We start from the raw sequence: 144,179 nt of genomic DNA, 5'->3' as shown, positions 1-144,179 counted from the left end.
TTATCACCCGTATATATCCCCCCTCACCACTGTGATCACTGTAGGCATGGCATTATTTATCAACCCAATGACCCCCTCACCACTGTGATCTCTGTAGGCACGGTATGATTTATCACCCCCATGTCCACCTCACCACTGTGATCTCTGTAGGCACGGCATGAATTATCACCCCAATAATCCCCTCACCACTGTGATCTCTGTAGGCACGGCATGATTTATCACCCCAAACCCCCCTCACCACTGTGATCTCTGTAGGCACGGCATTATTTATCACCCCAATAACTCCCTCACCACTGTGATCTCTGTAGGCACGGCATGATTTATCACCCCAAATCCCCCTCACCACTGTTTTCTCTGTAAGCACGGCATGATTTTTCACCCCCATGTCCCCCTCACCACTGTGATCTCTGTATGCACGTCATGATTTATCACCCCAATTACCCCCTCACCACTGTGATCTTTGTAGGCACGGCATGATTTATCACCCCCATGTCACCCTCACCACTGTGATCTCTGTAGGGACTGCATTATTTATCACCCCAATGTACCCCTCACCACTGTGATCTCTGTAGGCACGGCATGATTTATCACCCCAATATTACCCCCTCACCACTGGGATCTCTGTAGGCACGGCATGATTTATCACCCCCATGCCCCCCTCACCACTGTGATCTCTGTAGGCACGGCATGAATTATCATCCCAATAACCCCCTCACCACTGTGATCTCTGTAGGCACGGCATGATTTATCACCCCAATGACCCCCTCAACACTGTGATCTCTGTGGGCACGGCATGATTTATCACCCCAATATCCCCCTCAGCACTGTGATATCTGTAGGCACGGCATAATTTATCACCCCAATGCCCCCTCACCACTGTGATCTCTGTAGGCACGGTATGATTTATCACCCAAATGCCCCTTCACCACTGTGATCTCTGTAGGCACGGCATGATTTATCACCACAATGCCCCCTCACCACTGTGATCTCTGTAGGCACGGTATGATTTATCACCCAAATTCCCCCTCACCACTGTGATCTCTGTAGGCACGTTATGAATTATCACTCCAATTTCCACCTCACCACTGTTATCTCTGTCGGCACAGCATGATTTATCACCCCAATTCCCCGATCACCACTGTGATCTCTGTAGGCACGGCATGATTTATCACCACAATGCCCCCTCACCACTGTGATCTCTGTAGGCACGGTATGATTTATCACCCATATGCCCCCTCACCACTGTGATCTCTGTAGGCACGTTATGATTTATCACCCCAAAACCCCCTCACCACTGTGATCTTTGTAGGCACGGCATGATTTATCACCCCAATACCCCCGTCACCACTGTGATCTCTGTAGGCACGGCATGAGATATCACCCCAATTCCCCCTCACCACTGTTTTCTCTGTAGGCACGGCATGATTTATCACCCCCATGTCACCCTCACCGCTGTGATCTCTGTAGGCACTGCATTATTTATCACCCCAATGTACCCCTCACCAATGTGATATCTGTAGGCACGCATGATTTATCACCCCAATATTACCCCCTCACCACTGTGATCTCTGTAGGCACGGTATGATTTATCACCACCATGTCCCACTCACCACTGTGATCTCTGTAGGCACGGTATGATTTATCACCCCAATTCCCCCTCACCACTGTGATCTCTGTAGGCACGGTATGATTTATCACCCCAATGCCCCCTCACCACTGTGATCTCTGTAGGCACGGCATTATTTATCACCCCATGTCCCCCTCACCACTGTGATCTCTGTAGGCACTGCATGATTTATCACCCCAAAATTCCCCTCACCACTGTGATCTCTGTAGGCACGGCATGATTTATCACCACAATGCCCCCTCACCACTGTGATCTCTGTAGGCACGGTATGATTTATCACCCAAATGCCCCTTCACCACTGTGATCTCTGTAGGCATGGCATGATTTATCACCACAATGCCCCCTCACCACTGTGATCTCTGTAGGCACGGTATGATTTATCACCCAAATGCCCCCTCACCACTGTGATCTCTTTAGGCACGGTATTAATTATCACCACAATTTTCCCCTCACCACTGTGATCTCTGTAGGCACGGCTTGATTTATCACCCCAATGTACACCTCACCACTGTTATCTCTGTAGGCACGGCATGATTTATCACCCCAACGTCCCCCTCACCACTGTGATCTCTGTAGGCACGGTATGATTTATCACCCCAATATCCCCCTAAGCACTGTTATATCTGTAGGCACGGCATGATTTATCACCCCAATTACCCCCTCACCACTTTGATCTCTGTAGGCACGGCATGATTTATCACCCCAATGACCCCCTCACCACTGTGATCTCTGTAGGCACGGCATGATTTATCACTCCAACGTCCCCTCTCACCACTGTGATCTCTGTAGGCACGGCATGATTTATCACCCCAATATCCCCCTCAGCACTGTGATATCTGTTGTCACGGCATAATTTATCACCCCAATGCCCCCTCACCACTGTGATCTCTGTAGGCACGGTATGATTTATCACCCAAATGCCCCTTCACCACTGTGATCTCTGTAGGCACGGCATGATTTATCACCACAATGCCCCCTCACCACTGTGATCTCTGTAGGCACGGTATGATTTATCACCCAAATGCCCTCTCACCACTGTGATCTCTGTAGGCACGTTATGAATTATCACTCCAATATCCACCTCACCACTGTTATCTCTGTCGGCACAGCATGATTTATCACCCCAATTCCCCGATCACCACTGTGATCTCTGTAGGCACGTTATGAATTATCACTCCAATTTCCACCTCACCCCTGTTATCTCTGTCGGCACAGCATGATTTATCACCCCAATTCCCCGATCACCACTGTGATCTCTGTAGGCACGGCATGTTTTATCACCACAATTTTCCCCTCACCACTGTGATCTCTGTAGGCACGGCATGATTTATCACCCCAATGTACCCCTCACCACTGTTATCTCTGTAGGCACGGCATGAATTATCACCCCAACGTCCCCCTCACCACTGGGATCTCTGTAGGCACGGCATGATTTATCACCCCAATATCCCCCTCAGCACTGTGATATCTGTAGGCACGGCATGATTTATCACCCCAATGACCCCTGCACCACTGTGATCTCTGTAGGCACGGCATGATTTATCACCCCAATGTTCCCCTCACCACTGTGATCTCTGTAGGCACGGCATGATTTATCACCCCAATGTTCCCCTCACCACTGTGATCTCTGTAGGCACGGCATGATTTATCACCCCATACCCCCCTCACCGCTTTGATCTCTGTAGGCACGGCATGATTTATCACCCCAATGCCCCCTCATCACTGTGATCTCTGTAGGCACGGCATGATTTATCACCCCCATCTACCCCTCACCACTGTGATCTCTGTATGCACGGCATGATTTATCACCCCAAAAATCCCCCTCACCACTGTGATCTCTGTAGGCACGGAATGATTTATCACACCAATGTCCCCCCTACCACTGTGATCTCTGTAGGCACGGCATGATTTATCACCCCAATGACCCCCTCACCACTGTGATCTCTGTAGGCACGGCATGATTTATCACCCCAATGACCCCTGCACCACTGTGATCTCTGTAGGCACGGCATGATTTATCACCCCAATTACCCCCTCACCACTGTGATCTCTGTAGGCACGGCATGATTTATCACCCCAATGTTCCCCTCACCACTGTGATCTCTGTAGGCACGGCATGATTTATCACCCCATACCCCCCTCACCGCTTTGATCTCTGTAGGCACGGCATGATTTATCACCCCAATGCCCCCTCATCACTGTGATCTCTGTAGGCACGGCATGATTTATCACCCCCATCTCCCCCTCACCACTGTGATCTCTGTATGCACGGCATGATTTATCACCCCAAAAATCCCCCTCACCACTGTGATCTCTGTAGGCACGGTATGATTTATCACACCAATGTCCCCCCTACCACTGTGATCTCTGTAGGCACGGCATGATTTATCACCCCCATGTCCCCCTCACCACTGTGATCTCTGTATGTATGGCATGATTTATCACCCCAGTGTTCCCCTCACCACTGTGATCTCTGTAGGCACGGCATGATTTATCACCCCAATGCACCCTCACCATTGTGATCTCTGTAGGCACGGTATGATTTATCACCCCCATGGCCCCCTCACCACTGTGATCGGTATGATTTATCACCCCCATAAGCCCCTCACCACTTTGATCTCTGTAGGCACGGTATGATTTATCACCCCCATAACCCCCTCCGTACTGGTATCTCTGTAGGCCCGGTATGATTTATCACCCCAATAGCCCCCTCACCACTGTGATCTCTGTAGGCACGGTATGATTTATCACCCCCATAACACCCTCACCACTGCACTGATTGCTTTGATAACGTTATTGACATTTCTTCAGATCCCACGGAACACACATGTCCCATTCCCGTGACTACATGGACTTAAATGATAATGAACCCCAAGCATGTGCCTGGAGTTTTATGTGCCTCTATCATGTTGACTATTTATATATTCAGCACAGTGGCCCACCTCCAGTATCTCTCTCTTCTCTCCTCCCTCCCAGCTCCTCATCCTTGGTGCTATTCCCCCAGAGAGAGTGGGATAAGAGAAATCCAGCTGCTTCTCTGAGGTCACAGGCAGAACTGAAGCTGATGTGGCAGAGGTTTGTAAGGGAATGAAAAGGAGAAGAGGAGCAGCTAAGAGTTTTAAGTATGACCCAGTCCTCCTTTGGAGATGAAGGTGGCACAGCGTGCAGCGAGGAGCTTGAGAAGAATTTGGCTTTCTGACACTCTCATGTGCACATCTAAGCCCTTTCCAGTCTCTGCTGGCCTGGCCTGGCAGTCAGTGCATGCAGCAGGTGCTGTGTTTGGTATTGGATATGAGATTCCAGCTCCCGAGACAGTGCGGTGAGGCATGCAGTGTTTGATATTCAAGACTGAAATAAAACAGGGACCGTTTTTGAAGCAGAATGTCAGATGTCAACTTTTTATTGTAAGGTTTTTTTGTAAGGTTTGTTTATGTGTTTGTTTGTGTGAATAAAGCAAGCCACATTAACAGATTGAACACTCCTACATGTTAGATACCTCTATTTCAACAACATGTTGTCAGCCTAAGGCTTGTGAAATGTTGCAGATTACGTAGATTCTTAAAATACCTACAGCTGTTTTTAAACACATTCTCTCACCGGCAAACTTTAAATGTTTTACATTTTAGCCGTGATAATTATTTAAGATAAATCTCCAACAATTCCCCATACAGACCCTTCATGTTATTCCTATAATAAAATGAATGCCTCCAGCTGAGTGGATAGTTATCTCTGCTTTGAGGCCCTGGGAAGGATGTGCAGGTTGTGTAGGGTATTTGTATTGTTTCAATCCTCTGTAGCGCAGTTGATACAGCATAGCTCTTGCAACGCCAGGATGGTGGGTTCAATTTCCGTGGCGTAAGGTTCTGTATTTGTTTTCATAGTTCACCTTTTGTTCTTGTACGTAGCCCTGTTTCTTTGTGTTCTTGAACGTAGCCCTGTTTCTTTGTGTTCTTGAACGTAGCCCTGTCTTTCATTTTTGTTCATTGATTTCACCTGTGTTAGTTACTCACCTGGTCTCATCAGCTCCTTATTTAATTCAGTTCTTTCTGTTTATGCCTTGTGAGGAATTGTTTGTTTTGACTCTACTAAGCCTTTTTATAGCTAGTTTGTGAGAACCAGTTATAGTTTTTGATTCTCCTGCCTGTTTGCCTACCTGTGTATGACCATTGCCTGCCTGTGACCACGATTCTTGCCTTTTGCGAACACCTACCGCGCTCTGCGTGTGAATCTACACCTTTTTCTCCCTGAGTATTAATTACGCTATACATAAAAGATGTATGCAGACATGACTGTAGGTCGCTGTGGATAAAAGTATCTGCTAAATGTTATATTTTGTATAAGTTAACTCCAAATACAACTTGTAGGCACCTCATTGCTGTTTACATCACATATAGGTATAGGTCCAAAGCAAACAAACAAAGTAATTTGTACACTCCGGAAAAGAAAATGGTAAAAATTTTCAATATGACTGCAGCCATATTATTGGCGTTACAGAGATAATAGTGTGGAGAGCTGGGGAGGAGGACTTAGAGTCATACATAAACATTGATGTGACACTGGGGGCACTACAGTGGGTCAAAAAAGATGACTAATTATGTTTGCATTCTTTCATATGAAAAGGTGTGCTGAGCACAGAATGACCATGCATTCTGATCTCCATCATGGGTCATAATGGTATCTCTCTCCCATTTTAATTTCCCCTTCAGGCAGCAGGTTTACGTTCTCTGTGACTAAGCTCCTAGATTCCCTGCCTGTTGACTCAGCAGTTAAGTGCATTAATTCCCCATCTCTCTGACTCATTTGTTATTCTGGTGGATAGAAAACAAGGCCTTCCTGTGGCTGCCTAATGCCACATAAAGCTCTGAGCAAATATACGATAAAACTGAGTGAGAAAGCGGGGCTTTGACGGGGATAACAGCACAGTAACAAGACTGGCAGCCATTTTGAAACTCTTATGCAGTATGTTGTCCCTGAGTGTATCATATACAGCATTCAAAGAGGCACCATTTCACATCCAAATCACTGAGAGTGTGCCTCACAATGTCTTTCTTTTTCAGACAGGGAGACAGACAGCAGGCATAGGAGTGGGGAGTGAATAAACTGAAATGAGCCTATTTGCATTGAGCCAGAGTAGAGTGGCTGGGGCCTTTAATGTGGGCAGGGTGAATCTAAAAAGAAGAAGCAAAGACTTAAGGTCCTCTCTCTCAGGATGGAGAAGCTTTGTCAGGGATGCCTATAGGGCCCAGGGCTGTTCAGGCTGAGACTCAGCCTGTGATGAGATGGATGGAAGGAGGATTATTCAGTAGGCCCTCTCTCTTTTCTAGTCGGTGCTACGCCACACCAAGCAGCCCATTTAATGAGACGGGCACCGCCTAGCTGTCAATGTCTCATTGACTTCTGAAGAGGGCCCCGGGACGGGCATCGATAGCACCGTGCAGAACTCAGCGTTCAAACTCGCTTGCGCAAAATGGGGTTAACAGACTGATGAGAGAGAGAGAGAGAGAGAGAGAGAGAGAGAGAGAGAGAGAGAGAGAGAGCGAGAGAGAGCGAGAGAGAGAGAGAGAGAGAGAGAGAGAGAGAGAGAGAGAGAGAGAGAGACAGACAGAGAGAGAGAGACAGAGAGAGGCAATGGAGATCAGACTCCACTGGGCAGGCCCTGAGATCTCAGCCCCATGCAGTGAGCCCTGTGGGTTGTTAGTGAAGCCCTGCTGTTACATAAGTGTGAGGGAGGGGTGAGCAGATCTGTGGCTCTCCTCTCCGTGCCTCCGGCCTGCTGAGTGGAAATTGGCTTTGTATTATGGAGGTAAACCACAAAACACTTGCGGTGCCTCCCTGAACTCTCTTATGGGAATAGTGGTGGGGAGCGAGGGAGATCAGATGTGCGACATCATTATCTCCCTCTTAGAGTAACGCTGAACATGGTTGTAGAAGAGACCAGAGGTGTTAATGGGGTTGGACATAAACAGGAGCTGCATAGAAGTTTCTGTGCCATTTCTAATGACTATAAAGCTAGAGGAAATTCATACTTAGCAGACTAATCATTATCTACATTGTAGGAACTAATCACTTTTGGAGCCCAACTCAAAGTGTTCATATTAATGATGAAAATGGCCAATTCACGGCTCAAAACACATTAAATATGTTTTTCCACTAAAATTGTGAATTCAAGGGCTAGTGGATGAAATCACTGCATTTGATTTGAGAGATTGAGTCCTATTGTTCTAAACCCACAAGTTCCTTTACTTCCCCTGTCCATCTATCCTTCTTTCCTTTCCTCCTCCCTTCATCCATTCTTCCTTTGATGTCAAGTACAATGTTCTGTACATCATCTCAATGCAAATATCACACCATACCTGTACGATCTCATCTTTCAAAGGTAAGTATACATTTCATAACCATCCAACAGTGTATAATGTAGTTTATGTTGGAATAAAAACACAATGGGATGACATTGAGGAAGGTATCACATTGATAATGTTCTATCACATTTTTACACCCCAGGAACAATGAGGGAACTGCAACGGGGTGTTGAGATGAAGGCAGGAAGCCTGTGTGGCATTCAGCCACAAATGGGAATGTGTGTTATGGAAAGAGTAGCTCTCTGCTACGAATGATGATAACCGTAAACAGTTTTGGCACCCATACTAATTCCAAAGTATCTGCTAAAGTATAAACGGATTGTAAATCAGGAATACAGCAAGCCACGTTTCTTTCCCGCCAGGGACAAAATACACATTTGCTTGTTCTGTGAGCGAGAACAACATCTTAAATGAGAAAAGTTGAATTGCATGAGTCAGATACGTTGATATTCTGAAAGGCATGTCGAACAGGGTGAAAAGGAAAACCTAAAGCCTGTCAATCACTTTGATTGATTTAGTCTGTTATTTAAATGTTATGGCCTACTTAGTTGAGGATTCCAATTTCACGACAACAATGCATTGATACTATGGCACAGGGATTTTCATACATTAGGAACGATTTGTTGACAGAATCATATATTGTGCAGAGCCAGCATCTTTACTTCATTTTTGCTCTTGCCCTGGTTATAAATTAGATAAAGGCCAGAACACCCAGATAATGTTTTACTTTATGGAATATGGATCACTGACTATCAAAAGCTCTCCCCAAAATGAGAGAGGTTGGTTGAATTAACAGGAAGCAAATTCACCTCATTTGCCATTATAACATTTCCCACATTTGTACATGTCAAAAGTGGAATTCATTTTCACAGCTGAACAGATTTGTTTATTTGACCGAAACGGGGCCTGAGAAAACACACTCATCTTTTTTTCGAGAGGTGCTTCATCACCTTCTCCTCCCCTCTGTCTCGCCGTCCCTCGTCTGTTGCTGACACTGATCATTTCTAAGCGTGTGTCTCTCTCACTCTCTGTCATAATCACTGCTCTTTATGATCACTTTGCCCTCTCTGCCCTTTAAAGATGTCAGGGTAATGAGTGCTCTGGAGGACTGGGTGAGTGGGTTATTTAGCTATTCAGTCGAGCTCACACAATCCCTGTCTACTGAGGAGAGTGGCAGCCTGGTGCAGGACTGAATACACAAGGTCATTAAAGAGAATTGAGCTGGAGGCTCAGAGCAGATGAGATACCAATCTAGGCACAGGGGTAGAAGTAACATAGTAAACATAAATCTGTCTCCCTCCATTTAGCATGGTATGTTACGTTTAGTATGGTATGTTACGTTTAGTATGGTATGTTACGTTTAGTATGGTATGTTACGTTTAGCATGGTATGTTACGTTTAGTATGGTATGTTACGTTTAGCATGGTATGTTACGTTTAGCATGGTATGTATTCATTTGTGGATGTCCTTCATCCATTTAATCTGATATGTTCTAAATTACAATTCGTATGATATGTTACGAATTCCAATTTGTTGTGGCTAATGTTAGCTAGGTGGCTAATGTTAGCTAGGCTAGGATTGGGGTTAAGGGTTGGGGTTAGGGTTAAGGTTAGGGTTAGAGTTAGGGGTTAAGGTTATGGTTAAGGTTAGGGGAAGAGTTAGCGAACATGCTAAGTAGTTGCAAAGTAGGTAAAAAGTAGTAAGTGGTTGCAATGTTGCTAAAATGCTCAAGTTGTCCGTGATGTGATTCGAACACGCAACCTTTGGGTTGTTAGACATTTGCATTATACACCTGACCAACCTCCTTCCTTTCATTATTGCTTCAGTAATCTTCTGTCTTGTTTAACCATACCAAACATAACATATCATACTCATTTGAGTGTGACAGATTTAAATTTACAATGTTACCTCTAGTCTATGAGACCAGGCTGCAGATACACCTTTGACAATGTGCATGTTCTCTATTAACTTCAGTCGTCTTTCTGCATCTGTAATTTACTGTCCAGTAATATGTGTAAATACAGGTTTCAAATGAATAACCTCAGCGAGGGAGGACTGTTTTGCACTTAAATTATTTGACTGATATGGCATGGCATATAACCTGCAGATGATAGATCATTCCCTTCTCTTTTAACAAATTAAAAGTTCTGTCTGGATTGTACTCTGAAGGTAGAGCATATTTTAACAGTAGCTTCTTTTCAGGAAGTTGATGTCATTGTAACCTATGAACTGAATCAGGAGTCACAGTTAAATGAATCAGGGTTATCTTTTAACAAAAAAACATAATCAAAAGAATTGTTCTCCAATCAAGGAAAGATGAATCTTTATTTATGATACAGGGGTAGGCTCTCTCTCCTATCTATGAGGAATGTTTGATAGGTCCAGTAGGCAATATTTAGGCCTATTACATTTACATTTACATTTTAGTCATTTAGCAGACGCTCTTATCCAGAGCGACTTACAGGAGCAATTAGGGTTAAGTGCCTTGCTCAAGGGCACATTTACGTCATTTAGCAGACGCTCTTATCCAGAGCGACTACAAATTGGTGCATTCACCCTATAGCCAGTGGGATAACCACTTTACAATTATACTATTTTTATTTTTTTTGGGGGGTAGAAGGATTACTTTATCCTATCCCAGGTGTTCCTTAAAGAGGTGGGGTTTCAAATGTCTCCGGAAGGTGGTGAGTGACTCCGCTGTCCTGGCGTCGTGAGGGAGCTTGTTCCACCATTGGGGTGCCAGAGCAGCGAACAGCTTTGACTGGGCTGAGCGGGAACTATGCTTCCGCAGAGGAAGGGGAGCCAGCAGGCCAGAGGTGGATGAACGCAATGCCCTCGCCTGGGTGTAGGGACTGATCAGAGCCTGAAGGTACGGAGGTGCCGTTCCCCTCACTGCTCCATAGGCAAGCACCATGGTCTTGTAACGGATGCGAGCTTCAACTGGAAGCCAGTGGAGTGTGCGGAGGAGGGGGTGACGTGAGAGAACTTGGGAAGGTTGAACACCAGACGGGCTGCGGCATTCTGGATGAGTTGTAGGGGTTTAATGGCACAGGCAGGGAGCCCAGCCAACAGCGAGTTGCAGTAATCCAGACGGGAGATGACAAGTGCCTGGATTAGGACCTGTGCCGCTTCCTGTGTAAGGCAGGGTCGTACTCTCCGAATGTTGTAGAGCATGAACCTGCAGGATCGGGTCACCGCCTTGATGTTAGCGGAGAACGACAGGGTGTTGTCCAGGGTCACGCCAAGGCTCTTCGCACTCTGGGAGGAGGACACAACGGAGTTGTCAACCGTGATGGCGAGATCATGGAACGGGCAGTCCTTCCCCGGGAGGAAGAGCAGCTCCGTCTTGCCAGGGTTCAGCTTGAGGTGGTGATCCGTCATCCATACTGATATGTCGGCCAGACATGCAGAGATGCGATTCGCCACCTGGTTATCAGAAGGGGGAAAGGAGAAGATTAGTTGTGTATCGTCAGCGTAGCAATGATAGGAGAGGCCATGTGAGGATATGACAGAGCCAAGTGACTTGGTATATAGGGGAGAAAAAGAGAGGGCCTAGAACTGAGCCCTGGGGGACACCAGTGGTGAGAGCACGTGGTGCGGAGACAGCTTCTCGCCACGCCACTTGGTAGGAGCGACCGGTCAGGTAGGACGCAATCCAGGAGTGAGCCGCGCCGGAGATGCCCAGCTCGGAGAGGGTGGAGAGGAGGATCTGATGGTTCACTGTATCAAAGGCAGCAGACAGGTCTAGAAGGACAAGAGCAGAGGAGAGAGAGTTAGCTTTAGCAGTGCGGAGAGCCTCCGTGACACAGAGAAGAGCAGTCTCAGTTGAATGACCAGTCCTGAAACCTGACTGGTTTGGATCAAGAAGGTCATTCTGAGAGAGATAGCAAGAGAGTTGGCTAAAGACGGCACGCTCAATAGTTTTGGAAAGAAAAGAAAGAAGGGATACTGGTCTGTAGTTGTTGACATCAGTGGGATCGAGTGTTGGTTTTTTTGAGAAGGGGTGCAACTCTCGCTCTCTTGAAGACGGAAGGGACATGGCCAGCGGTCAAGGATGAGTTGATCAGCGAGGTGAGGTAGGGGAGAAGGTCACCGGAGATGGTCTGGAGAAGAGAGGAGGGGATGGGGTCAAGCGGGCAGGTTGTTGGGCGGCCTGCAGTCACTAGTCGCAAGATTTTATCTGGAGAGAGAGGGGAGAAAGAAGTCAAAGCATAGGGTAGGGCAGTGTGAGCAGGACCAGCAGTGTCATTAGACTTAACAAACGAGGATCGGATGTCGTCAACCTTCTTTTCAAAGTGGTTGACAAAGTCATCCACAGAGAGGGAGGAGGGGGGGGGGGGGGATTCAGCAGTGAGGAGAATGTGGCAAAGAGCTTCCTAGGGTTAGAGGCAGATGCTTGGAATTTAGAGTGGTAGAAAGTGGCCTTAGCAGCAGAAACAGATGAAGAAAATGTAGAGAGGAGGGAGTGAAAAGATGCCAGGTCGGCAGGGAGTTTAGTTTTCTTCCATTTCCGCTCAGCTGCCCGGAGCTCTGTTCTGTGAGCTCGCAATGAGTCATCAAGCCACAGAGCTGGAGGGGAGGACCGAGCCGGCCGGGAGGATAGGGGACACAGGGAGTCAAAGGATGCAGAAAGGGAGGAGAGGAGGGTTGAGGAGGCAGAATCAGGAGATTGGAGGGAGAAGGATTGAGCAGAGGGAAGAGATGATAGGATGGAAGAGGAGAGAGTAGTGGGAGAGAGAGAGCGAAGGTTGCGGCGGCGTCTACCATCTGTGTAGGGGCAGAGTGAGTAGTGTTGGAGGAGAGCGAGAGAGAAAAGGATACAAAGTAGTGGTCGGAGACATGGAGGGGAGTTGCAGTGAGATTAGTAGAAGAGCAACATCTAGTAAAGATGAAGTCAAGCGTATTGCCTGCCTTGTGAGTGGGGGGGTGAGAGGGTGAGGTCAAAAGAGGAGAGGAGTGGAAAGAAGGAGGCAGAGAGAAATGAGTCAAATGTAGACGTGGGGAGGTTGAAATCCCCCAAAACTGTGAAGGGTGAGCCATCCTCAGGAAAGGAACTTATCAAGGCGTCAAGCTCATTGATGAACTCTCCAAGGGAACCTGGAGGGCGATAGATGACAAGGATATTAAGCTTAAATGGGCTAGTGACTGTGACAGCGTGGAATTCAAATGAGGAGATAGACAGATGGGTTAGGGGAAAAATTGAGAATGACCACTTGGGAGGGATGAGGATTCCTGTGCCACCACCCCTCTGACCAGATGCTCTCGGGGTATGCGAGAACACATGGTCAGACGAGGAGAGAGCAGTAGGAGTAGCAGTGTTTTCAGTGGTAATCCATGTTTCCGTCAGCGCCAGGAAGTCGAGGGACTGGAGGGCAGCATAGGCTGGGATGAAGTCAGCCTTGTTGGCGGCAGAACGGCAGTTCCAGAGGCTGCCTGAGACCTGGAACTCCAGGTGTGTGGTGCGTGCAGGGACCACCAGGTTAGAGAGGCAGCAGCCACGCGGTGTGAGGCGTTTGTGTAGCCTGTGCGGAGAGGAGAGAACAGGGATAGGCAGAGGCATAGTTGACAGGCTGCAGCAGATGGCTACAATAATGCAGAGGAGATCGGAATGAAATGAACTAAACATCAGGGAAAGGAGAGAGCAGGCCTCCCTCACCAAAAAAAAATATATATATAACTCTCCCAACTTCCACCTCAGAAACTATAATTGTTTCACTGAACCACCCGAGTAAAACTCTCCCAACTTCCACTTTAGAAATTAGAATTGTTGTAAACTACAGCAGACTGTTATCAGTAGCTGTAATTAAGTACAGCAGCTACCAACCACCTAACGTTAATGCCTCGGATGAGGTTAGAAAAACAGCTGAATGGTAGCAGCTAGCTGGCTCAATCACAGGTACTCTTAAGCATGAAATAACATTGGAAACAATTAACCACAGTTGCAAAAAGTTACCAGTAGCTACCCGCTAGCTAGCTAGCTTTGTTGGTCCAAGTAGTGGGTAAGCTAGCCTCGTGCTTCGCCGGGGTCCACCGAATACAGTCCTTACCTACAATAATTACCTACAATAACCTTCAATAACTACCTGAGTAAGCTACCTATAATACCAAACTACAATACCTACCTACAATCTAAATACATGGTTTAAGCTTAACTCAACACCATATAAGAAGCCAAGCTTACCTTTCATAACGCAGCAATGATTAAACGTTGGGTAGCTAGCACAAAGATATTGTATTTAGCTACCACAGTACAGCCAGCTGGTAGTGTTGGCTGGCTAGCAATGGCTACTGTGTTGACTTTGTTTGAAAAACGGCGTCGCTGCGAACGAATGTAGCTGTTTAAAAGGATATTGTTTTTAGTTGCAACCGTTGCTAATAGCAACTCGCCAGCTAATCCAGGAGGTGAGTTAGCTAGCTAGCTTCGTGCTACACCCGGCACCGCCGAATACAAAAGTAACCTACAATAACTACACAACAGCTATCCACAACAGCCCACGATGCCTACCTATACTACTTAATAATATACAGCCCACGATGCCTACCTATAGTACCTAACTACAATCTAAATACATAGTTTAAGCCTTACTCGACAAAGCCCAAGCTATGTATAAAGCCAAACTGGCAGACTGCAATCAGTAGCCGAAATTAAGTACAGCAGCTACCAACCACCTAACGTTAATGATAATGAGGTTAGAAAAACAGCTGAAGGTGGCAGCTAGCTGGCTCAATTACAGGCACTCTTAAGCGTGAAATAACATTGGAAACAGCTAACCACAGTTGCTAAAAGTTGCTAAAAGTTACCGGTAGCTACCCGCTAGCTAGCTAGCTTTGTTGGTCCAAGTAGTGGGTAAGCTAGCCTCGTGCTTCGCCAGGGTCCGCCGAATACAGTCCTTACCTACAATAATTACCTACAATAACTACCTGAGTAAACTACCTATAATACCTAACTACAATACCTACCTACAATCTAAATACATGGTTTAAGCTTTACTCAACACCATATAAGAAGCCAAGCTTACCTCCTGCTAGAGAAAACACAACCTCTCCCGTCAGTGGGTCATCGGAAAGTGCATAGGCCTATGTCACACATGTGGTCTTGCTATCTGCAGCTAATTTCCCTTCTAACTGTTAATTTGCTTAAATGTAAGTTTGCATTTGCGAAAATTGTTAATTTGTGTCGCCTTTTGTCAGACTATTTTTATCCCACTACATTGAACAGCAAAAAGTATGACAACACCACCGTCCGCACCAGAGGCTTTTATTCCAAAACCTTTGCTCTCACAATGTGAACATTTAATTTAATTCATGTTGACCTGTAGTTAGCGTACATGTCCGCTAATCATTATGCATTTTGCAGTCATTAAAAGTAATGTATCACTCACTTTACAAATGCTTGTTGTTTCCCACATGTCTGACATGCACTTTCTGGTCCTGCGGAGGCGATGCAAGAGATTGGGTGCCCACTCATATACACAGTTCTCTCTGTTTGGTATTTCAACAAAATGTATGCAAGAGAAGAGAGAGAGAGAGAGAGAGAGAGAGAGAGAGAGAGTATGTCCGAGATAAGGTAGCAGGTTCGGTGAACCATAGCCGCAGGCAGAACAGCAGAAACTGGATCAGCAGGACAACCAGGTGGACTAGGGATGGGGACAGCCAGGAGTCGTCAGGCCAGGTAGTCCTGAGGCATGGTCCTAGGGCTCAGGCTTTCCGGGAGGGGAGAGAGAGACGGGATAATTAGAGGGAGCATACTTAAGATCACACAGGACACCAGATAAGACAGAAGAAATACACCAGATAGGACAGACTGACCCTAGCCCCCCGGCACAGACTATTGCAGCATAGATACTGGGGACTGAGACCGGGGGGGTCAGGGGACACTGTAGCCCCGTCCAACTATACCCCCAGACAGGGGCAACCAGGCAGGATATGACCCCACTCACTTTGCCAAAGCACAGCCCCCACACCACCAGAGGGATATCAACAGACCACCCACTTACTACCCGGAGACAAGGCGGAGTATACCCCGCGAAGATCTCCCTCACCACACAAACGCGAGGGGGCACAAGACTGGACAGGAAGATAACGTCAGTGACTCAACCCACTCAAGTCAAGTATAGCGAAAAAAGCCTGGCAAGACATGACGCACCCCTCCTAGGGGCGGCATGGGAGAGCACTAGCAAGCCAGTGGCTCAGCCCCCGTAATAGGGTCAGAGGCAGAGAATCCCAGTGGAGAGAGGAGAGCTGGCCAGGCAAAGACAGCAAGGGTGGTTTGTCACTCCAGTGCTTTGCCGTTCACCCTGGGCCAGACTACACGCAATCATAGGACCAACTGAAGAGATGAGTCTCCATTAAAGACTTAAAGATTGAGACCGAGTCTGCGTCTCTCACATGGATCGGATGACCATTCCAAAAAAATTGAACTCTGTAGGAGAAAGCCCTGCCTCCAGCTGTTTGCTTAGAAATTCTAAGGACAATAAGGAGGCCTGCGTCTTATGACCATAGCATACGTGTACAGTAGGTATGTACGGCAGGACCAAATCCGAGAGATAGGAAGGAGCAAATCCATGTAATGCTTTGTAGGTTAGCAGTAAAACCTTGAAATCAACTCTAGCCTTAACAGGAAGGCAGTTAGGCTAGCACTGGAGTAATATGATCAAATTTGTTGGTTCTAGTCAAGATTCTAGCAGACGTATTTAGCACTAGTGTCACGGATCCAGCCACCTACATCACAGCACCCGGAGGGATCCAGATATCTCGACCACGGGCGTTCGATGGGACGCCGGCTCTATGTCAGGGATTGATCTCCAACTTGAGCTGTACTGCTCCAGTGTCAGGCCGGCGCCATCAGATCGAGAGCAGGTGTCCGTACTCATTTCCTGCCTCTCGGGGAAAGCCCTGGAGTGGGCCAACGCGGTTTGGAGAGAAGGAGGAGCCGCGTTGGAGGACTACAGGGAGTTCGCCCGCCTATTTCAGGCGGTTTTCGATCACCCGGGTCGAGAGGTGGGTGAGCAGCTGGTCCACTTGAGGCAGGTGACGAGGACAGTACAGGAGTTCGCGCTGGAGTTCCGGATTCTGGCAGCAGGATCCGGGTGGAACGAGCGGGCCCTGATCAACCAGTTCCGGTGCCATCTACGGGAGGATGTCCAACGGGAGCTAGCATGCTGTGACACCAGTTTGTCTTTTACCGAACTGGTGGACATGGCCATTCGTCTGGATAACCTGCTGGCAACCAGAGGACGTCCTGGAGGGTGGTACCGTGCACCGAGAGAGCAGAAGATGACAGCGCCAGTGCCAATCGGATGTCACGAAGGGACATTCTACCACACGTTGTCGTCAGCGCTCTTTTGGGTTAGGAGGCGGCCGGCAGGGCACTCTCGCATCACCCCAGGTATTGAGCACCCACACTTGTTCAGAGCCCTCTGCTGTGCACTGTACCATACCCATATACTTCACTGATTACATGAGAGTTCCCAAGTGTAAGGCGCTAGTAGATTCAGGCGCAGCTGGAAACTTTATGGATAAAATGCCGCCAGGGCATTTCATTAGTTCCCCTATCCATTCCATGCCCCATCAGAGCACTTGATAGTCGACCATTAGGGTCCGGGTTGATAAAGGATGTCACGGTACCAGTCACCATGATCACACAGGAGACGCATTGTGAGCAGGTCACTTTTTCCATCATTGAGTCTCCTGCTTTCCATGTGGTGTTAGGTATTCCGTGGCTAGCACTCCACAACCCCACTTTCTCATGGCCGCAGAGGGTTCTCACGGGGTGGTCACGAGAGAGTCAGGGTAGGTGTCTGGGTGTTTCCGTTGGTGCAACGACAGTGGAAAGTCCAGACGGTGCCTCCACCGTGCGCATTCCCCCTGAATACCATGATCTGGCACAAGTTTTCTCCAAGAATAAAGCAACTAAATTGCCACCTCATCGGGCGGGGGATTGCGCAATAAACCTTTGGGTAGACGCTGTACCTCCCAGGAGTCATGTGTATCTCCTGTCACAGGTGGAGACGGAGGCTATGGAGACATACATCACCGAGTCCCTGCGCCAGGGGTACATACGTCCCTCCACTTCACCCGCCTCCTCGAGTTTCTTTTTTGTGAAGAAGAAAGACGGCGGTCTGCACCCATGCATTGACTATCGACCACTGAGCAAGGAGACGATTAGATTTAGTTATCCTCTCCCCCTCATTCCGTCAGTGGTTGAGTCATTGCATGGAGCGCGCTTCTTCACTAAATTAGATCTCAGGAGTGCGTACAACCTGGTGTGTATCCGAGAGGGAGATGAGTGGAAGACAGCATTCAGCACAACCACGGGGCATTATGAATACCTGGTGATGCCCTATGGTTTGGTGAATGCTCCCTGAAGGCAGACGCACTGTCCCGGCTGTATGATACAGAGGAGAGGCCCAGAGACAATATCCCCATACTGCCAGACTCATGCATTGTGGCGCCGGTTGTATGGGCGATGGACGCGGATATAGCGCAGGCATTGCGCACAGATCCATCTCCACAGCAGTGTCCAGCTGGGCTGCAGTACATGTCTGCGCTTATCCGTGATCGTCTACTGGGCACACACGTCACCCTCCTCTGGTCACCCAGGTATCGGTCGTACAGTGCGCTGCCTGACTGAGAAGTACTGGTGGCCTACCTTGGACGTGAAGGTGTATGTTTCCTCCTGCTCAGTGTGCGCCCAGAGTAAAGCACCTAGGCACCTCCCAGCGGGTAAGTTAAAACCTTTACCAGTTCCACAACGACCATGGTCTCATTTGAGTGTTGATTTTTTAACTGATCTGCCTCTCTCTCAAGGGAACACCAACATCCTGGTCGTTGTGGACCGCTTTTCGAAGGCCTGCCGCCTCCTTCCTCTGCCCTGTCTCCCCACGGCTCTGCAAACTGTGGAGGCCCTGTTTACACACGTCTTCCGGCACTACGGGGTACCAGAGGATATAGTTTCTGACCGAGGTCCCCAGTTCACGTCAAACGTCTGGAAGGCGTTCATGGAACGTCTGGGAGTCTCAGTCAGCCTGACCTCTGGGTTCCACCCTGAGAGTAATGAGCAGGTGGAACGGGTAAATCAGGATGTGGGTAGGTTCCTGAGGTCCTATTGCCAGGACCGGCCGGGGGAGTGGACGGTGTTCCTGCAATGGGCAGAATATGCCCAGAACTCTTTCCGCCACTCCTCAACGAACATAATGCCATTTCAGTGTGTTTTAGGTTATCAACCGCTTCTGGCACCAGAGCCAGACCGAAGCTCATGCGGTGGATGACTGGTTTCGGCGCGCGGAGGAGACGTGGAACGCTGCCCATGTTCACCTCCAACGTGCCGTGCGTCGTCAGAAGGCCAACGCTGAGCGTCACCGCAGTGAGGCCCCCGTCTTCCGCTCTCGACCCGGAATCTCCCCCTCCGCCTGCCCTGCCGGAAGCTGAGCCCATGGTTTGTAGGGCCGTTCAAAGACCTGAGGAGAATCAACGAAGTCACATATAGGTTATTACTCCCCCCTGATTACCGTATTAACCCCTCGTTTCATGTGTCTCTCCTCAGGCCGGTGGTGGCTGGTCCGCTCCAGGAGTCTGAGGTGCGGGAGGTCCCTCCACCTCCTTTGGACATCGAGGGGGCGCCGGCGTACTCTGTCCGTTCCATACTGGATTCGAGGCGCCGGGTGGGGGGCCTTCAGTACCTCGTGGAGAGGGAAGGGTACGATCCGGAGGAACGGTGCTGGGTCCCGGTGAGGGATATCCTCGATTCCTCTCTGTTGAGGGGCTTCCATCGTCGCCATCCGACTCACCCTGCTCCGCGTCCTCCTGGCCGCCCCCGAGGCCAGTGTCAGCGCGTTGCTGGAGCTGCGCATAAAGGGGGGGTACTGTCACGAATTCAGCTGAGGCTGCCCCTCCTCCTTGCTCGGGCAGGTTTCGGCGTTCGTCGTAACCGGCTTACTAGCCACTACCGCTCCATTTATCATCACTCCATTTGTCTTGTCTTGTCAATCATACACACCTGGTACTCATTCCCTCATTAGGTATCAACACATCACACACACCTGGTACTCATTCCCTCATTAGTCTGTGTTTAAGTGTTCCCTCTGCCCCCTTGTCCTTTGTGAGTGATTGTTCATTGTGAGAGTGAGTAGCTCGGTTGAGCTACTCTTTCCTTGTACAGTGGGGAAAAAAAGTATTTAGTCAGCCACCAATTGTGCAAGTTCTCCCACTTAAAAAGATGAGAGAGGCCTGTAATTTTCATCATAGGTACACGTCAACTATGACAGACAAATTGAGAAAAGGAAATCCAGAAAATCACATTGTAGGATTTTTAATGAATTTATTTGCAAATATGGTGGAAAATAAGTATTTGGTCACCTACAAACAAGCAATATTTCTGGCTCTCACAGACCTGTAACTTCTTCTTTAAGAGGCTCCTCTGTCCTCCACTCGTTACCTGTATTAATGGCACCTGTTTGAACTTGTTATCAGTATAAAAGACACCTGTCCACAACCTCAAACAGTCACACTCCAAACTCCACTATGGCCAAGACCAAAGAGCTGTCAAAGGACACCAGAAACAAAATTGTAGACCTGCACCAGGCTGGGAAGACTGAATCCGCAATAGGTAAGCAGCTTGGTTTGAAGAAATCAACTGTGGGAGCAATTATTAGGAAATGGAAGACATACAAGACCACTGATAATCTCCCTCGATAAGTGGGCTCCACGCAAGATCTCACCCCGTGGGGTCAAAATGATCACAAGAACGGTGAGCAAAAATCCCAGAACCACACGGGGGGACCTAGTGAATGACCTGCAGAGAGCTGGGACCAAAGTAACAAAGCCTACCATCAGTAACACACTACGCCGCCAGGGACTCATCCTGCAGTGCCAGACGTGTCCCCCTGCTTAAGCCAGTACATGTCCAAGCCCGTCTGAAGTTTGCTAGAGTGCATTTGGATGATCCAGAAGAGGATTGGGAGAATGTCATATGGTCAGATGAAACCAAAATAGATATTTTTGGTAAAAACTCAACTCGTCATGTTTGGAGGACAAAGAATGCTGAGTTGCATCCAAAGAACACCATACCTACTGTGAAGCATGGGGGGTGGAAACATCATGCTTTGGGGCTGTTTTTTCTGCAAAGGGACCAGGACGACTGATCCATGTAAAGGAAAGAATGAATGGGGCCATGTATCGTGAGATTTTGAGTGAAAACCTCCTTCCATCAGCAAGGGCATTGAAGATGAAACGTGGCTGGGTCTTTCAGCATGACAATGATCCCAAACACACCGCCCGGGCAACGAAGGAGTGGCTTCGTAAGAAGCATTTCAAGGTCCTGGAGTGGCCTAGCCAGTCTCCAGATCTCAACCCCATAGAAAATCTTTGGAGGGAGTTGAAAGTCTGTGTTGCCCAGCGACAGCCCCAAAACATCACTGCTCTAGAGGAGATCTGCATGGAGGAATGGGCCAAAATACCAGCAACAGTGTGTGAAAACCTTGTGAAGACTTACAGAAAACGTTTGACCTGTGTCATTGCCAACAAAGGGTATATAATAAAGTATTGAGAAACTTTTGTTATTGACCAAATACTTATTTTCCACCATAATTTGCTAATAAATTCATTAAAAATCCTACAATGTGATTTTCTGGATTTTTTTTCCTCATTTTGTCTGTCATAATTGACGTGTACCTATGATGAAAATTACAGGCCTCTCTCATCTTTTTAAGTGGGAGAACTTGCACAATTGGTGGCTGACTAAATACTTTTTTTCCCCACTGTATGTAGCCAAGGTGGATTTTTCTCTTGTGCTAGTTTCGTTTTGATGCCTGTTGCGCTTTATTAATGTACACTGAATAAACTCTGGATTTCGGTGTTTTACCTCCTGCGCCTGACTCCGTCATTCACACCTCATCACAACTAGCTGAAGTTTATTTAGTGCTTTATCCTGGTAGCCGGAGAGTAGAGCATTGCAGTAGTCTACTCTTGAAGTGACAAAAGCATTGATTAGCTTTTCTGCACCATTTTTAGACAAAAAGTTTTGGATTTTGCATTGTTATGAAGATGGAAATAACTTGCTCCTGAAATATTTGTTATATGTTCGTCAAAAGAGAGCTAAGTGTCCAGGGTATTGTGTGGGCTATTTTAGAAAGTATGTTACCTCTCTGTAGAAGTGATTGATATGACCCAATCCAGGTCGGTAGGGTTCATAGATTATAGACGTGTTGATAGTCAGCTTCAACCAATGCTTATAATAGACCTAAGTGTTAAACTCAAATCTCCCCACCATCATATCTACAGTCGTGGTCAAAAGTTTTGAGAATGACACAAATATTAATTTTCACAAAGTCTGCTGCTTCAGTTTTTATGATGGCAATTTGCATATACTCCAGAATGTTATGAAGAATGATCAGATGAATTGCAATTAATTGCAAAGTCCCTCTTTGCCATGAAAATGAACTGAATCCCCAAAAAACATTTCCACTGCATTTCAGCCCTGCCACAAAAGGACCAGCTGACATCATGTCAGTGATTCTCTCGTTAACACAGGTGAGAGTGTTGACGAGGACAAGACTGGAGATCACTCTGTCATACTGATTGAGTTAGAATATCAGATTGGAAGCTTTAAAACGAGGGTGGTGCTTGAAATCATTGTTCTTCCTTTGTTAACCATGGTTACCTGCAAGGAAACATGTGCCGTCATCATTGCTTTGCACAAAAAGGGCTTCACAGGCAAGGATATTGCTGCTAGTAAGATTGCACCTAAATCAACCATTTATCGGATCATCAAGAACTTAAAGGAGAGAGGTTCAATTGTTGTGAAGAAGGCTTCAGGGTGCCCAAGAAAGTCCAGCAAGCGCCAGGACCATCTCCTAAAGTTGATTCAGCTGCGGGATTGGGGCACCACCAATGCAGAGCTTGCTCAGGAATGATAGCAGGCAGGTGTGAGTGCATCTGCACGCACAGTGAGGGGAAGACTTTTGGAGGATGGTCTGGTGTCAATAATGGCAGTGAGGAAGCCACTTCTCTCCAGGAAAAACATCAGGGACAGACTGATATTCTGCAAAAGGTACAGGGATTGGACTGCTGAGGATTGGTGTAAAGTCATTTTCTCTGATGAATCCCCTTTCCGAATGTTAGGGGCATCCGGAAAAAAGCTTGTCCGGAGAAGACAAGGTGAGCGCTACCATCAGTCCTGTGTCATGCCAACAGTAAAGCATCCTGAGACGATTCATGTGTGGGGTTGCTTCTCAGCCAAGGGAGTGGGCTCACTCACAATTTTGCCTAAGAACACAGCCATGAATAAAGAATGGTACCAACACATCCTCCGAGAGCAACTTCTCCCAACCATCCAAGAACAGTTTGGTGACGAACAATGCCTTTTCCAGCATGATGGAGCACCTTGCCATAAGGCAAAAGTGATAACTAAGTGGCTCGAGGAACAAAACATTGACATTTTGGGTCCATGGCCAGGAAACTTCCCAGACCTTAATCCCATTGAGAACTTGTGGTCAATCCTCAAGAGGCGGGTGGACAAACAAAAACCCACAAATTCTGACAAACTCCAAGCATTGATTATGCAAGAATGGGCTGCCATCAGTCAGGATGTGGCCCAGAAGTTAATTGACAGCATGCCAGGGCGGATTGCAGAGGTCTTGAAAAAGAAGGGTCAACACTGCAAATATTGACTCTTTAAAAAACGTAATGTAATTGTCAATAAAAACCTTTGACACTTATCGAATGCTTGTAATTACACTTCAGTATACCACAGTAACATCTGACAAAAATATCTAAAAACACTGAAGCAGCAAACTTTGTGAACTTTTGACAACGACTGTACAGTGCGTTCGGAAGGTATTCAGACCCCTTTACTTTTTCCACATTTTGTTACTTTACAGCCTTATTCTAAAATGTATTAATTGTTTTATCCCCCTCATCAATCTACACACAACACCCCATAATGAGAGACCAAAAACAATTTTTTTGACATTTTAGCAAATTTATAAAAAATAAAAAACAGAAATATCACATTTACTTTGTTGAAGCACCTTTGGCAGCTATTACAGCCTCAAGCCTTCTTGGGTATGACGCTACAAGCTTGGCACACCTGTATTTGGGGAGTTTCTCCCATTCTTCTCTGCAGATCCAATCAAGCTCTGTCAAGTTGGATGGGGAGCGTCGCTGCACAGCTATTTTCAGGTCTCTCCAGAGATGTTCAATCAGGTTCAAGTCCTGGCTCTGGCTGGGCCACTCAAGGACATTCAGAGACTTGTTCAGAAGCCACTCCTGCGTTGTCTTGGCTGTGTGCTTAGGGTCGTTGTCCTGTTGGAAGGTGAATCTTCGCCCCAATCTGAGGTCCTGAGCAGGTTTTCATCAAGGATCTCTCTGTACCTTGCTCTGTTCATCTTAGCCTCAAACCTGACTAGTCTCCCAGTCCCTGCCGCTGAAAAACATCCCCACAGCATGATGCTTCCACCACCATGCTTCACCGTAGGGATGGTGCCAGATTTCCTCCAGACGTGACGCTTGGCATTCAGGCCAAATAGTTCAATCTTGGTTTCATCAGACCAGAGAATCTTGTTTCTCACGGTCTGAGAGTCTTTAGGTGCCTTTTGGCAAACTCCAAGCGGGCTGTCATGTGCCTTTTACTGAGGAGTGGCTTCCGTCTGGCCACTCTACCATAAAGGCCTGATTGTTGGAGTGCTGCAGAGATGGTTGTCCTTCTGGAAGGTTCTCCCATCTCCACAGATGAACTCTGGAGCTCTGTCAGAGTGACCATCGGGTTGTTGGTCACTTCCCTAACCAAGGCCCTTCTTCCCCATTTGCTCAGTTTGGCCGGGCGGCCAGCTCTAGGAAGAGTCTTGGTGATTCCAAACTTCTTCCGTTTAAGAATGATGGAGGCCACTGTGTTCTTGGGGACCTTGAATGCGGCAGAAATGTTTTGGTACACTTCCCCAGATCTATGCCTCGACACAATTCTGTCTCAGAGCTCCTTCGACCTCATGGCTTGGGTTTTTTCTCTGACATGAACTGTCAACTGTGGGACCTTATATAGACAGGTGTGTGCCTTTCCAAATCATGTTCAATCAATTGAATTTACCACAGGTGGACTCCAATCCAAAGTTGTAGAAACATCTCAAGGATGATTAATGGAAACAGGATGCACCTGAGCTCAATTTCGAGTCTCATAGCAAAGGGTCTGAATACTCATGTAAATATTATTTTTTTAGGTTAATGCTGTAATGTAACAAAATGTGGAAAAAGTTAAGGGGTCTGAATACTTTCCGAATGCACTGTAAGCCAATATGACACCAATCTCGCTGAAAATTCGCAAATCAACTTGATTGGCGGTACAAAACACACTCCCCGCCTCTCACCATGAGTTGTCCGGCCGGTACCAATTGATTTTTAAGAGTATTTATTGTGCCTACCTAGCTCAAATTATAGAAGTCAGATTAAAACAAGACTATAGCGTCCATAAAATTCCGGATTTACTAAATTTGTAGTTTCAACTGTTTTTTATTGAATTTAGAATGTATTGCTCTCAGGTGCTCATTTCTGTCCGTTAAGAATCAACGATGTGCTACCTTTTTGTAGCATTTATGACAATGCTAACATTTTTTTTCAGCAGAATCTCAGAATTTTAACACCAGGTCGGTTGCTCGGCAACAACACAGCGGCTTGCGCCATTCCCGTCAAAGGATGTTTATGCAAACAAACCTAGGGTACTACTGTAGATAGCTAGCTATATGGTGGTATTCAAGCTGAGGTTAATCAATAAATGCAAACAGATATTTTTATTAGCTAGGTAGCTAGCTAGCTAACGTTATCTAGATAAGGTTAGCTTGATTGTTCTTTGTCTGTTCGTTAGCTAGCTAGCTACCTAGCTTTCAGCTGACTGGTGTTAGCTAGCTAGCTAATGAACAGACAAGAAAGGTAACTAGCTATATTTGTTTATGGAAGGTTTTCTACACAAATAACTTCAGCCATTAAATAGCTAGCTAGAACAACAACAGCTGAAGCTAGCTAACAATAGCTAGTTCACGTCCAAATGCCAGTCCTAAATCACAGGAAGTTGGTGGCACCATAATTGGGGAGAACAGGCTCGTGGTAATGACTGGAGTGGAATCAGTGGAATGGTATCAAATACATCAGATGCATGCACATGTGACTATTAAACAATCTGAATCTGAATCTGAAAAATAAAACCCCCCATTGAAAGTGATTAAAACTGATACAAATAGTGGAATCATGCTATATTTGGACTAGATAATGCAAAAAAAGGTTGGGATGTTGAACAGCCCTTAACTGTGGTATATTACCACACACCCTCGGGCCTGCTGGTGTAAAAACCATGGAAATTTAAAACAAAAAACTATATTTTAAATGAGAATAGGCATTGTTCTGAAGCCGTAAAAGAAAGAAATTCACATGAACGCCACAATGCATATTCCAACCATGCTCTACCAAGGTTTTCCAGAACACAGCTTTGACCTATTACACTAGCTATGTTGGTATTGTACTTCAAACTATGTGTAGGCAGGTTGCTTAGGATTCAAACCTTCTCAAACAGCCAAATTCATATTCTTCAGAGGGATAATGAACTTTACAGTGTCCTGCTATAAAAATTCAGTATACCGGTATATATAATTTTGCTGTATGTATTTTTAGATATAGGCCTATTGTAAATGTGTATTATTGTTGCATCTCCATCTTTATTGCAAAAATAATACAAGTACAAACATAACTTTAAGCTACATATTGACAGAGATAATGAACTGTCAACTGATCAGCAGAGCAATTGATAAAACAGATTAATGTTTGAAACACAAGTGGTTCTGAGCTTAATTCAATATTACACAGGTAAGCTAACAATTACAGAAATCAGGAATGCAGACAGGCTCTATCTATCTGAGCTACTGTGTCCAACACACCACCACATGTTGTTATGTTGGGCAAAGAAGGATGTTATTCTAATGTATTATTTTCAATGACATGTTTTGCTAAAATAAAGGTTTAAGGAAATACAGGCATGCACCATATTACTACAAGACAAAACAGCTCAATCAAGCCTGATGGTCTTGTAAGTATAAAAGCAAAGTGTGCATTCATTTAATTAAACAAAGCATGAAAAGGTAGCGTAATGGGATAATGTCTTACTGTGGTGTGTGAAGAATCCAATACTTTACCTTGTATGCGGTACAAATCACATGATTGTGGAAGCAGCTCCTCTAAGAGTATAAATTAGGCTATTTGAGAAGGTTTGAATCCTAAGCCACCTGCCTACACATAGTTTGAAGTACAATACTAACATAGCTACTGCAGTAGGTCAAAGCTGTGTGCTGGAAAACCTTGGTAGAGCATGGGTGGAATAGGCATTTTGGTGCTCATGTGAATTTCCTTTCTCTTTTGGCTTCAGACCAATGCCTATTCTCACTTAAAACATATATTTTTTTGTTTTTAATAGATGATAGACTCTAGTGCCCAAAAGCCTGTGTTAGCATGGGCAGCGCCAGAGAGGAAGAGGCAAAGCGAGAGGGTCAACTCCCGTCAAAATCTGTCCATGCGGGAATACAGAGATAAACAGAACAATAAGCAGACCGATAAGCAGACCGTCTGCCTTGCTGCCTTTGGGACAATGACTCCCACTGTTGGGGCGGAGACGCGACCATCTTGTCATTATATACAGTATCTCTAGCAGCGCCATTGAGGACTTTCATCATTTTTAAGTAGTCAACTGCAGTGTTGTAGTACTCAAGCCCAGGACTCGGACTTGACTTGGACTCAAGTCACGATTATCATGACTCATGACTTGACTCAGACTCGACCAGTGGTGACTCAGACTTGGACTCGATCTGTTGTGGCTTTGTCAGAAAATCTATATTTTACATAATTCAACATACTAGCTACAACAGCAAATGTTAGATAGCTTTAATATCTATTTAGGAATACAAATGTGCAAAAGTGTAATGAAACTTTGCTTAAAAAATGGGTGGACAGCTACTGAGCACTACCAAGGGACTCGTGAGTCGACTCATGACTCGAGTATAAAGGACTCGGACATGGATTCAAACACTAGGCACTTGGGACTCGACTCGGACTAAAGGTTTAGTGACTTGACTACATCACTGGTCAACTGGGTGGGACTTCTTATGGGTTAAGGAAGGATCACAATTCCATCCAGGCCATCAGGAGGGATGAGCCAATGAATTATGCTTGTGACTATCCCTTTAAGTTCCCTTTAAGCTCCTGCCATATCCCTTGGCCATGAGACACATTACTTTATCACATAAATATCTAAATATTAATATTGTCAATTGCCTAATATTCTATTTTTGCATATTTTATATTGTTTAAATGTTACGTTTCTGTTTAACGACTGGTACAGTTGCATAATACATTGGCAAATCAGGCGGATACTAGTTGAGGAATCGCCCACTTCCGCCAGCCTACCTATCAGCGGTCAAATTGCGCGCACATGGTCCTTCTCTTCCGCTTCAACATGGCGGCATCCATGGCATCCCAGGCTGTAACAAGAGGACTACGTGGAGCAAGTGCTAAGTACTTATTTCTTGACAAATTAAAGGTACTGACATAATTTTAAATGTTGACAATATGCTTTTCATGACGATTTTACTGTCACTGAGAGCTCGCCAGACTGGCTGCTGTAGCCAGAACAAAATTGAGAAACAGCTCGCTGATGTAACAGTCCATTATTACCTAACCAGCGGTGCAATTGAAATGAAATATCTTAAAACGAAACATATTTCCACGGAAGACAACTATTTTTAGAACACTAGAGCACTGTCATTAGACTTTAATCACGAGCATTCTGCATGCATACTTGCCATTGTACTGCACATAGTGATTTGAGTGTCAAGTGTAATTGACAGTAGCATAGAACAGATGAATAATTAGGTTATTTGTGTGGCAGGCAGGATTTTATTTGGAAGGTTGATCATCTAAAAATAATTAAATGGAGGTGCCTCAAATGTATTAAACGGTAATGTGATATTGATTGACCTCTGTTTTTCCCTGGGTAACTCAGTATTCAACCTTTGACCCCAATTGACTGAAGTGCTTCAATAGCTGGTTGATAGTAATGTCAGCTTTCAAGATGGGGTAATGGTGCAAAGGTTGTTTCCTATTTGTACTTTAAACATTATAATTTATGTAGATAAAGTATCCCTGTTTGACTGATTGTTGTGAAATAGATTATTTTCTGTGCCTACTTCAGTCAGGTCACTAGTCTATAATACACTTTGCTACATATTACATGCATCAGAATAGTTTTACATTTGGTGGATACGTTTTCTAAGAATACAAAATAGTAACGTGTTAGGCCATGAGATTGCAGAGCGGTATGTCAAACATCAAAACGTTCAGCAATATCTGAACACACTAAGGGCAACCAGATTGAAACGAGTTGCATCATATGTACTCAAACTAGCATGTTGTACTTCGACTCTGAATAGACTTAGGCACACTTGTCTTATGGTGCTCTGTAATCGAAAGGGGGAGTTTTACTGTTGATGGGTTCGATCCCCGGGACCACCCATACACAAAAATGTATGCACGCATGACTGTAAGTCGCTTTTGATAAAAGCGTCTGCTAAATGGCTTATTATTATTATTATTATTATTATTATTATTATAGTCTAAACAGTGGCCCAGTCAAGCAGGGACCTAGACAGATTGTAGTCGCCTCTTTTAGCTTAGGCTAGTTGGACTTTTGGAGTCTCCTATGTTGACTTTTTCTTTTGTGCTTTTGCACTTTGTGCATCATGACAGATGTTTGCAGAGTTATAGCAGTTTGTCAGTGACACTTGCGGATAGAGAATAACTTGGGAGTGGATGAGGCTTGATGTCTTTGTTTACTGTATCCAGACCTCACTGATATAGAGTGAAACAATTAGAGCAGCTAATGTCGCCCCTACTCCAGCAGTGTTATGTAGTTGTGAGGAACATGTTTTTGAAAGGACTATGGGCTATTTGGGGCCACAGTTTGAAGGTCGCTGAGTGCATCGTAGGACTATTCCTCTGGGCCTCTGCTATTGATAGATACAGAAGGCTATATTGATGTAGTTAAATGTAGGCCTAGTACTGCAGTCTAATTCTTCTCTCTTCTAATATGAAATGACCTGAAATAGTTGCATATGTGTTTTTCAAGTACCCCAGCCTAATTAACCTTACTAAATAATGGAGTCAATTAGCTGTCGTCAGAGTTTATTGCTAAAGCATCATTGCTGTTATGATCATTGTCATTAGTGTTATTTCCCTTTATCTACAGGTGCGATACACGGAGGGCACAGTTGACCTAGTATCTACTTTTACCCACAGTATAGGCTAGTATCTGTCTGAAGCCCCGAACACAGTTACTGACTAACTCACCCTCCCACGACTAGGCTAACACTAACACTAACAGCACTCTCCTAGCATGCGCAGTAGACAGACCACCACCATGGGTACTTGCTGCTTGAAAATCTAGTTTGGTATTCTGTGTATAGTGCTAAGTAAGCATATATTTTCATCTCGTTGGTACTGTATTATGAGACATAGCCTAGCTTTAGTATCTAGGGACTAGCCTCATCTATCAGGAAGAAGGCTGGGATAATGAGAAGGCACACACTGCCAAGTCGTATTACATTGCACATCTTTATATTTTCTTAAAAATCATACATTTTGAAGATGATGCAAGCAACCCTAGTTTCCATTGTGTGTGTGTGATAAATGAGGGATTGGAGAAGGGCAATTCTACAGTAACAGAGTGATGCTGAGACACTTTAAAATGTATGTCAAACTAAAAACAATGATTGCAAAGTTAAACAAACCATACAACTCTATGCACAAGGACTACTTTTAACAATTTCCACACAACATTTTTCAAAAATGCATTTAGGTGTACTTGAAGAACGGTGCAGATGCAAAGTTTATAACAGAATGACGGTTGGCGCTGTCACTCCGTTACCAAACTTTGCATCTGCAATGTAAAGTAAATGTGTTTTTGTACAATTTCCTGTGGAAATTGTTAAAAGGCGTCCTTGTGCATAGAGTTGTATTTTTTGTTTAAATTTTTCGATTGGATATCATTAATACAGTGAGGGAAAAATGTATTTGATCCCCTGCTGATTTTGAACGTTTGCCCACTGACAAAGAAATGATCAGTCTATAATTTTAATGGTAGGTTTATTTGAACAGTGAGAGACAGAATAACAACAAATAAATCTAGAAAAAACGCATGTCAAAAATGTTATTAATTGATTTGCATTTTAATGAGGGAAATAAGTATTTGACCCCTCTGCAAAACATGACTTAGTACTTGGTGGCAAAACCCTTGTTTGCAATCACAGAGGTCAGACGTTTCTTGTAGTTGGCCACCAGGTTTGCATACATCTCAGGAGGGATTTTGTCCCACTCTTCTTTGAAGATCTTCTCCAAGTCATTAAGGTTTCGAGGCTGACGTTTGGCAACACGAACCTTCAGCTCCCTCCACATATTTTCTATGGGATTAAGGTCTGGAGACTGGCTAGGCCACTCCAGGACCTTAATGTGCTTCTTCTTGAGCCACTCCTTTGTTGCCTTGGCCGTGTGTTTTGGGTCATTGTCATGCTGGAATACCCATCCACGACCCATTTTCAATGCCCTGGCTGAGGGAAGGAGGTTCTCACCCAAGATTTGATGGTACATGGCCCCGTCCATTGTGCCTTTGATGCGGTGAAGTTGTCCTGTCCCCTTAGCAGAAAAACACCCCCAAAGCATAATGTTTCCACCTCCATGTTTGACGGTGGGGATGGTGTTCTTGGGGTCATAGGCAGCATTCCTCCTCCTCCAAACACGGCGAGTTGAGTTGATGCCAAAGAGCTCCATTTTGGTCTCATCTGTCCACAACACTTTCACCCAGTTCTCCTCTGAATCATTCAGATGTTCATTGGCAAACTTCAGACGGGCATGTATATGTGCTTTCTTGAGCAGGGGGACCTTGCGGGCACTGCAGGATTTCAGTCCTTCACGGTGTAGTGTTTTACCAATTGTTTTCTTGGTGACTATGGTCCCAGCTGCCTTGAGATCATTGACAATATCCTCCTGTGTAGTTCTGGGCTGATTCCTCACCGTTCTCATGATCATTGCAACTCCACGAGTTGAGATCTTGCATGGAGCCCCAGGCCGAGGGAGATTGACAGGTCTTTTGTGTTTCTTCCATTTGCGAATAATCGCACCAACTATTGTCACCTTCTCACCAAGCTGCTTGGCGATGGTCTTGTAGCCCATTCCAGCCTTGTGTAGGTCTACAATCTTGTCCCTGACATCCTTGGAGAGCTCTTTGGTCTTGGCCATGGTGGAGAGTTTGGATTCTGATTGATTGCTTCTGTGGACAGGTGTCTTTTATGCAGGTAACACGCTGAGTTTAGGAGCACTCCCTTTAAGAGTGTGCTCCTAATCTCAGCTCGTTACCTGTATAAAAGACACCTGGGAGCCAGAAATCTTTCGGATTGAGAGGGGGTCAAATACTTATTTCCCACATTAAAATGCAAAATCAATTTATAACATTTATGACATGCGTTTTTCTGGATTTTTTTGTTGTTATTCTGTCTCACTGTTCAAATAAACCTACCATTAAAATTATAGACTGATCATTTCTTTGTCAGTGGGCAAACGTACAAAATCAGCAGGGGATCAAATACTTTTTCCCCTCACTGTAGATGATCTCTTCAAATAAAATAAAATGTTATTGGTCACATGCGCCGAATACAACAGGTGCAGACATTACAGTGAAATGCTTACTTACAGCCCTTAACCAACAGTGCATTTATTTTTAACAAAAAAAGTAAAAATAAAACAACAACAAAAAAAGTGTTGAAAAAAAAGAAGAGCAGAAGTAAAATAAAATAACAGTAGGGAGGCTATATATACAGGGGGGTACCGTTGCAGAGTCAATGTGCGGGGGCACCGGCTAGTTGAGGTAATATGTACATGTGGGTAGAGTTAAAGTGACTATGCATAAATAATTAACAGAGTAGCAGCAGCGTAAAAAGGATGGGGTGGGGGGGCAGTGCAAATAGTCCAGGTAGCCATGATTAGCTGTTCAGGAGTCTTATGGCTTGGGGGTAGAAGCTGTTGAGAAGTCTTTTGGACCTAGACTTGGCACTCCGGTACCGCTTGCCGTGCGGTAGCAGAGAGAACAGTCTATGACTAGGGTGGCTGGAGTCTTTGACAATTTTGAGGGCCTTCCTCTGACACCGCCTGGTATAGAGGTCCTGGATGGCAGGAAGCTTGGCCCCAGTGATGTACTGGGCCGTACGCACTACCCTCTGTAGTGCCTTGCGGTCGGAGGCCAAGCAGTTGCCATACCAGGCGGTGATGCAACCAGTCAGGATGCTCTCGATGGTGCAGCTGTAGAATTTTTTGAGGATCTGAGGACCCATGCCAAATCTTTTCAGTGTCCTGAGGGGGAATAGGCTTTGTCGTGCCCTCTTCACGACTGTCTTGGTGTGTTTGGACCATGATAGTTCGTTGGTGATGTGGACACCAAGGAACTTGAAGCTTTCAACCTGTTCCACTACAGCCCCGTCGATGAGAATGGGGGCGTGCTCAGTCCTCTTTTTTTTCCTGTAGTCCACAATCATCTCCTTTGTCTTGGTCACGTTGAGGGAGAGATCTTGACAGATCTATTGTGGTATTTTCTGTTACCCTAGTGTTATTGAGAACACCACTAAGCCTAACTCTTAATGAATCAGAGCTCAGCAGTTTTTTCTCCAGATTGTATTCTAGCCAAGGGTGTGTTAATAATTTCCCTCTGCTTCAGGGGTTAAAGCGCCCCTAGCCTCTCTCCTTGTGTTCACACTTCATCTACATGCAAGCCTCTCTGCAATCTTCAGGAGCCTGGACGTCTGCCAGCGTTCCAAACAATTGATCGCTTTAGTCTGTGACAGCACACATTAACTTTAGCACCACTACTCTCCCCCAGTGGTAAACTTGTGCAGAACTTCTAATCTACGTTTTCTGGCTGCAGCACCTGGTTTTGATACCCTCTCTCGCTTTCTTTTATGGGCCCACTGCCGAAGGGTGGCACAGTATTGGAGCCCGTGCAGGATGACTGACTGGCAGGTAGTGTCACAATGGAGTCTCATCGGCTATGACAGTCGTCCGCTCCACAGGGATCTACATTTAAGATGATTTGTCAATAACAATGCGCAGGAAATCGCAATATTTCAGATGGATGGTGTATGGGGGAGATAGAGGGATAGGGGTGTTTTCTTCTCATAAATCAAATCTCCTGAATTCTTGTCTGCACAGTGAGATAATCCTCCAGCTGTTTTTCACTGTCGCTGAACCGTGCTTAATTTGTAAACGTTTGCCACGTTCTTTAAGGTGTCACAGTTCTCTGGCCCCGTAGTGCTGCAGCCCAGCATCAGTTTGAGTGGGAAACGGCAGGGAGAGAGGAGCTCAATGAGAGACCGTCCTGAATATTTTAGCATGTGGGTGGGGGCTGCGACGACTCTGGTTGCTGGAACTTCAAACGACAGGCGGCTTCCCCATCTGTCTACAGCAAGAACACATTTACATTTCCTCCCTGCGAGGGATACAGTACACCAAGTTAGCTATAACTGGATTTAAATATCATTTCGCCAAGGTTAATAGCCATTTCTGTAGCTCATAAGAGGTGTTTAGGCTTTTTCAATAATTTAGAAGGGCTGCGATCATTCTGAATTTGGCAGCCTCCAAAGCAAGAATGTAATGAATGAATGCACACATCAACCCAGTCAATTCAGTTATTTTCTACTGATGATAATTTGGTTGGGAGATGCTGGGAAACGGCAGCAGTTGAAATGGAAGGATGAAGAGCATTATTGTAAGCACCTTTTTTAAGGATATAGGCTACTCTAGGGCATTGACCTTCACTAGGCCTAGCCTATGTAGCCTTTTCCTCTTGTAACAGGAGTCAAATGTTCACACTTCCGTAGCGCCCAGGTCCTGCACAAGTCATTCCAGTATGATAGGAGTTCACTTTGACAGATGGAGCATCCACACCTCCCTCCTCAGTCTTATCTTCCCTCTAGACCTGACACCTGCAATTACGTCACCCTATGACGTCTCTTATTAGCTGTGATAATTGCTAACTGTCCTATCTGTGGAGACCCAGAGACTTGGGTTTGTTCTCCAGCTAAGCCTGTCTGCAGCAGATTAGGCCCTCCCGTCCCTCATATTGCAGATGAAGCAAATCTGTGATCTAAATCCTGTAGCCATGCTCCACTGCTCCTGCCTCCTCATTCTTCCCCTCTCTACCACAGCACTGCTCCCATCCCAAACAGGCAGACGTTATGGTTCGCGCCCTCCACCACGGCCTAATGGAGCCTACTCCAGATCTGCTCTAACTCCCCTCATGGCCGGGGCATGACCTTGGCTTACACAGGCCAAGGACTTCCACTACAGCTCTCTAGAAGAGGGTAGGAGGCAAAGATGAGAGAAAGTGAGATAGGACAGTGGTGATTCTATCAGTTTTGGCTTAAAGCATGAACACTTCCCTGAAAATTGAAATGGAATCCATTATCACCCTATTGAAAGGGGAGTGTCTGTCATCAACATTTAATTAGTCCATTAATCTGTTTTTTCAGAATAAATACTGATCTGAATTAGGCTCCTAATGCTTCATCGTGCGTGATTTTACTACATGGTTGGTTTTTTGTGGGGAGTTACAGATGATTCACATTGGCCTGTTGATGCTGGAAATTCAAATCATTCTGCCTTTCTGCCCCCATTTCCTTAAGTGTAGGGTATGTGTCGCCACCATCATTGCTAACTAGCATGCAGTGGCTGTCTAATTACAATACAGCTCATCTTTATGAGTCATAACTAATAGCAAACTGCCTCCTCATTAGCTGGAAAACATTTAACTGCAATCAGGACATACAATGGTTTTTATAACAAGTCAGTGTTTACCCACATTTTGGGCTCTGCTCTTGTAAATGGATCAGGATTCCAATCCTCTTTAAACTCTACCCGGATGGTTAGCTAAATGGAGGCAAAGGGCCCGTGTTCAAAACCTGAATAGGAACCAATCAATTAGGTACAATTGGCAAACTGGCAATGTGTTAATTTCTTAAACATTTTGATAATGCCCCTTAGGAGAATTCCAGTTAATTAACTGGGAGACCATCCATTGGCGCTAATTAGCCAGAGTCATTTCAAAGGGTTAGGGTCTGGCCATGACTAGTAATGAGGATTTTAACCCTGGGAGACGTCTGGGGACACCACTGTATTAGAAGAGATTCAGAGCTGTAGACACATCCTCTGTAAGCTATCTGGCTGGCTCTAAATCCATTTCAGAAGAGGAGAGAGAGACTAGCCGAAACATGATATAGTACAACCTTTTTAGGGGTTTTTGTTTAACTAAGATATAAAAACATGAATGAGTATGCACTTTTTTTGTGTAGCATGTAGACCCGGTGTTGAACAAAGTAGTGTGGCTGAAGGCAGAGTCTTACATTTTGGTGAGACCTCCTTTAGTGGACATGAATGGAAACATTAAATCAAAATCCTATTGTTTTAAAGACCATTTAGTTGCAAGATGTCCTCATTCCTCTCATTAGGTGTTGTGTTTTGGCTATAGCCTGCTGTACTGTACAACTAGGCCATCTCTTCCCTTCACCCCAAAAAATAGTCATTTAGGAGACCTTGAAAGTGTTTATCATTTCAAATAGTTTTTTGGAGAAAAGAGACGCCTTGACTAGACTCCCATAAGCTCCTCTTCCTATTCCCAAAGCTATGTCGGGTCCATGCAGATTTGCTCATGAATATGCTTGTTAAAAAATGTGTATTCCCTTGTGGTGGAAAGCAGCTGCGGTTTTTGTTTTCTGCAAGGACTCTTATAGGAATCAATCCCCTATCGACTTATTGAGTTTCTCTCTCTGTGCTCCTAATGGAGGGGCACTATGTCCAGCCTCTGAGACATGCTAATGATGATAGCCTTCCCTGAGAGGTTCAGAGCACAGGGACATTGAAGGGCCATATTCATTCTTTACTGCTTTAATGCAGCCGTTGTCCCTTAATGGAGCATGCCAGAGGCTTGTTTTTTTATTCATACATCGAAAAAGTTCAACATAAGCACTCCATGAAATAATACCTCTAGATTTTGCGTCTGAAGAGTGAATGAGTGATGATGTTGGCCTCTGTCCAGGTGTCCTAATAAAGTATTGGTTTTCCTCCCTGCCGTTTGCATGGGCTCTTCACCCCATCCATCACCAGAGTTCTGTTCTAGAAATGTCGTGCTGTGTTGTGTGTCTGGTAACGTTCCTTCGTTTCTGTGTGCTATTGCTACATGCAGGATTTCCCTCCCCTCAATCAAAGCATGGCCTAAACTAGGGAAATAGCTCAGGCCTAGCCTACTTCATGAGACGTAGCCTACTTGACGAGGCCTTAAGGCCATTTTGTGGATTAGAAAGTGATGTGAGCTATCAGTGGAGTGCTCCTGTTCTATATAGTAGGCCTAGAATATACACTGAGTATACCAAACATTAGGAACGCCTTCCTCATATTGAATTGCACTCGGGGCATGGACTCTACAAGGTGTCAAGTGTTTCACAGGGATGCTGGCCCATGTTGACCCCAATGCTTCCCACAGTTGTGTCAAGTTGGCTGGATGTCCTTTGGGTGGTGGACCATTCTTGATACACACGGGAAACTGTGGAGGGTGAAAAACCCAGCAGCGTTGCAGTTCTTGACACAAACCGGTGCCCCTGGCACTTACTACCATACTCCGTTTAAAGTTTGCTGAACCACTGCCATTTTGTGCCACTTGAAAGTAAGAGCTGAGGGTGCTTCTGAGTCTGCTTAAAGCCATATGCCAGTTCTGAGGTAGGAGTAGTGTGCTTGCTGCCCTGACTCTGTCCTTTCACGCCACTCCTTGGTGGTGCATCTATGACACTGCCCAATTTAATGCAGCTGCTGCCACAGCACTGTCCTCTGCTCTCTGCCTTTGTATGGGGACAGACAGACCGACAGACTAACTCTGGGTGCGTTACAGAGAGGAGCCGTATGGACCGCTGCAACACATGCTTCACTCAGCACATTTGGGTGCTTTAGGCATTTTGTTGGTTAATTATATTCATTTTTGAATGTCAGTTTCTTTTAATGACTTTGGTAACTTACAGTATGCGTTGTTGCATTTTTCCCCCGGTAGTGGCACAACTTAGAGCATAGGGCCGAGGCCCATATCATATTCATTCACTTTTAGGCTTTATATTCAGGTTGTTTGATTGGCTGTTTGATGATCGAGGATAAAATGTTGATATTCTAGTAGTCAAAAGATTGTCAAAAAACAGTCTGAAAGAAGAAGTTATAGCCTATATATTGGGGTCGGCTATGAGCTTAAAGTAAAAAAGGGTAATCTTTGTATCTTGAAGTGCTTTGCTCTGACATTTTGTGATCACTGGCTGAATGTCAATATTTTAGCTGTAAGCCTGCTGAAAGCAAAAATCTCCCTCACAGAATATCGTGGTGCTTCAGTAGTCTTTACTTTTATTGGTACTTTTTTCTCTCGCTTGAACTTGGTGGCGAGATCTTTTGCTGTACAATTTCTGCTCATACTTTGGTGTGAAGACCAATGTTGATGGTCAGACAGGGACAGTGTTTGATAAAGGAATTATTTTGTTACGGTATTTGTCCACAAGAGATTAGCCTAAACCTAATTGATCCAAAACCTCCAGCATAAAAAAAAAAAACTAGAAACCCTATTGGCTATGTTAATGGAGACCTGTGAAGTGTCTAGTCACTGCCTGGCTATAGCCTATTGAGTAAAAGACTGAGGAGAGAGCACTAAATGTGTTCACTGATGCATATCCTCTGAGGTTAAGTTTCTCCCGCTCTAATTTCCAGTGACAGAGTTATGGCCTTTCATGTTTTATGGCTCCACCGCTCAGGAACATTGTCTTTTTTTCATTTTCACAATGAATGAGACCTTGGTCGTGTCCGAATACCCATACTAGAGTACTACATACAGTGCATTTGGAAAGTATTCAGACCCCTTACCTTTTTCCACATTTTGTTGTGTTACAGCCTTATTCTAAAATTGATTAAATTAATTTTTTTACTCATCAATCTACACACAATACCCCATAATGACAAAGTGAAAACAGGTTTTTAGAAATCTCAGCCAATGTATTAAAAATAAAAAACAGAAAAACATTATTTACATAAGTATTCAGACCCTTTGCTATGAGACTCGAAATTGAGCTGCGGTGCATCCTGTTTCCATTGATCATCCTTGAGATGATTCTACAACTTGATTGGAGTCCACTCGTGGTAAATTCAATTGATTGAACATGATTTGGAAAAGGCACACATCTGTTTAAGGTCCCACAGTTAACAGTGCATATCAGAGCAAAAACCAAGCCATAAGGTCGAAGGAATTGTCCGTAGAGCTCCGAGACAGGATTGTGTCGAGGCACAGATCTGGGGAAGGGTACCCAAAAATATCTGCAGCATTGAAGGTCCTGAAGAACACAGTGGCCTCCATCATTCTTAAATGGAAGAAGTTTGGAACCACCAAGAGTCTTTCTAGAGCTGGCCGCCCGGCCAAACTGCGCAATCGGGGGAGAAGGGCCTTGGTCAGGGAGGTGACCGAGAACCCGATGATCACTCTGACAGAGGTCTAGAGTTCCTCTGTGGAGATGGGAGAACCTTCCAGAAGGACAACCATCTCTGCAGCACTCCAACAATCAGGCCTTTATGGTAGAGTGGCCAGACGGAAGCCACTCCTCAGTAAAAGGCACATGACAGCCCGCTTGGAGTTTGCCAAAAGGCACCTAAAGGACTCTGACCATGAGAAACAAGATTCTCTGGTCTGATGAAACCAAGATTGAACTCTTTGGCCTGAATGCCAAGCGTCACGCCTGGAGGAAACCTGGCACCATCCCTATGGTGAAGCATGGTGGTGGCAGCATCATGCTGTGGGGATGTTTTTTCAGAGGCATGGACTGGGAGACTAGTCAGGATCGAGGGAAAGATGAACGGAGCAAAGTACAGAGATCCTTGATGAAAACCTGCTCCAGAGGGACAACTACCCTAAGCACACAGCCAAGACAACACTGGAGTGGCTTCGGGACAAGTCTCTGAATGTCCTTGAGTGGCTCGGCCAGAGCCTGGACTTGATACTGATTTGAACATCTCTGGAGAGACCTGAAAATAGCTGTGCAGCGATGCTCCCCATCCAATCTGACAGAGCTTGAGAGGCTCTGCAGAGAAGAATGGGAGAAACTCCCCAAATACAGGCGTGCCATGCTTGTAGCGTCATACCCAAGAAGGCTCAAGTCTGTAATCACTGCCAAAGGTGCTTCAACAAAGTACTGAGTAAAGGGTCTGAATACTTATGTAAATGAGTTATTTCTGTTTTTTATACATTTGCAAAAATATAATAATCTGTTTTTGCTTCGTCATTATGGGGTATTGTGTGTAGATTGAGGAGGAAAAACTATTTAATCCATTTTAGAATAAGGCTTGTAACATAACGTGGAAAAATTCAAGGGGTCTGAATACTTTCCGAATGCACTGTACTTAAACTGCATACTATTTACTCATCTTACGTACCATTTAGTAAAAAGTATGCCACGGCCGCAACGCAGTAGTGGCTCCTGATTGGCTGAATAGGTTTGGCGGGGCCGAGTGCGGGTGGGTTTTTCCAAAATCAAGAAATGCATTGCATTAACCTGCTTGATAATAGCTAATTTCAAATTTGATTAATTTGTCTTAACTCTGAATAGAATAGGAATGGAGTTATAGGCCTACTCAGGCTGGTTATAGGCAGCCTATCACATTCCACCTATACCGTAGCCCATCTATCCTATTTAAAAAAGGACTGAAGACAAACAGATAATTTGGTTCCATTAAAACATATTTATTAGTGAAACCAAAATGCTGTTATATATGAAATCAAATAGCCTATTACACACAACAAAACTTTTCAAATATTCAAATCAAAAGGCTATTACACAGAAAACCATAAAAAGAACTCGGGCCTATCACTCTCAGCCCACCTCTTCCAATGCATTGTGGAAAAGTATGCCTTGAATTCTACTAGATGAAGAGCCGAAATTAGTATACTATTAAACATGACATTTTTGCATACTGAGAATGCGTCATGCGTGATTGCGTTGTTTCCCCCCTATTCGTTGATTTCGGGTGCGCATCCCCCATATCTAATTGATCAGCTGTTGTCAAAGCCTAAATGAGTATGACATCCGGGCATTTAAAGTATACTCAATTTTCTAAATGTCGCATATTATTAAACTTAAAAAAAAAATATGTATTAAACTTTCTCAAACCATCTCTCTCTCCACTCTCTCCTGTTTCTCTTTTCTCTCATCTGCCTCTCTCTCTCTCTCTCTCTATCCAACTATCTCTCTCTCTCTCCCATTTTCTCCCACTCTCTGCCTCAGTGGGTAGAGGCTAGATGTGAGTAGTGTGTGGATGTGTGCGTTCCATCTCTGTGAGTAGTGTGTGGATGTGTGCGTTCCTTCTCTGTGAGTAGTGTGTGGATGTGTGCGTTCCATCTCTGTGAGTAGTGTGTGGATGTGTGCGTTCCATCTCTGTGAGTAGTGTGTGGATGTGTGCGTTCCATCTCTGTGAGTAGTGTGTGGATGTGTGCGTTCCTTCTCTGTGAGTAGTGTGTGGATGTGTGCGTTCCTTCTCTGTGAGTAGTGTGTGGATGTGTGCGTTCCATCTCTGTGAGTAGTGTGTGTGTGTGTTTGGGCCCTAACTATGACCTTCCTTTGCCTGATAAGTAGGAGTATATAGGACTGTGTGTCAGTTTGTGTACATGTGTGCGCAGGCTGCTGGTATTTAATAGCGCCTGGTAGGTTGTCTCTAGAGCACTGATGAAGATAATTACTGTAGAGCGAGTGTCTCTGGGGAGGGCAGCCTCCTGCATGCAAATCCTCCACTTACTTCTCTCTCTCCCGGGGCAGGCCTGCAACACACTCACAACTCACTCCCCTACTACCACCACCCTACATGATTTAGCCTACACATAACTTAGCGCTGACTTAACAACTTTGACTTAGCAGTGACTTGACAATGACTTAGCTGTGACTTACAGCACTTTACTGCCAAAGTCAAACAGGAAATTAAATAGAATTAAAGAAAGGGAATCCTGCAAAAGCTCAAACACATGTGCCAGAGAATAGGAATGGCAAACATATAAATGCTCTCACGCTGTGTTGTCACCATACCAGTATTGCGATACTAGGACGTAAGGAAACAACATTTCTTGAGAAAAACAGTTCTAATGTTGGAAAAAACAGCCTTATGTTTTCACGCTGAGTCACTGTTATGATGAGTTCTCTGGTATCAAGGAATTCAGGATGCAAGAATATAATTAAACACTTTGATGGAGAGTTGATACAATGTATTTAATATACGGTACCGGATTCAACATAACAAGTTGCACGTGAATTGCCCCTTGCTATTTGAATGATAGACACAGAAAATCTCTCTAAAGGAATCTCTGCTTGCTTTGCAAGCTAATTCTATCCAACAGTTGCCAAACATTATTGGGTGTCAATCCCAGCTACAATAGTATCATCTTGCCCCCAGTCAGGATATTCCATCACGTACCCATTCTAAGATTAACACCAGTGTGGCTGGGTAAAGTGTGGCTTTAGTCCTTCCTTGGTATTACAGTGGTACAGTGGGGAAAAAAAGTATTTAGTCAGCCACCAATTGTGCAAGTTCTCCCACTTAAAAAGATGAGAGAGGCCTGTAATTTTCATCATAGGTACACGTCAACTATGACAGACAAAATGAGAAAAAAAAATCCAGAAAATCACATTGTAGGATTTTTAATGAATTTATTGGCATATGATGGTGGAAAATAAGTATTTGGTCAATAACAAAAGTTTCTCAATACTTTGTTATATACCCTTTGTTGGCAATGACACAGGTCAAACGTTTTCTGTAAGTCTTCACAAGGTTTTCACACACTGTTGCTGGTATTTTGGCCCATTCCTCCATGCAGATCTCCTCTAGAGCAGTGATGTTTTGGGGCTGTCGCTGGGCAACAGACTTTCAACTCCCCTCCAAAGATTTTCTATGGGGTTGAGATCTGGAGACTGGCTAGGCCACTCCAGGACCTTGAAATGCTTCTTACGAAGCCACTCCTTCGTTGCCCGGGCGGTGTGTTTGGGATCATTGTCATGCTGAAAGACCCAGCCACGTTTCATCTTCAATGCCCTTGCTGATGGAAGGAGGGTTTCACTCAAAATCTCACGATACATGGCCCCATTCATTCTTTCCTTTACACGGATCAGTTGTCCTGGTCCCTTTGCAGAAAAACAGCCCCAAAGCATGTTGTTTCCAACCCCATGCTTCACAGTAGGTATGGTGTTCTTTGGATGCACTCAGCATTCTTTGTCCTCCAAACATGATGAGTTGAGTTTTTACCAAAAAGTTATATTTTGGTGTCATCTGACCATATGACATTCTCCCAATCCTCTTCTGGATCATCCAAATGCACTTCAGACGGGCCTGGACATGTACTGGCTTAAGCAGGGGGACACGTCTCGCACTGCAGGATTTGAGTCCCTGGCGGCGTAGTGTGTTACTGATGGTTGGCTTTGTTACTTTGGTCCCAGCTCTCTGCAGGTCATTCACTAGGTCCCCCCGTGTGGTTCTGGGATTTTTGCTCACCGTTCTTGTGATCATTTTGACCTCACGGGGTGAGATCTTGCGTGGAGCCCCAGATCGAGGGAGATTATCAGTGGTCTTGTATGTCTTCCATTTCCTAATAATTGCTCCCACAGTTGATTTCTTCAAACCAAGCTGCTTACCTATTGCAGATTCAGTCTTCCCAGCCTGGTGCAGGTCTACAATTTTGTTTTTGGTGTCCTTTGACAGCTCTTTGGTCTTGGCCATTGTGAAGTTTGGAGTGTGACTGTTTGAGGTTGTGGACAGGTGTCTTTTATACTGATAACAAGTTCAAACAGGTGCCATTAATACAGGTAACGAGTGGAGGACAGAGGAGCCTCTTAAAGAAGAAGTTACAGGTCTGTGAGAGCCAGAAATCTTGCTTGTTTGTAGGTGACCAAATACTTATTTTCCACCATAATTTGCAAATAAATTCATTAAAAATCCTACAATGGGATTTTCTGGATTTTTTTTTCTCAATTTGTCTGTCATAGTTGACGTGTACCTATGATGAAAATTACAGGCCTCTCTCATCTTTTTAAGTGGGAGAACTTGCACAATTGGTGCTGACTAAATACTTTTTTTCCCCACTGTATGTTGGTCTCTCAGTCAGTGTACTGGGGATAAAGTGCTGTTGGTGTCCCACTCCTCTATTGTTTGTCACAAGGTAACTGTGAGTGCCTGGAGGGACACCGCCAGCCCCACTTTGCGTTCAGCAGCTGTTATTTTAGGATATTTTCTCCTTTTCTCCTCCCTTTTCTCCCTGTTTGGTGACAGAGAGGAGTCTGAAGTGTTTTCTGCTACCCCCTCCAACTGTTCACTAGGTACACTACATCTGCTTTATTTAAGGTGGTGTTTTTCAAGTTAGAAAATAACTTTTTTTCTCCTCAGCAGACTTTGTCAGAACTTGTCAGGTCAGATTAATATTGAGCTCCACTGGTTTTATTGTGCCATCCCATGCTAGCCTGTTAAAGATCTACTCAATGTGTGAAGAACTCTCAAGGCGATGTTAGCTCTGAAAAGCAGCCCATTCCATCCTAAAGAAGTCTCCTTTCTGTTGAGTCCTCAGAGACCCAACACCACTTCTCCTTTTACAATGTTATTATTTTTAAGAGGCAGGTATTATTAGGCCTCAACACAGTAGGCTCTTTCTGCTGACTTCATAACACTCAGCGTGTGCACTTGCTATAATATAACACACACACACACAGGGCTCTACAGTACGACCATTTTACTCACATATGCGCAACCTGGAATTTTCATGTGCTCCTACATTTCTTTGTGTGCACATTTTTTGTGTGCTCCGTGTAGCAAAGGTCAGCGCAGAGCCCTGACACACACACACACACACACACACACACACACACACACACACACACACACACACACACACACCAGGGTTTCCGTTATCCTGTGTTTTTTGTTTTTATAGAAAAATACGATAAATAAAATGGGCACCGGCCAAGAAGAAGAAAAATCCCATAGCGAAATAATGCTTTTTAGCCTATTCATTGATGTAAATACATTTGACCGGTCATGCTTATCGGTCTATAGGTTAATTTGCATCATTTTGTGGAATTAAATTGGCCCGTGTGTATATTGGTTATGTATCTTATTTATCACACACATACAGCATACAGATACATAGCCATTGAGCGGTAAATCTGTCAGACAGCGTGAGAGCTGCTGCTACAGCATCTCAAACAGCAGATGCATACAGTACATAGGCAATGGAAGGCAGGCTTCATCAGCGCACCACACACCACTTTGCAATGAGCTGGAGGCAGTATGCATTTTGAAAACAGACTTAACTGTTGGAAACCTGAATGTTTTACTACATATTATGAGGCATGTCTTACCTTGCTTCAAAGTAGCCTAGCCAAAATCAGACCTTATCCGTGGAAGCAGTTATTTTGTTTAAATTTGCTTTCATTGTCCAGTAGCCAAAGCCACAATCCTAGTCATATTAACAACCCATGCTAGTTGTTGCATATTAGATCTCCCCTCTTTCTACGTTTCTAACGGATATTTTCATCTCCGTCACATAAAACCACTGGCTTTTGACAAGTGTTTTCACGCTAATTGCGTTATGGAACGAACATTCGCTCGTAGCTTACTGCCTTGTGCGCATTGCTGCGCTAATAATGTGAATAAATACGTTTATCAACATTTTGAGCTAAATGTTCTGATCTGTTGTATGAGCCTCGTTGCTTTTTAACGTTTTGGGATGTAGCCTAGGCCTACTGGTTGGATGAATTTGGGATCTATCGTCCCATAACTGTCCCAGAGTCAGTTTGGAATAGGCTATTTCTTTCTCGACAAGCTGACCAATAGAATAGGTAAACTTTTCTACTATGGGCGATAGTAGATTGACATAGGCTAGTGATTTTGCTGTTCGTTATTTGTCTTGTTGGCTGTGGAAAACTAAATGTGGGCATTGGAATTCGGTAGGAAGGACCACACATTGTTGCATCCTCGACTTGCATGTTCTGTTAAAATGAATTACCATAATCTAAATGTGATTTTTGCCATTCTTAGCACTATGGGTGGACGCCCTAATAAGGTTACGCACCCAATGCATATGGGTTCGGTACATTTCTCAAATGTCCAGTAAATTAAAATGGTGCCGGTCAACACTTTCCTAATGTAAACCCTGACGTGCGCGCACACACACACTCTCACACACACACACTCACACACACACACACAGCTAGTGTTCAGACTACAAGGTGACTGTTAGAGGAGGGAAGTGTAGGGAGTCCCAGAGATAACCTCACACTAGTCCAATAAGGAAAGGACAGGAAACTTGTTTCTGCTTGCCTCGTGGAGCTTTGGGACATGTTCCGCTAAAGTGAACTGGACATGAGAGAGAGAGAAGGCACGTGGCACCTTTAAACAAGAACATGGGCCAGACATTCACAACACACAACTCACCCACTCACTCTAACACACAACACTGTGCCCCCACTCACTTTATAACATGCAACATCTAGCACTACTAGATGAGGAATCATCCATCAGACTGAATACTGGTTGTTGCTGTGTTTCTAAAAATACCCCAGAGAAGACTCATGAGAGGGTCTGCTCTGCTCTGTCTGTGGCTTTCAATAACTTAAGTGTGGGTGAATGCACTGCCCAAATTAGGGCAACAGAAGGGTTTTGAATGGAGGCCGTGTAAGCGAAAATAAATTCATATTAAATGCTTTTGTGAGGCTGTATAAAAATCTGATGCCCTGCCATTGATCTGTTATACTCCAGTGAGACAGACTGTCTGGCCGTCATGATTGTAGGATGGGGCATAGTGCCACTGCCATGGGAACTGATGTGTGGTCTTGTTTCACACTAGAACGTCTGACACCCCCTTCAAAGAAATAAAACATAGGCATACATGTGAAACTTCCAGGCAGAGCCACAGGAAATGACCCACATATGCCCCTCATTATTCAGTGATGTGAGGGAGACCAATCAGCATAATGCTGTACCTTCTATGGAAGCTTGGCTTTTCTGCCCTAATGAAGTCTCCAGTGCTCCTTACCTGGAAGGTGGTAGCAGTGAACAATGCATGCTAATACTATACTACGCCGTCGCAGAAAGGTAAGGTTACTCTTAACATGATTCATGCTTTAGCCATGAATCATGCCGTTGACCAGAGAGGGCTACGGATGATGTACCTTCTATGAATGCACCTATATGCTACCCTTTTCTTCATAAACGACTTTGAAATCAAAACTAATTGAATGGATAACTAGAAAGGTAGATTTTAACATATTGATTTCAATAAGCCTTACTGTAGGCTAAGTTATTGATGTTCCCTCTACCATGTAGACTATAGCCTACTCTAGATGAGTATAGACAGAGTGGGTTTGGGCTTGTTTCCTTGCTCACTTTTTGGAGGTTAAGCAGGGTCAGAGTTCCTCCCCTCAGCGACGTGGCCTAGTGCTCTCAGCCCGTATCCCCATTTTCTCTTTTCTCATGAATGATGGAGAGCTCCCAGGCAGCTCTGTTTTGAGAGCTTGGCATTGTCAGACCACTTTCACCACTAAGTCAGATGGCAGAAGCCCCTCCCCTCCCACCCCTCATCTGCATCAGCCTTCAGCCAACCCTTCCTTGTCAGGATACCTTTTTTAATGGCTGTCTGAAATATGGCTTGTTTGATCAGCCCCCCAGACTTTGTTGCACTTGAGTAGGCCTTCATTATTCATCATCAGGTCTTGTAGTGGATCAGGACAGGATTACACCTTCTGGTCCACACACAAGCGCTTAAGCAGGGACAGAATAAGTTATTAATAAATTATTTATAATTTGCACAAATAACCTTGAGTCTTGGAGATGATGCACAGTATGGTTTGCTGTTTTTCCAGAGGCAGAATATCTGTCATGTAACTCCTGCAATGCAGAAGTTGCCTATAGGCTAGGCTATGCTTGAGTCCTCCTATCAGCAGAGGAATGTAACCACAATTACCCGCTCCATGACCAAGATACTTGACTCTACACAGTCGTGTCTTTTAATGTCACAATTAAGAATTGCAGCAGCCTATAACATTGTTAAGGAAAACAGACTGACTGCACTGTGAATGCACACACTCAGGGTAATGGGCCGACCTGACAACACTAAGGGAGTCTAACCTTAACACAAGTGTCTCACATTAAAACCCAATGTCTTTTTAATAGTGCCAACAGCTGGAGCTGACAGCCTTGCTGCATTTGCTGACTGAGAAAACAGTTTTAATACAGCCTAGGCATGTCTGCCTGTCTCATTATGGGGGAAAGAGAGGGGGATGGAGAGGGGGAAAGGAAAAAGGGAGGTGGAGAGGGGGCAAGACTGAGAGATGGAAAGGGAATGAGTGCACTCTGGAGAACTGAATGTGAGTAAGACTTAATCAGAAACACCTGCACTTCAGGTATGGCTATTCCTCTAACCGAGAGTCAGTCAAACCTTGATAAACATCTGGGCTGTATTGATCATTCCTGAACATAACTAGATGGTCAAACAGCGGCTTGTGCAGTGTAAAGCCATCTTTGCGCATGTAGGCTTAATTTAAAACTTGTCGTAGAGGAATGACATTTTCAGGCTGGCACCAAGGATACCAACATGCCTGTCAATCTCACCTGGCTCAAAGTTGAGGAGAGGTTGACTGCATCACTATTGGTCTTTGTGCAAGGTGTTGATGTGTTGAAGGTACCGAACTGTCTGTTCAAGCAGTTGGCACACAGTTCGGACGGCCACTCATCGGTACAAGACATGCACAGTCCCGAGGTCCAGAACAGAGGCTGGGAAACGCACAGTATTAAGTAGAGCCATGACTACATGGAACTCTCTGCCACCCCAGGTAAGCTAGTAATAAAACTAGATAAAAAAAGAGAACTACACCATACGTCACAACGGGGACTGTGAAGAAACACAAAGACATTTGTATGTTTTTTTGTATTGTATTATGTAGTGATATGTGATACGTGGTTGTCTCGCCTGGCTGTCTTGAGATGGATTCACTGGCTGTGGGTTGCTCTGGATGCTAAATGACTAGATTTGTAATGTAAATGTAGTGCTATGCACAATATGATGTATTTTATTTGTTGTGTTTTGATTCCTGTTTGGACCGCAGGAAGAGAAGCAACTGCCTCAGCGGCAGCTAATTGGGGATCCTAATAAATACTACTACGAATCACAGAAAACCTGTTTAGTGTTTGTCCCTAGTAGTACTCCCTTTCAGGGGCATAGAAAACCAAGTTGTATTGTCATTATATTCAAGTCGTCATCAACAGCTGCGTTACCTGATTTTGGATTCCTAGTGTTTAGCTAGTTACTTCTTCAGTGAAATACTTGGTTACTTTATTAGAAAATGTCAACCATTCTCTCTCTGTCTCTCTCGCTCTGTCTGCAGTGTGCACGGCTGAGTTCCAGGCGATGGCTGAACCTGCAGGAGTACCAGAGCAAGAAGCTGATGCAGGAGAGCGGGGTGACAGTCCAGCGCTTCTACGTGGCTGACAATGCCCCCGACGCCCTGCAGGCCGCCAAGAGACTCAGTGAGTGGCCATCACACTAACACTGCAGAGTACTGACACTGCCATTCACACTAGAACTATATGTACAATATACTCTTGGCCTGCATAAGGCCAAGGTTAAAGGAGTGGCATTTATTTTGTATATCAAACAAAACCTGTGTAGATTGTGGTGTTTCTGTACTGCAGTTTGTTTGAGAAGTGTCCTGACACTGTGACTCTGTTACAGCTCTCTTTACATAGCAATCCCCCGCCAGCCCTCTTCCAGACGTGCAAATTGCTGTGGTTCAACCTATCTGAAGTGTTATCGAGTTTAATTGTGTTTGTGTGAGGTGTGTTTGGGAGCGGGGCCCACGGTGATCATGCAGGCTTGATTCTCATCACCCCACTCAACCATGTTAAATTTTTTCCCCCACTTTCTCTTTTCAGTTTCTCTTTCACTCTATCTCTCGGTCTGTTTTTTATCTCTCTCTCTCTCTCTCTCACACACACACACACACACACACACACACACACACACGATTTATAATTCATTGTCCTTGACAGCCCATCTCTAGCACATTGTTGTTGCCTAGTGAGATGTTGGGCGCAAAGGGCCTGCCTGGGGTGTTCTCAGTGGCTTGGCGTTGATGCAGGCCAAGATAAACGGAGGAGGAGGTGTTATATCTCTCAGTGACAGCCCCAGTCATGCTCTCGCAGCGCTGAGAGAGGGGGCCAGCCGGTTGGACAGGGCCCAGATACTGAGCCCTCGGCAGACCTCCTACTCTAGCCAGACCCTTTGGCTGCTGTAATCTCTGGTTATCTCTACCAACACAATGGGCTGTCCTGCTGTCTTATAGTGGCTCTATAGCTCTCTCTCTCTCTCTGTGTGGGCCTGTGAGGCCTCAGTGGATTTGTGTCCAACTGCTCTTGGCTCAGTTTAAAAGTGAGTGAGTGGCTACTGATGCCTCATTAGTGCATATACACAGTTTGTGCACTATGTTGTGTGTGTTACACTCCCTGGCCAACTCGGGTCATGTGAGTGGACGTGTGTAAGAGAGAAGCTTTCTCTTTAATGTGCTTATTTTAGTTGGAATATGTACTGAGCTGCCCTGCTCCCTGTAGACAGAGAGCAAGTCTGTGTGAGTCTCTAGCCCCAGACTCAGAGCCCAGTATCAGGGTCCCTCTGGAGAGGACCAGGGGTTCAGCAGCACCATGGGGAGTGGAGGTGACCAAGCACTGTGAGCCCTGACGCACACGCATACTCTCACTCCCCAACACCCTCCCCTCTGTCGGGCTTACTTACCCATGAAGCAGTGGACCTGACGGCTCATTTGGAGCTGGGCTATCTGGAGGTCCACTCATGTACAACCGAGTAGAGAGACTCTCTTTAAAGTGGATGATGATTGATTGTGGCATTTACCATTTAGGATAAATAACTTAGGTGGTTTTCATCTTGGATCTGAATCAGCAACTGCTTTTAAAAGATTAAAGCAGCGGTTATGGATTTCTGATGTGTCATAACGATTGCCATATCCATGTTTTGGAGCGAGGGGACTGAACAGGGAGTAACACAGATGGGCAAACCATAACTAGCCTATTGCTCACGTAAAGTAGACACATTTATTGGCCCCCTCACTGGGACTGCTGAGTACTGGATGACTAAAGCACCTCTGTGTTCCAGAGGGTCACTGTGTGACTGACTGACACAATGACTCCTGCCCGCTCAGAGCAAATGACCCAGCAGCACCTGTCCCAAACACAGCCCTGGGGGGCTGTAGATTTTAAAAGCCCTCTGCACTGGTCAGTAATCTAACTGTCACAGAAAGGCAGCTCTAACGTGGCCCTCATCAGTCACATTGTGCATGCGCGCCAGGGTTTCTGTTAGCTGGTAATAGCTGGCTTTTGCCCCCAAAAAATAAATGAAAAGATGATAAATAAAATTGGTGCCGGCCAATTGTCCCCCCCAAAAATAATAATAATCCCATTGCGAAATAATGCATTTTAGCCTATTAATTGATTTGAAATACCAGTCGATGTAGCGTGAGAACTGCTGATACAGCTCAAACCGCTGTTTGTTGCTGCTGAAGTGTTTTAATAAGCCCAATCATTGCGCAATAATTCTAAAGGCAATCTCGTGAAGAAAAAAAACAATGGCCACGATTAAAAAGATACAATTTTATGAACATTTTTCTACGTACTATGAGGCATGTCTAACCTTGCTTGAAAGTATCCTAGCCAAAATCCAATCAAACGTGCAGGCAATTATTTTATAAAGACTTCAATATGGCATTGAAACCAGTAGGCTTTTTCTCTCGTTCTATTGGTTTTCAAATCAGCTTGCTTTCATTGTCCAGTAGCCAAAGGCACAATCCTAGTCATATTAGCATCCCATGCTAGTTGTTGCATATTTAGACCTCCCCTCTTTCTAAACCGCTCACAATAGTGTTTTCCCGCTAATTGCATTATGGAAGTTACATTCACACACAGCCTACTGCCTTGTGTGCATTGCTGTGCTTATAATGTGAAGAAATAATAGTTTATCAACATTTTATGCTAAACGTTCTGATCTGTTGCATTGCTTTTGAACGTTTTTGGGATGTAGCCTAGGCATACTGGTTGTATGAATTTGGGATCTGTCAATTTGGGATCTGGGGGGCTGTCATCCCATAACTGTCCCAGAGTCTGTTTGGAATAGGCTATTTCTTTCTCTCACAGAACGACAAGCTGACCAATAGAATAGGTAAACTTTTCTACTATGGGGGATAGTAGATTGACATAGGCTAGTGATTTTGCTGGTCGTTACTCGTCTTGTTGGCTGAGGAAAAATACATGTGGACAGTTATTCTAACATAGGCGGCGCGTGGGTTTCAAGTTTGGGGAAGCTAATTTTCACCATAAAAATGCACCTTTTGTAATAAAGCATAGTCTGCTATTCCTAATGTGATGATTTAGATTGGATAGTCATTTAGGCTAATAATATAACTCGATCAGTGTTCGCAAAAAAGACTTGGGCTATATCAGAGCCTACTTTTCTTCTCTTTCTTTGCACAGGAAAATGTTGGATTGCATGAAATGCCTTTTTATAAACACATTTCATGCAATTCTACTACACTTTATATGACTAGAGACGTTAGCAGACAATTTTTTTTTTATACGACATGGTAGCCTAATGTACTGACAAACAGATTCATACAAATTACATTGTCTAATCCATATATTAAGCCTATGAAAAGTGGAGACACAAATACAAAATGAATGTCCAAAAACAAACAAAAGTGCCACTAACCTAATGATAAAGACAGTGAATATACACACTCAACGGGGATATGGCCAATGTTCTCCGCTGGTGCCAATAAGATACTTTTTGTTAAGTTGAGAATTTTGATAACTAGAAGACAGGTTGGTTTCTTTTAATTTTCTTCTCATTACAGCAATAGCCATTTGTTTTCCAGGTTTTCCACGATTGTACTTTTTGATATTGCGATATGCCTGGCTGGGTCGCTCTGCTTTTCACTGACAGTTGCAACTCAACAATCATCTTTTTTTTAAAAGAAGCTAATGATCCTCTGTGGCCAAATCATTCTTTCTGCTGTAGTAGCCTATTTTGAATGATTTTATTTATTTATGTATAGGAAGGAGTAAGCTAATTAGGCTATATAATTTTGGCAATTTTAATTCAATTTACTTTAGGGAAAGCTTTCCTAATGGAAACCCTGGTGTGTGTGTGGGTGGGTGTGTGCGTCACTGTGATTACACTGCCTAGGCCTTGCCACCATGCCTATCAACCACATCCCAACAATAAAACGTTAGCATTAGAGTATGCAGCAGTCATGCGCTGATTGGGAAATGGAGTGAACTTTGCTAGCTTACGCTGCGTGTCTCAATAAAAATGAAAAATGTATGCACTCACGAACTGTAAGTCGCTCTGGATAAGAGCATCTGCTAAATGACTAAAATGTAAATCAACCCAGAGGGGGTTTTGACACATCTAGCAATGCAGTGCCCCACAGTGTGCTGATGAAATGTCTCTCCTTTGAAAACCTATAAGATGTTTGTGAATTTGAGAAGGGGCTGTCTTATTTTTGGGCATTTCTCCTCTGCAGAGAAGAATAGTCTGAACACCTTATCAACAATCATATTCAGTGTCAGTCAATGGAAGGCAGAGCTGCTTTCCCCTCAACAGGGATGTTATCAAACACATTAGATATGGATTCAGCTTTTGAATATAGCCAGTCTGGCATTTAACCATTTTGAGATATGATAGCAGCTCATGTAATGAATAAAGATTATTTTTATTTTGATCGTTGCCCAAGCCCCTCCAGCCATCTAAACACAAAGACAGACAAAAGCACCCCCTGCACACACACACACACTCACACACACCTGTCCCAAGCAGCCAATGAGCGTGTGATTATTTGAGCCACTTTGTATATCACAACCCTGTTGACGGATGCATCTGCTGAGTAAATCTTGATGGATTTTCACTCCTAAATTCACTATTATACTTTTTTTTTTTTTTTCTCCTGCTTCTCCGGGAGCCTTCACACCTGCCAGGCTTTCTGTCTGAGCAGTGATCGACAGACCAGAGATTGAAAAACATTTGCTCTGATTCTGTCTTCTCCACATGTTGAGCTTGTTTGATGAATGAAAGCAACATGCATTTTTTTACATGCACGCACACACAGATGGTCACATTCTTTCTCTCACCACAAATCACATGTTTTGCTCCAGTTTCCATTCCATTCAATGTGCAGTATAAGGTTTATTTTCACATTTAAAAGGGTACCTCCATACATACAGTATATTGGCCCACACAACATACTGTGTCTTGAATCCAAAATGATTTAACCCAATTCCTTAATAGGTGTATGATTAATGTGACATACAGGAATATTTACCGGTATACACTACATTAGGAACGTCTATTATGCTAGAGCTCTTATAATGCTGTCTCCATAGGCCCAGGTTAAAGACGGCTTGTGGGATCCTATAGGCTTTGTGTGTTTCCTTACTAATGGCTGTATGTTAGCTCAGCAACATACAGCCATCTGTCATATCAGCACTGTTGTCATATTCAACACTTTCAGTACATCCTGCCAAATAAAGTCGAGCACTCCAGGTGTTCTGTCTCTCTTTCTCTCCTGTTCCCTTTTCTCCCCCTCTCTCATTCGGTTTCTGTCACTTTTCCTCATTGGTTTCAGCTGTCTTCTCACTCTTTTTTTTTCTCTCTCTTTCTCCACTTCTACTATTTTCTCCTTGCTTCTTGGGTCATGTTTAAAGTTATTCAGAATAGACAGACCGGTAGAATAACAATTAGCAGAGGCAGGAATGATTTAATTCATTTCTCACAGATATGAATATTCAGTGTAAACAGTGCAGCTTTATTCATGAGTCAAATCTCATGTGCTTATTAGAGGGATTGTTGGTTTGACATGTCAGCGCACAGCATAATATTGAGATGGCCTGACATTAGGCTAACCCTTTGATGCAGGTATGAGTGTAGACTTCAACACTCATTCCTGCTTTGCTCCTCGCAATGGCCGCCACTGCCCACCAGTCCACCCATTATCAAGTATGAGTAACTGCATACGTGGAGTGTGTCTGAAAGTGGGTGTTGCGAAATAAGTGGGAGGATCAACATAAGTGGGTGTATGGAAACATAAGTGAATTGGGCAGATTGGTTGCCACTCAAGACTGTTTTGCGTGGCTGCTTGCCACTTCCTTGTAGCATTTTAGCTAAGCTGGTTAGGCAGGTTAGGATAATTAATGTGGGAAGTTAGGAGAATTAACGTGGCAGGTTAGGAGAATTAACGTGATGGGTAAGGATAATGAGGTTGAGGTTAGGGAAACGGTTAGGCTTAGCTAAAATGTAACATGCATCCATGCTAAACGGTCGAATGGCAAACAATCTGCCCAATTTAACTGTTAGGTTTCCATACACCCACTTATGTTGATCCTCCCACTTATTTCGTAATGCCCACTTTCAGACACACTCCATACATGCAGTTATCCATGACTCCCCACTATGCCTTCATTGGCTTGAATGGGGACGCCTGTTTTATTCATTCTACTTCTATGGCAGCACATGCAAGGTTTCTTTCACAATTCTATATATTTTTTTATGGGGATGCTTTTCAGCGGCAGGGACTGGGAGACTGGTAAGGATAGAGGGAACAATGAAAAGAGCAAAATACAGGCAAATCCTTGATGAGAACCTGCTTCAGAGTGCAAACGACCTTAGACTGGGGCGAAGATTTACATTCCAAAAGGACAATGACCCCAAGCATACAGCCAAAGCAACGCTGGAATGGCTTCAGAACAAGAATGTGAAAGTCCTTGAGTGGCCCAGCCAAAGCCCACACTTGAATCCCAAAGAAAATCTATGGAAAGACTTAAAGATTGCTGTTCACCACCACTCCCCATCTAACTTAACAGAGCTTGAGAAAATCTGCAAGGAAGAATGGGAGAAAATCCCCAAATCCAGATGTGCAAAGCTGATACAGACATACGCAAGACGACTCAAAGCTGTATATTCGCCGCCAAAGGTGCTTTTACAATGTGAATACTTATGTAAATGAGATATTTATTTATTTCATTTTCAATACATTTCTAAAAACATGTTTTCACTTTGTCATTATGGGTTATTGTGTGTAGATGGGTGAGTGAAAAAATAAATGTAATCCACATTGAATTCTGTAACACAACACAATGTGGAATAAGTCAATTAGAATGAATACTTTCTGAAGGCACTTTCTTTTTGTTGCGGTTATTAAGGTGACCGCGGTCATTTGGCTGGCCAAATGCCATCATCCAAACTTCCATGACCATCACAACCCTAGTCAGAGCCTAACCTAACATAGCAGGCGGAGTTCCCACTTCCGTTTTTCAGGGGAAATAGAAGTTAGGTTGAAGATACTGTATCCCTGAAAACCAGTTAGTGTTTTCTGGCAACTCCCCCATCAATCTACACACAATACCCCAAAATGACAAAGAAACAACAGGTTTTTAGAAATGTTTGCTAAAAATGTAAAATAAAACAAATATTTCACCTTTACATAAGTATTCAGACCCTTTACTCAGTACTTTGTTGAAGCACCTTTGGCAGCGATTACAGCCTCAAGTATTCTTCGGTATGACGCTACAAGCTTGGCACACCTGTATTTGGGGAGTTTCTCCCATTTTTCTCTGCAGATCCTCTCAAGCTCTGTCAGGTTGGATGGGGAGTGTCGCTGCACAGCTATTTTCAGGTCTCTCCAGAGATGTTAGATCGGGTTCAAGTCCGGGCTCTGGCTGGGCCACTCAAGGACATTCAGAGACTTGTTTCGAAGCCACTACTGCGTTGTCTTGGCTGTGTGCTTAGGGTCGTTGTCCTGTTGGAAGGTGAACCTTCGCCCCAGTCTGAGGTCCTGAGCACTCTGGAGCTTGTTTTCATCAAGGATCTCTGTACTTTGCTCTGCTCACCTTTCCCTCGATCCTGGCTAGTCTCCCAGTCCCTGCCGCTGAAAAACATCCCCACAGCATGATGCTGCCAACGTAGGGATGGTGCCAGGTTTCCTCCAGACATGACGCTTGGCATTTAGGACAAAGAATTCAATCTTGGTTTTATCAGACCAGAGAATCTTGTTTCTCATGATCTGAGAGTCCTTTAGGTGCCTTTTGGCAAACTCCAAGTGAGCTGTCATGTGCATTTACTGAGGAGTGGCTTCCGTCTGGCCACTCTACCATAAAGGCCTGATTGTTGGAGTGCTGCAGAGATGGTTGTCCTTCTGGAAGGTTCTCCCATCTCCACAGAGGAACTCTGGAGCTCTGTCAGTGACCATCAGGTTCTTGGTCAGCTCCCTGACCAAGGCCCTTCTCCCCCGATTGCTAGCAAAGGGTCTGAATACTTATGTAAATAAGGTATTTATATTTTTTATTAATGCAAAATAAAAAAAATAAAGGTTTTTGCTTTGTCATTATGTGTAGATTAAGGCTTTTTTAAATTTAATCAATTTAAGAATAAGGCTCCACAAAATGTGGAGAAGGGGTCTGAATACTTTCCGAATGCACTGTATGTCTTTTAAAGGAGTAGAATGCATACTTTTTTGACCGCCTGCTATTACACCACTCTGTGTAAAACTTAGTGGCATAAAATACAAAGCCCCCCACTGAGTAGTTTTACTGTAACCAGTGCATTCCATGATGTAAGTGGTCCAAGACTAATGGACCACTGTGATAAAGAGGTGGTCTGTCTGATACTGTGTTTGACCACGACAGCCTTGCTGAATCCAGTGCTGATGGTCCAGTACTATAAAAGAGGCTCCTGGTGTCCTCCTGGGCCTCCCATGTCTCTTGCTGGTTGGCTGGCAGCAGGGCAGCGTTTACACCTCTGAATGGCGCTGGCGTCTGAGATCATCTGGAGCGTAGCATATGCTTCTCTCCTGAGCCACCATTCCGCCGAGCTTGTACCATATGTCAACCCCTCCTTCCTCAGCCATGCGTGACGTGTACTCACGTTCTTTCCTGTCTCTACCTCCCCGTTATTCAGTGTTAAACATAACTGTGCAAACAACTGCTGTGTTTTTTTCGCTTCTATTTATTTCCACAAGGGCCTTTGTTTGATATCATATCTCCCTGGTGGGAATGGAGGAGTGTCTTTTTGAAAGTGTGTCGCTGGCATGTAGGCCTAGATGTTGTATGTCAGCTGGTCTCACTTGTTCTGTCTGTGGAGAGATGAAAGACCTGAGGACAGGATGAGGGTTTGTTTTCTTCTCGTGTTTCCAACTTCATTTTGTACTCAACATAGCATTAACATGGCCACCAAACTGTTTTGTGTTGAGTTGTGCAAATGCGCGCCGTGAGAATATATCGGTATGTTGTTTATACCAAGCGTGTGTGCAATGTTCCTGTGTTTGTATAGCACCCACTGTCTTTCATTAAAGTGCAACTGCAGCCAGCTACAATAAGCAAACCTGCTCAGGCCTCTGAATCACTAATAGAATGTGTGAGTGAGCACTGTGAGGGAAGGCCAAACAAAAAGCTATCGCTGTTGGTACGGAAATCTGTGAGTTTATGGATCATAAAGGGTTGTAATCGTATCTCTGATTTGTGTTTCTGCGGTAAAACAATCAGAATGCCTCTCAAATAATTTTGTAAATACATTCTGAGGAATATGAGCTGTGTTTCAGGGACCTCACAAATCAAAATGTAATTTTGGACTCGGGACAGCTGGGCTGTATTGATATTGCGGGAGGCACATTACCGTTACTCACGCTTTAGGCCCTGCTGCGTCGCCTCGCCAACGCGCCCAAAACTTGTTCAGGCTGAAGGTATGGCGCCATTATTTTGGTAATGTTGCCTCTAAATTGCATGTTTTATTAGGGCTATTCCATGCTCCATTCAGCAGTAAATTTGTTAGAAGAAATACAATGTTTTTTTTTTCTTCTGTCTCAGTTGTGCATTCGTTCCAGTTTTCAAAATTCCTGTGTCTGGATTGCTTCATACTGTGGGGCCCATTCTCATTCCATTCTATTACACCACACTCCATTTGATAATGATGCTTTTTCCACCAATGAATGGAAATGACTTGGGACAAGGCCTGCATTCTAGCCATGCTAAAACAAACAGGAGTAGGACTAGATGTAGGACTACCTCAGCATACGTAGTTAAATAAATCCCATCAAGTTTAGAAGTAGCCTCGTTAATTGATTAACGTCATACAGTATGATGTCTTGAGCATCTAGTGAGCCGTCAGATTCAGTGCAACCCTCGTCTCGACTGAGTGAGGGACTTGGAGAAGACTGGAATCTGAGCACTTGGTGTGATAGAACTGTTTGATAAGGTGTAGCTTTTCTGACTCTTCTCTGAGGTAAATGGAATCACAGCCATGCTCAATACTGAAAAACCTCAGATATTGTGCTGTTCTGAGAGGCTTGGGGAGAGCTGGGGAGAGATGGAGAGAGATGGGGAGAAAAAGGGCGGGCAGGCAGCATTGAGGAGGATTTTGATTGACATGGACATGAATGTTGGCAGCTAGAAGACTACTCTTGAGGGCAGATAAAGACTGCGGCAGTGGTTTTGGGTCACAGGCAGCCAGCAAGCATCTAATACTCTGGCTGGCATAGACTCAATCAGGGTTTCCCTGCCCTAAGACGAGTGTGTATGTGGTGGTGGACACACACTGTTTCTGTAAATGAGAAAATAGAGTCAGCAAGTGGATTGCATGAGGAATTGTACTGCTATTATGTGCAATATGGATAACACTTTACTGTAGGTGTCCTTATGCATGCATTCATAACGTCTTTATAACAGCTATATAAAACATTACATTTGTCTTAAGCTGTCAAATTGTCATAACAGTTATGATATTATAAAACGAGTTATGTTATAGATGTGTTGTCATATGCTCTAATATCAACTGTTAATAAGGACTGCTATTACATAGTCTGCATGACAACTTATGTGATGTTAGTACATTCTACATAAGAGTCTACATACAAGATGTTATAACAGGGTATTATTTCATTTACCAACCACTGTCACATTATTACATTGAATGGAATGACACTTGAAACCCTACCTCTTTAAGGAATACCTGGAATAGTATAACAGTAATCCTTCTACCCCCCCCACCCCCCCTAAGTTGAATGCACCAATTTGTAAGTCGCTCTGGATAAGAGCGTCTGCTAAATTACTTAAATGTAAATATGTCCTTATAGTGTGCACATACACCTTCAGTAAAGTTACATTAATTTGAGGTGTTATAAAATAGTTATGAATGTGTTTATACCACAGAATGAGTTGAAAGTACTACAAAACTAAACCATTCATAAAATCTCCAGGAAACATGGGAAAAGGGGAGGACAGATGTATTTGATTATTTATTTAGGTGCCATGTGTCAAACTGCAAGCAGGCTGTCATGTGCCTTTTACTGAGGAGTGGCTTCCATCTGGCGTCTCTTCCATAAATACCTGATTGGTGGAGTGCTGCAGTGATGGTTGTCCTTCTGGAAGGTTCTCCCATCTCCACAGAGGAACTCTGGAGCTCTGTCAGAGTGACCATCGGGTTGTTGGTCACCTCCCTGACAAAGGCCCTTCTCTAGGAAGAGTCTTGGTGGTTCCAAACTTCTTCCGTTTAAGAATGATGGAGGCCACTGTGTTCTTGGGGACCTTCAATGCTGCAGAAATGTTTTGGTACCCTTCCCCAGATCTGTGACTTGACACAATCCTGTCTCTGAGCTCTACGGACAATTCCTTCGACCTCATGGCTTGGTTTTTGCTCTGACATGCACTGTCAACTGTGGGACCTTTATATAGACAGGAGTGTGCCTTTCCAAATCATGTCCAATCAATTGAATTTACCACAGGTGGACTCCAATCAAGTTGTAGAAACATCTCAAGGAAGATCAATGGAAACAGGATGCACCTGAGCTCAATTACGAGTCTCATAGCAAAGGGTCTGAGGTATTTCAGTTTTTTGCCAAAATGTCTAAAAACCTGCTTTCGCGTTGTCATTAAGGGTATTGTGTGTAGATTGATGAGGAACTCAATTAATTTAATCCATTTTAGAATAATGCTGTAACGTAACAATGTGGAAAAAGTGAAGTGGTCTGAATTTTTTCAGAATGCACTATATATCTCATTTAGCAGACACTTTTATCCAAAGCGACTTAGTCATGCGTGCATCTCTCTCTCTCTCTCTCTCCCACACACACACACACACACACACACACACACACACACACACACACACACACACACACACACACACTACACTTATTAATTGTGTCGGTCTGTGTAATGTGATGTTCTCTCAGAGAAACGACGTGGTCTAAGGCGATAGCCACAGATAATGATGATCCTCTGTCCGTCCTACAATGTAGCTCCTCTTCTCTGTGGAATCAAAGATGGGTATACTTTTATCCAAAGCGACTTAGTCATGCGTGCATCTCTCTCTCCGGCGCACACACACTAATGTCAATGTGCTGTGTTATTGCATCAAGTACACAAAGTTATCTGGGAGATTTTTGTTCACTAATGCAGTGATCGGAGACATTCACTTAATTTCAATAGGATAAGAATGGTGCCGGAGGGGATGGCTGCCGTTTTACGGGCTCCTGACCAATTGTGCTATGTTGTTATTTTTTGCACAGTTTTGTAACTTTTTTTGTTCATAATGTTTGCCATCATTTCCAATGACTGAAAAGAGCTTCTGGACATCAGAAAACCGATCACTCACCTCAATCTGGACGTGTCTTTAACAACAGCTGGTGCGCAATCTTTAATATTAATGAAGTCTCTAGGTATTGCTCGCCTGAGTTAGAGTACCTCATGATAAGCTGTAGACCACACTATCTACGAAGCAAGTTTTCATCTATACTCTTCGTAGCTGACTATTTACCACCACAAACCGATGCTGGCACTAAGACCGCACTCAACGATCTGTATACGGCCTTAAGCAAACAAGAAAATACTCATCCAGAGGCAGCGCTCCTACTGGCCGGGGATTTAATGGAGGAAAACTGAAATCCGTTTGCCCTAATATCTACCAGCATGTCACGTGCAACTAGGGGGGAAACAACTCTAGATCACCTTCATTCTATCCTCTTGATTCCTGCTTAAAAGCAAAAACTCATACAGGAAGTACCAGTGACTCGCTCAATACGGAAGTGGTCAGATGACGCGGATGCTACGCTACAGGACTGTTTTGCTAGCACAGACTGGAATATGTTCCGGGATTCATCCATTGGCATTGAGGAGTATACCACCTCAGTCACCGGCTCTCCGTAGCCGACGTGAGCAAGACCTTTAAACAGGTCAACATTCACAAGGCCGCGGGGCCAGACGCATTACCAGGGCGTATACTCAGAGCATGCGCGGACCAACTGGCAAGTGTCTTCACTGACATTTTCAACCTCTCCCTGACCGAGTCTGTAATACCCACATGTTTCAAGCAGACCACCATAGTCCCTGTTCCCAAGAATGCGAAGGTAACCTGCCTAAATGACTACCGCCCCGTAGCACTCACGTCGGTAGCCATGAAGTGCTTTGAAAGGCTGGTCATGGCTCACACCATCATCCCGGAAACCCTAGACCAACTTCAATTCGCATACCGCCCCAACAGATCCACAGATGACGTAATCTCAATCGCACTCCATACTGCCCTTTCCCACCTGAACAAAAGGAACACCAATGTGAGAATGCTGTTCATTGACTACAGCTCAGCGTTCAACACTATAGTGCCCACAAAGCTCATCACTAAGCTAAGGACCCTGGGACTAAACACCTCCCTTTGCAACTGGATCCTGGACTTCCTGACGGGCCGCCCCCAGGTGGTAAGGGTAGGCAACAACACATCTGCCACACTGATCCTCAACACCGGGGCCCCTCAGGGGTGCGTGCTTAGTCCCCTCCTGTACTCCTTGTTCACCCACGACTGCATGGCCAAGCACGACTCCAACACCATTAAGTTTGCTGACGACAACACAGTGGTAGGCCTGATCACCGACAACGATGAGACAGCCTATAGGGAGGAGGTCAGAGACCTGGCAGTGTGGTGCCAGGACAACTAGTGTGAGCAAGGCCCCCATTAACATCGATGGGGCTGTAGTGGAGCGTGTCGAGAGTTTAAAGTTCTGTGGTGTCCACATAACCAACAAAGTATCATGGTCCAAACACACCAAGACAGTCGTGAAGATGGCATAACAACACCTTTTCCTCCTCAGGACATTGAAAAGATTTGGCATGGGTCCCCAGATCCTCAAAGTTATACAGCTGCACCATCGAGAGCATCCTGACCGGTTGCTTCACCGCCTGGTATGGCAACTGCTCGGCATCCGACCACAAGGCGCTACAGAGGGTAGTGCGTACGGCCCAATACATCACTGGGGCCAAGCTTCCTGCCATCCAGGACCTATATTCTAGGTGGTGTCAGAGGAAGGCCCAAAACATTTTCAAAGAATCCAGTCACCCAAGTCATAGACTGTTCTCTCTGCTACTGCACGGCAAGCTGTACCGGAGCGCCAAGTCTAAGTCCAAAAGGTTCCTTAACAGCCTCTACCCCCAAGCCATAAGACTGCTGAACAATTTATCAAATGGCCACCCGGAGTATTTACATTAACCCCCCCGCTGGTGCTCGCTGTTTATTATCTATGCATGTACAAACTACCTCGACTAACCTGTACCCCCGCAAATTGACTCGGTACTGGTACCCCCTGTATATAGCCTTGTTATTGTTATGTAACTTTATTGTGTTACTTTTTATTTTTAACTTTAGTTTATTTAGTAAATATTTTCTTAACTCTATTTCTGGAACTGCATTGTTGGTTAAGGGCTTGTAAGTAATCATTTCACGGTAAGATTGTGACAAATAACATTTAATTTGATTTGAAGTTCATCTCCTCAGTCGTGTTTGTGTCAGCAGGCTTGAGTATGCTCATCGTAATGACCTTAGCCCGTTCCCTTATTGCTATTCCTGTAGAATGCCATTGTTCATTAAAATGACTATATGCCATTAATGAGACATTGGCTCATAACTTTAGATGACCATACCCCTGGGCCGTTGTCTGTAAAGTCTTCCTCCAGAGTGACTAACAGTCTCCACACTGGTCCAGGGGTTTGAACTCTGCGCCTCTGCCCTAGAGTGCCACTTAGTCCAGCTCTGGAAATCTTTAGTACGGACAGTGTGTGGAGCCTAACGAGGAGTCGGCTGTCATGTGGGTAGTGACAGGAGGATATGATACTACAGCAGGCAGCAGAGGTCTAGGTTGATGATGAAACCCTGTAGAGCTCCACAGACATCATTAGATACAGCCACATCCTCTGAGTGGCCGTTACCTGGCTCGGAGAGCAGAGACGCAGTAGGAATGGGTAATGCAACAGCATTGCACAGCTCCGAGGTCACATACTCTGTTTTTGGTGGCTTACCATTAGCCTCATACTAGTCATAAGGAAATAAAGGCTTACCAGTTTGTAAACTGCATTTACTAAGCTTCATTACTGCAGCAGTGCAGAATGATAGGCCTAGGTGTGTTCTCGATACAAGTCATTATCTAGATTCTAAATGTTCAGAGTTTTAATAGTCACCTGTGTAGGGTTGCAGGTGTGATTGCAGGGTACAATGAAAATCTTAGGCTTGGAGCTCCAACATGCAGGACTAAGTGAAATAAAATAATGAAAATGGTAATAAAAACAATAGAAATAGAAATAGTACTATATACATAATAACAACTGTAGCAGTGATGAATAAATACATGTCCATTTGGGTGGAGGTAGGGTAAAGACTGTTGAGGGGGTGGGGTGGAATGACCATAGGGGGAGCAGCATGACCATTGAGGGGTGTGGGGATGAAGTGAAATTAAAACTATTAAAAAAGTAATAATATTCATATTAACAACTGCAACAGTGATGAATGTCGTTGGGGTGGGGGCAGAGTAAAAGTGCGTTGGGGGGTGGCATGTCCACAGGGGGAGTAGCAGTGATTGTCCATAGGGGGAGAAGCAGGGGGGAGGTTCATAATACTCAAATGATGTACCTTCATCAACAAATACACATACCTCCCAGACAGCCTTCCTAAACCAGGTTAATTCCCAAATCCATGCATACAACACAATACACTACGATAACGTTCACCCTCCCCACTGCCTCTTCTTCACATAGTAAATTCCCTAGCAGATACAGCGGTTCCATACTCTGGAATTCCTATCTTCACATTGGCAAAATATCATCATCCCTCAATATCTTAAAGTGTACAGTCATGGTCAAAAGTTTTGAGAATGACACAAGTATTGGTCTTCACAAAGTTTGCTGCTTCAGTGTTATGAGATTTTTGTCAGATGTTACTATGGTATACTGAAGTATAATTACAACATTTTTTATTATTATTTATTATTATTAATTACAAGCATTCTGTAAGTGTCAAAGGCTTTTATTGACAATTACATTAAGTTTATGCAAAGAGTCAATATTTGCAGTGTTGACCCTTCTTTTTCAAGACCTCTGCAATCCGCCCTGGCATGCTGTCAATTAACTTATGGGCCACATCCTGACTGATGGCAGCCCATTCTTGCATAATCAATGTTTGGAGTTTGTCAGAATTTGTGGGGTTTTGTTTGTCCACCCGCCTCTTGAGGATCGACCACAAGTTCTCAATGGGATTAAGGTCTGGGGAGTTTCCTGGCCATGGACTCAATGTTGATGTTTTGTTCCCCGAGCCACTTAGTTATCACTTTTGCCTTATGGCAAGGTGCTCCATCATGCTGGAAAAGGCATTGGTCGTCACCAAACTGTTCTTGGATGGTTGGGATAAGTTGCTCTCGGAGGATGTGTTGGTACCATTCTTTATTCATGGCTGTGTTCTTAGGAAACATTGTGAGTGAGCCCACTCCCTTGGCTGAGAAGCAACCCCACACATGAATGGTCTCAGGATTCTTTACTGTTGGCATGACACAGGACTGATGGTAGCGCTCACCTTGTCTTCTCCGGACAAGGTGTTTTCCGGATGCCCCAAACAATCGGAAAGGGGATTCATCAGAGAAAATGACTTTACCCCAGTCCTCAGCAGTCCAATCCCTGTACATGTTGAAGAATATCAGTCTGTCCCTGATGTTTTTCCTGGAGAGAAGTGGCTTCTTTGCTGCCCTTCTTGACACCAGGCCATCCCCCAAAAGTCTTCCCCTCACTGTGCGTGCAGATGCACTCGCACCTGCCTGCTGCCATTCCTGAGCAAGCTCTGCACTGGTGGTGCCTCGATCCCGCAGCTGAATCAACTTTGGGAGACGGCCCTGGCACTTGCTGGACTTTCTTGGGCGCCCTGACGCCGCCTTCACCACAATTGAAGTTCTTGATGATCCGATAAATGGTTGATTTTAGGTGCAATCTTACTAGTAGCAATATCCTTGCCTGTGAAGCCCTTTTTGTGCAAAGCAATGATGACGGCACGTGTTTCCTTGCAGGTAACCATGGTTAACAGAGGAACAACAATGATTTCAAGCACCACCCTCCTTTTAAAGCTTCCAGTGTATTATTCTAACTCAATCAGCATGACAGAGTGATCTCCAGCCTTGTCCTCGTCAACACTCTCACCTGTGTTAACGAGAGAATCACTGACATGATGGCAGCTGGTCCTTTTGTGGCAGGACTGAAATGCAGTGGAAATGTTTTTTGGGGATTAAGTTCATTTTCATGGCAAAGAGGGACTTTGCAATTAATTGCAATTCATCTGATCACTCTTCATGACATTCTGGAGTATATGCAAATTGCCATCATCAAAACTGAGGCAGCAGACTTTGTGAAAATTAATATTTGTGTCGTTCTCAAAACTTTTGACCACGACTGTAGACTAGGGGTCAGCCTGATTAACCAAACTAGACAGTAGTCTCCATGTAGCCAAGCTCTTTCTCTCTCACGCGCGCACACACACACCATTTACATTTTTTCATTTTTAGTCATTTAGCAGACGCTCTTATCCAGAGTGCATACTTTTTTTTCATACTGGCCCCCCGTGGGAATCGAACCCACAACCCTGCCGTTGCAAGCGCCATGCTCTACCAACTGAGCTACACGATTTATCAGGTATACTGAGTTATCATGTACATTTTATAATTAGAATGCTCTGTTTCTACTTTCTACTTATAGCGTTTGAAGCACCTATCTGTAGTAGACACTGAATCGATTCACTTTGATTGTTCCTGTGTGTGTTGATTCAAATCAAAATGTATTTGTCACATGCGCCGAATACAACAGGTGTAGACCTTACCTTGAAACGCTTACTTACAAGCCCTTAACCAACAATGCAGTTTTACAGTGAGGGGAAAAAAGTATTTGATCCCCTGCTGATTTTGTACGTTTGCCCACTGACAAAGAAATGATCAGTCTATAATTTTAATGGTAGGTTTATTTGAACAGTGAGAGACAGAATAACAACAAAAAAATCCAGAAAAACGCATGTAAAAATTTTGATAAATTGATTTGCATTTTAATGAGGGAAATAAGTATTTGACACCCTCTCAAGCAGAAAGATTTCTGGCTCCCAGGTGTCTTTTATACAGGTAACGAGCTGAGATTAGGAGCACACTCTTAAAGGGAGTGCTCCTAATCTCAGTTTGTTACCTGTATAAAAGACACCTGTCCACAGAAGCAATCAATCAATCAGATTCCAAACTCTCCACCATGGCCAAGACCAAAGAGCTCTCCAAGGATTTCAGGGACAAGATTGTAGACCTACACAACGCTGGAATGGGCTACAAGACCATCGCCAAGCAGCTTGGTGAGAAGGTGACAACAGTTGGTGCGATTATTTGCAAATGGAAGAAACACAAAATAACTGTCAATCTCCCTCGGCCTGGGGCTCCATGCAAGATCTCACCTCGTGGAGTTGCAATGATCATGAGAACGGTGAGGAATCAGCCCAGAACTACACGGGAGGATCTTGTCAATGATCTCAAGGCAGCTGGGACCATAGTCACCAAGAAAACAATTGGTAACACACTACGCCGTGAAGGACTGAAATCCTGCAGCACCCGCAAGGACCCCCTGCTCAAGAAAGCACATATACAGGGCCGTCTGAAGTTTGCCAATGAACATCTGAATGATTCAGAGGAGAACTGGGTGAAAGTGTTGTGGTCAGATGAGACCAAAATCAAGCTCTTTGGCAGCAACTCAACTCGCCGTGTTTGGAGGAGGAGGAATGCTGCCTATGATTAAAATGCAAATCAATTTATAACATTTTTGACATGCGTTTTTCTGGATGTTGTTGTTGTTATTCTGTCTCTCACTGTTCAAATAAACCTACCATTAAAATTATAGACTGATCATGTCTTTGTCAGTGGGCAAATGTACAAAATCAGCAGGGGATCAAATACTTTCTTCCCTCACTGTAAGTGTTAAAGTATTTACTAAAATAAACTGAAGTAAAAAATAAAAATGCAGAAAAATAACAAATAACATAGAGCTGGAAGATGTGGACAAAAATCCATATCGCAATCCATTTTAAATTGATGTGATAATGATATAGAATAATACGTTTAACAATGTGAACCACTGTTTTTGTTATTGTCCTTTTAAGCAACTACTAGTAGTTTGGTGGTTGTAGCCATCAATTGTCCCATTAACAATCCCCCATATTATTTCATTTCAAACTTCACATTTCTTTGGTATAGGCTACTAATCGTAATGAATGCTACCAGCAAAATAGCTACATTCCCCTATCCTCTCCCTGGCGTGGCCTGCAGACAGACACTATCCTCTCCCTGGCGTGGCCTGCAGACAGACACTATCCTCTCCCTGGCGTGGCCTGCAGACAGACACTATCTAATTCTCTCCAGATTGGCCCTTTATCCAGTCCCCCAGTGCACAGCCTTTTATGGCTTAATTAAATATCAGACATCGCTAACTCTGCTGTCCCTAACCCCTGGGCTACATCCTTCCGGACCGCCGAGAGAGGAGGAGGACAGAACGTTTGAAATACAATGAGAGGGGAGATGTTGTTGAGGCAGAAGGAACAGCCTCGATGCCGACTGCTGTCATCAGTAAATAGGTTGGGAGTTCATTTGCGTTCATTACTGGGAAATGAGTTAGCCCGGGGATGGCCGTGTAACTCAGATTACAGCTGATGCGATTGAAGATGTAGTTACATGTTAATCTCATCTTCTGTGTCTGTCCCTAAAAAAAACTACATGGAGAAGAAAATATCACTTCAGATTTGCCATGCCTTTATATGGTTCCACTGGAAATAGATGGCTGGTTATGCAATACTGCCTGCCTGTCCCTTCCACTTACATTTACATTTATGTCATTTAGCAGACGCTCTTATCCAGAGCGACTTACAAATAGGTGCATTCACCTTATAGCCAGTGGGATGATTACTTTATCCTATCCCAGGTATTCCTTAAAGAGGTGGGGTTTCAAATGTCTCCGGAAGGTGGTGAGTGACTCCGCTGTCCTGGCGTCGTGAGGGAGGGAGCTTGTTCCACCATTGGGGTGCCAGAGCAGCGAACAGTTTTGACTGGGCTGAGCGGGAACTATGCTTCCGCAGAGGTAGGGGAGCCAGCAGGCCAGAGGTGGATGAACGCAGTGCCCTCGTTTGGGTGTAGGGACTGATCAGAGCCTGAAGGTACGGAGGTGCCGTTCCCCTCACAGCTCCGTAGGTAAGCACCATGGTCTTGTAGCAGATGCGAGCTTCAACTGGAAGCCAGTGGAGTGTGCGGAGGAGCGGGGTGACGTGAGAGAACTTGGGAAGGTTGAACACCAGACGGGCTGCAGCATTCTGGATGAGTTGTAGGGGTTTAATGGCACAGGCAGGGAGCCCAGCCAACAGCGAGTTGCAGTAATCCAGACGGGAGATGACAAGTGCAGGGAGGAGAATGTGGCAAAGAGCTTCCTAGGGTTAGAGGCGGATGCTTGGAATTTAGAGTGGTAGAAAGTGGCCTTAGCAGCAGAAACTGATGAAGAGAATGTAGAGAGGAGGGAGTGAAAAGATGCCAGGTCCGCAGGGAGTCTAGTTTTCTTCCATTTCCGCTCGGCTGCCCGGAGCCCTGTTCTGTGAGCTCGCAATGAGTCATCAAGCCACGGAGCTGGAGGGGAGGACCGAGCCGGCCGGGAGGATAGGGGACATAGAGAGTCAAAGGATGCAGAAAGGGAGGAGAGGAGGGTTGAGGAGGCAGAATCAGGAGATTGGAGGGAGAAGGATTGAGCAGAGGGAAGAGATGATAGGATGGAAGAGGAGAGAGTAGCGGGAGAGAGAGAGCGAAGGTTGCGACGGCGCATTACCATCTGTGTAGGGGCAGAGTGAGTAGTGTTGGAGGAGAGGGAGAGAGAAAAGGATACAAAGTAGTGGTCGGAGACTTGGAGGGGAGTTGCAGTGAGATTAGTAGAAGAACAGCATCTAGTGAAGATGAGGTCAAGCGTATTGCCTGCCTTGTGAGTAGGGGGGGACGGTGAGAGGGTGAGGTCAAAAGAGGAGAGGAGTGGAAAGAAGGAGGCAGAGAGAAATGAGTCAAATGTAGACGTAGGGAGGTTGAAATCCCCCAGAACTGTGAGGGGTGAGCCATCCTCAGGAAAGGAACTTATCAAGGCGTCAAGCTCATTGATGAACTCTCCAAGGGAACCTGGAGGGCGATAGATGACAAGGATATTAAGCTTAAATGGGCTAGTGACTGTGACAGCATGGAAGTCAAATGAGGAGATAGACAGATGGGTCAGGGGAAAAATTGAGAATGTCCACTTGGGAGAGATGAGGATTCCTGTGCCACCACCCCGCTGACCAGATGCTCTCGGGGTATGCGAGAACACATGGTCAGACGAGGAGAGAGCAGCAGGGGTAGCAGTGTTTTCAGTGGTAATCCATGTTTCCGTCAGCGCCAAGAAGTCGAGGGACTGGAGGGTAGCATAGGCTGAGATGAACTCTGCCTTGTTGGCAGCAGAACGGCAGTTCCAGAGGCTGCCTGGAACTCCACGTGGGTCGTACGTGCAGGGACCACCCGGTTAGAGAGGCAGCAAACACGCGGTGTGAGGCGTTTGTGTAGCCTGTGCGGAGAGGGGATTTTCTATTCACCTTAACTTTTACTGCTAATATGCATAACTTCTGAGAATTCATTATTATATTAATAATAGTTTCACAGGTAAAATAAACTCTAAAAGAATAACTGTTGTAATCATCTCCTGCATGTTTTTGCATATTGAATGTTAGTGTTGTGTGGTGTCATGGTCAAACTGCTCTCGCAGTGTATCTGATTTCATCAATCCTCTGCATTCAATCAACAAAGTTCTACCTCTTGCTCCCGGAGTCCTTTAGTTGTTTTTGTGCTATCATCAATGGGCGAGGAGGCACAGTTTCGTTGTTTTGTATTTGGACCTCCGATAACTGTCCGTAACAGAATAAATAGCTGTTTCCTTCAATGGCTGCCATTGATATAGAAATACCCTAAATATCCCTAAAGATTTACCTTTAAAAAGCAGTTTACCTGACACATTGAATAAATGTCATCTATATGAGTGAGTGAGTTATTGAGAGACTCACACAAATCCATCAATGCTCTTCAGTGGCGTCATCTTCACACAAGTGTAACACTGCCTGTGTTCGGTGCTGTTTCATGTCTGGAGCATTAATGGGTATACGTCCAATGACGTATATAAACTCTGGATTGCTGACGCTATGTATTGGCCATTGAGAGGCTTTGAAGCCACCTGTCGGCCATATTGGCACTCCCTAGTAGGAGCAGTCCTCCATAGGAATGAATGGAATTCAACAGTATTTTAATTTAATGTTTCAAGGACAAAAATACATGTATTTTGTTGTTGTAGTGGGGACAGTAATATTAGTACTCTCTAAAAATATATACTTTAAGGAATTGTTTTTATTTTTATGTTTAACTCACATACAATTTAAAAGTATGCATTAAAGTGTCTAATAATATAATAAACATGTCAAAAACGAATGTAGACATTAATAAATGCATTTCTATAGTTTCCTAAGTCTTTTTTTTTACAATTGAGGAGGAGTACCAAGATGGCTGCGCAGTGGCTTCAATACAGCACACCCTGTCAGTCATCCAGGGTTTATACACATTGGTAATGTCTGCTCTGCGCTCACACAGTGCCATGTTCACTGTGATCTTTGAGGGCATCATTACTTCACGATGCATTTTGACAGAGGGTTTTTTATCCTTGGTGGTGGCAGCTTCAGAAAATCTACAATGATGACACAGTCGGGAAAAACTGGAAATAAAAGAACAGGCTGAGAGAGGTGTTTTGCAGTCTTAACAAGCCACTGTAAAGGTCGGGTGTGTTTTGTATGTGTAATCAAGGCCACTTTTCCAAGCGAGTGATTTGATGAGGAAACGGTCCATTCGTTAAGAGGCTTATCGCTCCTTCCTCTTCTGATAAGTAGGCTTCATATGCTCCACTAAAGATGTCTTAAGTATATCCAGATACTCTTTTCCTGTGTGATAAATTGTATATGAGTAATTATTTGGGCTTTGGTATGTTATCAGGGCACCTTTTATATGTTCTGCTCACTGTGTGAAACAGCTTACTGTCCATAGCCATGCTCTGCAGTGTAAGGAGCACCACCTCTCAATAACAAATCATGTCTGGCTATTTTTTGGGGACATTTTAGTCATTTAGCAGACACTCTTATCCAGAGCAACTTACAATTAGTGAGTGCATACATTTTTCATACTATAGGCTACACATTTCCCTTCACACTATTCCCTCATTCTTTTCTCCTGTTTCTGTCCATTTCCTGTCTAGCCAGTGCTTCCCATACTGCACCTTAATCATCCTCATCCCTCACTCCTCTCCTCCTTCCAGAGACGACCCTGTCTCGGTCCTTTCTACACCTTGCAGCACGCCTCTTGTCAGTGCTAAGAAATAACACCTTCCTCATTGGCTCCCACTGCCCCCCCACCCCCTTTTTCTTTTAACAAAAGTAATTTCCTAATTTCCTCTGTTCCGTCCCTCTCTGCTGCACATGCCCGTAGGACACTCCATTTCATCTTGCTTTGAACTCAATTTTAATTTTGCGCGGTAGCAGTTTTTTTATTGACATATTTATTAATTTATGACTACTCACAGCCCCTGCGTGTGCTCACCTTTTCTCTCTGTCTTTCTCTCTCCTCCTCATCCCAGGGGAGAACAGAGCTCATTAATTCAGTGTTGGTTTAATCCCTGCCATCTTGTCAGAGCCTACTTTGTCTGGGGCTTGTTCCTACTGTAGCAGCCTGAGCCACTCCGCTTGAGGAGCCACTCAGCTTGAGGAGCCTCACTGAGAGTAAGAGAGCTATGTTCCTGGCCCAAGGTCGACGTGCCTTTCTTTACATGTTCTGGTGGCCAATGGTGGAACTCCCCGCCAGGATAGTGATAGCTCAAGACCATATCCCATCAAGTGCACTTGTTGCACCATTTGAATAAAGGGAGACTGTTCAGGGGGCAGCTGAATAGGCAGCTGAGTGCTCTACCAGAAGTGCTCTCTCGTGGTGTAGAAAAGAGGACTTGGAGGTGACAGAGTGGGTAAGTAGAGTAGGCCTATATGGTGTTAGCATCGTTAAAATGCCATAAAATTGCAATGGTTAGTCAGAACTCTAAAGAGACAGTCAAATGACACAAATTAACACATTGGCCAAAGAAAATGTTTAGATTAGGTTGATACATGTTTGTATGTCTAGCCTATGTCTTTGGAATCATGACTGTTTGTATGCATGTGCCTAGTATGGGAGTGTTTACCTGTCTATATGGGCATGTTCTTTCAACTGTTGTCTACAGGGTACCCTCTCTACTCTGTATTTGAGAAGTTTGCTTTAGTCTGTAATTAGCATGGCTAGAGGAGAATGTCATACGTGAGCTGGAGTACCCTTCCCCTCATGCCATCACGTACCTCTCCTCCTAGCCCCCTCTTCCTCCCCCTCCTCTCCTCTAGATAGGACAGGAGCTAATGGAGACCCAGGGTGATTGGTGAGATGACATTTTACTCAGACAGGGGAAAGTGTAATGGGCTCTGTGATGTACTATTGAAGAGGTCTCATGCTCTTCTCCTCTTTCACAACCTGGCTGTCTATCTCTCTCCTGCTGACGGAGCCCTTCTCTCCTCTTTTTCTCTCCTCCCTCTCTCTTTCAGACGCCAAGGAGATAGTCCTGAAGGCCCAGATTCTGGCTGGGGGACGAGGGAAGGGTGTGTTCAACAGTGGCCTTAAAGGTGGAGTGCACTTAACTAAAGAGTGAGTACCCCCGCCAGCCGCACTCACTGAGGTGTGGTTTGAGTAATGGACCCTTCAGAGAATGGTTCTGTTCTTTTTCTCTAACTACTGCTTCAGTTATCCCTCCTAGACACAGTGTTGCTTTCCCTCTGCTGCAGCTACTTAAACAGACCCTGCAATAAAAAGCTAAGTTTGCTACTTTAGGGACAACTGCCCCCAATTAAACTTTGAAATAGTGAATTTATCATTGGGAAATGTCACTGTGCACACCTCACTGAATGTTACTGTATCAGGTTATTGGAGCTCTGATACAGTGGAGCTCAACCGTATTGTGTTCTTCTAGCACATTGTTATAGGCCTATATTGGCCAGATTTCCCTAACAATCTACTGTTTGTCCATCTTATATCACATCAACCCACATCTTCATTGGCCAGCTACTAGATTGTTTCCTCTGCAGAAAATGTTATGTAACCAAGGTAGCAGCGTGACGATAAGGCCTGAACTGTGATTTACGACAAATGGCTACAACATATGTATCATTGTCACACCCTATTTCAGTATTTGGGATAACCAGAAACTTTTCTAAGTGAACCATCTGAAGTTAAGCATCCCCAGACAGTGACCTGTGTGTGTGCACACAGTTCACTCTCCTACCATCTATCAAAGCAAAGCACAAACTCAGGCTTCATTTGTATGTTATAAAAACCAGAGCAAGGCGAGTAACAGGAATGAGACTCACACTTTCTTTAAAGAGCAGCCGAAACCAGGAGAGCCTTACAATCACACTGCAAATGTGCTGAACCATGTCTTTGTTGAAAAGAAAACGTTACTCAGGAGCTGAAAATAATTACTCTGTTATCTGCTATGGTTGATAGTCCTCTATTTATGAAAGATGTTTGTCCTCTAGGTTTTTGTCTGTAATCAAAGATCTATTAATTAAGTAGTTGTAATTGAGACAATCCTGTCTCTTCTTTAGCCCCTCTGTGGTGGGTGAGCTGGCCAATAAGATGCTAGGCTATAGCCTGACCACCAAACAGACGCCAAAGGAGGGAGTGAAAGTAAAAACGGTAAGTCATAGCTGGAGGTAAAAGAACATTCTGTTTTTCTCATTTCAGGGTAATTTCAATTCAGTAATGCAGTTCCATGAAATGAATGACTGTACAAGCATCGGGGCGATAATACATTAGTCTATATTGTTTTCTGTTCCTCTAGTTCTGGGGATAGGTCCCTGGTGGAGACATGCCATTTGAAGCCAGTGTCGTTTGTTGTGTTTGTGCTATTTGGTGTCATGGTTCACTGCGATAAATAATAAATGCGAGTCAGGGCCTCTCTGAGACCAAAGTGTTAGTCACGTAAACAACCATTTCCAAGTGTCACTAACAAGCAGGAATATTATTTTCCTCACTCACACACTGCAGCCCACCCAAAAACACACATTTCCAGGTAATAAACCCTTCTCCACCTGTAGCTTGTGTTTCTCTCCCTTTGCTGCTTTAGTGAAATGTGGCCTGGAGCTCACCATTAACGCTTGTTTTCATTCCTGCCAGCCAGGCACACACCTTGCTCTGCTCCTGCTGCAAAGTTTAGGAGAAGTATCAAATTACTGTCACATTTGCCATTTTTAGAGAAAGCGCTGGCGGGGAAAGAAGTTCACTACCAGGGCTTAGGGGAAAGAGAAAAATATAAACACAAAAACTGTGAAAGCATTGTTGTGAGATGTCATTTCATATTGTAACATTAGCTGCATTATCTATCCATAGCACATGTAATCTGTTAGATGACTGACATAATAACACCATTTCTGATATTGTTTTATTTTGTAAACTAAGCATATAGGAATAGAAAATATATTTCTTGCAGAAATGTATCATGATAAATCATCCCAGAGGGACCTATGATATGATATGCAGGCATGTATCACACAAACCGGTACACACTAGATTAATTTCCCAAATGTGCAGACATTCACAGACAAGGGAGATATAATGCTACCTGCTGTTAGTGGATGTAGTCGCAGGCCCCTCTCAAAGCCCGTCTCAGATTAGATTAGGCCTGGGATCAAAGTAATAAAGTAGCCAGAGAGCTGCAGTGATTGAACAGGACCCAGGCCTCTTAACATGGGCCCTCTTTAACAGGCTGTAATTATATTGTCAAGCTCTGTTTCGCTGAATGAGAACCAGGGGTGAGCTGTCAGCCTGCCATTGTAACACGTCCCCTTCACTTCATTATACTGCAGCCATCCTCTCCAGACATGACACAGAGCATTATCTCTACTGGCAGGACAGACCAGGGCTGGGGAGAGGGGGAGGAAATTGCCAGGACAGACCAGACCAGGGCTGGGGAGAGGGGGAGGAAGTTGCCAGGACAGACCAGACCAGGTCTGGGGAGAGGGGGAGGAAGTTGCCAGGACAGACCAGACCAGGGCTGGGGAGAGGGGGAGGAAGTTGCCAGTACAGACCAGACCAGTGCTGGGGAGAGGGGGAGGAAGTTGCCAGGACAGACAAGGGCTGGGGAGAGGGGGAGGAAGTTGCCAGGACAGACCAGGGCTGGGGAGAGTGGGAGGAAGTTGCCAGGACAGACCAGGGCTGGGGAGAGGGGGAGGAAGTGATAGAAGAAAGAGGAGAAGAGCGTAATGGAGGGTGAGAGGGGCACAGAGAGCCAGTTAGATTGAGAGAAAGACCAGGAGAGGGTGGTAGTAGTGTGGAAAATAGATCAAGACTTTAAGCAGAGAGAGAAAGAAGGCTGCACTGTTGCTTGTTTGCATGGGACATGGAGTCCAAATTAACTCTGTCCAGTTAGGCCCAGGGAACTGATAACAAACAACCAACTCATCTCTATCCCTCTGTCTTTCCATCAATCTCTCTGTCTCTCTCTCCCTTGCCATCTCCCAGCAGGTTGCTTCATTCCCAGTACAGCCTAGATTTAGAACCCATAGGTTCTCTGGGTTGTAATAATACTATCTCCTGTGTCTGTATCTGAGGCCAGTCTGTGATGTGAAGGCAGTAGGCTGACTCTCTCCCTACTGACCAGGTGATGGTGGCTGAAGCCCTGGACATCACCAGAGAGACCTACTTTGCCATCCTGATGGACCGGGCCTGCAACGGCCCCGTCATGGTGGGCAGTCCTCAGGGTGGGATGGACATAGAGGAGGTGGCCGACAAAACCCCAGAACTCATCTTTAAGGTACAGTACTGTGAGCTCTGCAACAGCATATGTTACAAATGACTATAGATGTTAACATGGAACCTCTCACCATTCACTGTACTTGTGATCCAATAGCTTAATATCTCTTACCATTAACTACAGTACAGACATCCCTGGTATCCCTGTACTTCCGTCTGACCGTGTGCGCAGGCGCGCTCTGGCTCTCTCTCTCTCTCTCTCTCTCTCTCTCTCTCTCTCTCTCTCTCTCTCTCTCTCTCTCTCTCTCTCTGGCTTTCGCTCTCTGATTGGCACAATGCATCCCTTGATGGAGAGATCCCTTCTCCATGTTAGAATCTTATCTCTACAAGTGCCTGATAATTATAAAGCCATAATTTCAGGCCCGGTTCTCCTTTCCTCACGACTGGCAGGTTGCCACCACTTAATTGCATATCGTGATTTAATATGAACATCCACTGTGTGTCAAATTACCATCCAGTGTTTGAGTCACCATTCTCTCCGCTTTCTCTCTCTCTCTGCTCTCTCGTACCACAGGAAGTTATAGATATTTTCGAGGGTGTGCGAGATGACCAGGCGCTCCGCATGGCAGCTAATTTGGGTTTCAAAGGACCTCTGGAAAGACAGGTAATAGGCCCGACAAAGCTCTCTGAGCCGCAGAGTCGCGTACACACACCAAAGACCCACAGTACTGAACTCAGAGCTGATGAAACCAGATAGGATACTGCCTGTCTACTGGGCTCTTTATGCTGAATTACAAGGTTTATAGAACTCCATAATGTCCTTGTACAACAGACAAAGCTTTATACATTTGAATCTAATCAAATTGTATTCGTCACGTACACAGTTAACAGCAGGTATAAAAGGTGCAGCGAAATGCTTGCTTGTTTACCGTTATAGTACATACATTTTTTTTTTCTTTTTTTGAGGGGGGGGAGTCCTCTCAAAATCATTGCTGATGAAGCCAATTCTGGCCAGTGTAAACTGGGTCAGAGACGCACACAAAAAGACAAACCCCAAAATTCAAATTTGATATTAAGTTGTTCTCCAGTTCCTTTTAGAGCCATTTTTCTTGTAGCATCATAATGCTAATTTGTATTCCTATCCATGAGCACAGCAGCTTAAAGAATCGGATTCGTTCAGAATGTTAAAATGCAGAAAAAGTATAACTCAACTTAATGAATTGTCTTTTGAAAAATGAAATGAACATACACAATTGTCTGAGAGGTACACCCTGTGTATTACGAGCCTGTCTTGATATTGAATGGACATTGATTTTAACAGCCTTGAGGAAATTAAAACAATTCACTAAGTTCTTCCAACTCTTTCTTTTAAAGCACATCAGTTGCCACAGTCTGTTCGATTCACTGCTAATTACAGCGGTTGTGGGTGTGGAATTGAATGTTAGGGTAAATATATTGGCTGCTTTGAAGAGTCTTGGTGACAAAGTGTGTGATTGTGTGTGTCTGTCTGTGAGTGTGTGGCAGAGAGCAGTGCTAACAATGTTTTCTGTCAGGCTGTTTTCATAATCAAAAGAGCAGCTCGGTTGCAGGGACAGACAGAGACATCAGTTCAACCCCTGATTCTTTGAAAAGAGGATTCATTCCAATGACAGCCACTTCAATAGTAATACTGCGCCTGTTAGGATAATGTGGCACAATAGACACATTATAACTCTTACTCAGTGCTAATGCATTAATATACCACACAAAGGCTGTATTATAGTAGTTTAATTACTGTTTTCATTAGGCTATGTAGGCTTAGTCATGCATGCAATGCATTCAATTATATAGCATTTATAAGTACTATTATTTATATATATATATCTATATAGCCTATATTTTGTACAGTATGTGAGAAAGGCGTATTGAGTTGTGTTATATAAAGAATTCAACACCTGCACGCACATGAGCGAACACACTCGGCTGAGAAGCAGGCCCGCCAAGGCCATTCAGCAGCACGCACACACTAAATAAAACATGACAAAATCACCTTTTACATGTGCTGAGTGGCCTTGGCGGGCCTGCTGCTCAGAGGCGTATTGTTGGGTAATTACTGTCCTTTGTGGAACTCACAGGCTGCAGATCAGATTAAGAGGCTCTATGATCTGTTCCTGAAAGTCGACGCCACTCAAGTTGAAGTCAATCCTCTCGGAGAGACTCCCGAAGGACAAGGTACGACTCTCTTTTTTCTTTCTCTTTTTGGTGTCTACATATCAGAAGTTCTGTTTATCTGGATCTGTCTTTGTTTGTTCTAGCTCTCTCTTTTTCTCTCTCATTTGCTCTCTCACCATGGGAGTGTATTATGAGATTTTAGGTATACTGTATATTGTAGCATATCACTATCCTGAATTAAATCTCAAACTAATTGCCTCTTGAGTAACACTCAGTCAGATAAACTGATAGATGACACAACTCTGCTTCTCCACAGCTTTTGATGCATTGTTATGAAACAAGTTCTCGTTGTAGGTCTGGTTCATCAGAGTGACAAGAAAATAACATATTGTAGCCTAGTATAATAATTGCTTATGAATATTGATGAGAGGTCTATTTTGTTGTACTAGCAAGGCAGAAGCAGTGTTTCTGTAGACTTACATTGAAAGTAGCTCAACTTGTTCTTCATTTTGTACATATTCAACGAGGGAATGGAATGAAGTACCATGGATGTCTGTTATTCAGTCAAATTTAAACAGCACACCACAGTACCGAAGAACATCACTGTAGGCAGAAAAGTTACTGCATTTATTTTCGGTGTAACTGAACCCTCATCACCAGAGGGACGATAAGACCAAATTACTGTTTATCTCTGAATTCTTTTAAATTTCGTGAACAACAATAGTGACTAAAATATTCGGCAAAAACCTATTTTTCAGGGGCAGTTGATGAGGCTATAACTTACTAAATAGACACTGAAAAAACAAACTAAACTACAATTATTTTTCATTTCAGTTGACTAAAACTAGACAAAATTATCTCTGTGACAAACATTTGACTACTAAGTGGACTGAACAAGAGTTTGTGGAGAGATTGAGAGCTTTTCAGTGATAGGCACAATTAATATTAGCAGCACAGATGCGCAGCGCTGTTTTGTTCAGTGGGAAGGACGAGTCACACCCGGCAAACACAGCCTACATCAGGTGGTGAGCTGTGAGGGAGCAAGCGATGAGTGTGGGCAGACAGGTTCCGCCCCGGCTCCGCCTCTGATTATACACATCGCGCAGTGACTCTCTTGCTTCACCTTAGCTAACCAGTCACCACCAGCCATCTAGTTAGCTACCCTTTGTCTGGTTAAGAAACACAAGCTACTTTACGAAATTAAAAACTATAGCAGAATTGAGTTTAAAAACTATAGCAGCATTAAGTAGGCTGTCTTTGAATTTGTAGTCTCGCTCAACCCTCCCACCTTTCCCACTGCATTTCATATACAGGTTCTATATTCAAGACTTCCTCTTTTCCTCAGAGAAAACTATTTGATTCTAGCCCTTAGACTACCGTTCAAAAGACATGACTCATAATACCGCCGCTAATTTTTTTTATTTCTATCGTGCATTGGCGGGCCACATTTTACATTCAGAAATCATATCGTGGGCCATTCTAAAACTAGGTTACTTGTGGACCGGCTCGTTAACCATTTGTTAAGGCTACACCAAATATTTTTATAACTAACCCAAGATAGACCACAGCCTGTCATTTCCAATGGGAGCAAATTAATCATAGTGGGCAAAACCAAGCACGAGCTAGCGAGAGACTGTTGGCGCGTTCTAGCATGTATTTTCATATTTCCGTTAGGGAACGCCTAATCTCGGCTACCCAGAAGTAATATTATCTTGTGAAAATGTGTCATTTCCTGTTTTACTTCTGGGGGGAATTACATTAACAATTGTGATTACCTTTGTGCAAAGGAAGGAAGAGAAATCACCTTCCTGGCAAATGGGAACTCTTGGCCAAACCCCTCCCTTCTGCTAATTTCACCCGTGTTTGTCATCGCCAAAAAGCACATTTTTGTTTTTATGAAACAGACCATTTTGTCTTTGTGGCTGTGGAATCTAGTGGAAACCGTTTATCATCCGCACGCGGCTTGAAAATCACCTCACTGATTCATCCAAATAATCAAAGACGAAAACCCAAAACCAGGAAATACTGCTGCTGGTAATCACATAATTCTACATGAGCCTGGACAGATTCTCGCCGTTTCATCTGTCCACGAGAATCTGTGCAAGAGAGATTATGGAACTATTCTGTGAAGTGCGCGTGTGCAATAGCGCAATTTTTTAAAACTTTGGCAAAGGGTAAAATCAACAAAACGTTGTCCACTCTGTTCTTAACAGATTCTACACTGAACAGAAATGTATATGCAACATGCAACATTTTCAAAGATTTTACTGAGTTACAGTTCATATAAGGAAATCAGTCAATTGAAATAAATTCATTAGGCCCTAATCTATGGATTTCACATGACTGGGAATACAGATATGCATCTGTTGGTCAAAGATACCTTAAAATAAAAGGTAGGGGCATGGATCAGAAAAACAGTCAGTATCTGGTGTGACCACCATTTGCCTCATAGCGCGACACATCTTCTTCACATAGAGTTGATCAGGCTGTTGATTGTAGCCTGTGGAATGTTGTCCCACTCCTCTTCAATGGCTGTGCGAAGTTTCTGGATATTGGCGGGAATTGGAACACGCTGTCATACATGTCAATCCAGAGCATCCCAAACATACTCAATGGGTGACATGTCTGGTGAGTATGCAGGCCATGGAAGAACTGGGACATTTTCAGCTTCCAGGAATTGTGTACAGATCCTTGCGACATGGAGCCGTGCATTATCCTACTGAAACATGAGGTGATGGTGGCGGATGAATGGCACGACAATGGGCCTCAGGATCTCGTCACGGTATCTGTGCATTCAAATTCCCATCTATAAAATACAATTGTGTTCGTTGTCTGTAGTTTATGCCTGCCTATATCATAACTCCACCGCCACCATGGGGTACTCTGTTCACAATTGACATCAGCAAACCGCTCGCCCACCCAACGCAATACACGCTATCTGAGCACACTTCTCCAGCATGCCAGTGGCCATCGAAGGTAAGCATTTGCCCACTGAAGTCTGTTACGATGCCGAACTGCAGTCAGGTCAAGACTCTGGTGAGGACGACGAGCAGGTTGTGCAGAAATTCTTCGGTTGTGCAAACCCACAGTTTCATCAGCTGTACAGGTGTGGTTACATGTGGTCTGCGGTTGTGAGGCCGGTTGGACGTACTGCCAAATTCTCTAAAACGACGTTGGAGGTGGCTTTTGGTTGAGAAATGAACATTAAATTATGTGGCAACAGCTCTGGTGGACATTCCTGCAGTCAGCATGCCGATTGCATGCTCCCTCAAAACGTGAACCATCTATGGCATTGTGTTGTGTGACAAAACTGTCCCCAGCACAAGGTGCACCTGTGTAGTGATCATGCTATTTAATCAGCTTCTTAATATTCCACACCTGTCAGGTAGATGGATTATCTTGGCAAAGGAGAAATACTCACTAACAGGCAGGGATGTAAACAAATTTGTGCACAGAATTTGAGAGAAATAAACTTTTTGTGCTTATGGAACATTTCTGCGATCTTTTATTTCAGCTCATGAAACATGGGACCAACACTTTACATGTTGCATTTATATTTTTATTTAGTGGTGTAGCCACAGATAGAACAAGGTGTAGCCACAGAACAATGAGCCAGATGTTTCAGAAGGACACACCATTTTGGAACATTCAGATAGAAATATGCTATGTAGAACAAACATGCCTCTCTCGCTCTCTCTGCACTTGTGGGTCTCTGTTTGTTTTGTATGTAATATGCATCTTCTATGTAGGCTGAATTTACATGGCCAGATAATTATTATATAATATTATTCTTATACATGTATGTCACCCAGGGGGCGGCGCACAATTGGCCCAGCGTCGTCCAAGGTAGGGGAGGGAATGGCCGGCAGGGATGTAGCTCAGTAGAGCATGGCGTTTGCAACGCCAGGGTTGTGGGTTCGATTCCCACGGGGGGCTAGTATAAAAAATAATAAAAATAATAATAATGTATGCGCTCTGGATAAGAGCGTCTGCTAAATGACAAAAAAAAATATATATATAATTCTGCTGTTGGGAACATAATAGGATGTTATGCAGAAACATATGTTGGTAGGCTATGTATGTTTGTGCACATGGAAGTCAGTGATTAATGTTTACTATAGATTAATGAGGCAATACAAATGTGATGTGACTAAAATGGCCCCCTGTTTGCCATTTTGACAACTAGACTAAATCATTATTCAAATGACTACAATGACTAAAACTAGACAAAAAAACACAAAGAGGGCCAAAATGATCCCATTTATTTTGGTTCCCCCTAGTGTGTGTGTGTGTGTGTGTGTGTGTGTGTGTCGTGTTGCCTTTATTACACTTGGGAGCTTCAACCCAGGTAGTATTTCACAGAGATGAGCCATTACATAGTGAATTTACCATTGGTTCCATGGGGATCCCGTGTACCACTACTGTCATTTGTCCTCCAGGCTGTTATAGAGTATTGATAGATGAAGGCTCCAATCACCCCTGTGGAAATGCTTATGGTATATAGTGGGCCTTACAAAGTACAAATCCACAAGGAGCATACCTCAGGATTTCAGCCCTGCAATGCTATGAAACCTGAAGTAGTTCCACTGATTATCAAGCCTTAATGAAAAGCTGAAGTAAATACTTTGCTTGCAGTTAACATTTAGCTTACAGTTTATTTTGAACTGCACCTTGTGAAGTGTAAAAGTAATGTCCATTATGCATAATATATTGTCCCTTAGAGGCACTGTCAAATACACTGCTCAAAAAAATAAAGGGAACACTTAAACAATACATCCTAGATCTGAATGAATGAAATAATCTTATTAAATACTTTTTTCTTTACATAGTTGAATGTGCTGACAACAAAATCACACAAAAATGATCAATGGGAATCAAATGTATCAACCCATGGAGGTCTGGATTTGGAGTCACCCTCAAAATTAAAGTGGAAAACCATACTACAGGCTGATCCAACTTTGATGTAATGTCCTTAAAACAAGTCAAAATGAGGCTCAGTAGTGTGTGTGGCATCCACGTGCCTGTATGACCTCCCTACAACGCCTGGGCATGCTCCTGATGAGGTGGCGGATGGTCTCCTGAGGGATCTCCTCCCAGACCTGGACTAAAGCATCCGCCAACTCCTGGACAGTCTGTGGTGCAACGTGGCGTTGGTGGATGGAGCGAGACATGATGTCCCAGATGTGCTCAATTGGATTCAGGTCTGGGGAACGGTCGGGCCAGTCCATAGCATCAATGCCTTCCTCTTGCAGGAACTGCTGACACACTCCAGCCACATGAGGTCTAGCATTGTCTTGCATTAGGAGGAACCCAGACCGCACCAGCATATGGTCTCACAAGGGGTCTGAGGATCTCATCTCGGTACCTAACGGCAGTCAGGCTACCTCTGGCGAGCACATGGAGGGCAGTGCGGCCCCCCAAAGAAATGCCACCCCACACCATGACTGACCCACCGCCAAACCGGTCATGCTGAAGGATGTTGCAGGCAGCAGAACGTTCTCCACGGCGTCTCCACACTGTCACGTCTGTCACATGTGCTCAGTGTGAACCTGCTTTCATCTGTGAAGAGCGCAGGACGCCAGTGGCGAATTTGCCAATCTTGGTGTTCTCAGGTAAATGCCAAATGTCCTGCACGGTGTTGGGCTGTAAGCACAACCCCCACCTGTGGACGTCGGGCCCTCATACCACCCTCATGGAGTCTGTTTCTGACCGTTTGAGCAGACACATGCACATTTGTGGCCTGCTGGAGGTCATTTTGCAGGGCTCTGGCAGTGCTCCCCCTGCTCCTCCTTGCACAAAGGTGGAGGTAGCGGTCCTGCTGCTGGGTTGTTGCCCTCCTACGTCCTCCTCCACGTCTCCTGATGTACTGGCCTGTCTCCTGGTAGCGCCTCCATGCTCTGGACACTACACTGACAGACACAGCAAACCTTCTTGCCACAGCTCGCATTGATGTGCCATCCTGGATGAGCTGCACTACCTGAGCCACTTGTGTGGGTTGTAGACTCTGTCTCATGCTACCACTAGATGAAAGCACCGCTACCATTCAAAAGTGACCAAAACATCAGCCAGGAAGCATAGGAACTGAGAAGTGGTCTGTGGTCACCACCTGCAGAACCACTTCTTTATTGGGGGTGTCTTGCTAATTGCCTAAAATTTCCACCTGTTGTCTATTCCATTTGCACAACAGCATGTGAAATTTATTGTCAATCAGTGTTGCTTCCTAAGTGGACAGTTTGATTTCACAGAAGTGTGATTGACTTGGAGTTACATTGTGTTGTTTAAGTGTTCCCTTTATTTTTTTGAGCAGTGTATATAAAACGTGCTGCACCATCACAAATACTGAAGTAATTAAGTCTAATAGGACGAGGTCACTTGCCACATTTTATTCAACATTTTTCATTGAGTTTGTTAGATGTTCATTACATTTCCATTTCAAATCCTCCTTGCTAAAGTTTCTTTGTCTATTTGTCTTCCTCTCTCTCTTGCTTCTTTCAGTGGTGTGCTTTGATGCCAAGATCAACTTTGACGATAACGCAGAGTTCCGTCAGAAAGCCGTCTTTGCCATGGACGACATGTCAGAGAGCGATCCCACAGAGACAGAGGCAGCCAAATGGGACCTCAAGTACATTGGCTTGGATGGAAACATTGCCTGCTTTGGTGAGCTCTGATTATGACTGTCCACAACATGCATGTTCTATGCATTCAGCCATGGCTAACCCACACCAACTGGAATTGAGTTTTTTTGACTGGGCTGACTGGGATCCTCTGCAGTCCAAATTAACAACCAGCTTTCTAATGACTCCAGAAGGAGGCCGCTGTAACCAATGCTTTCTAATTAGTCATAATAATAAAAAGTCTCCAGTGGGCTGGATTGTTGTTAGCATTCTCATTATAGGCCTCCCCTGTCATAAATCAAAGCTTTATAGTGTAGTTCTGGGCTGCTAGGGAGTATCTCCTGGTTGCCCTGCAGCTTCATAAACGCTGTGGCAGTAAGAGCACGTTAGTGCCTCTTTCCCGTGCCCAGCCTCTCCTACAGGACAACAGCTCCGAGCTGATGGGCTCCTTATAAGCTCTGTAACCCACCAAAGTGACAGCTGTTAAAGCCAGTTTCCTTTTATTGAGACTTCTGTAGGGGTGCTTGCCAGGATGCAGGCTTAGCGCTGATAACCCAAATTAGGGAAGACATTTGTAGAGAGGTGTGTTGGCTTTAGCAGGGCGGCTGAATCACTTGGCTCCCTGGCAGCACAATACCAAGCAGCCCAGCGGGTTAGGGATACTCTCATTAGGCTGCCTGATAATACGACAGAACCTCTTTTAATCGACACTCACTTTCTGAAGTCAAGAGTGTTGCCGTAATCACATTTCTCTCCGCTTCTCAACTTCTTCAAATGTTAAATATCCTCATTAGAAGAGTTTTTACAGTTAGTTAGTTTTACTTTAAATTCTCTAAAGATTGTTATTCCCTCTTCATTAGATAATTTACTCATTGATTTCGCTGTGCGCTCTGTTTTTGTTTTAATAATTTTATTAGGTAATGTTTATTGTAATTAAATCCCAACTACTTTTCACTGTCAGTTTTCTCTCAAGGTTTTTGTTTAAATTTTCAACTTCATTTAGACTCTATTGTGGAAAATGTAACTTCATTGGAATATGTATCATCAATTGTCATCTGACTTTGCGATGAGCACAGCAACTATTTTGAAGGGATGCTCTGGACTTTAGAGGCCCTTCTCTGTTTTCTGAGACCAGTAACAACAGAGTTATCTCAACTTTCTTTGTGGTTTAATTTCACCTTTGACCTGCCATTACAGTGAATGGGGCTGGTCTGGCTATGGCCACGTGTGACATCATCGACCTCCATGGAGGGAAACCGGCCAACTTCCTAGATCTGGGAGGAGGGGTGAAGGAGAAACAGGTTTACGAGGCTTTCAAACTGCTCACTGCTGACCCCAAGGTAGGAGCACATTTTATATAACACCACAGGGTGTGTGAGTGCTGGGGAGAGGAGTTGTACCACCTAAAGACTGAGAACAAATCTCAGAGAGCCAACACGCTGTTCCAAGAACCTGTTGATTTCCCAGTTTATGTCAGCTGCTCAACACTTTACCCTAGCGATTCTGTAAATCTCTGTTGCTACTTCCTTTGTGTGTGTGATTGTTTAACCATGAGTCCTGTCAAAGCTTCTCCTTAAGCCCTTGTCTAGTTGGTTAGATACAAGTCCACCTTTGTAACAAAGACACAACATTAATTAGCGGGTTTGGCACCAACAGGCATGTTTCTCTCAGAGATGTGGTATTAGAGACCATCTCCCAAATGTAATGCCATAGTTTTATTGACAGTGTTGTGATAAATTGCAGCTCCGCAGCCACAATGAAACTAGCCTTTTAATGACTTGTCCCTGCTGTCACAGTCTTCTCCCAATGCAGAATGCAAACCCGTTACTGTACATCCCTGGTGGAATTAATGGCCGGAACCTCAGAGGAAAAGATCTGGCACCTTTGCTCGCTTTACGACTGTGGAATTCTAAATGATCATTTTACCAATAACTCTGCAGCAACCAGTCGGAGGCTTGTAACGATGCTGCAGTACTGGTTGTGTGTTGACACTCATCACAGCACTAATTCCCTGTTTGCCATCACTTCACTTTGATGTTTTTCTCCCAGTCTATTTGACAGTCTAGTTGTGTCTTCATATGTGTCATAGAACAGCATTATATACTGGTTCCTTCTATCCCACTGTTGGAACAGGCCAGTTTACCACACGTTTTTAATACATCAAAGATGAAGGATATTGAGAACAAAGGACATATAGACATGATGTGGCATTTCTACATAAATATGCATAAATCTGGCATGATACTCATTGCAATACACAAGTCACTTGAATGGCATTACTTTGCTTCACTTCAGTTTCATGTAGTAGCTTCAATAGTTGACTATTTACTTTGTAGCTATAGGCTATATCAGACACTAGCCTATATCTGCCTCTTGGTTTTGAAGGCTCCAGTCACGCACACATACCAGAGATGAATGTGAAACACTCCAGCTGATGATGTATTGTCCCATTCAGATATCCACAGTGTATTTATAATTTTGGACCCTGCATGAATTTATCAAGGTGTCATAGAAATAGAATAAAAGAACAGGAGAGAAAACAGCAGTGGAAGTGTTTCTCTCCTCCGAGACGGTGTGATCAAATTCATCCATTATGATGTCAAACCATGTCATAATAGAGATGAATTTACGGGGGAAACCGAGCCAGCTTTTAAAGACTGCATTACACTTCCCAATTATTCGTGCATAGGAATAGTTTTCTCTTTATTCTGACTTCAATTCAAATCCCAAACCCCAGAGTTAAGGCATTAGCTTCCTGTCCCTCCTCCAGCAGTATGGAGATGAGACAGAGACACAGGTCCTCCCTTTTGGGGGAGAAGAGAGAGAGGATTGACATTACACTCTGTGTACCGACATTTGCATTTCATACAGGGATTTGGAGACTCGTCAGATCTGTGGAGAGAATGTTAATTATTAGATTCCTGCATGATGAAAATCCTATTTTGCATTTTTCTTTTCATAAATTCCAAACTTTTAAGAGCTAAGATTTCCTGCATCTCGGTTCCATTTTGGCCTAGGCTGTAAACAACTTGAGACAGAGAGAGAGAGGCTATTGAATGAGAATCAATAGCTTGCAATGCTAAGGATGCACACTTGTTAAATGTTGAAAAGTGGCCATTATACTGAATTAGGTACTTGAAAGCATACTTGTCATGACAGACTCAATATCCATGCTGACAATTGACTTGTTCATGTTTTATTTGCTTTGGGATTGAAGATGTTGACTCATTCCAACCTTTCCGTAAAATGTTAATCAGGAGTGGAGTGTTTATTTTGCCATATTGAATACATCAGCTCAACTCAAATGCCTCGTACTTGACACCCAACAGTTTCCTTCTTGAGGTTTGGTGTAGTGTGAGATGCCTAACAGTGACAGAAAACTAGCTGTATACAAATTTTCACTAATTCAGCAGTAGGGCAATTCCACGGTAACAGAGTGATAATGAGACTCAGATTTTTCACTTTAAAATGTATGCCAAACATACCAATGATTGCAAAGTTGAACAAACCATAGAAGGACTACTTGAACATTTTACTAAAACATATTTAATTAAAGAACAATGCAGATGCAAAGTTTGGTAACAGAATGACGGTTTGTGCTGTTGGTGCCGCCATGCATTGTTTGACATTTTAAAGTGAAAAATCTGAGTCTCAGCATCATTCTGTTACCATGGAATTGCCCAGTATTATACATTTACTACAGCCTACTTCAGTATGTCTCTAGGGAAGCTGATGGATTTCTGCATAAGTGAATATATTCTTGTGCTCTCTGACCCTCATTAGCGCATCATTTTTACAGCCTTATTTCAGCTGCTAGGTTCCTCATAGCCGCTAACAATTCATATGGTTACGCATAGTATATCTCAGCGCTCTCCAACCCTGTTCCTGGAGAGCTGCCGTCCTGTAGGTTTTTGCTCCAACCCTGATCCAGCGCACCTGATTCTAATAGTTACAGGGTGGCAGGTAACCTAGCCTAGCTGTTAGTGTTGCGCCAATAAAGAAAGGTTGCTAGTTCTAATCCCCGAACTGACAAGGTGAAAAATCTGCCGATGTGCCCTTGAGCAAGGCACTTAACCCTAATTGCTCCAGGGTTGCCGTTGATAATGGCATACCCTGGCCATGACCACACTCTTCGAGGGTGTCTCAGGGAGAGTCTGATATGCAAAAAACACATTTCCAATTCATACATGCGTATATTTTATAAATTTTAGTCATTTAGCAGACGCTCTTATCCAGAGCGACTTACAGTTAGCGCATACATTATTTTATTGAACCCACAACCCTGGCGTTGCATACACACTGGTACATTTGTGAAATAGGACAAATATAAGCACCCACCAAATAATAATAATTATTATTATTATTATAATTAGCTGGTTGAAAAGCTGAATCAGGTTAGTTACAACTGGGGTTGGAGTGAAAACCTACAAGAGTAGCTCTCCAGGAACAGGGTTGGAGAGTCCTGGTATATCTGATATCAATTTGTACATTGTGGCACTTGTTTCAATGACTACTAAAAAGGCCATATTTAAACACCATTACCATGTAGGCTAATTTATAAATAAATACCAGGTAAATAGCAAGTGGTAAAATAAAGCATAACCTGGCCCGTTCTATTATCTGGGAGATGGTAAACACTGGATAGTGTGTCCGTCCATAGCTCTCTTTCTCTATCTCTGCTCTCTTTCTGCTTTGGTCTCTTCAGCTCATTCTATTCCAACTGTAAAATGCAGCTGGAGTGTACAGCTTCAGCTAGAACAGACAGGTTCTGGGATTGGATATAATTAAACCACCTCCTTGTTTCATTGTGTTTTTTCCCCTCCTTTCTGTAGTTGGAGTACAGCATTGATTAGGTCAATTAGAAAGAGGAAAAGAGAAAGAGGAAAAGGGGCATATAGTGTGAAAAGGAAATGTGCAGGATAATAGAGTGAAGAGGTTGGAGAAAGAGAAGGATGGAGAAAATCGAAAGAAAAATGAAGCAAAAGGCAATAACTTCAGTGAGTGGTGTGTGTGTGTGTATGTATGTGGGCAAAGCCTATTCATTTCATTGGACATGCAGTACAAGGCTGTTCAATGGTGTTCAAATTATGTCCTCTGGCGCCTTATGTCCATGCTAAAATAAATAGCTCCACTCTTTCACAGGCATATAAAGAACTGCTTACTTTGACAGAATCGTTTTATTATTGAGTCCCGTCCCGTCCCGTTCCCCCCCCCGCCTCACATCACCTGTAGGCAGTGCCCAAATACCAACAGCCAAATAACATCCTTATTACACTGACTCCTGCTCAGCTAATGTTTTTCACGAGTTCACATCCATTTAGTTCTGAACTCTGTATTTCCTAGATGGTGGTGAATTATGGCCCCTATGAGACGAGGCTGTGCTCCTAAGCTGTGTGAGACAGCAGGAAGTGACTGGGTAATTGTCACCTGTGGGTGTTTTCACAGTGCTGTGTTTAAGGTGTGCCAGGAACAACACGGCTAGGTTCTCTGAACCTCCGCTTCAAGGTGAAAAAAAGTGATTGGCATTGTAACATTTAGCATTTAGTTCATCCAGTTGAACAGTTCCAAGGCAGAGATGGAGAGGGTGTGAGATGGTGTGTATTTGGCTAGGTAACCAACCTTGGATGGAAATCACATTGATGATTAGGCATGCTGAACTTACTCACTCATCTTCACACTTGGCCTCCCTACTGGGTTATATGTGTCTGTGTGTGCACAAGCATGCGTGTGTGTGTAATGTTTCTGTTCTAAAGTTGTGTACTTACGCTGATCATCCAGCGTCACCTGTGCCTCCCCTCCAGCCATTTGTGAGTGTCTGTGATGCCCTTTGTGTGTGGTTGTTTGCAGATGGTGTTCACTCAGACTTTTGTGTTCCTTGCGGCAGTGTGTGGTGCGTGTCTAGTGAGTGTTTCTGCTCTGCCTCACCTGTGTCTCCCTCTTGGCCAGCGTTAGCTGCTCACACAAGCAGAGAACAAAGAACACCCTTAAGGACTATTTGTCCCATCTTTGGCATGATGTACCTCATGGAGAGGTCCTGTTACCGTCACATTTCAGCTCTAAATCTCCCCATTACCTACAAAGTATTCATGAAAGGTATTATTGTCCACTTACTATGGATATACCCCAGTGTATGGCAGTGCTCTTGCTTCTTCCAGCCTTTGATCTGCTAAATCCGCTTAAGGCAGTGTTGTGATGGCCTCCCCCCAGCGTCACACTGCCTCACAAAGCTCTGAGGAGCAGGCCCAGCCACTCCACTCTGGACCTGCCACTCACTCTCTGGTCCTCTCTGTGCATATGGAGATGTCTAGGCCCATGTTGAATGTCAGAGCACCTGCTTAGACATGGTGTGAGGCTGTAGGAGACAGGACTCATTGTGGCCCTCTTTAAGAGCCCCACACTGTGACGTGATTGGTTGTGAGTGGCAAATCATTTTCTCCTCCTTGCGCCAGAGTCCTATAGGCACAGTGGGAATGACCCCTCTTCATGTCCTTGGATCTGTTTCATCCACACCGCTATCACACAGGCTAAGGCAATCATGCACCTCACAAATACAGACACATCCAAACACATACATGCCTAGCGCTCCGGGTACTCAAACAATCAGTCATCATGGAGTTGGCTGTGACGTTGGAGCTCTGGGTTTGCTGTGGGGGGAAATTGTGTCTCGGCCTGCAGGCTAGGCCTCTGGGAACAGCCAGTCCCCTGTGTCGTAAACACAAGCAATGAGAAGCCAGCGAGAAAGCCCAGAAACGGGCTCCCACTCCGTAACTGAGTTATTTCCCTCTGTGTAGAGCATTAAGCCTGGTATTACAGAGGGTAGGCTATGGGGAGCCAGCAGCTGAGACCTGTGCTGTGGGACCAGTAAACATTGGACTGGGGAGATGAGGAGAGAACATTAGAATGATGAGCAGGTCATGCCATCAAGAGCACCTTTTGCTAAGAGTGGTAATAGCTCCCTGGGTGTACTGAGCTCTGAATGATGTGATTGTTTTTCTATGGTGGTGTGGTGGTTTGCACTGCAAAGCACATATTGACAGTGACATTTAAATCATATGGTGCTGGTGAGTAGAGTAGGGGGCATTATTTCAGTCATCTTTAGCTAGGTCTAACCATTCAGTGTTTCCCAAACTCGGTCCTCGGGACCCCAAGGGGTGCATGTTTTAGTTTTTGTCCTAACACTACACAGCTGATTCAAATGATCAAAGCTTGATGATTAGTTGATTATTTGAATCAGCTGTGTAGTGCTAGGGCAGAAAACAAAATGTGTACCCCTTGGGGTCCCGAGGACTGAGTTTAGAAAACCCTGGCCTTAAATACTACAGTACTAGCCTGGGTACCAGTCTGTTTAGCTAACATACCACTCTGTGTGCTTTGTGTCATATACCAAAGATGTATAGCATGACAAGGAATGGAATAATAGCTCACTAGACTGTTACCCAGACTACTACAGTACTATGGTTACAATGAAATTATAATAGCCATAGAGCACTATGATCTAAAGGGGTCACTTATCTCCGTAGAGACTCAGGAAACACTAACAGCCTCAGTATAACTGCTGATCATGGACTAGCAGCAGACCCCATCAGACCTCCGTGGCCTGCTCAGTTCATCCCTCATTAGGCCTCCTTGACCCACTATACTGCAGCTGAAGATTTGCTTACAGTGCATTACTTTAATACAGTCAATGATACAGTATACTGCACATCGTAGCTAGCTGTTCCACTTTCCTGCTTATAAGACCATAGCAGAATGTGGGCCGTTTCTACTTGGTGTCAGGTCCTTTGTTCACAAAGTACTGGGTCTGGGCCAGGCCTTGACATATAGAATGGGATGTTAATGGTAGGAGGAGAAGTCAAGGCTCTGGAACTCTAGTCTAAAAGCCTTGGCTGCTTGGCTATGGAGCAGCAGTTCAAAGAATCATTGTGACGCTACAGAGGAACTGGATGCACAGTGTGATGTGTTTGAACTCAATGTCAAAACGCTGGACTTTTCCTTTTTTTATACTTAGTTTAAGAAAGGAGCCCAGAAAACCGCAAGTCAATTCTCCATACACTAATGATTTCTGCATTCTGTTTTCTGGGAAATTGGAAATACTTCAGTTTGCCAGTTCACTTTGTTTCTTTGTGTTTAGTCTAATTGGTTGGGTAGAGAGTGCTGTTTTTTATGAGTTGACAAGCTGTAGCCTACTCCAGGCAAGAAGCTCCAGTCAAGAAGCAAGTAGGTGTTTGGTTTCCATTTTAGAAAACAAAATGTTTTTTTGTTTATGTTTTGTTTGAATGTACCCGTGGCAATACTGAGCTGAATTGCATAATTAACCAACTGTGAATGACAGACATTTTTATTAACACTAAGTGAATACAAGTTCTCTTGACACATTGATTTTATCCTTGAGGATGTTTAGAGAGGAATGTCTCAGCCTACTACATTCAGTTACAGGCATGATAATGATACCTCCTCATTTCAGCACGTGGAATAATACTGCTTGTCGCTGTATTGGAGCATTTATTGCTGTGTCATCAGCTGCCAATTGAAAAACTCCAAAATTGGAATTTGTAGTTAATGTAGCTTTGCAATGTTCTTCTTTGAGTTGTTGGGATGCTGTTGGTGAAATGACACCCTCAGAGACTTGTGTATTGTCTTCATTTGTTTGTCCTAATTGTCTCTGTTTACCTCCGTTAGGGATCTCCTTCTTTGAGCCTTCTAACTTTCCAACTGCTGGATGTAATAGTGTTGCGTATCTAATTAAATCAAATGTAACTGACAGAATGGCTGCCAAACTAAATACCATTATCTCTTAGATCTATGTTCCACTAAGGCACTTTCATATGGATTAGCTTAGGTACCTAGGGAGCATGGCGCTTGCAACGCCAGGGTTGTGGGTTCAATTCCCACAGGGGACCAGTACGAAAAAAGTATGACAATGTATGCACTCACTACTGTAAGTCGCTCTGGATAAGAGCATCTGCTAAATGTCTAAAATGTCAAATGTTCCCTGGTGCGGTTCCCCAGTTTGATTGTAAAGAAACCAAAATACAATTTGCTTTCACAAGAGTTATACATAACTGCTTCGGAATGCCCTGTACACACACACAGCTTATATCACAGTAAAATAGTTGACATGGCGTGCAGTACAATGTCTCGATTCCTAGTACTTTGGATGAATGTTAAAAACAAGAAATTAGGCTGAATTGCGATCAGATCTCAATCTCCTCTGAATTGCTGCTGTCTATGAGAATGGCCCTGAGAAGAAGCACTCCCTCCCTCAGTGTCATTCAGCTGGGATGATCACCTTTCGCCTGGCCTGTTTTAACCATCTCGTCACTTCTGCTTTAAAAGGTCCTATGGACGTCTCGACCAAAGTGTCACTCACCTATTAATTAGCTTCTTTAGACTTTATTTTCCTCGTTTTCTGTTACTGTGTACTAGCTGCTCACAGTCACTCCTTGCCCTTCACCCACACGCACACACCCAGGGTTTCCATTTGGAAAATGTGGCACCGGACAATCTGAACGGGAAGATTATAATTTATCGTCCATTTTGAGAAATGTACCGGATCCATATGCATTGGGTTCGTAACCCATTAGGGCGTCCACCCACGGTGCTCAGAATGACAAATCACATTTAGATGATGGTAATGCTCCTTAAAAAAACATACAACTCCTGTAATTAATGTATGAAAACCAATAGAACAGGAGAGAAATGGCATATGAGGAAGTCTTTCATAGGTAACACGCGTGGCAAAAGGCCTAGCTGATTATTGAGTTGCGGTTGTCAGTGAAAAGCATCTAAAATATACAGTGCATTCTGAAAGTATTCAGATCCCTTGACGTTTTCCACATTTTGTTAGGTTACAGCCTTATTCTTAAATTGTTTTTTCCCCCCTCAATCTACACACAATACACATAATGACAAAGCAAAAACAGATTTTTAGAAATGTTTGCTAATTTATTAAAAATAAAATAAAAATGACATTTACAGTGGGGGAAAAAAGTATTTAGTCAGCCACCAATTGTGCAAGTTCTCCCACTTAAAAAGATGAGAGAGGCCTGTAATTTTCATCATAGGTACACGTCAATTATGACAGACAAAATGAGAAAAGAAAATCCAGAAAATCACATTGTAGGATTTTTAATGAATTTATTTGCAAATTATGGTGGAAAATAAGTATTTGGTCAATAACAAAAGTTTCTCAATACTTTGTTATATACCCTTTGTTGGCAATGACACAGGTCAAACGTTTTCTGTAAGTCTTCACAAGGTTTTCACACACTGTTGCTGGTATTTTGGCCCATTCCTCCATGCAGATCTCCTCTAGAGCAGTGATGTTTTGGGGCTGTCGCTGGGCAACACGGACTTTCAACTCCCTCCAAAGATTTTCTATGGGGTTGAGATCTGGAGACTGGCTAGGCCACTCCAGGACCTTGAAATGCTTCTTACGAAGCCACTCCTTCGTTGCCCTGGCGGTGTGTTTGGGATCATTGTCATGCTGAAAGACCCAGCCACGTTTCATCTTCAATGCCCTTGCTGATGGAAGGAGGTTTTCACTCAAAATCTCACGATACATGGCCCCATTCATTCTTTCCTTTACACGGATCAGTCGTCCTGGTCCCTTTGCAGAAAAACAGCCCCAAAGCATGATGTTTCCACCCCCATGCTTCACAGTAGGTATGGTGGTGTTTGGATGCAACTCAGCATTCTTTGTCCTCCAAACACGACGAGTTGAGTTTTTACCAAAAAGTTATATTTTGGTTTCATCTGACCATATGACATTCTCCCAATCCTCTTTTGGATCATCCAAATGCACTCTAGCAAACTTCAGACGGGCCTGGATATGTACTGGCTTAAGGAGGGGGACACGTCTTGCACTGCAGGATTTGAGTCCCTGACGGCGTAGTGTGTTACTGATGGTAGACTTTGTTACTTTGGTCCCAGCTCTCTGCAGGTCATTCACTAGGTCCCCCCGTGTGGTTCTGATATTTTTGCTCACCGTTCTTGTGATCATTTTGACCCCACGAGGTGAGATCTTGCGTGGAGCCCCAGATCGAGGGAGATTATCAGTGGTCTTGTATGTCTTCCATTTCCTAATAATTGCTCCCACAGTTGATTTCTTCAAACCAAGCTGCTTACCTATTGCAGATTCAGTCTTCCCAGCTTGGTGCAGGTCTACAATTTTGTTTCTGGTGTCCTTTGACAGCTCTTTGGTCTTGGCCATAGTGGAGTTTGGAGTGTGACTGTTTGAGGTTGTGGACAGGTCTTTTATACTGATAACAAGTTCAAACAGGTGCCATTAATACAGGTAATGAGTGGAGGACAGAGGAGCCTCTTAAAGAAGTTGTTACAGGTCTGTGAGAGCCAGAAATCTTGCTTGTTTGTAGGTGACCAAATACTTATTTTCCACCATAATTTGCAAATAAATTCATTAAAAATCCTACAATGTGATTTTCTGGATTTGTTTGCCTCAATTTGTCTGTCATAGTTGACGTGTACCTATGATGAAAATTACAGGCCTCTCTCATCTTTTTAAGTGGGAGAACTTGCACAATTGGTAGCTGACTAAATACTTTTTTTCCCCACTGTACATAAGTATTCAGACCCTTTACTCAGTACTTTGTTGAAGCACCTTTGGCAGCGATTACAGCCTCGAGTCTTCTTGGGTATGATGCTATAAGCTTGGCACACCTGTTTTTGGGGAGTTTCTCCTATTCTTCTCTGCATATCCTCTCAAGCTCTGTCAGGTTGGATGGGGAGCGTTGCTGCACAGCTATTTTCAGGTCTCTCCAGAGATGTTCGATCAGGTTCAAGTCCGGGTTCTGGCTGGGCCACTCAAGAACATTGAAACTTGTCCCGAAGCCACTCCTACGTTGTCTTGGCTGTGTGCTTAGGGTCGTTGTCCTGTTGGAAGGTTAAAGTTCGCCCCAGTCTGAGGTCCTGAACGCTCTGGAGCAGGTTTTCATCAAGGATCTCTCTGTACTTTGCTCTGTTCATCTTTGCCTCGATCCTGACTAGACTCCCAGTCCCTGCTGCTGAAAAACATCCCCACAGCATGATGCTGCCACCACCATGCTTCACAGTAGGGAGGGTGCCAGGTTTCCTCCAGACAGAACTCTTGGCATTCAGGCCAAAGAGTTCAATTTTGGTTTCATCAGACCAGAAAATCTTGTTTCTCATGGTCTGAGAGTCATTAGGTGCCTTTTGGCAAACTCCAAGCAGGCTGTCATGTGCCTTTTACTGAGGAGTGGCTTCCGTCTGGCCACTCTACCATAAAGGCCTGATTGGTGGAGTGCTGCAGAGATGGTTGTCCTTCTGGAAGTTTCTTCCATCTCCACAGAGGAACTCTAGAGCTCTGTCAGAGTGACCAGCGGGTTCTTGGTCACCTCCCTGACCAAGGCCCTTCTCCCCCAATTGCTCAGTTTGGCCGCGCGGTCAGCTCTAGGAAGAGTCTTGGTGGTTCCAAACTTCTTCCATTTAAGAATGATGGAGGCCACTGTGTTCTTGGGGGCCTTCAATGCTGCAGAAATGTTTTGCTACCCTTCCCCAGGTCTGTGCCTAGACACAATCATGTCTCTGAGCTCTACGGACAATTCCTTTGACCTGATGGCTTGGTTTTTGCTCTGACATGCACTGTCAACTGTGGGACCTTTATATAGACAGGTGTGTGCCTTTTCCAAATCATGTCCAATCAATTGAATTTACCACAGGTGGACTCCAATCAAGTTGTAGAAACATGTCAAGGATGATCAATGGAAACAGGATGCACCGGAGCTCAATTTCGAGTCTCATAGCAAAAGGTCTGAATACTTATGTAAATAAGGTATTTCTGTTTTGAATTTTTTATAGATTTGCCAACATTTCTAAAAACCTGTTTTCGCTTTGTCATTCTGGGGTATGGTGTGTAGATTGCTGAGGATGTAAAAAAAAAAAAAAAAATCAATTTTAGAATAAGGCTGTAACATAACAAAATGTGGAAGCAGTCAAGGGGTCTGAATAATTTCCGAAGGCACTGTATTTGAAGATAATGTGTCTTGAGTAGAATTTAAAATGTTGAGACAAGAAGAAGGGGAGTGGTGTGTGGCGAAGATAGCCTATAGGTGCTTCTCTCTCCAGAATGTATGCGCTCAGCTCTCCAGAATGCACTCAGCTGTCTCCCGCCAATTATTGCGCATTCATTGTGTGAATTGTTTGCCCTTTGTTTATTTTGGTCAATTCCCCATTACATATGTCACCAGTAGTAAATGTACCTTTAATCCCTGTCATTTGGTTACATTAATTTATGTTAATGCATTGTGTTACTTATTATAGGCCTACGGTCATTTACCGTTCTCAATCGTTGTTTGCAGATTCACAAGCTGTTACATTTGTGAGAAACAAGTTTTAGTTTATTTCATAACCGTCATTTAGGAATTTTGTAAATTTTTTAAATTGTCTTTTGTTTGGAGTGCTCCATGTGAGCAATGAGCATGGGTCTGGTGTCGCTGTCTTGTTAATGTTGAGGGAGCGCGCTCGCATCGAAGTAGCCTACCTGGCCTGCTGCCCGCAAATGTAGGAATGTGCCCATTTGGGGTTGTTTGATTTCTGATTGTCTCAATTCACCACGTCTACCTCTAATAAGCTGAGCATCTCAGTCATTCTTTTCTTCACCTCACACGCTAAGTCAACAAAGTCAACCATTCCGAATGATAGCCTAATAGTTCCTCACATTAGGCCTATTAGAATAATATTTCCAACAATCTCCCCCTCGATAATCAACAAGCCTTGGTGTGAAAGAGCAAAATATCATGATCTAATGATCCATATATCCAGTGGAAAAGTCATAAAATACCTTTCACTAATGAGCTCACTGGCACGGAATAGGTTAGTTGATGTAATGTTGCAAGTTCGCTAGAGACTGCTTCAGGCTGGATCCAGTTGATTTGATTTGATACAATGTTTCACTTCACTAGCGATTAGTCAAGACATAGAAATGGAGGTAGACAGGCAGAGTAGAGAGATGAATTTCCGTCAGTATATTTTCTACTATTTTTATTTGTCGGCTTTCTGTATTTTTCCTTGACAATGGAAGTTCTAGGCCAAGGCTGCTTTGGCCATCTGAGTTCCATGTGCTCATTTAGTCTATTTAGCCACCAATGATCACAGTGTATCAATGTGTCCAAATGGCAGAGGCTGGTGCTCTCGCAGTAGTTGAATTTTAACTTTTATATTTTTGTCATTTTAATTACGATTTTGTTATGATTAACCATGTGACAATGATAAAAATGTGCACTGGCACACTAATCAGTAGAAATGGTAGGTTAAATTGTATGCTTCCCCAAACTTGAAACTCACGCGCCGCCAATGAAGACTTTATAAAATAATTTGCTCCATGTTTTTATGGTTGGATTTTCAAGCAAGTTAAGACATGCCTCATAATATGAAATAAAACATTCAGGGTTCAAACAATTAAGTATATTTTCAAAATGCATACTGCCTCCAGCTCACATTGTAAAGTGGTGGGTGACACGCTGATAGCCTGCCTACCATTGTTTTTTTCTCCCAGTCAATTTGGCCAGCAACAATTGTATTTATCGGCTTTAAAATAAAAAATGTATGGCCAAAAGCCGGCAATTACCAGCTAACGGAAACTCTGATGCACAGTCACTCACACGCACACCCGCACAGTCAGACACAGACAGATGGAGTTATACATGTGTTCGATCTCAGTGTGTGTGTGTGTGTTGTATGGAAGGTTACTTTGTGGAGGAATCCTCCATGGAGGATGATGTGTGTGTGTGTGTGATTGATCTGATCTCACCTTCATGGAGCTCATATCAGCCTCATCGTCTGGCATCCACCATACCGCAGTAGGATATATCTTAATAAGGCACTTGTCATTTTCATAGGGCTGTCAATAGCATGCCCCATTACATATCTAATGGCCATTTATGTCTTAGTATGGGTTGTTAATGTATTCACCTTGTATCACCACCATCCCTTTCCACCCCCTGTGGACTAGACCATTCCTCCCCTCCCTCCCCCCTCCTCCCATGACCATTGAACAGTCTCCTGTCTGCCATTCCTCATCTGGGAGAAATCAATAGGTGATCTGGGATTGGACCTGGGCTAATTGAGCCCTTCCCTCACTCTTATTGCTACTTTTGTCATCTCAACAGCAGGCCCCAGATAGGGCAAGGGAGTAAGTAGCCTTAGAAAGGCCTTCAGATGCCATAGGGGCACATAGCCTATGATTGAGTGACCTTCTAGAAGTCCAGCTGTGCTCCTATAGGAAAAGTCTGGACGACTCAATTTTTTCTCATGTTCTACAGCACTTCACATTTCCCCCCACCACATGATAGTATTAGATTGAAAACCCTCCTCAGTCACTGACCATGTTAGTCAGCAACAGGAAGTAGATTTTTCCTCTTTCCCATGTTTGGAGAAATGGAACACAATAGTTCCTTTTCACTTATGAGGCACACTGCCTGAGGATGCATTCTCAACTACAGGGAAATTCACCCAGAACACTGACAGAACACCCCCACTGATCATTAATATCATGGCATGAGAACCTTGGCCCTGTTTGCATGTGACTGAACATCCTGATGGATCCATGTTACAGTAACGCCCCTCATTACTGCCCTGGCCTTGACGTGGCGTGCTGTGGTGTCCAGCAATACGAGCTGCCCCTCTCTACGCCGCACAATTTAACGGATGATGCTTCCCTCCATCCGGACGGACGGGCTTCAGAGACAGGCATCCGTCCGTCTGTCCGAGCGTCGCGGGGGCTTCCGGCATGTAACGAAACATTGAGCTGATGGTGTGGCTGAGGCCTCGCTCATTTCACGCCTCTTGGCTTTGATGTACACACATGCTGCTGTGGGCTCATCTGAGACCAGATTATGAGATCTGCTTTATGGGCCATGCTCCACAGTGTAGTGCAGCAGCACGTCCTCTGTTGTCCTCTGTCACAGCCTAACACTGTGTATGTAAACATGGAGCAGTCTAAAGATGCGCATGCTATCGCAGTCAGGGGTAACGTCATGTTGATAGATCATGGGTTCATTGCTGTGGGAAAGATGAGAGCGGACTTTGTCTATAAACTGTGGCTCTAAAAACCTAGAGAAATGTTGTTGGTTGTCGATGAGAAGCCAGTGGTGTATGCTATGTGTCATTAGCCCCGATATGACTCATCCCATTGCACACAATACACGAGATGAATATCCAATCCAGTAATTCAATAATCAGGCATCCCTTTATTTGAGAGTTGGAGGGGAACACCGATGATAAAATTTACCTGTCACAGCCAAGGCTATAGCAGGTGATTAGGTCAGGTTAGCGAATGTGTGTGTTTTTGAGTTTGTGTGGCAGTTATGTGTGTGCGTTTCTCAGTTAATTACGGTTAATATTCTCAGTAGCCTGTTGTTGCTGCTGTTAGTGTAATTTAGATTCCTCTCTCTCAATAACCATGTGATCTCTGACAGGCTGATTCCTCAGCCCCTCCAGCTCTCCCAGCATGGACCCCAGTTTTTGAGCATGAGGTCAGGGAGAAGGAGCACCCCTCTGTGGGCAGGAGACCATGCTATAATGAATGTGATGAGTTGTAACCAATATGAAGGGAGAAGACGTGCCCATCCCTGGCTCCTCTCCTCTAGGCCTCTCCATGTCCTAGTCCATGTCACATCAGGTTTGTCCACTCTGTGGGAACGGAGGAGAGAAGGTCACTTAGCTGGAGCTCTGGAAAACAACATCTGGGAACACTGCTGGATATGAGTGATATCTGTTTCTTAGTGATCTGCTTTCTGCAATTCAAGGAAATGAACTCCAACTAAATGAAGACCTGATAACTAACTGAAAGCATATGTGTTATAAGGAATATGCTGTTTATTTAGGTTGTCTTGTACTCATGTACCTCTGTCTGTTTCACCTTTATCCCAGGCCCTCTCTCCTCTCCCTGTTATGGTTGGCTATGCTGAGCCTCACTGGCAGCAGTTCAGACAGGTTACTGTCACGGTAATTGGCTTTTCCAGACCTGATTTGATACTGTATGAGCCTCTTGTCTGATCCGTACACCTCTTTACCACGGTAATGGAAAGATGATGAGGCCCACATGAAATGTTTGTCTCATCATAGCTGGAGAAATCGTACGTCTCGTGTTACCCCTGTCAGGAGCGCTGCTTTATCACAGTCTGAACATGTGCAGTATAGGGAGAATTGCATTAAACATATAAGTCACGAGGTAGAATTTATCCAAAGTGCTTGTGAAACTTGAACATTAAATATGAACCTTATATTTATCATAATAATAACTATTACCACACATTGTCAGTAGTCACCTTGTTGACATTTGTCTAGAGGTGTGTGTCTGAGAGAAACATCTATTTTACTGTACTACTCCTATTACTAGTCACAACACTGCTACCAGTCCTGACACTGCTATCTTTCATGTCCTACTCCAGGTGTAAACTGACTGATGTTACCAGACAAGCTGATACAGCAGTGTCTCCATAAGCTTGATCCTCCACAGCTGTGGTATAGCTGACATGGCTGTGTGTCTCCAGTTGCAGGTGCCTTAAGGCCAAATCAAACGCAAAGCTTCTTTTTTTTAAGGGCGTGAATGAGCGGGTACATGCTGGAAGTAGAATGCACGGTAGTGAATGAGAGGAAACAGACGGGCCGCGAGCGTCAATGGCGTCATGCGCTTCAAATTATGTCTGGAATTGTGACATGTATAATTCAAAAGTGTCTATTTAGTGTTGATAAGTTTAGCTGCCAGTGCCAATAATACATATTTAAAAACAATAACTTTATGCCTACCTTTGTTGATTTTCGAGCACAGGCATATAGCCTAGGCAGTCTACAGCTGGGAAACTCGAGGAACGAGACTAGCTAAATTCTTTATAAACTGCTAGGGTGTATTAGCTACAACTCTTCTCACGTTCATGAGCGAACAGGAGGCAGGTACGGTGACAATAATTGACAAGGCCTACATAGCGAACATAACAAATACAACAGTTTATTATGGATTCTCATAACGATTAAAAAGTGTCTATTGCAGTGTATGTGCATTGACGCTCTCTACTCTCACAAATGTTTATGCCATTGACGGCGTCTCGCTGTGCGGTTTTGGCTTTATCCAACACATTGAAGAGGAAACGCTGTGCTACATGTACTAGAGCTGGACGATGTGGACAACGATCCATATCGCGACAAATAGCCTGTATTGATGCGATAACGATGAATAGAACGATACGTTTAACAAAGTGTACCACAGGTTTTATTTTTTTATATTATCCTTTTAACTACTACTAGTTTGATGGTTGTCCCATTTAAAATCACCATGTTAGCAAACTTATTTCATTTCAAACTTCACATTTCTCTAGTATAGGCTACTTATTGTAATGAACGATATCAGCAACATGCCTGCAATAAGTGATTGGTATGGTCGGGGTCGATAATTTTCAGTTTATGGTCCCAGCTCTAACATGTACTCATATCCTCCTGGAGCATCTGCTGTTGTCAGAGCAGAGATGGAAAGGAGATGGTTGGCCTGTACCATCCCTCACAATGCTGCTCTATCCATCTAGAACAATCTGCAGCACAGGAGCTTCAACTAGGCCAATAAACCACTGATGTAAAGAGGGTTTTATATACTAAATACACTCTCTATGCCATGTAGTGACCACTTGATTTAGAGATAGGCCTAGACTAGTTTGAACTGGATTGAACCTACAATGTACAGTATATAAGCGATCTGGTATACTGTTAAGCACTTACATATAATTAACTTATTAATCTTTCTTAAAGCTTGATTGAGCAATATGTATTTATTTTATCCCTCTTCCTCCCTCCTTTACCCTTCTGTGGTTTTCAACACAGCCACCCCTCCACCGCTGTGAATGACGCATATTTCAGAGGCAATGTTTGGTTCACTTCCCTCACCACTCCAGCCCTGCCAGGACACTGACTGTATCAGTTTCTAGAGCCATTTCCCATTTCTCAGACCTGCTGTCATAGCTCTGTCTGCCAGGCAGCAGGAGAGAGGGAACGAGAGAGAGTGGGGAAAAAGAGAGAGGGTGAGTGTGAAGCATCTCCATTTAAAGCCCAGCAGTGATTACACTGTCCGTCAGCCGCCAGGACGACCTGCATCAGCCACAGGATTGATGTTTGACAGAATAATTAGAAAACTGTCTCTGGTTGTAATCACTGAAGCTCATCTTTGGGTAACAGGCTTCTATTCGCTAACTTTCCCCACTCGTTCCCCCTCCGCTCCCCAGTCCTGTCCTAGCCATCCAGTGAGTGCTCTGGGAGGGAGGGAGGGAGGGAGGGAGGGAGGAAGTTGATAAAGTGGTACGGTGGGGGCGTGGGGGGTTGGTGTTTATTCTAGTGGAACTGGAAAGGCACATTGGATGGAATGGGGGAGAAGTGAGTTGTAGAGCAGAGCAGTCACTGCTACCATCAGCTATGACTGCTGCTGGTTCAGGAGGAGTAGGAGTGGGAGGGAACTGAAACAGTTGGGGAGGGATTTTGGGGAATGGACTGGAAGGAAGAAAAATCATAGACCGGCCAGTACCACCAGTAGCTGTTATTGGCTGGTAGTGGGAGAATGCTCTTGGGATTCTGTGAGAAGTACATTGAGCCGTTTCCACTACACTGCTCCATTGACTCAACCCTGGCTGGTCTGTTACGGCTGATGATGAGCTCTTCATTAGCCTGGCCCCTGCTGGACTGACCCAGTAGGGTAAATGGCAGGATCTAGGTCCACCTTTCTCATACTCTAAATCCCCTGACTTCTTCTATACTGACCAATGGCCAGGGAGCCAGACTCCAGATGAGGCCCTCCTCTCTCCTCTGGGCTTTACCCAGGGCAGGTTGTCTCTCCTCTGGGCTTTACCCGGGGCAGGTTGTCTCTCCTCTGGGCTTTACCCGGGGCAGGTTGTGGCCCCTACCTACCAGAGAACCAGGCTGCAGCCGAGGCAATATCTCAATGACTGAACAATATCTTTCCTCCATCCCCCCATCCCTCCCCTGGGCATTTATCAGCTCCTCTGATCTCTCTAATACCTGAGAAAACCTTTAATGGCTAATTGATATTCTGTAGAGTTCCACGACCAGCTTCAAAATCTGCAGGTCTTAATGTCAGCCCAGGAGCAACTGGTCATCTCACTGAAAGACTGCATGCAGGGGGACTTAGAAACGATTCCCCTCATCTGCATAAGTCGAATCTGGTCTTTGGTCGGGTTTTGATGGCATGTACAGACAAAGACCTTATACAAGGGCTCCCAAATGCCACAGAGAGGGCTGGGAAAAGCACACTAACACGCTCAATCAGTGTATGTATCCGTGTCTTTTTTAAAATTAAATCTTGATGGCACCCATCTGTTTTGCACTAGTTTCTGGTTTTCTGGCAGTTTGGCATCCCACGCCCCAGAGTTGTCAGGGCTGAACAAGCGGAGGAGAGAGAGGGTTTGCAATATGTGTATTCTATCAGTTTCTAAATTACTCATTTAGCCAGAACCGAGTCATAGCGGAAAGTAGTCATTGCTATTCAATAACTGCAGTAGTTCAGTCATTCACTCAGATGAATAACAAATTAGTGTGTCTAAAAAGGGCCTCTATTTTTAGAGCAGAGCAGGCAGTGGGTGAAAGTGCCATATCAAAATACCCCCCCACGATCTATCAGGATTAATGCTCTCCCACGTTATTTCATCCCCACTAAATTGCCTTTCTTTCTAAACACCACCAGAGAAGGGAATTACTCCTGGCACTTTCTCTCGCTCTGCTCTCTCATTGAGTAGAATTGCCTTCCCTTGGGTTTTTATGGGTCGCTTCTTCCCTTTAAGGGCTGTTAACCTATTCAACTCTGAGTGGTTGTTTTGGGCCCTGTACAGGGCCTGGCAAGTTTGGGGGGTCAGAAAATATAATTAAAATAGAAAGTGACATATAATTTTGGGTAATTGAACTAAAATCTTACGGCTGGCAATGTCATAAGAATCCCCACTCCTCCCCCGTAAAGGCCATAAATCATATGTTATGGTCATATTCATACAGTATGCAATGTAGGTCAAGTCACCAAAAGTGCAAACATTTAGAATGCATGGGAAGGGCACACCCTGATGGTCAATGTAAAGAAATGCATTTTCTTCTCCACATTACCTTGAATGCATCCTCCACATGCTCCGTTGAGTATCTCACTCGTTTACAATAGGAAGCATGAATGGGAAAATAAGTTTGAAGTTTCCCTCAAAGGAGGAGGCTGATCCACGCACCCTTGTGGGGCCCCCGTGTTGAGGATCAGCATAGCGGAGGTTGCCTACCTTCACCACCTGGGGTCGGCCCGTCAGGTAGTCCAGGACCCAGTTGCACATCAAGGGGTTCAGACCCAGGGCCCTGAGATTAGTGATGAGCTTGGATGGCACTATGGTGTTGAAGGCTGAGCTGTAGTTGATGAACAGCATTCTGACATGTGCGATTGCATCAGCCATAGATCAGTTTGGGTGGTATGCAAATTGTAGTGGGTCTAGGGCAGTGGTCACCAAGGCATTCCTAGTAAAAAACAACAACGATAAAGCCTTGTGTTCCAACATTTTTTTCGTGCTGTTGGCTGTAGGTGCACTTGATTCAGCAGGCCTAGCGCCGGGAAGGCAAAGTGTTCCCATTTTGAACCATTTCATGTGTCTGAAGGTAGAACTCCGCCTACCCGGCAGGCCCAGAGAGCAAATCAAGTGCACTTATAGGCCTACCGCTGGCCAATCAGATAGCTCAGATCACCGTGTCTGCACAGTTTCTAGCGCCATAGACTGTAAAAATAAGTCTGGAACACACAGCAAAGTTGATCATGTAAGATTTCAATTTGTTTTAAACCATGACTAGAGACTCAACGAGTACAGCAAAGAGCTGCTGTTTTATGAGTAAGTTCGTTTAAGTTGTTACTCAGCGCTGTCAACACCTTGTTTTAACACTTTTATAAGACATAAAATGCGCATTCTCCCTACTTCCACTCAGGCTACAACCAGCACTGCAGCTGCAATGAATGAGTATAGCAAAGTGTTTCGTTAAGCTTGTGTTGTTATTATTAGCGGCTTGTCTTTTTTAATTTAGAGGAATATTTAACTTTCTCTGGTCATAGGAGTAACAACATCAATTGGTGCGTGAGGCAGAAATAATGCAGTGCGACTTAAGTGTCCCCTTTTCTCAGCAGAGAGAGAGAGGAGGGACGGTGAGGTTGGGGTGGATGCACTTGACCAGATGGCAGGACTGTACTCTGTAAAATGAGGTGGTCGCCGCTGGCCTGTTGCGGTGTCCTACAACGTGCTCGACATGGCTGCTATCAATGCGCATGTGTTGTACAAGCAATGCCTTGACAAGACAATCAGCAGGAGAGATTTCATCATGGATCAGGCATGTGAGCTTCGTGAGAACCACATGAACGCCAAGAAGAAGCTACAGCCGCCATGGAAGCAGGTCCTGCTCTCCCTCTTCCCGAAGCACCACAGCTCCCACTCAGGAAAAAGAAGACACAATGTCAAGTCGGTAGGTGCACGCGACACAAGGCCCATGAAAATTGTGTGCAGTGCAACCGAAGCTGTGTGCTGACGTGACCCGAAGCGTAAAGAGAAGACGAGATTGATTCATGTGTAAAGGCATGGGTATAAGGGCACAATACAGAGTCCGATACAATCAACTAATTACTGTTTTTATATCTTGTCATGAATTTTTCAAAAAATATTTCTTTATGCAAAAATCCTTTACAATTGTTGATGCACTGGTGCTCTTCTTTAGGAACACAGCAATAATTTCACCTGCGTACCTGGCTGGTTATATTATTATTATTATTATTATTATTATTATTATTATTATTATTATTAGTTTCTACTTTGTCAAAATAAGCTGTACCTGGATGTTATGAATTACTGTAACTCTGTTACTAATCAAATCTACAAATAAAGTTGATCAAATGGATTGCACTGTGATGTTTTTATTGTATGGGAAACAAAACTAGGCTATAGGCCTACGTTTCTTCTAGGACTTTGTAGAATTATACAAATCATATCCTTGACTCTATCTAAACAAATAACTATTTAAAAATATATATTTCCAAGAATATTTCTTCATGCAATTAATCCTTTACAATAGTTAATGCACTATTTATCAAGCATGTTTGCGCATTTTGCAGGTTGATATGCGTCTGATGCATATGCTAAAGGGGACGCCCGGCAACGTTATGTCATGTAATACTTTTAATTGTATATAACTACCTTAATGTTGCTGGACCCCAGGAAGAGTAGCTGCTGCCTTGGAAGCAGCTAATGGGGATCCTTAATAAATTCAAATACAAATAGGCTTATGTTTTTTAAGTCATAAAAAAATATAAAAAAAATATTGTGGTAGATCTCGGGTTGCATTTTGACTCAAAGTGATCTTGACTCAGAAAATGTTGGTGTTTGTTAAGGTGGATGACAGAAGTGAGTTCTATGGGGCGATAACTAAATAACTAAGTTACCTTCACTTTCTTGGGTACAGGAACAATGGTGGACATCTTGAAGCATTGTTAACAATGTGTATGGCATTGTTAACATTTAACATTTACATTTACATCATTTAGCAGACGCTCTTATCCAGAGCGACTTACAAATTGGTGCATTCAACTTATGATAGCCAGTGGGACAACCACTTTTTTTCTTTTATTTTGTGGGGGAGGGGGGGGTAGAAGGATTACTTTTATACTATTCCAGTTATTCCTTAAAGAGGTAGGTTTCAAGTGTCTCCGGAAGGTGGTCAGTGACTCCGCTGTCCTGGCGTCGTGGGGGAGCTTGTCCACCATTGGGGTGCCAGAGCAGCGAATAGCTTTGACTGGGCTGAGCGGGAACTGTACTTCCGTAGAGGTAGGGGGGCTAGCAGGCCAGAGGTGGATGAACGTAGTGCCCACGTTTGGGTGTAGGGTCTGATCAGAGCCTGAAGGTAAGGAGGTGCCGTTCCCCTCACAGCTCCGTAGGCAAGCACCATGGTCTTGTAGTAGATGCGAGCCTCAACTGGAAGCCAGTGGAGTGTGCGGAGGAGCGGGGTGACATGAGAGAACTTGGGAAGGTTGAACACCAGACGGGCTGCATGGATAAGTTGTAGGGGTTTAATGGCACAGGCAGGGAGCCCAGCCAACAACAACGAGTGTGTGTACTTAATTGGTGGTTGCAATCTTTCACAGCTACGATGAGCCTGTGGCTATGTTTACGCATATCAAAAGAATGTAGCTAGTTCAGTTGTTAGCTCTTGAAATAAATGTTACTGTGAGGTGTAAATTATGTGATTATTTTGTGTGGGTGCATGCCTGACTAGTCTGTTGGTTAGGTTGGTAATATATCCAGACCTGTTGTTTGTCCACTCACTGATTTGACTGTCTCTGGCTCAGAGGCAGGCCTGCCTGCCTCCCTGTCTGCTTCAGTGCTGTGGGTTAAAACTCCCAGTTGTTTACCCATTTAGCAAATGCACTTCACTAAAGAAAATTGGTGTGTCTATGCAAACAGAGTGATAAAAAGAAGTTGGAGATGATTTGCCTTGCAAAACAACCCAGCTGCCATTTAGATGGCTCATTGTCTCCCAAGATCAGGTGCAATCTGAACTGGAATCATTTGGATAATTGACCTTCTGTGTGAATACATTAGAATAAATTAAGTTTTGATTGGCCATGTAGCATTATGAACAAAGTAAGAATGTTGGTCTGTTATATTCAGCGCTGGTTTGTTGTGCTAGGTCTCGGAGGTAATATTATGTATGCCATTCCCTGCTATTATGCATTCCTTCATTTTAATAAAGTAATTCTTGCTCGGAGTAGAGCAGAGCACCAATTTGCTGGCTGAGCTCTGCAATGATTGAAAGGAGAAATATCTGAGGATTGTGTATAGTAATCACTGTTCACATTTAACAATGTCTGTGTGTGTACTATGTGTGAATGTGTCTGATAGTTTGAGGGGTTTGGATGTGTGTGTGGCTGTCTGTGTGTCCCTGTCCAGTCTAATCTTACCAGCGCTCACACTCTACCCTCAAACAGTAGTGCTTTGAATGGAGCAATACTGTGTGTATGTATGCACACGTGGCCCTGCATATCTCTGTTGGCCCGTTCCCATCCCTCACTGATCGACAGCCATTAACCCTTGCTGAAAGGGTTGAGGAATATTTGTCTGCCTGTCAGCGGTGACATGCGGCCCTCGGGATGAATAATATGCCTGCTGTACAGTGTCTGCCTTTATCAGAGCACCATGGCAGCTACATCGTGTGTGTGAACATGCACATGCACAAGATCCTGAGGTGAGCAGCAGGAAATGAGTTCTACATCCCTGACTGACATCTGACAACGTCCCCTGCCAGTACTGGTGTCTGTGCTCCCTCCTCTCTCTCTCCTGTGCAGTCTGCCTGCTGCCAGTCTCCATCTTTCATTGTCTTGTCTTTCTCTCATCTCATCCCCCTGTTGCTCACGCTCACTGTTGTCCTCTTACCTGACCTTTTTTCGGTGAAGATTTGACCTCAGATGTGTTTTCCACTTTTCTCTGTCTCACTACTCTTCTTATACTTGGCAAACTTGAGCCCTTTTTCACTTTCACTCTAGATTGCTTGCGTTCTCCTTGTTTAGGACCACATATTGACAGATTTCCCATGAAACCATTCTAGTGTCAAATTACCAAATATCCAGCCTGGATTACTGATGATAAATTGGACTTTTGCTTTAGAGCCCTTTGTAGACTTTTTTTATGTCCTCCCATCTGATTAAAATCTATCGGTGGCAAACGCTGAGGGACATGACAGAGTGCAGGGTCGTTCGACAGACAGACGGCACCGTCAGATATGCCCGCCACCTCTGTGTTTTAATAGTCACTTCAAACTCAACAACAAAGACACTATCCAACACAGTGCACAACGCCATCTCCATGAAAAAGGGATAGGTGAAGTGCACTACAAAGTGCAATTCAGTCTTTTCCAAAGTTGGGTTCCAAACACGATGAGGCCCCCAGGGCTCTTTGTGAGCACTCGGTGCCAGGTAGCGTAGGGAGAAAATGAATGATGTGGCCTGGGGAACGGCAATGTGATGGGAGAAAGCTCTGATCAGAGGCAGGGGTTGTGTTGGTTCAGTCAGGGTGGGACGGATGGGGGTGCAGAAGTACGTGTGTGAGCATGGAGGCCAGCAGCTTGCAGACATGAGCACAAATTGAAATTGGTTCATTTGGTTTGTCTAGCACTGACTTAATGAGACACTTAATGAGACAATGAGACAGTCCAATGTCATCAGGAGTATTTACTCCACTTCTGTAGATCAGTCTGATTTGACCATGCATAGCAGGTGACTTTCTACATTAAACAGCCCCTATTGTGTCAATAGATGAAATGCTATTGTTAAGGCTGTGCTTTACATTTACCTTCACCTTGATGTCTGTCCCCTACCACGACCTTCAGAAAACTATCTCTTGTCTTTACGCTGTAAGCTGATAGAGCACTTGGTAGTTTAGTGTCATGTACATTACTCATTGACTCTGAATGATTCAACATTTAACAAGTGAAATAACAATATGAATGTATTGGTTTTTATAATGTTATACAACTAGTTTGAGTGTGTGTGGTCTGTACAGTGGGGAAAAAAGTATTTAGTCAGCCACCAATTGTGCACGTTCTCCCACTTAAAAAGATGAGAGGCCTGTAATTTTCATCATAGGTACACGTCAACTATGACAGACAAATTGATTTTAAAAAATCCAGAAAATCATATTGTAGGATTTTTTATGAATTTATTTGCAAATTATGGTGGAAAATAAGTATTTGGTCACCTACAAACAAGCAATATTTCTGGCTCTCACAGACCTGTAACTTCTTCTTTAAGAGGCTCCTCTGTCCTCCACTCGTTACCTGTATTAATGGCACCTGTTTGAACTTGTTATCAGTATAAAAGACACCTGTCCACAACCTCAAACAGTCACACTCCAAACTCCACTATGGCCAAGACCAAAGAGCTGTCAAAGGACACCAGAAACAAAATTGTAGACCTGCACCAGGCTGGGAAGACTGAATCTGCAATAGGTAAGCAGCTTGGTTTGAAGAAATCAACTGTGGGAGCAATTATTAGGAAATGGAAGACATACAAGACCACTGATAATCTCCCCTCGATCTGGGGCTCCACGCAAGATCTCACCCCGTGGGGTCAAAATGATCACAAGAACGGTGAGCAAAAATCCCAGAACCACACGGAGGGACCTAGTGAATGACCTGCAGAGAGCTGGGACCAAAGTAACAAAGCCTACCATCAGTAACACACTACGCCGCCAGGGACTCAAATCCTGCAGTGCCAGACGTGTCCCCCTGCTTAAGCCAGTACATGTCCAGGCCCGTCTGAAGTTTGCTAGAGTGCATTTGGATGATCCAGAAGAGGATTGGGAGAATGTCAGATGAAACCAAAATAGAACTTTTTGGTAAAAACTCAACTCGTCGTGTTTGGAGGACAAAGAATGCTGAGTTGCATCCAAAGAACACCATACCTACTGTGAAGCATGGGGGTGGAAACATCATGCTTTGGGGCTGTTTTTCTGCAAAGGGACCAGGACGACTGATCCGTGTAAAGGAAAGAATGAATGGGGCCATGTATCGTGAGATTTTGAGTGAAAACCTCCTTCCATCAGCAAGGGCATTGAAGATGAAACGTGGCTGGGTCTTTCAGCATGACAATGATCCCAAACACACCGCCCGGGCAAAGAAGGAGTGGCTTCGTAAGAAGCATTTCAAGGTCCTGGAGTGGCCTACATTTACATTACATTTACGTCATTTAGCAGACGCTCTTATCCAGAGCGACTTACAAATTGGTGCATTCACCCTATAACCACTTTACAATTGTTATATATATATATTTTTTTTTTTTTTGGGGGGTAGAAGGATTACCCTATCCTATCCCAGGTATTCCTTAAAGAGGCCTAGCCAGTCTCCAGATCTCAACCCCATAGAAAATCTTTGGAGGGAGTTGAAAGTCCGTGTTGCCCAGCGACAGCCCCAAAACATCACTGCTCTAGAGGAGATCTGCATGGAGGAATGGGCCAAAATACCAGCAACAGTGTGTGAAAACCTTGTGAAGACTTACAGAAAACGTTTGACCTGTGTCATTGCCAACAAAGGGTATATAACAAAGTATTGAGAAACTTTTGTTATTGACCAAATACTTATTTTCCACCATAATTTGCAAATAAATTCATAAAAAATCCTACAATGTGATTTTCTGGGGGAAAAAATCTAATTTTGTCTGTCATAGTTGACGTGTACCTATGATGAAAATTACAGGCCTCTCATCTTTTTAAGTGGGAGAACTTGCACAATTGGTGGCTGACTAAATACTTTTTTTCCCCCACTGTATGTTTGTGTTTATGTTTGAGTGTTTTGGTGTCTTTAAACTTGTGGGTTAGTGTCTTACAAAACACAATCTTGGTAGCTGCTTTGTGTTGGCCATATTGGCGAGCGTGTGGAAAAGTGCCTGAGTGAAAGGACTCCTTACTCATTGGGAGATGAGTTCGCCGAGAGGCAGCTGTCTCAGTTCACAACACCCCCGCGCGCTCACAAGAGAGATGGACCTTGAGGTGGAAATGACCGGCTCCAGTATCAATTCACAGGGACACTGCGGCCCCCCCCGTCCCCCGCATCCCCACCTTGCCTGTGCCTCCCTTGGCTCGCTGCAAACCCATTTCTGCCTTGATTGGTTTCTTTTCTTCAGCGTAGAGAGGAGAGTGTGCTGGCCAGTCACATGGCAACAGGGCCTGAGGAACAGAAGTACATGGCCATCTTCAGATCTCACTGCGTAGACAGCTTTTCAGGACAGCTGGATGTCACAGGAGATGGAGAGAGAGAAGGACGTATTGTATAGGATAGGACATTGTGTTTCAGAGTGGTTTGGTTTGTGCTATGTCACTGTTAGGTCATGTCAGGGCTCAACAAAGTGTTGACATTCATGTTTCTTGATACCTAGTGAAGACAAATACAATGCAATGAATGGTTTCCGGAATTGTCATGACATATGGACAGTCACCTACCTGGTGCTTGGGTATTCCATGAAAATAACTTGGTTATTCCAGGAAAAGGACATGGATTTGGAAGAAACTAGAGAATGGTCTTTGAAACAGAATCATACTACTTCTTCTACAGCTATTTTTTATAGCTACATGTTCTATAATTTCACACATACAAATCTCTTCCAAATGACATTTGCACACACTTTGTTTATCTTAAGCTTTACTAAGAGGGACAGTATTTGCAGTAAAGATGCAGCAAAGCCTGTGTAAAGATGCAGTAAAGCCATCTTTCCCTGTGTGTCGGTAGAGACGCGTCTCCCGTCCATTGATCATGAAGGCAGCCGTCAGTCACTGAGGGTTTCTTAAAATGAAGTGAAACTTTAGATGGCAGTGTCAAGATGTGTTTGTGAGCAGGCTTCCTTGACATAATGCTTCATCTCTTTCACTTTGGGCGAGGAGGAGCTGTCATGCTTCAACAGCCCGGATAATTATTTCCCTCTTATCCCCCTCACCAGGCCCAATCCCAGCCTTCAATAGGATCCAGGGCCTGCACTGCACCACGACACGTCTACCCTCGCATCTCTCTCTCTCTCTCACACACACACACACACACACACACACACACACACACACACACACACACACACACACACACCACAGGGAATGGATTTGCAGAGAGGAAAATAGCCCTTAGATTTAATAAGATGGTGCCTAAAGAGAAAGCCAGGAGGAGGATACGAAGAAGGAGAACTACATCAAATGAACGGTCTTATTGTCCAGGCCTAATGTCCTGTTTGTTGCACTATACACACACGTACATATTCTATTTAATATCCATGCTGTGCATGTGTGCCTGACCATGCATGTGTTTTGACCTCAGAAGCGACAGTCATTTTGTGAGTTGGGTTCAATCTGTTATGGTTTTTCGGGTAAAACTGGGAGCTCCATTGATGTGAGGAGGAGTGCTGGTTTATATGGTGATTGCTTCACCTGGTCCTCCAATAGGATAAGTGGAGCTTTCAAACTATTGCTCTCACCTATCAAATCCTTAGATTTAGAATAATCTCTGTTAACACTGAAGTGGTAGGTCCTGTGGGAAGGTGGTGGGGACCTAAATAGAACTAGGCCCAATAACACAGCTGAAAACTGCTGATTCATGGCAGATAATTAGTGCCTATAGGCCCTGTCTTCATTTGGAAAGGCTGCATGTTAACCTTTAGCCCCTGTGTTGGGCGCTGCAGCCCGGTGGAGGAACAGGAATAAACAGGCCAGGACCAGCAAGCCTGTCAGAGGAGGCTGTTACCACCAGATAAAGCAGAAAAATGCCCTTAATAGGCCACAGAGAAACCAAGGATTTTCAGGTGTTTCTGGACAATCTGCTAGGCTACAACAAAGGAGAGATACGTTTCCTCTGACAGATTAGCAGTGGTCAGCAGGGGTACACTGCTGTTAGCGTGAAGCACAGTGCTAAATGTGTGTCGGAGTGATAATTCAGCAGTACACATTTACCACAGGAATCGTGGCAGCAGCCAGAGGAGGCTGGTTAGTTAAAATGAGCGGAAGAAAATCACTTTGTAGGTGTTGACAGGTCTATAGGGGAGAAATATTATGGTTTCTCCTCATGTCCATTTTGTAGGTATGTAGGTAGGTAGACAAATTGACTTGTGGGGTTATAATGTTGTGTATATACAGTTGAAGTCGGAAGTTTACATCCACTTAGGTTGGAGTCATTAAAACTCGTTTTTCAACCACTCCACAAATTTCTTGTTAACAAACTATGGTTTTGGCAAGTCGGTTAGGACATCTACTTTGTGCATGACACAAGTAATTTTTCCAACAATTGTTTACACACAGATTATTTAATTTATAATTCACTGTATCACAATTCCAGTGGGTCAGAAGTTTACATACACTAAGTTGACTGTGCCTTTAAACAGCTTGAAAAATTCCAGAAAATGTCATGGCTTTAGAAGCTTCTGATAGGCTAATTGACATAATTTGAGTCAATTGGAGCTGTACCTGTGGATGTATTTCAAGGCCTACCTTCAGACTCAGTGTCTCTTTGCTTGACATCTTGGGAAAATCAAAAGAAATCAGCCAAGACCTCAAAAAAATTAAAATTGTAGACCTCAACGAGTCTGGTTCATCCTTGGGAGCAATTTCCAAACGCCTGAAGGTACCACGTTCATCTGTACAAACAATAGTACGCAAGTATAAACACCATGGGACCACGCAGCCGTCATACCGCTCAGGAAGGAGTCGCGTTCTGTCTCCTAGAGATGAACGTACTTTGGTGCAAATCAATCCCAGAACAACAGCAAAGGACCTTGTGAAGATGCTGGAGAAAACAGGTACAAAAGTATCTATATCCACAGTAAAACGAGTCCTATATCAACATAACCTGAAAGACCGCTCAGCAAGGATGAAGCCACTGCTCCAAAACTGCCATAAAATAGCCAAAGTACGGTTTTCAATTGCATATGGGGACAAAGATCGTACTTTTTGGAGAAATGTCCTCTGGTCTGATGAAACAAAAATAGTTTGGCCATAATGACCATTGTTATGTTTGGAGGAAAAAGGGGGAGCCTTGCAAGCCGAAGAACACCATCCCATCCGTGAAGCACGGAGGTGGAAGGATCATACTGTGGGGGTTCTTTGCAGCAGGAGGGACTGGTGCACTTCTCAAAATATTATGTGGATATATTGAAGCAACATCTCAAGACATCAGTCAGGAAGTTCAAGCTTGGTCACAAATGGGTCTTCCAAATGGACAAGGACCCCAAGCATACTTCCAAAGTTGTGGCAAAATGGCTAAAGGACAACAAAGTCTAGGTATTGGAGTGGCCATCACAAAGCCCTGACCTGAATCGTTAGAAAATGTGTGGGAAGAACTGAAAAGGCGTGTGCGAGCAAGGAGGCCTACAAACCTGACTCCGTTACACCAGCTCTGTCAGGAGGAATGGGCCAAAATTCACCCAACTTATTGTGGAAGGCTACCCGACACGTTTGACCCAAGTTAAACAATTTAAAGGCAATGCTACCAAATACTAATTGAGTGTATGTAAACTTCTGACCCACTGGGAAATAAATAAAAGCTGAAATAAATATTTCTCTCTTTTACTAGGATTAAATGTCAGGAATTGTGAAAAACTGAGTTTAAATGTATTTGGCTAAGGTGTATGTAAACTTCTGACTTCAACTGTACCTGTCAGTGATGGCAATAATGACTTTCATCCTCATATTGTGTTGAACATGAGGCATAGGCATAAAATATGAATGTGTTTTATAAAATGCATTGACACTGGGGATATGCAGTTTCTCTGTCTGTCAGCGTAGAGTCTTCGAGGCTACATTTCATCCTGTCTTAAATGCAGTTAGCAGGCTGGATAATGGAGACTGAAAAGCCTGTTTCTCCAGTGAAGCCCTTTTGCAGTTTGATGTGAAAGAGTCTTGACAGGGTATTGGAGCGGAGGCTGCTATGAACCTTTTATGTGAAAGTATAATCATTCGCTGGGCCAGGTAGAACTCCTCATACGTTAAAGGCACAAAGGTTCTCAAAGGATCCCGGTACTATATACTTTATTCCTTTATGCTCTGCTGCAAATAAAGAAATAGCCTATAGCCTACATTTATCCTGCTCACATTTTAAGAGGCTACTGTATCACAAGGGTAATTGGAGAATAGTACAATGTACTCTAATGTAAGAGGTCTGGACGGTATTGAATTGTGTCAGAGTGGATTTTAATTGATCTTATTGTGATTTTGGGATGGTCAGAGTTTGAGTCCGAGCTCAAATCAACTGGATCGCATGTAAGATTTACTTTTGAATGGAGAAGGAATTGAACCAAAGGGATTGACCCTAACTTTGCCTCCCATTCCTTTCTGCTATTAATCAGTGTGACATTTTAAAGACCCTGGTCAATGGTGGAGAGGCTCTGTGGTTCTACTGCAGCTCAAAGTCTAAAGCCAGTACAATACAGTATATAGCCAATATGTAGTCAACCTTCAGTTGCAAAATGGCTGCCGTGCATCATCCAGGTGCAATACATTGGTGGTGGAGGTGGCACGTTACCCCCTCACAGTATAAAGGTCATTGAAGCTTGATGTGAATAAACATATTTACAAAGAGCTTTCTGAATGTGGTATTGTATTATCACCTTCCTCCAGTTCATGGACACTGAGGATACAATGAGCTTAGCAGTGTGTGTTTTAGACTTGTATCTGCTCATGGTGGTGCTGTGTGACAGCAGGTAAACGGTCATGTGTGCCTAGTGTTTTTACTCTGTAATCCACAGCATTGCCTTCTAGCTTTGTGTTCTAACTACCTCTATATATTCAGTATCTGAGGGAGTCATAGCACTCTAACTTATTGTTACATTGTTACTTCACTCAAGACAGTGGTTTTCAGTTTCTTTAGCCCACAGTGGGGGACCTGAGATGTTCTGTGTGTAACGATAGATTTTTGGTTTGAAATCTCTACATCGGAATCATGGCTAGTGATAACACTTAGCCAAACATCTCAAATATTGTGTTGCAACTGTAAAAAAGCCTGTGTGGCGAAAGTTGATCTCTTATACATGGGTTCAGGGGCTGGTCTGTTTGACACATTTTTGAATGACAAAAGTCCACTGAAGTAAAGCCAACTATTCTTCATCCATATTTCTGTAAGCTGCTTTTACTTGCATGTGGGCATACATAAATCATGTCTCATGTATCATTAATATACATAGATGTCAATAGGAGACTCATGAATGGAAGAAATATGGTGCTACTGAATAGAACTGGGATTGAAAAATGTGCTGCTGATAGCAACAGAATAGGGCTTGTACTGGGCTTCAGCGTCTTAATCTTTATTGCCCCCCAGTGGTGAGGAGACAGAATAGCAGGACATTCACCAGTGTGCCGCCATATCGTTACCCCGAGCATCCCTGCGTTGTGTTCTGTCAATCAGCCTCTAGCGCTAATGGGAAACTTCAATCACTCTGTGTGTCGCCAGAAACCGACGGAACCACATGGTGAAGGAAATATTAACTGTGAGATGTGCTTGTCTTACTGAACATGATTTCTATTGAGTTTGATTATCAGTATGTACAGTAAACCACACCTGGGAGCCTCCACAGTGGTCCACCAGTCAGATCATGGGCACTGATTGGGCTTCCTTGAGTGACATTGTATAAGGTTATACATGGGTGTAATATGTATGTTGATGTGTACATATACCTTTCCTAGTGTGGTGTCCTTGGAGTATAGATAATCTAATGATCTACAGGGAGAGATCAATGGCAAGGCTAAGGTTCAATAGAGCTTGGAGTATTGACAGATCTCACCACTAGAAGCCACAGCGACCTCTGCCTCTCTCTCTCTCTCTCTCTCTCTCTCTCTCTCTCTCTCTCTCTCTCTCTCTCTCTCTCTCTCTCTCTCTCTCTCTGTCTCTCTCTCTGTCTCTCTGTCTCTCTGTCTCTCTGTCTCTCTGTCTCTCTGTCTCTCTGTCTCTCTGTCTCTCTGTCTCTCTGTCTCTCTGTCTCTCTGTCTCTCTGTCTCTCTGTCTCTGTCTCTGTCTCTGTCTCTGTCTCTCTCTCTGTCTCTCTCTCTGTCTCTCTCTCTGTCTCTCTCTCTGTCTCTCTCTCTGTCTGTCTCTCTCTCTCTCTCTCTCTCTCTCTCTCTCTGTCTCTGTCTCTGTCTCTGTCTCTCTCTGTCTCTCTGTCTGTCTCTCTGTCTCTCTCTCTCTTTACCTCTCTGTGATTTTGTCTGATTGTAAGGCTGTAACTGGGCAGAGGCAGTGTCAGGATTAGACCAATCTGCTGTCCGTGCCTGGGGCAAGAGCTACCCAGGGCCAAGGGGAACACGTACTCACACCCCCAGGCTGTGGAGATAACATCTACTTTTAGAAAGGAACACTCAGGCCCTGCTTCAGATCTCACCTACAGTAGCAGGATGGAAGGCAGACAGTGGAACTGTTTTATGCAAGTCTGGACCAATGATACTGTGTCTTTCTCACACCACCTCTCTCAATCAATATGCCTCTCACTCACTGTAGACAGAATGTTCTGTGGAGAAGCAATTTTGTGTGTGACTGCTTGTATGTGCATGCACGTGTGTCTTTGACATGGCTGTCCCTGTTTTATTGGTTATGGTACTGTGTCTCTAATAGTGTGGTATCAGTCACATATGACAGTGATGAACAACACAGCCACCTGAGGACTGCTTCTCCTTGGAGACTGACAGCTGCTCCACATGAATATGGCTGTTTGACACGCGCGCACACACACACACACACACACACACACACACACACACACACACACACACACACACACACACACACACACACACACACACACACACACACACACACACACACACACACACACACACACACACACACACACACACACACACACACACACACACACACACACAGAGTGTAGTGTGTCCTCAAAGAGGACATATACAATGGCAAACATATACAATGTTCTCTGCCTTGAATCAAGGAAAAGCACACTCAACAAACGGCAATAAAATTCTTGAACCAATATTTTGTATTCCAATGTTCAGTCTATACACTTGACACTCATAAAAGGGGGTACTATGGCAAACCGTCTGGCTTTTTTTTGTTACGCATGCAGATCTCAAGAATGTGGCCCAAGGTGATTGAATTTGGCCCAAGGAGAGTGTGTAAACATCATTAACACACAGATACACTCACCATTCATACACACTGTTCACACACACAGCGGCTCTTACAGATTAGAGATTATAAACAAACATGCATGATTAATCCTGTCAGCAATCACACTCTACTTTTCACACAACTGCCCTGAGTAATTACTGTTGTGTTTTGTTAGTGTAATTACCCTGCCTGGCCAGACATCACACAGTCTGCCCCGTTTTATTCTTTGCTCACCCGCTATCACTTTACTGTAAACATTTTAGATATGGAGACATCAATATGTGTAAGACTAATTGTAGGTGTACAGCATAAGAGAACCCATTATAAGTCTGAATGCTCCATACGGCTATATTAACCCTCTCCTGTCCTCTGGGCCACAGGTGGAGGCCATCCTGGTGAACATCTTCGGGGGCATCGTCAACTGTGCCATCATTGCCAATGGCATCACCAAGGCTTGCCGTGAGCTGGAGCTCAAAGTGCCCCTGGTTGTCAGGCTGGAAGGTGGGTACCGTACAAGTGGTGCTACAACCACAACTCTACACCCCTACCTACCATCACAGTTAGTCTTTACACTCCCAGCCCACAGCTCTGTCTGTACTCAACTCCTCCTTTCCTCGACTACTCCAGACCTCTACTCTACTGTTGTCACATGCATCATTTCTTGCACCTTAGTACTTTCTATGAACTGTCTGTTATTTTACATCGGTTTCATTCTCTCTAACTTATTCTAGAATTCAGTGCAGGAAACTTCTCCCATTTTGAGTAAGTTAATTTAGAATTCCCTCTCTCATATGATATCCAGTGTGGTCCTCTTACTGGCAAGAAAGACTAGCATTTCTCACGCTAGTCATGTTCAGCAGTGCTAGACGCTGTATCTCATTAGTGGAAACCAGGACTGTTCTCAGGGCAGGTCTGCAGGTTTTGACTAACTGAAGTGACTTTTCGTAGCAGGTTAGGAGAACTTGCGTAGCAGGTTAGGAGAATTAACGTGGCAGGTTAGTAGATTTAGGTTATGGCTAAAATTGTCCCCAACGCTACTCAAACATATCTAGCTACAACCAGGCCTGCCCTGAGAACAGAATTGGTTTCCACTAATGCGATGCTGCGTGCTAGATGGCCAGAATAACGATGGTGCTGATTGGGTCACCTCTCACCTGCGTATGATGATTGGGTCACCTCTCACCAGCTGGTCACTAGGATAATTGGCTGGAAATGGCTGACTGGTGTTGTCCAGAGAAAGAGAAGGGGACTCTCTTCATTAGCCCACAGCACTCCATTTGTCCCTCTGTACCCCCACACTTTTCAGGTCAGCACTACTGTTTCTGGGACACAACCAGGACGGTTACAATAAAGCAAGTCTACAAATACTGCTACTAATAATAATAATTGATTTACCTTGTATAGTACTTTTCATTAAAGAAAATAATCTCAAAGTGCATAAAAAGCTAAACAAACAACACATTTAAATTGAGATGGTAGAGATGGTGATTGAATGTCTCTATTTTGCTTCGGATGAAAGGCTGGGAGTAGAGGCATTTTGGATTGGGAAGGCAGTGTAGTTTTGGCAAAGGGGAGGGAGAAACAAAGACTGTCTGACAAACAGGCCCGGAGCGCTTCATCAGTGCACTACATCTGCTTCTCTGACGGTCAGGTCCTCCAGGACCCACTCCTCCGTAGGTACTGGTCTTCCATAGCCGAACATGTAGCACCCACCTGGGTGATGACACGGCTGCTGAAAAGCGCACAAAGTCCCCACATCTTGGCTGTGGTTAAGAACAGTCCCTGAGCCTCTTCTGCCATCTCTAGACACAGCATGCAGTACTTGTTGTAATTCTTCCCTACAGATGAAACAATAAAGCCGAAGCTGCTGCATTTGAATAACCAGAAAGATAGGCTTTTCATCCCAATTCTGCAACTCTGAGTCAAGACCACGAGATGTAATTGATCAACCCGCAGAGCAGTCAAATACCCCAAAATAATTTTAAAAATGCAACAAAAAACACATTACATAATGATGTACAATATTTACAGAGCTCTCTGCGACTTCACGGCATAATACTGTATGGGCAGTTAAGCATACCAGTTAAGCAAACAAATGAGGAAAGGACCGACTACAAAAGATGTGTATGCATCAGCCATGTTAAAATGTCAAACACGTTGCCTTTTGTTTTGATAGAAAGTCAAATTTGCAGATTTGTTTGAACTAGATACAGTTAACCCCAGATAAATAAAACCCAAATAAATGCTCCCTGTTGTTGGACACAGTGCTCAAAGAGGCAAATTATTGTGTTCAAATCCATAGATGTGGTTGAAATCTCTGAATGGTGGAGGCAGCATGCTTAGTGTGATCGATACTGCTTTGGTCACATACACGTGTTATGTGTGTATGTGTTCACTCTGCCAATATGTTTTCATGGAAGACCCAAAAATGAGTTATTTATTTTGTACCTCCAGCCAATCGCAATCATTCTATTGAGACATATTGCAGACTCTTTGAAAAAGATGTTGGTCATCTCCTTAAGAACAAACAGGAGTACATATCTTTCCATAATTTACCTAAGGATGAAAAACAAGCTTTGCTTGATTTACAATCCCATATGTCAGTCCTTACCCGCCCTGCTGATAAGGGTGGGTTGGTTATACTCATGGATAGGACAATTTATGTAAATGAGTGTCATAGACAACTGCTTGACAACACCTTTTACAAAAAACTCAAAGTGACCCCACTTCTCAATTTCAGAACACTATCTTTACTGTCCTAGATGGGTATTTAAGTTCTGGTCATATCACCAAAAAAGAACATTACTTTTTGTCTATTCAACAACCTAAAATTGCCACTTTCTATACTCTGCCGAAATTACACAATAATGTTACAAAACCTCCAGGGCGCCCTATTGTAGCGGGCATTGATGCAATAACAGCCCCTTTATCGAGCTATGTTGACTTTTTTATTAGACCACTCGCAGAACAGCTCCCCTCCTTTGTAAAGGACACCAGCAGTATGATCTCTATTATTGAATCGCTTGATCCTCTCCCTGATAATACCTTGTTAGTTACTTTTGATGTTGAGTCATTATACATAAATATTCCACACGGGGGCGGTATTGAGGCCATGGAACATTTTCTTCTACAACGTGACCCAAATGAACTACCTTCCAGTGCATGCATTATAACATTGGCTGAAATAGTACTCACACACAACTACTTCATGTTTCTAAATGATTTCTTTATTCAGACGAAGGGTACTGCTATGGGATCCCCTATGGCTCCTAACTATGCTAATTTGAATGTGGGTTACATGGAGAAAGTCAATTTTCAATCCTCTCAAAAATGTTTTCTTGCCTAACATTATTATTTTGAAACGGTATATTGATGATATTTTGGTTCTATCGAGGGGTGATTCAAAACAGCTCCAGGCATTCCATGCTTTTCTTAACTCTTGTTCTGTGCACCTGAGATTCACTATACAATCTGTTTCCTTGATCTTCTGATTTTGTGTGAGGATAATGTTCTATACACTGATCTTTACAGGAAACCTACTGATCGCAACAGTTTGTTGAGGGCTGATAGTTGTCACCCGCTTCCCTTGAAAAACAGTTTGCCCTACAGCCAATTCTGTCGAATCAAACAAATTTGCAAAGATTTAGACAGAAATATGGCTGAGACACAAAGAAAATTCAAGGAGAGGGGGTACAAAAATGGTCAGATTAATACTGCCATTGAGAAAATTCAAAACAAATCGTGACCTAATCTCTTTCAAGGACAGTCTCGCAAAAAGAAGCATTCTTGCGTTCTAACTACACGCTATTCAAAGTGCTCTAAACAAATTAAGGGAATCGTTCACAAACATTGGCACATTCTAAAATCCGATGACAGTATCAGTAATGTGTTTTCGGACCCTCCCTTGGTCGTATTCTCGCGGGGCAGAAATCTCAGAGATCAATTGGTAAACTGTGATTTACCACCCCTAAATAACCCTGCACAACGTCTATTTGCGCCTCTACCGGATGGAACTACAAGTGTAATGGCTGCGCACAATGCAATGGCACTTACAAATGTAGATCCTTCAAACACCCCTAAACAGGGAAACAGATCCCAATCAAAGGTGTTATTACGTGCTCCACTAAGGCAGTTATTTATCTTATAACTTGTCCTTGTGGTAAAGATTATGTGGGTAAAACAAAGCGCGAATTAAAAGTACAAATCTCGAAGCATCGTAGCACCATTAGGTGCAAAAACCCGACATACCCAGTCGCGGCCCACTTTTTGGAAGCGACCCACTCGATTTCGTCCCTACGTTATATCGGCATTGAACATGTCACCCTCCCTAGGAGAGGGGGGGACCTCGGCAACTTACAGTGGGGAAAAAAAGTATTTAGTCAGCCACCAATTGTGCAAGTTCTCCCACTTAAAAACATGAGAGAGGCCTGTAATTTTCATCATAGGTACACGTCAACTATGACAGACAAATTGAGAATTTTTTTCCCAGAAAATCACATTGTAGGATTTTTTATGAATTTTTTTGCAAATTATGGTGGAAAATAAGTATTTGGTCACCTACAAACAAGCAAGATTTCTGGCTCTCACAGACCTGTAACTTCTTCTTTAAGAGGCTCCTCTGTCCTCCACTCGTTACCTGTATTAATGGCACCTGTTTGAACTTGTTATCAGTATAAAAGACACCTGTCCACAACCTCAAACAGTCACACTCCAAACTCCACTATGGCCAAGACCAAAGAGCTGTCAAAGGACACCAGAAACAAAATTGTAGACCTGCACCAGGCTGGGAAGACTGAATCTGCAATAGGTAAGCAGCTTGGTTTGAAGAAATCAACTGTGGGAGCAATTATTAGGAAATGGAAGACATACAAGACCACTGATAATCTCCCTCGATCTGGGGCTCCACGCAAGATCTCACCCTGTGTGGTCAAAATGATCACAAGAACGGTGAGCAAAAATCCCAGAACCACACGGGGGACCTAGTGAATGACCTGCAGAGAGCTGGGACCAAAGTAACAAAGCCTACCATCAGTAACACACTACGCCGCCAGGGACTCAAATCCTGCAGTGCCAGACGTGTCCCCCTGCTTAAGCCAGTACATGTCCAGGCCCGTCTGAAGTTTGCTAGAGTGCATTTGGATGATCCAGAAGATGATTGGGAGAATGTCATATGGTCAGATGAAACCAAAATAGAACTTTTTGGTAAAAACTCAACTCAACGTGTTTGGAGGACAAAGAATGCTGAGTTGCATCCAAAGAACACCATACCTACTGTGAAGCATGGGGGTGGAAACATCATGCTTTGGGGCTGTTTTTCTGCAAAGGGACCAGGATGACTGATCCATGTAAAGGAAAGAATGAATGGGGCCATGTATCAGGAGATTTTGAGTGAAAACCTCCTTCCATCAGCAAGGGCATTGAAGATGAAACGTGGCTGGATCTTTCAATATGACAATGATCCCAAACACACCGCCCGGGCAACGAAGGAGTGGCTTCGTAAGAAGCATTTCAAGGTCCTGGAGTGGCCTAGCCAGTCTCCAGATCTCAACCCCATAGAAAATCTTTGGAGGGAGTTGAAAGTCCGTGTTGCCCAGCGACAGCCCCAAAACATCACTGCTCTAGAGGAGATCTGCATGGAGGAATGGGCCAAAATACCAGCAACAGTGTGTGAAAACCTTGTGAAGACTTACAGAAAACGTTTGACCTGTGTCATTGCCAACAAAGTGTATATAACAAAGTATTGAGAAACTTTTGTTATTGACCAAATACTTATTTTCCACCATAATTTGCAAATAATTTCATAAAAAATCCTACAATGTGATTCTCTGGATTTTTTTCTCTTATTTTGTCTGTCATAGTTGACGTGTACCTATGATGAAAATTACAGGCCTCTCTCATCTTTTTAAGTGGGAGAACTTGCACAATTGGTGGCTGACTAAATACTTTTTTTCCCCACTGTATTGTTGAAACGAGAGGCTGGATCTTTAATTTAAAGACCCTTGCTCCCTTCGGTCTCAACGTAGACTTTGATGTGAAGCCATTCTTGTGATTATTGTGATTTTGCTATTCATTGTTTGTGGGCCTATGTAGCCAAGTTGTATCTATGATCGTATGCTATCTATTCATGTTTTTTGTATGTTCTGTTTATCTGAATTAACCAATGGTATCAGGCGACACGGCCACAGTGTTTGTCATTATACCCTGATGAAGACAGCTTGTCTGTCGAATCGTTGGTTATTTTTTATTTATTTTTTTGTCATTTAGCAGACGCTCTTATCCAGAGCGACTTACAGTTAGTGAGTGCATAATTGTTTTGTTTTTTTCATACTGGCCCCCCGTGGGAATCGAACCCACAACCCTGGCATTGCAAGCGCCATGCTCTACCAACTGAGCTACACGGGACTGGTTATTAAATTATTCGGTTATTAAATGATTGCATCTGAGCTCCTAGAGTGTGCAGCTCTCCTTTTCCTTTTCAAGTGTTCTACTCCGCTAGCCAGCACCTCGCTTAAATAGGTGTGCTTTTCTTTCGCCTCTATATTAGACCCAAAAATAGAACATTAATTGCCGGTTTCACTTTTCACAAACATGTAACAAATTGCATCTGGCTCTCAAATTGGGGATTGGCTCAGAAGGTCATGGTGACCATTGGGTTGAATCAGAGTCCTGGTGGCGTTTAATCCTTGGTTTAGCTGTGGTCATTACGGCTGGGACATCAGAGAGCGGGATTGGTTAGAATCAATCAGCTAAGCTAGCTGTGCTGACCACAGACCCCATAATGGCAGGCTGCTCTTCAAAAGGATCAGCAAGGATTAACTCTGCCACTTTTTTAATTGGCAAGCCTTTTTTCTGCATCCTTTGGCTACACATGGTGGTTGGCTGTGATGACAGAGTGCCACAAGATGTGGAGTTGGGTTTGATGCCAGTGGTTGATGTTGTATTAATGGGCTGGCTTTCATTAATTGGACATTAGTTTATTGATGGACACTGCTGATTACCTGGTTGTCAGGCTCTCCCATATAGGCTCTCTCTCTCAGATAGTCATGCCTGATGTACACACACACACTAAATATAAATGAGGAACTACTGCCCCCACCCAGAGACTCTGACCACAGTGTGTGTGTGAATGTACATTTGTGTCTGTGTATGCATGTGTTTGTGGATAAAAGTCCCTTAAACACGCCACAGGGTCTAGTGAAAAAGTGATTATATTCCCTTCAGGCCATTCCATTGCTAATGATTTACACAGCCATTCCACTGCTATCTGTCTGTCTGTCTGGGGATGGAGGCCAGTCTCTCCTTAATAAAGGAACATGTGGGGGATATAGACGTTTTCTATTGTAATTAAGAAAGGACTAGTGGTTCTAGAGAGTGGTCGAGATGGCCCCCTTAGTCCTGACAGTATCATTATAACTTAAATAGATCCATCTACTGCTGACTAGCTACAGACCACACACACAATCACTGACAGTATCATTACTGCCTTAATAAAGCCATCAGATGCTTTGGTCTGGCCATCACTGTCCAGCCGCGGACCACAAACAGACGTGCACGCCACAACAGACACGCCTGTCACATGCACATGACCACAGACACATACAGAAACTCTCACTCGCTTCTCTCCATTTCTCTCTCACACACACACACACTCTCTCTTAGACACTCAAACATGTACACTTGGGGAAGGAACTATAGTCTCTGAGTAGTTAGAAGTGTAGAGTGAGAGAAAGAGAGCAGGAGAGCAGGGAGGGCCCTCCCTCCTCCTTCAGGTCCCAGACTGTGGCTGTGGCAGTGCAGTCCCCTCAGCAGGACAGTCCTCCAGGGTACAATAGGCCCCTGCTACAACCTGATTTACAATGATCAGAATCTGCCATAAACTCCGGCAGGGCTGGCTGGGGCTGGTGCTCCTGGTGCCAGTGTAGCTCCGGCTCTGTCTCAGTGCCCTGTTTAGATCCCTCTACTACAACAACAGGAGGCAAGCTCACACCCCAGCGATCCCAGTTGAAGGTACTGGACAGGGCCAGTCATCATCACATCATACAGACTGCATTAACACACTACTTGTATTGTATATGGGAGGATGGATTGACCATGTATGGTCATTCAGTACATTGCAGTTATGTGTTGCATAGAGCTAACATAGTTCTTTATTCCACATAGTAGAAATCCATTATATTCTGTATGATATATAATCTATCTGCAACATTGTGAATGTTCCTTCCTGCTGAAAAATTACTGAAATAGTAGAAAGTGTCTCTTAAAGGGACAGGCCTCTGCTGATGTTTTCTCTAGACCTGACTGTGAGGTCTCTGGCAGCACCTGGTGGCTGTAGGTGAAACTACACCTCCTGTACAGTATCAGTAGTCTGGGCTGCTGCTGCTGTAGACAGACACTGCTCCCTGCTGCTCATTGTGGAACTGCACTCTGCTCACTGACCAGCTCTTTCCACACACACCCTCCGCAATCACACACATTCAGAGGCACTCACACACGCACTGGGTGTTTGTTGAACCCTATGTGTGGTGAGATTCTTAGAAAGTCTGTTGGTGTTAGATCTAGGAGTTACAGTTCCAGGAATCCCGACAGAGCTAGGAACTACGTATATTCCTTATACAATATTTGTCTGTTTTTTTCTTAATAGAAACCATTTGTACAGCAGCACAGTGAAGGCCATATAAAGATGTAAAGGTGTGTTTCTTGTCTCACATTGGATTTGTTTATTAGCTGATAACCTCTCCATGACCTCTACAGGAATATGATCTCTGTGATTTGTCAATCCAAATGAAGTTGATATGTCAGTGTATTGAGCCTCGGAGTGAAAGCAGTGCCCTTTTACTTATAGATTTAGCAGAGGACAGAGGAGAAGATGCTGTTTGGTTAAAAAATGACTTTGGATACCCTATCTGCTGTGTGTCTGCCCATGGCCTTCCCCTCCTCTAATTAGATTACACAATTGATTGTTTTGTGCAGAACTCAAGAAATGTGTTTAGAATGAGTTATTATCTCACCGGACAAAAGCGATGAAATATTAGGAGTTAAGTGGCGGCGGTAATATTATTCCTCATGAATGCTATTGATTAGAACATCCAGGCTCCTGAGATTTCACATATCATGCAATCTTAATTACACACCAGTCAGGAGAGCAGCACCGACACACACACACACACACATCGTAGTGATGTGGAACACCTGCGTTATGTAAATTCCCTCCTCCCTGCAGCACCGTTCTCACCTGTGAAATCACTGAATCAGTGAACAGCACATAAACAGCTGGGCTCTGTTGTTTCTGTGGGTTGGCTTGGTTTTGCTTCTCTTCTCTGTTTTCTCTAAGGGAGAACAGAGACAAGTGTGTGCGTAAGCTCTCTCTAGCCCACTCTTTCTTCCTATCTCTCTCTTTCTCGATCTAGCTCAATCTCCCCACTTTTCCATCTGTCTCCCCCATATATCTCTCTCTCCTTCATTGCTTTCATGGTTAGTTCTGTGCTCTGAGGGAGCCAGTGTAGGCCTCAGAGCTGTAGTGTCTCAGGGTGTCTCTGCATGGTTAGAGATCCACTGGGGCATGATCAGATCAGCAGAGACCCCACCAGCTGCCTGCCTGCCTCTCCTCTGACCTCCACTGCAGCCAATGGAACACAGTACACTCCCTCTTCCCTTTTCAAGAACACTGGCTTTCACACTCCTTCACAGACACATCTGTTCTATTTCACCAATGAAAGTATGCCAGTCATCCATTCATCCATCTCTTGGTGCACCTGTCATTGGGTTAAGTTCTCCTGTGTTCTGTGTGTTTTTAGTCAGTTGGGTGTAGCGGAGTGAGATGCAGCATACAACTCTCTCCTTCAATGTCATAGGCCATTCACTAACGTTTGTGTGTGTGTTTATAGGGACCAATGTGCAGGAGGCCAAGAGGATCCTGTCAGAGAGTGGACTGCCCATTGTAGCCGCCAATGACCTGGATGACGCTGCCAAGAAAGCTGTGGCCGCCATTGCCAAGAAGTAAAGAGCCTCTGCCTTCCGTAACACTGATCAGTCCTTTCCCCTCTCTTTGTTCTGAGCACCCTAGTTCCCCCTCACTCCACAGGGCATGTACACCAACCCTTCAGCCCATCACTACCTTTCACCCACCTGTGTTATCATTAACTGCAATATATCAGGTTGATTCATCATATAGCTTTTATCTATTTTTCTTATCATAAAGGTATATATTTCTATGTGTTCTGTTGGTCTTTTTCTGTTGGTGCTCCAGTAGGGAAGTATTTGGAGTCCTGACTCTTTATTGTGCATTCCATTTTGATAAGCTGAGAAACTTTAATGTATTTCTCTAGCTATATGATTACCTTTTCAAAGAAGCAAGAATAAAATGTTATAACATTGGTGTTATTGTTTTATCAAACCATACTAGCACAAAAGGAATGACAAAACTAAATGACATGTTCCAGACTGCACTTTCATATGCCACTGTGAAATCATTACAAATATCCCCTTATTCAGGAAATGCACAGTGGTGTGTAGCTAACTTGCACACGTGGAGTATTGGAGAGCAGCATTTAAAGGATTTTGTTATTGTTTATGTGTTGTAGTACAGTAGGTGACGTCACTGGTTTGCCTTGGTTAAAGTCCAGTTTATTGATGCCTTAATCAGAGGTCCTTAGCATGTGAAACCGCAACCTCATACATGAGTATTATGTTTGAAACAACTTGAATGAAGTGTAAAACTTTGTTTGCGCTGTTAACTTTGTAATTCCAGGTATGATTTTAAAGTAGGCCTACTACTTTAATCTATATAGCAGTATATAACTTTGATAAATCATCTGTGCCTTCTTGATGAGGGTAAAAACGGGTTTGTGAAGCCAACCAGCCAACACACTCTGTCACATGAAGAATGCATTAGAGATATTGTTTAAATGAAACATTGTAATTAGCTTTTTATAATCATGAATGTATGTCGATCAGTTGAGATTAGGTCAACTCTACAGTATGAATAATTTGAGAGCTTAATAAAGGTGACTTTCAACAATTGTCTGTTGATTTATTGTATGCTGTATGTATGTGCTAATCTGGTTTTAGTTTTGTACAGTGCCTTCAGAAAGTATTCACCTCCCTTGATTTTTTTGACATTTTGTTGTTACATCCTGAATTTTAAAATGGATTACATTTAGATTTTTGTTCATTGCCCTACACACAATACCCCATAATGTCAAAGTGGAATTGTGTTTTTAGAAATGTTTGCAAATTAATTAAAAATGAAAAGCTGAAATGTCTTGAGTCAAGTATTCAACCGCTTTATTATGGCAAGCCTAAATAAATTCAAAGTAAAAATGTGCTTAACACGTCACATAAGTTGCATGGACACACTGTGTGCAATAATAATGTTTAACATGATTTTTGAATGACTACCTCATCTCTGTACCCCACACATGCAATGATCTGTAAAGTCCCTCAGTCGAGCAATGCATTTCAAACAGATTAAACCACAAAGGCCAGGGAGATTGTCCAATGCCTCGCAAAGAAGGGTACCCATTGGTAGATGGGTAAAAATAAAAGCAGATATTGAATATCCTTTTGAGCATGGTGAAGTTATTAATTACACCTTGGATGGTGTATCAATACACCCAGTCACTACAAAGATACAGGCGTCCTTCCTAACTCTGTTGCCGGAGGAAGGAAACTGCTCAGGGACTTCACCGTGAGGCCAATGGTGACTTCAAAACAGTTAGAGTTTAATGGCTGGGATTGGAGAAAACTGAGGATAGATCAACAACATTGTAGTTATTCCACAATACGAACCTAATTGACAGAGTGAAAAGAAGGAAGCCTGTACATAATACAAATATTCCAAAACATTCATCCTGTTTGCAACAAGGCACTAAAGAAATACCAAATATTTGCAAGGCTATTAACTTTTTGGCCTGAATACAAAGTGTTATGTTTGGGGCAAATCCAATACAAGACATTACTGAGTACCACTCTCCATATTTTCAAAAATGTTTAGTGGTGGCTGCATCATGTTATGGGTATGCTTGTAATAGTTAAAGACTGGGGAGTTTTTCCAGGATAAAAATTAAACGGAATGGAGCTAAGCACAGGCAAAATCCTAGAGGAAAACCTGGTTCAGTTTGTTTTCATCAGACACTGGGAGATGAATTCACCTTTCAGCAGGACAATAACCTAAAACACAAGGCCAAATCTACACTGGAGTTGCTTACCAAGAAGACAGTGAATGTGGCCGAGTTACAGTTTTTACTTAAATCTACTTGAAAATCTATGGCAAGACCTGAAAATGGTTGTCTAGCAATGATCAGGAAACAATTTGACAGAGCTTGAAGAATTTTGAAAAGAATAACGGGGAAATGGTGCACAACCCAGGTGTGGAAAGCTCTTAGAGACTTACCCAGAAAGAGAGAGCTGTAATCGCTGGCAAATGTGCTTCTACAAAGTATTGACTCAGGGGTCTGAATACTTATGTAAATTAGTTATTTCTTTATTTCATTTTCAAGAAATGTGCTAATATTTCAAAAAACATGTTTTCACTTTGTAATTATGGGGTGTGTAGATGGGTGAGAAAAAATATATACTTAATCCATTTTGAGTTCAGACTGTAACACAACAAAATGTGGAATAAGTCAAGGGGTAGGAATACTTTCTGAAGGCATGTTATAAACCTATTTTTGAACCTGAGTGCTACATCTTAAATCCAAAGCTTTTAAAGCTCTCAGTACACACATTTAGTCCAAAGCTCTTCTAATGAATCTCCATGTGTGTCCAAGGAGAGGCAGAGGAGAGGAGTGACTGTCCTTCATGGGCAGAGTAGAGTGGAGTGAGCTGTAAAGGGAGTGAGAGAGAGCGAGATGAAATCTATCCCTGTCAGACAGACTGACTCTGATGGATTATCTGTCACAAGATCTGAGAGGACACCCACACCCAGCAGATCAACTGCCACCTCAATGAGTCACACACACACACACGTACTGTAGACCCAACATGACGAAAGACAGTTTCTCTCACACACAGAAGCATTGAATAAAATGACCTCCTACAAGCCTTATGCATACACACGCACACACATATTCGCACACACATATTCTCACACTCACGCACTCTCTCTCACATACACACACACACTCATTTTACGAGACTACAAGGTCCAGTCAAAGCTCACTCAGCCTCCTGTGTGTGAGAGAAAAATCAAGGGGATTTATCTGAAAATACTCACTGGCAATTTGAGCGCTTGGGACTATAAGGTTCTATCTGCAAAAAGATGATTCTGAGATAATTGGCTTTAAGGTTCCGAACCCTCATTGGTTTGAAAAGTGTCTGCAAAATGTTATCTTGTATTGTTTTGAACTTAACAACATTAATTGGGGGTATTTAGAGTACTATATAGGTAGAGAACATTGAACAGAACAAAGCTATGTCAATATCTACATTTTAACATAAATGCAGATAGAATATTAACTGCTCTCGAATTGTCTTAATGAAATCATTAGCACTTGGTGGTCAGACTGGGCTGCTTTTGAAAGGTCAACAACATTTCTGGGAGGTTGGTCCAAAGCACAGGTAGTGAAAGATTCCTAACTACAAGCCTTAAACCTGCAGTAGAGAGACCTACAGCACAATAACTTAGTAAGTTGCTATTAGTCATGAGGGTAGTTATCACCTTGTTTGGCTTTCCCATTGCAGTGTCGTCTTCTGAACAAGTCAAACTTCTTCCCCAGCTCTCCACGGCTACAGTATCCGTGTAAATGGGCTGGATGGTTTAATAATTGCCTTATTTCATGCTCTTCCTACGGTGTGTCAGAAATACCCCGGCTGATGGATTGGACAGTGGAATTTAAGGCTTGTTAAAGTGGGCATTGGCGTTGACATTGTTTAATTCAGCAGCGAGGTAGAGGTCAGAGGAAAATGTGTGCTGATTTACTCTCCAAAATTAGTGCAGCGCTGTCATATAAATATGAATGAGGAGAGAACCAGTGGAGGTCATCCAGTGGATTAGATCATTTACCCCCAGCTCTTAACTTGCCTAATACCTTCTGAGACAGAGAGCAGGCTAACACCACAGACACACTGTTTAGAAAGAGATCTCCATCGCATGCTTATTCTTTAAACTGAAATATTATGCCAGGATTGCATTCCTCACCCAGTATGACTCCCTTTATTTATGCTTGTAATTGTCCATTTTGGTTTCGGAAGGCTTTGCATTTGTTTTTATATATCTCTCAGAATTTATGTCAAAACGGTTATTGCCACTTTATGAAGATGCCTTTTGTGTTTAACTCTAAGCTGAGAGCTAGCGCTCATGAAAACCATTATTTTGGCTCTTCAGCTTTAGACCATACGGTCAAGTCGGCCTTGCAGGAAGTAGTGGTTATTCATTGAGTTATTTGTTGTCAAGAACTACTAATACATCAGTTCATAAAAAAAAAAAATAGCATTGTAAATTGCATACAGCTATTGTACTTTGCCTTTCAGGGACATTGGTTGTCCAATATGAACACGTTTCAGATGGCTTGTTTGGCTGCCGAGGCAGTGGACAGATGAGGATAGGAGGCTAGAAGGACAGTGTATGTGTTGGGGTGGGGGTGGGGGTGGGGGTGGGATGTTGTCATTGAGCATTTTCTGCAGCAAAGCTCTACCTTACTACCCACAAGGCCCTCAAAGCAGGACAGTGTCCTTGAATTCCTATGGCTATTGTCACATTACAACACTAGCACACTGTGAGGTGAGAAAATATCATATTTTTCACTCCCTAATTGTTCAGCTTCTAAATCAAACCATAACATAATATACTCAGACAGGTTTTATGGCAAAAAGCAGCTATGAGTCTGAATCAAAATGTCAGGGGGAGAAAGGCTCTAAAACTTTTGATAATCTGTTTGTCTCCATGGTTGTTGTTCAGGTCTTAACGTTTGGCCTTGGCTCACAGACAGGCAGAAAAATCAATTTTCCTCCTAGAATTGTTGCCAGTGTGTCTGTAATTGAAGGACTTTAAAATCGATTGAAATTACCTTCAGTGCCTTCTCAACAAAAATTTTTGTGGTGAAGATTTTTTAAAGTTTTGGTATGAGACATTTTCCTCGATTTCTTTCGCTATGCTAATATAACCTATCTAACCTCATTTATTGTTTAAAGTGAGGAACATGTTCTGTTGTTCAAGGATTTAATGGATTCAGGAACATGAGCCTCTTGACCTCAACTTAATTATTTATTGTTTCTTGGCTTCACCGTTTTGAACATTGTTTTTTGCCAGGGCAACAGAGATTGGGAGTTCTTGCAATATTTTCTACTATAAACCACGTTTCCATCCACAGTTTTTATGTGAGTAAAGTCATACCTTATAAAAAGAAAATCAGGATGGGCTGTGATGGAAACAGGAAGTTTCGGTACAATTGTATTAATGCCGACAGATAATTTGTTCATTCGACATGGTGGAATCTTTTTGTAATGGTAAAATTATGTGAAACATAATAATGATATAATGATATAATAACCATCATATCAAAGTGATCTTGGAGTCACGCGATGATATGGTGTGTGGTCCTCCCACTACAACTCGGGAAACTATGCAGTTTATTAGGTTACAAATAAAATAAATTATGATGAACTTCACAGGGTAGTGAAAGTGCACAGTGATCTTGATGCTCCTTTCCAATAAATATCGATGATCTTATTCTGGTGACATGATGATGGATGCTTGACTGCAGTTCGAAAAATAAACATTCTCGCTCTTATCCATAATAATCTCATCATGTATACTATCCTACCCGCACAGCCTATCCGTATAGTATCTGCGAGCTGTTGGCTAGAGCTCACATGCCAACACCAGAGTAGGCGGATTTGTTATTTAACGCAACACTTTTGCGACAAAACTATCCGTAGAGTTCAAAATGCGATGGCAACACATTGAACTTTAGATTTTTACATGACAACTTTAGCGAAAAATTACACGTTGTGTGCACTATGTCATCATGCACTGATTTTTTATCCGCAACAAGTCCATTTGGTAGAAACACACCACTGGTGGTAAAATGCGCATATTTTCTTTATGCATATTTTAGTATATTCTCATGAAAATCTGTAGTCAATTGGATGGAAACCTAGCTACAGATAAACAGGAATTGAGCCTGCAATAGCTTAAATGAACTCCTATATTGGACCAACTGCCTTATTTGGTACTCAAGAATGATCCATGTGGCTGTTTATATCCCCTCTGCATTGCTCTCTCTTTCCCTTCATCACCCTCTCTCTCTCTCTCTCTCTCTCAGCCTACTGTACCTCTTCACAGTCAGCTGTGCGTTCCCACTCTCGCTCTCTCGCTCTCTCATTGTCAGTGAGCAGTTAATGGCTTAATTAAAAGAGTGTCATGCGTCAGTGTGTAGCGGTAGGACGGAGTCAGGCGCAGGACACAGAACTTAGTCAACGACGTACTTTACTTGTCACAAGTAAATAAACATATCTTCCACGCAGGGAAGAAAATACCGACTCACATGTCAATGACAACAAAACAACGAACAATCACGCACAACACCATAAGGGAACCAGAGGGTAAAATAGGGAAACAAATTATCGTAATTGGAACCAGGTGTGTACAATATAGACAAAACAAGTAGAACACAGAAACATAGATCGGTGGCTCCAGCCGTGCGCCGACACCGGCCTCGGGGACGGCCAGGAGGACGCGGAGCAGGGCGAGTCAGATGACGACGGTGGAAATCCCTCAACAGGGAGGGATCGAGGATGTCCCTCCTAGGAACCCAAAACCATTCCTCCTAACCGTACCCCTCCCACTCCACGAGATACTGCAGGCCCCCCACCCGACGCCTCGAATCCAGGATGGAACGGACAGAGTATGCCGGTGCCCCCTCGATGTCCAGTGGGGGCGGAGGGACCTCCCGCACCTCAGACTCCTGGAGCCGACCAGCTACCACTGGCCTGAGGAGAGACACATGGAACGAGGGGTTAATACGGTAATCAGGAGGGAGCTGTAACCTATAACACACCTTGTTCAATCTCCTCAGGACTTTAAATGGACCCACAAACCGCCGACCCAGCTTCCGGCAGGGCAGGCGAAGGGGCAGGTTTCGGGTCGAGAGCCAGACCCGGTCCCCCGGTGCATACACCGGGGCCTCACTGCGGTGGCGGTCGGCACTCGCCTTCTGTCTCCTAATCGCCCTTTGCAGGCGTACATGGGCAGCGTTCCAGGTTTCCTCAGAGCGCCGAAACCATTCATCCACCGCAGGTGCCTCGATCTGGCTCTGATGCCATGGTGCCAGGACCGGCTGATAACCTAGTACACACTGAAATGGAGACAGGTTAGTGGAGGAGTGGCGGAGGGAGTTTTGGGCCATCTCTACCCAGGGGATGTAAACCGACCAATCCCCCGGCCGGTCCTGGCAATAGGACCTCAGAAACCTACACACATCCTGGTTTACTCTCTACACCTGCCCATTACTCTCGGGGTGAAACCACGGCCGTTGTGGAACGGGTAGGGGTTGTAATTTCCCTCTGGGCAGGTGTCTAGGTCCGTGGCACTGGGCGCACACCGAGCAGGAGGAAACATAAACCCTCACGTCCTTAGCTAAAGTAGGCCACCAGTACTTCCCACTAAGACAGCGCACTGTCCGACCGATGCCAGAATGACCAGAAGAGGGTGACGTATGAGCCCAATAGATCAATTGATCGCGAACATCAGACGGAACGTACACACAACCCACTGGACACTTGGGGGGAGTGGGCTCCGTGCGTAACGCCCGCTCGATGTCCGCGTCAACCTCCCATACCACCGCTGCCACCAGACAAGAAGCTGGAAGTATGGGAGTGGGCTCCCTGGACCGCTCCTCTGTGTCATACAGCCGGGATAGAGCGTCTGCCTTAGCATTCTGGAACCTGGTCTGTACAAGAGGGTGAAAACAAAACCTGTGAAAAACATGGCCCACCTTGCCTGGCGAGGGTTTAGTCTCCTCGTCGCCCGGATGTACTCCAGATTGCGGTGGTCAGTCCAAATGAGGAAAGGGTGTTTTGCCCCTTCAAGCCAATGTCTCCATGCCTTCAGAGCCTTAACAACAGCTAACAGCTCCTGGTCCCCCACATCATAGTTACGCTCCGCCGGATTGAGCTTCTTCGAAAAGAAAGCACAGGGGCAGAGCTTTGGTGGCGTACCCGAGCGCTGAGACAGTACAGCTCCTATCCCAGCCTCGGACGCGTCCACCTCGACTATGAATGTCAAGGAGGGATCCGGATGAGCCAGCACGGTAGCCAAGGTGAACAGAGCCTTCAGGTGACCAAAAGCCCTGTCCGCCTCAGCTGACAACTGCAGGCGCACCGGTCCCCCCTTCAGCAAGGAGGTAATGGGAGCCGCTACCTGACCAAAGCCCTGGATAAACCTCCGGTAGTAGTTGGCAAACCCTAAGAATCGCTGCACTTCCTTAACCGTGGTTGTAGTCAGCCAATTACGCACGGCTGAAATGCGGTCATTCTCCATCTCCACCCCTGACGCGGACAGGTGGTAGCCTAAGAAGGAGACGGACTGTTGAAAGAACAGACATTTCTCAGCCTTGACGTACAGGTCATGTTCCAACAGTCGACCAAGCATCTTGCGCACCAGGGACACATGCTTGGCTCGTGTAGCAGAGTATATGAGAATATCATCTATATACACCACTACACCCTGTCCGTGCAGGTCCCTGAAAATCTCATCGATACATCATACTAGCAATGAGAGGTAGTGGATAACTGTGCTTCACCGTTATCTGATTGAGACCTCGATAGTCAATGCACGGGCGTAAACCTCCATCCTTCTTCACCACAAAAAAGAAACTTGAGGAGGCAGGGGAAGTGGAAGGCCGAATGTATCCCTGTCCCAGAGATTTGGAGACATATGTTTCCATAGCCGCCGTCTCTTCCTGTGACAGAGGATACACGTGACTCCGAGGAAGTGCAGCGCCCTCCCAGAGATTTATATCACAATCCCCCTGTCGATGGGGTGGTAATTGAGTCGCCTTCCTTTTACAGAAGGCGAGAGCCAAATCGGCATATTCGGGAGGAATGTGCATAGTGGAGACCTGGTTTGGACTCTCCACCATAGTTGCACCTACGGAAACACCTACACACCTCCCTGAGCACTGACGGGACCATCCCTTGAGAGCCCTCTGTTGCCACAAAATATTGGGGTCATGAGAGGCTAACCAGGGAAGCCCCAACACCACTGGAAACGCAGGTGAATCGATCAGGAAGAGACTAATTCTCTCCTCATGACCCTCCTCCGCTTTCATCCAGAGTGGAGCTGTGACCTCCCTAATCAGGCCTGACCCTAAAGGGTGACTATCTAAGGCAGGTATAGGGAAGGGCACATCAACAGGCACAATAGGGATCCCTAATCTATGTGCAAATAGACGGTTCATAAAATTCCCAGCTGCGCCTGAATCTACGAGCGCCTTATGCTGGGAATGCGGGGAAAACTCAGGAAATTCTACGTGAACACACATGTGCGCAACAGGGAGTTCTGGGTGAGTCGGGTGCCTACTCACCTGGGATGGTCCATCAGTGCCCTGCCTGTTGCCTCGACTCCCTGAGGACCCTTTCCAGCACCGACCAGCAGTGTGTCCTCTGCGGCCACAGTTGGTGCCCTTAGATCAGCACCTCCGAGCTCCATCGGTGTAGGGTCGGAAGTGCTGGGGAATGGACTGGACGGACCCTGATCCAGACGGCCGCGGGTGGCCAACAGGTTATCCAGTCGTATCGATAAATCCACCAGCTGGTCCAGGTTAAGGGTGGTGTCCCTGCAGGCCAGCTCCCGACGAACGTCCTCCCGTAGGCTGCATCGGTAATGGTCGATCAGGGCACTCTCGTTCCATCCCGCGCTGGCTGCCAAGGTCCTGAAGTCCAGTGCGAAGTCCTGTGCGCTCCTCTTCCCCTGTCTGAGGTGGAACAACCGTTCCCCCGCCGCTCTCCCCTCCGGTGGATGGTCAAATACCGCCCGGAAACGGCGGGTGAAATCTTCATAGCGCACCGATGCCGCGTCTATTCCTCCCCACTCAGCGTTGGCCCACTCAAGCGCTTTCCCCGACAGACAGGAGATGAGGGCGGACGCGCTCTCGTATCCCGAGGGAGCCAGGTGGATGGTTGCCAGGTAGAGCTCCACCCGGAGCAGAAACTCCTGGCACCCGGCAGCTGTTCCATCATATGCCGAATCCCACTGGATCCAGGTGTTGAAGGGGTGGACAGCGGTGTGGAGTGAATAGTAGTGGAAGGAGGTGTAGAAAAAAAAAACCTCTCCCATCGCTCCATAGTCTGTACCACTCGATCCATGGCTGTGCCAAGAGTCTGTAGCATGGTCGAGTGCTGCTGGATGCGTTCCTCCACTGATCCTGGAGGAATGGATGTACCTGCTGACTCCATAATGGTGCGTGATTCTGTCATTCGTCAGTGTGTAGCGGTAGGACGGAGTGAGGCGCAGGACACAGAACTTAGTCAACGACGTACTTTACTTGTCACAAGTAAATAAACATATCTTCCACGCAGGGAAGAAAATACCGACTCACATGTCAATGACAACAAAACAACGAACAATCACGCACAACACCATGAGGGAACCAAAGGGTAAAATAGGGAAACAAATTATCGTAAATGGAACCAAGTGTGTGCAATATAGACAAAACAAGTAGAACACAGAAACATAGATCGGTGGCAGCTAGTACTCCGGTGACGACGAACGCCGAAGCCTGCCCGAGCAAGGAGGAGGAGCAGCCTCGGCTGAATTCTTGACAAAGAGAGAGCAGCAGAGGCATGTACTGAATACACCCCGCCATTCAGCCGTGCGGTCTTTTCAAATATTTGTTAGTTCCTCATTGTTTGCTAAAACTTCGCTGGCGCAAACTTTTGACAGTGATTTGTATGTGTGTTTGTGAGCTGTCTCTGATCCAATTATCTCCAAAGCGGTATCGGGAGAGAAGGCTTCAATAAAGGACGAATCTACCGATACACTGACATGAATTAAAAACTCATTTGGTGTGACCTCTGAAAGCCTCTCTAATTAACACAGAAGCAGAAGCAACATAATGCTGTTTCAAATTGCCTGATAATTAGGCACCGGCACTTCCTGGTGGAGTTCTCAGCAGGTGTGCTGGTGACATGCTCACACACTCCACAGTCCCACAAAACACTCCTCAACACGGCCCAGGAAGAATAAAAAGGGAGATGAAATCCTCAGAGGTTAAAACAATGGGCGTACTGATGACAAAACAATGCAGATATTTCAGAAAGGTACTGCAGTCATTTTCTTTACACTGGTTTGTTATGCAGGATTTCTAGGCCCTAGAATGATAATAGCATTCATACACACAGTTATTAGACCATTTAAACCAGTTTTTACTACTATTTATTCTAGTATAAAAATGAGAAAGCAACACAAAAGGACAATGTGTAGTTGTGTTGTCTACATATCTTAATTTTGTGTGGGTACGTGCATGTGGTGAGGTTGAAGGTGACTTTGTGAGTTAATAGCTATTACCAGAGGGTTGTGCGGTCTCTTTTTCCGTCTCCTTCCTCAAACTCAGGGTGAATATATGAAGCCTGTGCATGTCAAGTGCTATTGCCGTCAAACGTGTATGACTGCAGCGTGCGATCTGAGGAGAGTGTATGTGATGCGCCAAGGAAAAGTGGCCTGTCACCTGTGATTTTGGTGATGTGATAAAGCATGACGGTAATCAGGAGATGAAGGCTGCAAAAGTGATACAGAAGCAGTGAAGCACACACACTCACGCAACAAGGCCATGAAGTTTGGCATCCTGGCTTGTGTGGAGAGCTCCCCTGCTGCTTAACACTTCTTGATGCAAGCGGGCATGGCAATCAGTGTGCATGTGGGTTTGCTTGTTTCTGTGTGTATGTGTGTACCCGAGTGAACATGATAATCGGGTGTGTGGGAGGGTGTGGGGGTGTATGTGTGCTTGTGGAAGTGTTAGTGTGTTTGTTTGTTCAGGTGAATGTGTTTCTGGTTGGTGGGCGGGGAAGGTGTTTGAGTATGGAAATATGCTTGTTTGTATGTATAGAGGTTTGTCTGCTGATTGTTTGTTGAAAAAGTGTAAACTAATCTGGAGATAGTGTTGATTGGGTTTCCATCAGTAACCTACTACACAGCTACATTAGCCCTAATGTGCCTCAAAACCCTGGGAAGGCTGGATCTGACAATGCCTGGGGCATGTTTACATTCAACTGATCTACTACTAGTTATAGATGTTACCTATATGTGGCCCCGTGTAGCTCAGTTGGTAGAGCATGGAGCTTGCAACGCCAGGGTTGTGGGTTCGATTCCCACGGGGGCCTGTATGAAAATGTATGC

At 44.2% G+C, this 144,179-nt stretch overlaps 1 protein-coding gene across 1 annotated transcript; it reads left to right on the top strand.

Annotated features, from left to right (window-relative positions):
• Nucleotides 1–28,420: 28,420 nt before the first annotated feature.
• Nucleotides 28,421–132,863, top strand: suclg2 (succinate-CoA ligase GDP-forming subunit beta). Its single transcript, XM_045222946.1, has 11 exons — nucleotides 28,421–28,552; nucleotides 49,524–49,665; nucleotides 74,213–74,312; nucleotides 75,269–75,359; nucleotides 77,323–77,475; nucleotides 77,989–78,078; nucleotides 79,529–79,625; nucleotides 86,061–86,222; nucleotides 87,377–87,519; nucleotides 122,227–122,347; nucleotides 131,731–132,863. Exons 1-11 carry the CDS (start codon nucleotides 28,445–28,447, stop codon nucleotides 131,844–131,846), a joined length of 1,323 nt encoding a protein of 440 aa, XP_045078881.1. The 5' UTR covers nucleotides 28,421–28,444; the 3' UTR covers nucleotides 131,847–132,863.
• Nucleotides 132,864–144,179: the final 11,316 nt, after the last annotated feature.

The sequence above is a fragment of the Coregonus clupeaformis genome, chromosome 10 (assembly GCF_020615455.1).
Source record: "Coregonus clupeaformis isolate EN_2021a chromosome 10, ASM2061545v1, whole genome shotgun sequence".
Taxonomy (NCBI): Eukaryota; Metazoa; Chordata; class Actinopteri; order Salmoniformes; family Salmonidae; genus Coregonus; species Coregonus clupeaformis.
This window is presented reverse-complemented; position numbering and strand designations above follow the sequence as displayed.

What these genes read in the sequence shown, in the direction of transcription:
- suclg2 (XM_045222946.1), top strand. Translation starts at nt 28,445, where the DNA reads ATGGTCCTTCTCTTCCGCTTCAACATGGCGGCATCCATGGCATCCCAG. An exon ending in AGGGAGTGAAAGTAAAAACG is followed by an intron (nt 75,360 to 77,322) that starts GTAAGTCATAGC and finishes CCTACTGACCAG; the next exon opens with GTGATGGTGGCTGAAGCCCT. An exon ending in CCTGGTTGTCAGGCTGGAAG is followed by an intron (nt 122,348 to 131,730) that starts GTGGGTACCGTA and finishes GTGTGTTTATAG; the next exon opens with GGACCAATGTGCAGGAGGCC.